Source organism: Pan paniscus, chromosome 7 (assembly GCF_029289425.2).
Source record: "Pan paniscus chromosome 7, NHGRI_mPanPan1-v2.0_pri, whole genome shotgun sequence".
Taxonomy (NCBI): domain Eukaryota; kingdom Metazoa; phylum Chordata; class Mammalia; order Primates; family Hominidae; genus Pan; species Pan paniscus.
The window spans coordinates 145,053,215-145,197,393 of record NC_073256.2 but is presented as its reverse complement, the minus strand read 5'-3'; the positions used below and the strand labels follow the sequence as shown (position 1 = coordinate 145,197,393).

General features: G+C 45.0%; 1 protein-coding gene and 1 long non-coding RNA gene across 4 annotated transcripts; one reads left to right on the top strand and one right to left on the bottom strand.

The window, feature by feature from the left end:
* Positions 1-65,216: 65,216 nt before the first annotated feature.
* Positions 65,217-70,156, bottom strand: MYC (MYC proto-oncogene, bHLH transcription factor). Of its 3 annotated transcripts, none has more exons than XM_003820455.6 (3): positions 70,018-70,156; positions 67,621-68,392; positions 65,217-66,249 (listed from the first exon to the last, which is right to left on the bottom strand). In XM_003820455.6, the coding sequence occupies exons 2-3, from the start codon at positions 68,375-68,377 to the stop codon at positions 65,687-65,689; spliced, it is 1,320 nt and encodes a 439-aa protein (XP_003820503.1). In that variant the 5' UTR covers positions 68,378-68,392; positions 70,018-70,156; the 3' UTR covers positions 65,217-65,686. The 3 variants fall into 3 exon arrangements, with proteins under 3 accessions (XP_003820503.1, XP_014201493.1, XP_054972921.1); XM_014346007.5 differs by having other exon boundaries at positions 67,621-68,389; positions 70,018-70,127; XM_055116946.2 differs by lacking the exon at positions 70,018-70,156 and adding an exon at positions 68,601-68,912.
* A 2,510-nt stretch (positions 70,157-72,666) lies between these two features.
* LOC130541778 (uncharacterized) lies at positions 72,667-106,798 on the top strand. Its single transcript, XR_008955896.1, has 4 exons — positions 72,667-72,809; positions 90,500-90,721; positions 104,166-104,359; positions 106,567-106,798. It is a non-coding gene; the product is annotated as an uncharacterized LOC130541778 (long non-coding RNA).
* Positions 106,799-144,179: the final 37,381 nt, after the last annotated feature.

Genomic DNA, 144,179 nt, shown 5'->3' with positions numbered 1-144,179 from the left:
AAATGTTCTGCGCCATGATTGTGGTAATTACACAACAGTGTCACACAGTTCTATGCATTTATCAAAACTCTTAGCATTGTATCCAAGAAAGGATGAATTTTACTGACTAGAAATTAGATCTCCAAAACCTGACTTTGTTAGCAAAATTCAGAATCTTTTCACATTTATCATCCACTTTGCTTTTTTTTTTTTTTTTTTAGACGGAGTCGTGCTCTGTGTCCAGGCTGGCATGCAGTGGCAAGATCTGGGTTTACTGCAACCTATGCCTCCCAGGTTCAAGCGATTCTCCTGCCTCAGCCTCCCAAGTAGCTGGGACTACAGGCACATGCCACCACACCCAGCTAATTTTTGTATTTTTAGTAGAAATGAGGTTTTACCATGTTGGCCAGGATGGTCTCGAACGCCTGACCTTGTGATCCGCCCACCTCAGCCTCCCAAAATGCTGGGATTATAGGCGTGAGCCACGGTGCCCAGCCATCTACTTTGCTTTCTATGAGCACTGCATGGTCCTATCTTTCACCCACTTTGCTATAAGGCTGTTTGTCTTTTTGTTGTTGACTTTTGGGAATTCTGCATACATTCTAGATATTAGTGCTTTGTAATGTGTTATAAATATTGCAAATATCTTCTAAGTCTTGTATTTGGCTTTTAATACCATTGCAGTTTTTGTTGCTTAGATGTGCCTTTTTCTTTAATATGTAGTCATATTGATCAATCTTGTCTTTTCTGCTAACACTTTGTTCTTCTGGTTAACTTCTACTGAGTCTTCGTGTCTCACTCAAATCCTGATTCCTCAGACAGGATTTCAGTATGAACCCCCTTACCTCACAATAACCATCCCTTCATATTATTCTAGTACATATTACTTCATATTCCTTACAATAATGTTATTTTTTCTTTGTCTATTTGCTTGTTTCCCCCACTTAACAATAAGCCTCTTAAGAACTGGTACTAGTTGATCTACTTTGATCACTACTGAATACCCAAGGCCTCAAGCAGAACTTGGCACACCACAGGCATTCCACAAATACCTGCCAATAAATGAGAGTGAAGAAAAATCCAATACAGGTGCATAGGCTGCACATAAACATGTGCGAGCATATAACACTGTACATACATGTTAATGACATGTTAGTGCATCACGGACAGCAAAAAACATCACATGCCTCACCAGAAAGCAGCAAATTCAGCTTCTGTGCAAATCTCATGAACCACAATATTTACCTGAAATTCTAAAAAATTCAGACATTATGCACAACAATCCTAGGACTGAGAATTTGGTTTTTTTTTAATTAACTGAAGAATAGAAAACATAATCTATATAAACAGGCTGTTATGAAGCTAAGCATCCAAATCAAAGGAATGATAAAGTAAGCAACGAAACAGTCACTGAACAGAAATATCTACCCAATAAAAATGACATGGACGGCTGGGCACAGTGGCTCACTCCTGTAATCCCAGCACTTTGGGAGGCCAAGGCAGGTGGATCACCTGAGGTTGGGAGTTCGAGACCAGCCTGACCAACGTGGAGAAACCCCGTCTCTACTAAAAACACAAAATTAGCCAGGCGTGGTGGCGGGCGCCTGTAATGCCAGCTACCCAGGAGGCTGAGGCAGGAGAATCACTTGAACCCGGGAGGCAGAGGTTGCAGTGAGCCGAGATCGCGCCATTGCCCTCCAGCCTGGGCAACAAGAGTGAAACTCCGTCTCAAAAAAAAAAAAAAAAAAGACATGGACAAAGTGCATATAATATTCAAAAATGCCTGTGTCCTAATAGCAACTAAGAAAAAAATCAGGATGTGTCCAGATGTGGTGGCTCACGCTGTAATCCCAGCACTTTGGGAAGCCGAGGTGGGATCACTTGAGGTCAGGAGTTCAAGACCAGCCTGGCCAACATAGTGAAACCCTGTCTGAACTAAAAATACAAAAAAAAAGAAAAAGAAAGAAAGAAAAAAAATTTAGCCGGGCACGGTGGCATCCCAGCTACTCAGAGGCCAAGGCAGAAGAATTGCTTGAACCTGGGGAGGTAGAGGTTGCAATGAGCTGAGATTGTGCCACTGCACTCCAGCCTGGATAACAGAATGAGATGCTGTCTCAAAAAAAAAAAAAAAAAAAAATCAGGATGCAACATATACACTATGATTATAATACAAAAAAATAAAAAATTAAAAAATAAAAAACCACAGCCTGGGCACAGTGGCTCACACCTGTAATCTCAACACTTTGGGAGGCCAAAGTGGGAGGGTCACTTGAAGCCAGGAGTTAGAGACCAGTCTAGGAGTGAGGCCCAATCTCTGCAAAAATAAATAAATAAGTAAAAATAAAACAAGGCAAAGAAAAAACAGTGATTGTATTGTTTGTATTCAACTCAAGAAATATTATTTTTTATGAATTTACCAACCCCACCTCCCAGCTTTTAAAAATTTATTTATTTATTTTAGAGACAGGGTCTCATTCTGTCACCCAGACTGGAGTACAGTGGTGTAATCATAACTCACTGCAGCCTCAAACTTCTGGGTTCGAGCAAGCTTCCTGCCTCAGCCTCCCAAGTAGATGGGAATACAGGTGCGTGCCACCAAAGATGGGACTACAGGTACATGCCACCAAGCTCAGTTAATTAAAAATAAGAATTTTTGAGGCCAGGTGCAGTGGCTCATGCCTGTAATCCCAGCACTTTGGGAGGCCGAGGCAGGCAGATCACAAGGTCAGGAGTTCGAGATCAGCCTGACCAACATGGTGAAACCCCGTCTCTGCTAAAAATACAAAAATTAGCCAAGTATGGTGGCACGTGGCTGTAACTCCAGCTACTCGGAAGGCTGAGGCAGGAGAATTGCTTGAACCCAGGAGGCGGAGGTTGCAGTGAGCTGAGATCTCACCACTGCACTCCAGCCTTGATGACAGAGCAAGATTCCGTCTCAAAAAAAAAAAAAAAAAAACTGTAGAGACAGGATCTCACTATGTTGCCCAGGCTGGTCTCAGATGGGCTCAGCTAATCCTCCCACCTCTATCTCCCAAAGTGATGGGATTACAGGCATAAGCCACAGTGCCTGGCCCATATTTCCTTCTTCCACCAAAATCCTGGAATTCTTAAGTCAAGTACCTTCCTCCTTAAATCCACATTCCACATGAGTTTGTCATCTTTTTAGATGTATATTTGGGAAGTTGCTCCTTGCTGACAATCCTTGAAAAGTGCCCAGTTCTCAGGACCCAGTTGAAATAATTTCCGCCTGGGGCTGGGCGCGGCGGCTCACGCCTGTAATCCCAGCACTTTGGGAGGCCAAGGCGGGCGGATCACGAGGTCAGGAGATCAAAACCATCCTGGCTAACACGGTGAAACCTCGTCTCTACTAAAAATACAAAAAATTAGCCGGGCGTGGTGGGCGGGTGCCTGTAGTCCCAGCTACTCGGGAGGCTGAGGCAGGAGAATGGCGTGAACCCGGGAGGCGGAGCTTGCAGTGAGCCGAGATCTCGCCACTGCACTCCAGCCTGGGCGACAGGAGGAGACTCCGTCTTAAAAAAAAAAAAAAAAGAAAAGAAAGAAAGAAAAAGAAATCACTTATACCTGGTTATTCAGGCTCTCCAGGATGTCCTGCCCCTCACCCTCGCCCCACCTGCCTTTTCCACCTCCACCCACACCACCAGCCACCTTAGTGGACTTGCGGTCCAAGGCCTTGAACCTCTGCACTGCCAGCCCACTGCTGTCACCAAGACCCACACTGAGACCCAACACCCCAGTGTCTTCCTTCCCTCCTGGGCGAGTCTCTTCCAGCTTCTGGGCTGCAGCAGGCCTGGTTGGCTGTGGTCCCATTTCAACCTGCCTTCTTTCTCTCCTAGCACTTACATCTGCAGTGTGCCTCCCTCCCACACTGGAAGCTTCCCGAAGATGGCAACGGTTTCTCATTCACGGCAGAACCCCTGTGCCTCACCCACACATTTGATTCACTAAATGCTGACCTCGTCCAAGGCATTGTTCCATCCAGCGAAAATATGATTCAACCCACATGTAATTTTAGATTTTCTAGTAGCCATAAAGTTAGAAAAAACAGATGAAATTAATTTTAATAATTTAACCCAATATATCCAAAACATTATCAGTTCAATATGTAATTAACAACAAAGAATTGGTTCGTGAGATACCTTGGCAGGGTGCAGTGGCTCACGCCTGTAACCCTAGAAATATAGGAGGCTGAGGAAGGCAGATTGCTGGAGCCCAGGAGCTCAAGACCAGCCTGGGCAACACAGGGAGACCCCAGCTTTACCAAAAATACAAAAAAATTAGCTGGGCGTGGTGACACAGACCTGTGGTCCCAGCTGCCCAGGAGGCTGAGGTGGGAGGATCACCTGAGCCTGGGAGGTCGAGGCTATAATGATCTATGAACACATCACTGCATTCCAGCCTGGGTGACAGAGTGAGACCGTGTCTCATATAAATAAACAAATAGGCCTGGTGCAGTGGCTCACACCTGTAATTCCAGCACTTTGGAAAGCTGAGTGGGATGGATCACCTGAGGTCAGAAGTTCAAGACCAGCCTGGCCAACATAGTGAAACGCCATATCTACTAAAAATACAAAATTAGCCAGGTGTGGTGGTGGGCACCTGTAATCCCAGCTACTTGGGAGGCTGAGGCAGGAGAATCGCTTGAACCCGGGAGGCGGAAGTTGCAATGAGCCGAGATCATGCCACTGCACTCCAGCCTGGGCAACAGGTGAGACTCTGTCTCAGTAAATAAATAAATAAATAAATAAATAAATAAATAAATAATGAGATATCTTACTCTTCTCACTAAGTCTCTGAAATCCAATGTGCGTTTAACACACAGTACATCTCAATTTCCTTTCAAGTGCTCAATACCCACATAGGGCTCACAGCTACCATATGGAGAGCACAGTTTAAGATGCTGGGGATACAACAGTGAACAGCCTAGAAGTCCATTCCTGTGGCCCCATCCACCACTGCCAGCCTGGACCCGGCACTTAACACTCTGTGCATGTTTGTCCTGGTGCTCTAGCTCCTGACCCTGATTTAGTTTCTTCTCAACACAGCAGCCAGACTGACCGTTTCAAAAGCCAAGTCAGATCAAATTACTTTCCTTTTTAGAACACTGCAAGGAAGCCAGTCACAGTGGTTCACACCTGTAATCCCAACACTTTGGGAGGCTGAGGTGGGTGGATCACTTGAGTTCAGGAGTTTGAGACCTGCCTGGCCAACATGGTGAAACCCCATCTCTACAAAAATAAAAACATTAGCCAGGCGTGGTGGCATGTACCTGTAATCCCAGCTACTCAGGAGGCTGAGGTGTAAGAATCACTTAAACCCAGGAGGCAGAGGTTGCAGTGAACCAAGATCTCCCCACTGCACTCCAGCCTGGGCAACAGAGCAAGACTCTGCCTCATAACAAACAAAAAACAAAAACAAAAAACACCGCAAGGGCTCCCCATTTTACAGAGTAAAAGACAGAATCTTTGGAATGCCCTGCAGGCTCTCTGTGAGGCTCCACACTGCATGCTGCTCGGGTTCTCCTACCTCCCTTGCTCACGCCATTCTCATCTCACGCTTCTCCTGGCTGCTCCTCACCCCCACAGGCTCACTCCTGCCTCCACCTCTGTCCTAGCCCTTCCCAGAGCCTGAAACGCCCCTCCTCCCCCTGCTTCAGGTGGAGGTTAACGTCAGCTCCTCCGTGGAGCCTGCCCTGACTCTGACCGGACAACTTAACCACACAGCACCACGCCCCAGCCCTCCAGACACTGACCCTGCTAGGCCTGTTCCCACAGCACTTCATAATCTTGAATACACAATTCATGTTCTTCTTTATTATGTCTGCTGTTCCTTATCTGTCTAACCCAGCTGTAACCTAAGCTCTAGCATGGAAATCTGTCCTTTTTCTTCCTTTCTGCATCCCCAACATCTACAGCAATGCCAGGCACAGAGTAGACACCCAACAAATATATCCTGGAAAAATGAATGGGTTACAATTTAGTGGGAGAAGAGAGACATATGGTATACTAGGAAGATAAGCCCTATCGAGAAAAAATAACTCAGGAAGGGGAATGGAAGAAAGGGAGGCTGACATTTTATGAGGGAGGAGAATAATATAATAATAATAAACATAGCAACTACCACTACATAGTAACTACTATGTGTGGGAACCTCTGCTAAGCACTTTACTGTTAACACAGTGGGGCCAGGGAGACTTTGCACAGGAGTTAGCTTTTGCCTGCACTGCTTCCATCTGTCCCCCAGCTGTCTCTGGGGACCAGCCTGCCCCACTACTGTGTGACATCCACTAGGACAGAAGCTTCAGGAGGGCAGGGATTTTTGTCTCTTCTGCTCCCTGCTGGATCGCCAGCAGCTAAAATGGTGCCAGGCATACAGCAACTGCTCAGGAAATGAATGCATCCATCACTCTTGAACCAAGTAGTCAATGTTAGGGCTAATGCATCAGAAAAAAAAAAGAGCCCTGAAGAATAATAAATAATAATTGCTTTACTCAAATGTTTTACTGAAGGGCTTACTTCCTCTGTGCTAAGTGCTCTGCTAAGTGCTCTGCACCATCCCTGGGAAGGAGAAGCGATTCTCCTCCCCTGCTCAGCAGCTGAGGAAATGGAGGCACAGTGACCTGAAGTAACTTGCAAAGGCAGTCTGACATCCGAGGGACAGCCCTTTGATTCCTGTCCTTCCTGAGACCCATTTCTGCAGCTTTATTTACTTTCTCATCTGTTTCTAACTTACATAAGCCAGGGCTTGTTTCTGATGCTTGCAGAGAACTACAGTGAAGTCACTGCCATCTTAAGATCTAGGCAACTAGAATGTTGCCTTTCTATTCAGAAACCACTACTTCATGCAGCCACAGGAAGTAATAAAGCTCAATAATTGTAACAGTAATGATATTAGCTAACTTTTACTGTGTGCTCACTTATGAGCCCAGGTCCTCTGCCAGACACATTCTGTTCATCATCTCTTTCATCATCACAGTAAACCATTTTATAGATGAGGAAACTGAAGCTTAGAGAAGTAACTTGCCCAAAAGTAACCAGATCTACACTCCTCAGCTCCCTGACACATCCCCAGTGCCTCCTGCTACTGTCTGTTTTCCTTCTTTTTCATCAGCATACTTTCCCTACAGGCAAGCCCCCCACTTCCACACCATGTCAAGCTGTCTCATATCTAAAAAGATAATGACTGTTGACTGTGTATCTTGTTTCCTTGAAGACAAAGCAGTTCTTTCTTTATTTTTTAATTTTTATTTTATTATTTTTTACAGAGACAGAGTCTCACTCTGCTGCCCAGGCTGGTCTCAAACTTCTCAGCTCAAGCAATCCTCCTGCCTCAGCCTCTCAAAGTGCAAAAATTATAGGCATGAGCCACCATGCCGGGCTGAAGCAGCAGCTCTTGACAGCCACCTGATTCAACAAAGTACCAGGGCTGTGTTGGGCACTTAGACGCCCCTGTTCTCAAGAATTTCACAGTCAATGATAATAAAGAGGCAGATAAACAAAACAATATCCCATACCTCCCCCCCACCTAATTCCACACACACACAAAAAGGAAAAGATAAAGGAAAAAGAAACAGATAGTTCAGAATTTCGCAATTAAAAAATGAATGAGACCATTTCCACATCATGTATATGTCTTGTGTTTTAGGACCTGACATTGTTTTTGTTTTTAATTAAATCCTGAAACCTAGTTTTGGTCACAAAATCCAGTGCTATACCTGATTGCAGCCTCTTGCAAATGATTATAGATTTTGCACAAAGACCGAGGCGGTTGTTTGTTTTTTGAGACAAAGTCTTACTCTATCTCCCAGGCAGGAGTGCAGTGGCAATCTCAGCTCACTGCAACCTCCGTCTCCCGGGTTCAAGAGATCTTCCTACCTCAGCCTCCCGAGTAGCTAGGACTACAGGCGTGTGCCACCACGCCGGGCTAATTTTTTTTTTTTTTTTTTTTTTGTATTTTTAGTAGAGACAGGGTTTCACCATGCTGGCCAGGCTGGTCTTGAACTCCTGACCTCAGGTAATCTACCAGCCTCAGCCTCCCAAAGTGCTGGGATTACGGGTGTGAGCTACTGCACCCAGCCAAGACTAAGGGTTTTGACCTCTACCCATGACTCCTGCCCACACCCACAGCCCAAACTTTCCAGCATGGCAGCCCTCACCTAAGGCCTCTTGGCCCCTTTGTCTCTGACTGCTCCGTGGCTGCAGAAAAGGTCGGCAGGCAGAGCATGAGGTATCTTCATGCAAGATGTTCAGCTTTCTGTTTGTGCCTAAGGTGCACGGGGAGGGTGGGGGACACACTGTGTTCTCCTGCTCAAGGCCAAGGGGTATACCCTTTTCTTGTTGTTTTTTTTTTTGAGACTGAGTTTTGCTCTTGTTGCCCAGGCTGGAATACAATGGTGCGATCTCGGCTCCCGGCAACCTCCGCCTCCCGGGTTCAAGCAATTCTCCTGCCTCAGACTCCCAAGTAGCTGGAATTACAAGTGTGCGCCACCATGCCTGGCTAATTTTTTGTATTTGTAGTAGAGACCGGGTTTCACCATGTTGGCCAGGCTGGTCTCGAACTCCTGACCTCAGGTGATCCACCTGCCTCAGCCTCCCAAAGTGCTGGGATTACAGGTGTGAGCCACCGCGCCCGGCCCTTTGCTTGTTCTTAACCTCATTATCCTCTAACTTCTGAGAGTCACACTAAGAAGTCGAAGACTGTGGTTCAAATCTCTACAGCTCTGCCTCTCCCAAGCTGTGTGACCTGGGAGGATATTTTTAACCTCTCTGGGCTGTGGGTTCCTCATCTGCAAAACCACAATGATAATCATCCTATTTTATAGGAAAGTTAAATGAGATCATATAATTTGAAGTGTTAGAACCAACCCTGCCCCACAACAAGAAGTCTACCATTGCTAGACATTTCATTATAAATGCCTCATGGAGTTGTAGGGAGTAGAAGGTGAAGAACATGCTTTGCGTGATAAACAATGTCCATGTTACACATGCACTATTATTGTTCTTATTATTAATTGTTATTTATTACCGTTATTAGTTCCTTAGATTATTTGAGGTCAGAAAACAGAAGAGACAAAGGGGGCTCCTGCCAAAGGACCCATTTTGGCAGCATTCCAAAAGGCCTTGAATTTCTGAGACTCTCTAGGGATGATATTGAAGTGACTGTCCACAGGACTCAATGGTCCAAATGATTCCAGATTGTTGCTCTGTTCCCATCCTCAGTCAGGGTCCCACCACGGACACTGGGAATATAAATTGGGGTGGGGGGTGTGGTCCTGATCCCTCAAAGAGATCACAAACCTGCATCAGGAAACAATAAAAAGCAAAACAAGGCCGGGTACTGTGGCTCCTGTAATCCCAGTACTTTGGGAGGCCGAGGAGGGCAGATCACCTGAGGTCAGATGTTCGAGACCAGCTTGACCAATCTGGAGAAACTCCGTCTCTACTAAAAATACAAAATTAGCCAGGCATGGTGGTCCATGCCTGTAATCCCAGCAACTTGGGAGGCCTCCCAGCATTTTGGGAGGCCAAGGCGGGCGGATCACCTGAGGCTGGGAGTTCAAGACCAGCCTGACCAATCTGGAGAAACTCCGTCTCTACTAAAAATACAAAATTAGCTGGGTGTGGTGATGCATGCCTGTAATCCTAGCTACTTGGGAGGCTGAGGCAGGAGAATCGCTTGAACCTGGGAGGCGGAAGTTGCAGTGAGCTGAAATCGAGCCATTTTACTCCAGCCTGGGCAAGAAGAGTGAAACTCTGTCTCAAAAAAAAAAAAAAAAAAGCAAAACAAGAGAAAAAGAAGAATCTTATGTCTGCAGCCAACTATGAAAGGAAATGCAAAATAAAAAGGCCACACATCCAGAAGGGCCACCTGATATAAAACACATAGCAAAGGGGCAGCCATCAGCAGGCCTGCCATTGCCTCTCCAGACGACCTGGACCGGCAACTATCCAAAGTCTTCCACTTCCCCCAGATATTCTGCCAATACTCTGCCCAAATGCAGGGCCACTCACACAAACAGGAGGAAAGAACAGGGTGTCTTATGGTCCAGGAGATCTCTTGACGAAGCTGCCAGAGAAACGTGTCCATCTTGGGCAGGCAGAAGGCCCAGGCATGGCAAACACAGGCTCCAGAATCCAGCCAGAGTGCCTGCCTACCGCTCAGGAGGCGGCAAAAAAAAAACAACAACTAAAGAACAGGGAATTGATTTGATGTGGGCAGTGAGAATTCACCAGGTTTTCAGACCAGCAATCATATAAACTAGTGGGGATCAGATATGTCAGAACAGAGGGGAGAACTCCTCCTTTCCAGTGCAGAAAAGCTCCAGCCACAGAAACACAGCATGGAGGTGGCGAGGGGCGGGGGAAGGTGTTTAAGACAGAGGAAAAGGAAAGTTAATCAGAAACAAAACAAAACAAAACAAAAACGGACTTCTATTTTTCAAGAGAAGCCGTTTATGCAAAAATTCTGCACTCAAGGTAGATAAGGCAACAAGAATAAGCCACTCTTAACCAGGCAAAACAACAACACAACCACTTAACAAATCCCTCTGGGAATTCAATGGGTACAGCATATACCCCACAGTCATACCCGTAAGTGGAATTCCAGTTGGGCCCTTGTGCCGAAGCTTTAGATCACGAGGCACGTCCTCACCTCCAAGATGTAACTCATCTCAAATAATGGAGACCAGGCCACGAGGTTTCTCCCAGACACGGATTCTGTATTTGTCCTTCTGCAGCTTCCGGGAAGGTTTTTCTCCTAATAAATCCTGTAGAAAGTTCCACTCAGGGTTCTGAGGATTGATACAACCCCCTTCTTGACTGATCAGAGCTTTAGAAAGATTCGCTATGACCACAGGACTGTGTCAAGTTGAACAAGTCTCAACTTGTCGCTGCCAGTATGCAAAATAGGTCTGAAACATCTTATAACAGACAACACAGCAGACACAGTCCCTGCATCCTCAGGGCCCCCGCCCACCCACCACACACAAACACATTTCTCTAGAGTCTTTTTTTCCTAGCAAGGAACTAGCCCCAGTAGCCAGGATTCACAGTGGTGGAGTGGGCGAGAGACAGGCTAACAGCCTCTCTCTGGAAAACCTAATACCAGAAAGGAAACACCAAAACCTCATCCTCTTGTCCCTAAATCCTTGCACGTGATTTCTTCTCCTCTCTAATGTTCTAGAAGGGCCTAAAGTCAGGAGCTTAGATGAACAGAAGAATCTTCCATGCCTGCAAACCACCAGGAAAATGCATGAGGCATCCACACACAGACGCATGCAGCTTCATGGCTGTGCTTCCTGAAAGTCTACACCCAGAACCACAAACACTGGCATAAATAAGAGCACGTTAGCAAGAGAAGGCAAACCTAATTAAATCAACAGCCCAGCCAAGAAGAATGACCATGATGAGGGTTTAGGAGCACCCAACAAACCCTCACATGCGATGCAAAAACTGAGAAAGTCTCAAAACACGGAGTTACTGAGTTTTTGGAAACCACCTTCGCCCAGCCCTGAGGGGGTGTGAGAGGAAGGGGGGAGTGATGGTCAAAGGATGGAGGGAGGATCACACATTCACAGACCTCTAGTTTCGCCAGAGGGGCCTCCAAACCACATCATGGCTCCAAATCTGTTCTGACTGCAGAGGGGTCTATTTTTAGAAATTAGTTAATATGCCTTTGATCAAGTTCATAAATCCAGAACTGCCTCTATGCACCGGCCATTCGGTGTCATCCCCCTCCCCTCCCCCTCCCCAAACGCCCAAACTCGCCACCAGTCTTGAGGCTGGTGATGAGGACAGTGCACGCCTAGCACACACATATTGGATTCCGAAAGCCCCTTTCCTCCGTCCGACTACTCACAGCGCATCCCTACTCAAGGCCAAGTCTCGAGAGTTTCCAGAAACGCAGGGGACAAAATTGGAACTTACTGGAGGGCAGATCTGGCCGTGTCTCCACAGGTCACAGGGACCGCCAACATCCTTTCCGCAAGGAAATCCACTGGAAGGTGCCGGGGGTCCCGGGGCACATCTTTGCTCGCAGCTCCTCGTCGCCCCTCCTCGTCCCGGCCGCCCCGAGCCCGCCCGGCCCGCGGGCCCATGTGCTCGGCCGCCACACGCGCTCTGCCCGGAGGAGCGCGGGGCTGGCGGGTTGCCCGTGACGTCACGGCGGCTCGCGCTCGGGCCTCGGGGGAGGGGGGAGGCGCGCGCGGCCCGGCCCGCCGCGTGCGTCCTCGGTCCCCGCGCTCCCGGCCTTCCCCAGGTCCCCGCCCGCCGCCCGGTGCGCCCCTCAGCCTGCTTCCCGGCAGCGCAGGGCACTGAGCCGGAGAGGGCCGCGCGCGGAGGCGGGGCGGGCTTGGACGACTGCGGCCGCCAAGGGCCCAGACTGGGGGAGCGGAGGGTAGGCTCTGCCCTGGGCTGGGGGTCCTCGCTACAAGCGCGCCGGAGTCCCACCGGGCCGGAGGGAATCCCCGGTGATGCCAGCTCGCTTGTGCGCCGCGCTTTCCGCAGTCTTTCCCTGAGCCCTCTTACCCTCCCCACACCGTCCTGGAAGCAAGCGGTCTTCCCACTTTCCTGCTGAGGAAGGCGAGTTCAGTGAAATAGGAGGGCCAGAGATGCTCCGGGATGGGTGCAGTTCCCGCAGAAGACCGCCGACTGAGCTCCAGCTCCAGTGATCTGAGCGCCTCTTTGGGTACCACCCAGCATCCGCGGGCCTGGTGAGAGGGGCGCACGCACCTTCTCGCCTCCTTCGACGTCTCCCGCTGTTTCCAGGAGCCGAGTTGCAAACCCGTGCAGAGGGCCAGCTGTCTGCGCAGCTGCCTCCACAAAGGGCAGAGTTGACCTACAGAGTGTGTTCAACTAGTCCCTTAAATGCCCAATAGTTCCTCCAAAGGAGCAAGTGGACACTGGCCTCCCATGTGGGATGTGGTTATCTTGTTCTATCTGCATAAACCCGAGACTGGACAGATGTAAGAGCTGCCCCTGTTCAGTTCAAAGTTTAGTTTGTTTGTTTATTTATTTATTTATTTAGAGATGAAGTTTCACTCTGTCACCCAGGCTGGAGTGCAGTGGCCCGATCTTGGCTCACTGCAACCTCCGCCTGCCTGGTTCAAGCGATTCTCCTGCCTCAGCCTCCGGAGTAGCTGGGATCACAGGCGCGCGCCACCATGCCCAGCTAATTTTTGTAATTTTAGCAGAGACGAGGTTTCACCATGTTGGCCAGGCTGGTCTCGAACTCCGAACCTGAGATGATCCACTCGCTTCGGCCTCCCACATTGCTGGGATTACAGGCGTGAGCCACCACGCCAGCGCCCGTCCAGTTCAACGTCTACTGAGCACTTAAGGGGAGTCAGGCACCCTGCTAGGCGATGGGGTGGGGGTTACTCATGGACCCTAGAAGGACGTCACATACCAGCAAAAATTGGACACACAAATGGGTGGTATCAATATTATGGAACAGAAGGTTGCCCCTCTTCTCCCCTGCCGGCTACCCTACATCCTACTCACTCCAACCTACCCGGAGGCTCCTCCCTCTTTCTGTGTAGTGTTTCATCACATCTCTTCCCGTGGCGGCTTCTCAACGCAAATGTTCTTATTTGAAAAAGAAAAAACAATTACTCAGTTGATGCTCCTGTTCTGCCTGTTTCACAGATTGATTTACACTCATGGGCATCTCTTTTGTGCCTGGCTCCTTGCCAGGAGCTGGACAAGTCTCCGCTTTGTGCCTGGCTCTCTGAGAGGGGCTGAACAGGTGTCTGTTTTGTGCTTTGCTCTCTGTGAGGGGCTGGACAGGTGTCTGTTTTGTGCCTGGCTCTCTGTGAGGGGCTAGACAGGTGTCTGTTTTGTGCCCGGCTCTGAGAGGGACTGGGCAGGTGCCTGAGCTGCAGTTGGCATCTAGTTGTCATCCATCTTTTAAAATATAAAAAGAAGATGATTAGAAACCTCTGCATCTATACATCACGCGATAGGAGCTGTGAGACCTTAATCCTTTCACTGCTTAATCATTTTTTCCAGAAACCAAAGGCTGTGACCTTGAGGAAGCCAGTGTCCTCCTGGGGGATGCTGGTGGGCTATGAGAGGACCAGCTTCTAATGGCAGACATCTCTGTCCATGTCCTGACAGTTGATGCCCAGTCCCTTCTGCATGGAAAATCTCCCCTGGCTGAAAAGACACTTTCACCCAGGACTCACTCAACTTTGACCTTGATGCTGTTTGCCCTCTCTGGGTCTCCAGCTCTCATGCACTAATCTTAGATTCACATTTTCCTTTTTATTAATTTCTTTTTTAGAATTAAAACATTTTTTCAGTAAAAATACAAAGAAAAAATAATATTTTAATATTCCTACCATCCAAAATAAACATTTTGGTATATCTGCTTTTGTTTTGTTTTGTTTGTTTGTTTGTTTGTTTGTTTTTAAATGGAGTCTTGCTGTGTTACCGGGCTTGAATGCAGCAGCTCAATCTCGGCTCACTGCAACCTCCACCTCCTGGGTTTAAGCGATTCCCCTGCCTCAGCCTCCCAAGTAGCTGGGACTACAGGCGTGCGCCACCACGCCCTGCTAATTTTTTGTATTTTAATAGAGACGGGGTTTCACCATGTTGGCCAGGATGGTCTCGATCTCCTAACCTCGTGATCCACCCGCTTCAGCTTCCCAAAGTGCTGGGATTACAGGCTTGAGCCACCGTGCCCAGGCCTGCTTTCATTTTTTAAAAGTCACTTTTCTTCTTGCAAAAGTGATATTATATATATATATACACACACACACATACATACACGTTGTAAAACATTAAAACTCTGCAGAAAAAAAAAATAGAGAAGAAAAACAAATTTTATCAGCCAGAAATAATTTTTCTGAATATCAGATGAGACCTTTTTGGGCACAGATGGATACATATAGGCATAGATCTTGATATAGATATATAGATGGATGCAGGATTGACAAATAGATAGGAAAAATATTTTACAATGTTAATGTCTCATAGTTGCAATTTTTAAGAAATCTAATTTTTTTAGTAGAAGAAAAGGAAGCTAACATAAAGCTAAAGGAATTGTTGTGTTTTAAATATTTATTTACCACATGAGAAGCATTGCTTTCTAAATAAGGCTACAAAGGTTCAGAAAAGATAATGAAAAGCAAGGAAAGAGTGGCATGATGATGTTTTATTTGTAGGCCTCATCATTGTAAAGTCCAGGCAACTTTTTGCTATTACATTCACACATTTTCTCACATCTCCCTTTACCTCACCTGTATTTGTTAGTTGTTTTCTGTTTTTGTTTTTGTTTTTGTTTTGAGACAGGATCTCACTCTGTCATCCAGACTGAAGAGCAGTGGTGCAACCTCGACTCACTGCAGCCTCCACTTCTCAGGCTCAAGCAGTCCTCCCACCTCAGCCTCCTGAGTAGGTACGTGCCACCATGCCTGGCTTACTCCCGGGCTCAAGTGATTCACCCGCCTCGGCCTCCCAAAGTGTTGAGATAACAGGCATGAGCCACTGCGCTAGCCTAGTTGTGCTATTGTCTTTCGATTACCACTTCCATTCTGTAAGTGCAGTTCTCATGGTTGTTTAGTATTGGTTCTATAATTAAATAATTTTAGGCTCAGTTCCAGTCTTTACCTTCTCTATATCTGCATCCTCTTTTTTTTTTTTTTTTTTTTTGAGATGGAGTCTAGCTCTGTCACCCAGGCACGATCTGGGCTCACTGCAATCTCTGCCTCCTGGCTTCAAGCGATTCTCTTGCCTCAGCCTCCTGAGTGGGGATTACAGGCACCTGCCACCACACCCAGCTACTTTTTGTATTTTCAGTAGACACGGGGTTTCACTATGTTGACCAGGCTGGTCTTGAACTCCTGACCTCAAGTCATCTGCCCATCTCAGCCTCCCAAAGTGCTGGGATTACAGGCATGAACCACCATGCCTGGCCCTATATCTGCATCCTTATCTACAAAACCCATTCATTCCTTTATCAAACATTATCAAATTCCTCTTATGTGCCAGGCACTGTGCTAGTCCTCAGGACCAAGAGTGCAATAAGACAGCCCAAGTCCCTGCTTTTGTGAGGTTGACATTCTAGTCAGAAGAAGCAGACAAGCCAATAAGCAAGGTAATTTCAACAATGGTCAATGCTATTGAGACAGTAAATCTCGGCAGAGAGCTAAAGAAAAAATGGGGCAAGAAGATAATTGATTCTAGATAATTTGACCAACAAGAAGAAGCCAGCCGTCCAGGTGTGGTGGCTCATGCCTATAATCCCAGCAGTTTGGAAGCCCAAGACAGGCAGATCACTTGAGGCCAGGAGTCCGAGACCAGCCTGGCCAACATGGCCAAACCCCATCTCTACAAAAAATACAAAAATTAGCTGGGTGTGGTGGCAACGCACCTTGTAGTCCCAGCTACTTGGGAGGCAGAGGTTGGAGAATCACTTGAGCCTGGAAGGTGGAGGTTGCAGTAAGCTGAGATCACACCACTCCACTCCACCGGGTGACAGGTAGAGGCTCAATCTCAAAGGAAAAAAAAAAAAAAAAAAAAGAAGGAGCCAGCCATAAAAACCAGATAGAGTGTTAGAGTGTTCCAGGCAGACAGAACAGCAGAAAAAGGCCTAGAGAACCATCAGTCATTTCACAAAGGCTTGAGTCAGACAAACAGCCACCCTCATCATTTTCTATTGGGTCAGGAATCACATATCAGTAGCTCCATATAGAACCGATGAGTGAACGAAGGGATGGACATCCTAGATCTTGTGAGAACAGAATGAGAGGGGGTAACCCCTGGTGTGGTGGAAGCACAGAGAGGTATCTATTTGGCAAAGGCTGAAAAGACTGCCCCAGGGAGGTGGGGCCAGAGCTGAAACTCAAAAAATAGGTTGGAGTTTGCCATTTGTCCAAGAGAATGGGAGCATTTGAGCAAAGGGAACAGTGTGTATGTGCATAGGTTGATGAACTGCTAGCAATTCAGGATGGCTGGAGTGCATGACGAATGTTCTTTGTAGATGTATGATTTGAAAGTTTGTCCCCTACTTTCTGCCTGACCTAACAGGCTTCAAGGCTTCAAGAGTGGTTATGACAGGTACCACCACTTGCTGAGGCCATGAACCTGGGTTCTCCTCTTCCCAATGTCTGTCTACTGATTAGTCCTATAGATTCACCCACCCACCTTTCTTCATGCTCATGGTCATTGCTCTGGAATAAGCTTCCATCTCTTCAATCAATCTCTCTCTCTCTCTCTTTGGGACAGGGTCTCACTCTGTCACCCTAGGCTGGAGTGCAGTGGTGCAACTGTGGCTCACTGCAGCCTCAAACTCCTGGGCTCAAGCAATCCTCCCACCTGGGCCTCCCAAAGTTCTGGTATTACAGGTGTGAGCCACTGTGCCTTGTCGGCTTCTGTCTTTTTTTTTTCTGGATTCTGCAGCAGCGCAACTGGCCCCTCTGAATTCAATTCTCTGCCACTAATAGACTCTCAATAGTCTCTCCAGATTTATCTTATGAAGATGCAGATTTTTCTTTTCTCACTCTAACCACACAGTATCTAGCTGTCCTGTCTCATTGGCTTTTTCTTTTCTCTTAGGAAATCCTTCTTTAGGGCTCAGCTGTGCATTCTATCTTTTGTGGCTTGGCCCCAGTCTCTCTTCTATGCGCACTTCACAGAAGACTCTAGGCTGCCTCTTCTTCTCCTGCTAGGACTCAGGTCATGCTGGCCCCAGCCCTACCTGGCAGCCTCCAGGCATTACTGAGTCTGGTCTTCCTCTTCAGCCTCTGAACAGCTCCTGGGCAGGACATTGTTATAATTCTCACTTGTCAAGTCACACAGGCAAGCCGAGGCCCAAAGAAGTCTTGTCTAAGCAAATCAGCAAGTGGCAGAACCAGGACTTGCTAACAAGTCACCTGTGTCTTCTACAGCACAGCTGCCCCTGAGGTGACAGGAAGCCAAGACTAGTTTTATTTCAAGCAGCAGAGACAAAGAAAGCCAGCTCCTAATGAATCAGCGCTTCCTGGAACCACATTGATCATTTTTATTCTCCCACCATCCCAACACTTTGTAAGATTGAGGCGGGTGGATCTCCTGAGGTTAGGAGTATAAGACCAGCCTGGCTAACATGGTGAAACCCCGTCTCCACTAAAAACACAAAAAACCATCTGGGCTTGGTGGTGCAAGCCTGTAATCCCAGCTACTCATGAGGCTGAGGCAGGAGAATCGCTTGAACCCGGGAGGTGAAGGTTGCAGTGAGCTGATATCGCACCAGTGCACTTTAGCCTGGGCAACAGATAGAGACTCAGTCTCAAAAAAAAAAAAAAAAAATCAGACCAGGCATGATGGCTCACGCTTGTAATCCCAGCACTTTGAGAAGGTGAGGCGGGAAGATCACCTGAGCCAGGATTTTGAGACCAGACTGGGCAACATGGCAAAACCCCATCTCTACAAAAAATACAAAAATTAGCCAGGCATGCTGGTGCAAGCCTGTAGTCCCAGCTACTGGGGAGTCTGAGGTAGGAGGATCACCTGAGCCCAAGGAGGTCAAGGCTGCAGTGAGCCATGATCACACTACTGCACTACAGCCTGGGTGACAGAGTGAGATCCTGTCTCGAAAAATAAAAATAAAAATAATTTTAAAATAATTGCCTAGACCAGGGCCAGGCGCAGTGGCTCACACCTATAATCCCAGCGCTTTGGGAGGCCGAGGCAGTCTGATCACCTGAGGTCAGAAGTTTGAGACCAGCCTGGACAACATGGTGAAATCCCATCTCTACTAAAAAAAAAAAAAAAGAAAAAAGAAAAAAAAATTAGCTTGGTGTGGTGGCCTGTGCCTGTAATCCCAGCTACTCAGGAGGTGAGGCAGGAGAATTGCATGAACCTGGGAGGCAGAGGTTGCAGTGAGCCGAGACGGCACCCCTGCATTCTAGCCTGGGCAGCAGAGTGAGACTCCATCTCAAAAATAAAAATAATAATAATAATTGCTCAGACAAAAGAAAATTGGCATTTTTGAATGTCTACCTATTGACAAATTGTTCTTCAGCACAGTTTTACCTGTGAACTTGTACATTTCCCTGTACTCCCAACCAGGCTCTATTCTTTTCATGCGGGGAAAGCATTCCAGTTCAATGGATTGGGAATAAACAGAGAGACATTTCATTCTTGTTTTAATTACATACTGATTTATTACCAAGAATAAATTCTTACACACCTGATCATTGGCTCATTGTACTTTATTTTATGAACATATTTTCCTTAGGCCCATTGACCACTTTGCTGTTGAGATGCTCATTTACTTTTTGATACATGTTCCCTAAATTAAGTTCCTTTACTTGTTTATTTTATTACAAATGCAACCTGAATGCTCACTAGTTTAAAAAATCAACAAATATATCCAGGAGCGGTGCTTGTAATCCCAGCACTTTGGGAGGCCGAGGTGGGTGGATCGCCTGAGGTCAGGAGTTCAAGATCAGCCTGACTAACATGGTGAAACCCTATCTCTACTAAAAATACAAAAATTAGCTGGGCGTGGTGGTGGGTGCCTATAATCCTAGCTACTTGAGAGACTGAGGCAGGAGAATCGCTTGAACCTGGGCGGCGGAGGTTGCAATGAGCCGAGATTGTGCTATTGCACTCCAGCCTGGGTGACAGAGCAAGACTCTGTCTCAAAAAAAAAAAAAAAAAAAAAAGAAAGAAAGAAAGAAAAAGAAAAGTCAACAAATCCATCAGAAATGGCCATTGTTAACTCTGGAATACACATCCTTCTACATAATTACACACAAATACACACACACATACTCCTACATTTTTCTTCAGGTATATAGAAACAAACCATGTGCATTATTTGTATTCTGATTTTGCCACTTAATAACACATCACAATCATCTTTTCATAACGGTACATATATTTCTGCAACGTTGTTTTTCAATAGTCCTGTTGCATTCCATTGTAAGTTTGTATCATATTTTACCTAACCAGTACCTTATTGCTAGGAATTCATCTTGCTTGCAAACTTCCGTTATTAAACACAGTTCTGTTACAAACATCTTTGTGACTAAATCATTGCATATGTCCTTAATGATTTCCTTAAGGTGAATTTTTAGAAGTGACTTATGAGATATTAACACTTTATTTGCCATGTAAATTGCAAAAATATATCCCTGATGTCTTATTTGCCTTTTCCTTTTGTTTATGAGTGGTTTTATAAATTTGCTTTAATGTCAGTAAGCTCATATTCACCAGTCATTTAATTTGTTATTTATTCCTATGGTTTTTATATTCAGAAAGTCATTATTTATCTTATGATCACATTTACCTGCTATAGGGCATGCTTTGATTGATGCTCCAGTATCCATTCTACCCAGTGATCAGTCTAAGCCTAGCATGTGATTCTACTTCCTTTGCTAGTGATCAATTCAGGAATGGGCTCAGCTGATCCAATTCTGGCCAATAGCATGTGAAAGGAAAGCTATTGGGGAGCTTCTGGGAAAACTTAGATAATTCTAAGTGAGAGATAAAAGAAGAGATCATTTTTCCTCTTCTTATGTAAAAAACAATACTCTTTGTTGTTTGAGCTTAGTATTGTCAGAGCAGCATATTCTTGGTCTTGGGCATCAAATCCATGGTTAAAGCAGGAATAAGTAAAAGAAGCAGCCTAAGCCAAGTATGTCCCTTTTGAGAGAAAAAGCAAAAACCTTCCAACCAACCCGTGGTAAAACATTCAGCCTCATTGGCTAGAGCTCTCATATGGCCTCTGCTAGCTGCAAGTAAAGCTGGGATAGCAAGTATTGGAGTTTTCCAACCTCTGTAGCAAAAGCAGTCAAGGAGGAAAGGGATTAGGAACTGGGATTGTGTTAACCAACGTTCAGTATCTGCGTTGGCCAGTTTACTTACTTATTTGTTTGTTTGTTTGTTTGTTTAATTTATTATTATATTTTGAGACAGGGTCTCAGTCTGTCACCCAGACTGGAGTGCACGGTGCAATCCTAGCTCACTGCAGCCTCAAACTCCTGGGCTCAAGCGATGCTCCCACCTCAACCTCCTGAGTAGCTGGGACCACAGGAACACACCACCATACCTGGCTAATGATTTTTAAAATTTTTTTTTGTAAAGACAAGATCTAGCAAATAGAGGAGCAAATGAAGATTGTGGATGTAGGTGTGAAGATTGTGGATGTAGGTGTGAAGATTGTGGATGTAGGTGTGAAGATTGTGGATGTAGGTGTGGTAGGGAGTTTGGTACATAATAAACTCTTCATAAACATTTGTTAAGAATTACCAGTACTTAAATTCTTGCTGGGACCCATCTACATTAGTATTTCCTGGGTTTCACTTGTAAACTAATGGAATAAGCCCAATAGGGTGATGGCAAAGATTCTCTTCTTGACCAATCTCTTACCAGGTCTTAACCTCAGCCTAAAAAGACTTGGACAGGCTGGGCATGGTGGTGCACGCCTGTAATCCCAGCACTTTGGAAGGCCGAGGAAGTAGGATTACTTGAGCCCAGCAGTTCAAGACCAGCCCGAGAAACAGAGGGAGACCCCATCTCTACAAAAATATTTTTTAAAAAACTAGTCAGACATGGTGGTGTGCACCTGTGGTGTCAGGTACTCAGGAGGTTGAGGTGGGAGGATCACTTAAGCTTAGGAATTCAAGGCTGTAGTGAGCTGTGATTGCACCACTGCACTCCAGCCTGGGCAACAGAGTGAGACCCTGTCTCTGAAAAAAAGAAAAAAAAAAAAAAAGCCTTGGACACACACTAACATGGTTCTAACAGCACGAGGATGCCTCCCTAGCACGATTCGAGCCCACCCTGAAAGTGCCTGCCTACAAAATTCAAAGAACTTACTGTTTGTTCCAGCCAACACCTGAAGATAGGGTCCTGTGCTAGTCTCAGTCGCATGGGCCAAGCCCTTTTCCCTTCCTGCTCTTTGTAATTTTTCACTTCCCTAACTCATTTCAAGCCCTGCCATCCCCCCTCCCTCCTTCTCCCTTTAAAATGCCCAGATACCTGGGCACAAATTGGAATGGAGCTCAGGTCTTTCCCTGACTGTGAGTAGTATTGAATAAAATATGTTTTAATTGCATTAGCGAATGTCCCGCTGGTCTAACACAGATGCTCAGGTGGTGAGGCAGCTCTTCCAGGCAGTCATTCAGGGCTCTAGGTTGCTGACAACTCTTCATCTTCAACGTGTGGCTTCCAAGTTCCCCTGGGGTCACCATTCCAAACAGCCTAAAGGGGAAAAGTCTGTGGAGGAGTGAGCATGGGGTGGGGTGGGGGTTTATAGGCCAGACCTGGAAGTGATTCCCATTACATTCATCCACATTCCTTTTGCCAGAGCTCAGTGACATGCAGTGTACCCAAAGAAGAGGGAAAGAGATGGGCGCACAGCTGGTAGTCTCTGACACACATTCTAATCTACTCCATCCCACCCATATCTCACTCTATCTTTTTTTTTTTTTTCTTTTTTTTGAGACGGAGTCTTGCCCTGTCTCCAGGTTGGAGACCAGTGGCATGATCCTGGCTCACTGCAACCTCCACCTCCCAGGTCCAAGCGATTCTAGTGCCTCAGCCTCCCTAGTAGCCGGGATCACAGGTGTCTGCTATCACGTCTGGCTAATTTTTGTATTTTTAGTGGAGATGGGGTTTCACCATGTTGGCCAGGCTGGTCTCCAACTCCTGACCTCAAGTGATCTGCCTGCCTCAGCCTCCCAAAGTGCTGGGATTACAGGCGTGAGCCACCGTGCCCGGCCTCTGCTTTATTTATAACAATATAACAATAACAATATTTATAACAAAATTAAGGTGGTCCTTAACCAGGTTTTAAAAATCTGCTTGTGGAGTGGTCATGGATCCCTTTGAGCAAATAATGAAGACAGTGAGTTCTCCACTTTCGAAAAATATACACCAACATGTGCTCACAAATGTAATGGTCTGTTGATTCCCAGTTAGCAGTATCTGCCATGGCTGTGGGCTACAGGAACACAGAAACCATGTCTTTGCATTTTTGTATTCCTGAGAGTCGGCACAGAGCTTAGCACCCAAAGTAGGGTGCCTGGTACACATTGGTTGAATAAACTAATTGGCACATAGGGAGACATTATAGCAAAACTTACATAGAGTTTGTCATGTGCCAGACATTGGTCTAAGTGCTTTTTGTGGGTTACCACACTGAATTCTCACAACAACCTATGAGGTAAACACTATTATTAATCCCATTTTGTCAAAGAGGAAATTGAGGTACCTAAAGTTTCAGTGGTTTATTTAAGATCACTCAGCTTATTCCAGAGTTCATAATTATAACCACTATATTATAACAAAAATGAGGCAAATATATACATATATATTTTGAGATGGAGTCTCACTCCATAGCCCAGGCAGGAGTGCAGTGGTGCGATCTTGGCTCACTGCAACCTCTGCCTCCTGGGTTCAAGCAATTCTCCTGCCTCAGCCTCCCGAGTAGCTGGGACTACAGGTGTGAACCACCATGAACAGCTGACTTTTGTATTTTTAGTAGAGATGGGGTTTCTCCATGTTGGCCAGGCTGGTCTTGAACTCCTGACCTCAGGTGGTCCACCTGCCTCGGCCTCCCAAAGTGCTGGGATTAAGGCATGAGCCCCCGCCTCTAGCCTAAGCAAAACATTTTAGAAAGGTTTTGTCATTGTTGCTGTTTTTAATTTAGATTCAGCAGATGTTTTTTGAGAGCTTACTAGTTACCATGCATTATACTGGGTGTTTTCAGTATTAACTAGAGAATAATGCTCCATTTTCTCCATCCTTGAAGGTAATCCAAGCCAGATGGATGCTCTTCTGAGCTCTTGCCCTATTAATGAGGTCCAGGTTGGGCAATTCTTAGTCCAGAACCAGAAGCACAGGTTCTCCCAAGCAGGAGCAGTTTCTTATAAATGGCCAAGAATAATGGGGTTAATTTACTACCTTTTTTAATGCATTGACATCAACTCTAAATACCATAAGCTGGTTGGACTGGCCCATCCAGCAGGAAGTCTTTGATGTCTTGATCAACTCAGTTTATCTATAGCAAACAAAACCATGTGCTCGTCCGTCATTGGTCAAACACAAAGAAGCTGATTGCTTTTTAAATTGCCATCATGGAATTTCTTGGCTCCTAAAAAAAATTACATATACTAAAGACAGAAGCTGTGGTGAGAAGTGCCAAGAAAAGGAACATCTGTTTTCTGCTCCTCCTCCGTTATTAAACTAGACACTTGCCTCTCAAGGTCGCAGTTTCTCATCAGTGAAATGGGAGAACTTCACAGAGTGATCTACATTTTTTTTTTAAATAGGATCTTGCTCTGTCACCCAGGCTGAGTGCAGTGACATGATCACTGTTCATTGCAGCCTCAACCTCCTGGGCTCCAGGGAATCTCCCACCTGAGCCTCCTGAGAAGCTAGCACTACAGGCATATGCCACTACAACCAACTAATTTTTAAATTTTTTGTAGAGATGGGATCTAGCTATGCTGCCCAGGCTGGTCTCAAACTCCTGGCCTCAAGAGATCCTTTAGCCTTAGCCTCCCAAAGTGCTGGGATTACAGGAGCAAGCCACCACACCTGGCCTTTACAAATTTAATTGGGGAGATTGAGGAAGACTTTACAGAGATGGTAATATTATTTAAAGTCTAGGCGAAGTGAGGGAGTGAGTCATGTGAATATTTAGCATAAGAATCTTTCAGGTGGAAGGAAGAGTAAGTGCAAAAGCCCTGAGATGGGAGTTTGCCTAGCAGGCTGGAGGCGCAGCAATGATGCCAGTGGGAGTGGTACAGAAAGACCAAGTGAGAGAGAAGCAGCACTAAGGTCACGGAGTAATGGAGCACCACATTGTGTAGGAGCTGGAGGACAATGTTACGTGAGGCACAAGACTGCATTCGGTAAGATACAAGCCATTAAATGCTTGTGAGTAAGCAGTAATGGTGCTGATTTAGCTGTTTTTGTTTTTTGTTTTTTGTTTTTTTTGAGATGGAGTTTCACTCCTGTTGCCCAGGCTGGAGTGCAATGGCGCGATCACAGCTCACCAAAACCTCTGCCTCCCCGGTTCAAGCAATTCTCCTGTCTCAGCCTCCCGAGTAGCGTGCGCCACCACGCCAGGCTAATTTTTTGTCTTTTTAGTAGAGATGGGGTTGCACCATGTTTGTCAGGCTGGTCTCGGACTCCCGACCTCAGGTGATCCTCCCAACTTGGCCTCCCAAAGTGTTGGGATTACAGATGAGAGCCACCACGCCCAGTCAGCAGTACACTTTTAGAAGCTAAATCAGGCTGGGTGCGGTGGCTCAGGCCTGTAATCCCAGCACTTTGGGAGGCTGACGTGGGCAGATCACCTGAGGTCGGGAGTTCGAGACCAGCCTGACCAACATGGAGAAACCCTGTCTCCATTAAAAATACAAAAAATTAGCCAGGCATGGTGTCGCACTCCTATAATCCTAGCTACTTGGGAGGCAGAGGCAGGAGAATCGCTTGAACCTGGGAGGCGGAGGTTGCAGTGAGCCGAGATCGTGCTATTGCACTCCAGCCTGGATGACAGAGCAAGACTATATCTAAAAAAAAAAAAAAACCCGGCCAGGCACGGTGGCTCACGCCTGTAGTCCCAGCACTTTGGGAGGCTGAGGCAGGTGGATCACAAGGTCAGGAGATCGAGACCATCCTGGCTAACACGGTGAAACCACGTCTCTACTAAAAATACAAAAAAAATTAGCCGGGCGTGGTGGTGGCACCTGTAGTCCCAGCTACTCGGGAGGCTGAGGTAGGAGAATGGCGTGAACCCGGGAGGCGGAGCTTGTAGTGAGCCGGGATAGCTCCACTGCACTCCAGCCCCTGAGTTACAGAGGGAGACTCGTCTCAAAAAAAAAAAAAAAAAACCCAAACAAACAAGATGCAGATATGCATGCAGGAGGATTATTAGGCAGTGCCCTTGGGATTAACACGGGTCTCAGAGGCCTTAGCCAACCCCACAGGGAGCTCTGCCACTGAGATGGTCCTTTGGAGAGGTTCACAGTTGGGGCAAGGGGACTTTGCCTTGGCACTCCTGGAGGTAGGCTGCCCCTGGAGAAGGGGGCAGAACCTTGGAGAAGTCAGCTCAGACTGGAAGGCAGTGAGCAGCACTGCTGCCAGCTGAGGTAATAACTGTCTTGGTCATGACGGACTAATTTGAACAGCACATTACAGCACTCACTACAAATCTCTGATTCCCCAAGGCAGTCATTGTGGTCCATTTAGATTTTATATTTTCCACCATTTTAAATATAAAATATATATACATGTTTGTGTATACATATAACACATCTATACATATATTTTTTATATACACACATACACAAACACTCAAGAAAATACATAGCCTTGTTCCATGTGTGCCTTTCTTATATTATTATTATTATTTTGTTTTTGGAGGCAGGGCCTCACTCCATCATTCAAGCTGAAGAGCATAGCTCTCTACAGCCTCAAACACCTGGGCTCAAGTGATCCTCCTGCCTCAGCCTCCCAAGTAGCTAGGACTACAGGTGAACACCACCATGCTCGGCTAATTTTTTTTCTTTAATTTTGTAGAGACGGGGTCTTGCCACGTTGCCCAACCTGGTCTTGAGCTCCTGGGCTCAAGCAATCCTCCCACCTTAGTCTCCCAAAGGGGTGAGATTATAGGTGTGAGCCACTGTGCCCAGCCTTCTTATATTATTATAAAGCTATTTTCACTCAGTGGTCGGCAGCCTATCTGTTTGCATATGTATATACACATTCTCAATAATGAATTTGTCTTGGAAAGCCATCCATATTAGGACATCCAATTCTATTCCATTTTTCCCTCTTCTCAGTCCCTTCCCCATCCCCATTCAAATGAACACGGTCCTATGTTTTAGATTAAACTGTATGAAGTTGGAATTTTGGAAGGTTAAACATATTGGCCATTTTTTCATGCGTGGTGGCTCATGCCTGTAATCCTAGTACTTTGTGAGGCTGAAGAAGGTGAATCACTTGAGCACAGGAGTTGGAGGCCAGCCTGGCCAACATGACAAAACCCTGTCTCTACTATAAATATAAAAATTAGCCGGGCATGGTGGCTTGCACCTGCAGTCCCAGCTACTCTGGAGGCTGAGGCACAAGGATTATTTGAGCCCAGGAGGTGAAGGCAGCAGTGAGCTGTGATTGCACCACTGCACTTAAGCCTGGGTGAGAAAGCAAGACTCTTTCTTAAAAAAAAAAAAGAAAAAATATATATATAATTTAAATATATATTTTAAAATATATATTTATATGTTATATATAAATTAATATATTATATATTAATTAAATTATATATTATATTATATGTATATTTAAATATATATATGCCATGTTAGATGGTTTAACCCAAAATCTCCTCCAGAGAGACAGATCCTGAGAAAAAGGAAATGCTACATTTCCAGAGGTGGGAATTTTACTATCCCAATGGAATGGAAGTTTAATGCAAAGTCAATATTCAGAAAATAAAGAAAGTGGTATTTCTTGCAGTATAGATCATCACTGGGCTGAGATTTACATTTCCATCACGTATGGTCTCATCCTGGATGGCTCAGCATCCACAGAGCTGCTGCATCACAGCTACCGATTGCCAATCTGAGAATTAGAGTTGGTAACTCCGGCTGCCCTCATGAAAACTGATGTCCCAGGATGAGGGAAACTCTTGACAGTCATTATTGATTCATAATATTTTCACTCCTGTTTGCACATTCAGGCTTGTCAACAGAGGTTTGTATCTTTCAATTAGCCAAGTGTGGTGGTGCATGCCTGTAATCCCAGCTAATAGGAGGCTGAAGCATGAGAATTGCTTGAACCCAGGATGTGGAGGTTGCAGTGAGCTGAGATCATGCCACTGCACTCCAGCCTGAGTGACAGAGCAAGACTCTGTCTCAAAAAAAAAAAAAAGAAGTCTGTGTCTTTCTCTGTGTAAATGTTGCATGTATTCTACCTCATCTAGAATACCAGAATTTATTTAACTGTGCTTAGGAGTTGCTTAGGGATAAATAGTTAGGGTTGCTTCTGATTTTTTTTCTATTATGTACGTTACTGCAATGAACATCTTTGTGAACTTCAGAAAACTTCAATTTTTTTCTTCTAATTTTACCTTTATTTTATTTATATTATTCACATTATTTTAAAAACATTTTCACACATACAGAAAAAAGAATATTACAGATCTACAATGTAGATTCATTAATTATTAACATTTCCTCATATTTGATTACTTTTCATGGCTGAGATATTTATTTCAGAGTAAGTTACAGATTATCGCTAAATATTTCAACATGCATGTCCCCAAAACAAGGACATTCTCTTAACCACAACAAGATATCCACACTTAAAAAAATTAAACAATAATAGCGTAATCAAATTTTTCCAACTGTCTCTCAAATATCTTTTCTAGCTATGTTTTTCTAAAACCAGGTCCAATCAAGGACAAGGTCATGAGTCTCTTTTAATCTCCAAGAGTCATTCCTGCCTCCTTTTTTTCATGACTTTGACTTTTTGGAGAAATCAGGCCTGTTATCTCGTAGACGATTCTATATTTTAACTTGTCTTCTTTTGTGTGTGTGTTTTCTTTCTACAGTAAAGTCCTACCAATTCAGCATCTGAATTTGGTCTTTATAAATTTTTAGCCAAATAATATTTTAGCTGGATAGATTTACAAGCAACTAGAGGACCTGAATTTTAGTCCAGTGGTTCTCTATTGTAGGTAATCCCCCAACCCTGGCCCCAGGAGACATTTGGCAGTATCTAAAGGTATTTTTGGCCATTACAAATGGAGAAAATGATGCTAACAGCATTTGATATATAGAGGCCAGGGATGCTTCTAACTATTCTGCAATGCACAGGACAGCCCTCTCATAACAAAGAATTTTCTGGTCTAAATGTCAGTAGTGGCTGGGAGCGGTGGCTCACGCCTGTAATCCCAACACTTTGGGAGGCCGAGGCCAGTGGATCACTTGAGGCCAGGAGTTCAAGACCATCCTGGCCAAAATGGTGAAACCTGATCTCTACTAAAAATACAAAAATTGTTGGGCGCAGTGGCTCACGCCTGTAATCCCAGCACTTTGGGAGGCTGAGGCAGGCAGATCACGAGGTCAGAGATCGAGACCATCCTGGCTAACATGGTGAAACCCCGTCTCTGCTAAAAATACAAAAAATTAGCCAAGGCGTGGTGGTGGGCGCTTGTAGTCCCAGCTACTTGGGAGGCTGAGGCAGGAGAATGGCGTGAACCCAGGAGGCGGAGCTTGCAGTGAGCTGATATCGTGCCACTGCACTCCAGCCTGGGCGGCAGAGCAAGACTCCGTCTCAAAAAAATAAATAAATAAAAATTTAAAAAAAATACAAAAATTAGCTGGATGTAGTGGCACCTGCCTGTAATCCCAGCTACATGAGAGGCTGAGGCAGGAGAATCACTTAAACTCGGTGGGTGGAGGTTGCAGTGAACTGAGGTCGCACCACTGAACTCCAGCATAAGCAACAGAGTAAGACTCCATCTTAATAAATAAATAAATATCAATAGTTACCCTCTGAGCCCATTTTGTTTATATTTAAAAACATATAAATAAATAAAATGTGAATAGTGGTGAGGCTGGGAAACCCTGCTCTAATTCATGACTCTGACATTAAATTCCTCTATGACCTTGGGCAAGTGCCGTTCTGTCTCTGGCCCTTTTCGAGGGTTCTTTCCAGCTCCAAATCAGTTGAACAGAGAAGCTCTGTTGCTATACTGGCATCTCTACAGCTGAGATGGAGTGGCTCAGAAGCACTCCATGCCAAAACCTCCTATTTGACTGACAGTAGGTCAAGTTCACATCCTGTCTTATCACTAACATCCACTTTCACACACTGTAGACAAACTGTGTTGGAGCCAACCTATACAAGACAGTTTGGATAGACCCAGCCATGAGACAAATGGGATGTGACTAAACAATGCCACAGTGTTGCCTGTCTCTGGTAATTCTCATGATTGACCAAATATTTGGGTTATGAACTGACGGAAAAGGAGAGCAATACAGAAAGCAAAATGTCAGGACGGTCACACTCTTTATGATGATTGTGAGGTGAGAGCAAGGGTGATCCAGATCACCGCAAAATAGGCTATCTGAAAATCACTGGACCCTGAATACCTGTTGACCTGTTGAAGGCCTCCCCTGAGATTCTGACTAGCCTTGGTTCCATATCCGTGTGTAAACCAGCCACCACAAATTGGGTCTCTGCTACATGCCAGGTACTCTACCAGGCATCTAAACACATATTATTCATAAAATGTTTAACTCGTTACTACCATTCTGTGGCAAACTGTACTTCCCAAAAATGGCCTTAAGAAAGTCTCTCATCTCTTTTTGCAGTGTGGGTTGGTTTTCCTTCCACTGACAGGTAGATTCAATGTTCCCTCTGAATCTAGCTGGGCTTGTGACTACAAAGAAAGTGATACTATGACTTCTGGGACTGGGTCATAAAGCGTAATAAAGGGCCTCTCTGGAGCTCTTGGGCCACTCACTCTTAGAACTGAACTAACCTGGCCTGGGCAATATTGTGAAACCCCATCGTGACAGAAAGTACAAAAATTGGCCAGGTGTGCTGGTATGCACCTGTAGTCCCAGCTACTCGGGAGGCTGAGGTGGGAGGATCACCTGAACCCAGGAGGTTGAGGCTGCAGTGAGCCATCATCGTACCACTGTACTGCAGCCTGGGCCACAGAGAGAGACCCCATGAAAACAAAAAACAAAAAAACAAAAAAACCCGAGCTACCATGCCGCAAGGAAACCCAATAAAGCTATGGCAAAACCCAGGCTCCCAGCACACAGTCCCAGCACATCTCCCAGCTGACAGCTGGCACCAACCTACCTACCACCCATGTGAGTGCACCACCATGAAAGTGGGTCCCCTGGCCGGGTGCGGTGGCTCATGCTTGTAACCCCAGCACTTTGGGAGGCCAAGGTGGGCGGATCACAAGGTCAAGAAATCGAGACAATCCTGGCCAACATGGTGAAACCCTGTCTCTACTAAAAATACAGAAATTAGCTGGGCATGGTGACGCATGCCTGTAGTTCCAGCTACTTGGGAAGCTGAGGCAGAAGAATCACTTGAATCCGGGAGGCAGAGGTTGCAGTGAGCCGAGATCATGCCACTGCACTCCAGCCTGGGGGACAAGAGCCAGACTCCATCTCAAAAAAAAAAAAAGAAAAGAAAAAGAAAGTGGAGCCCCAAGTGACCTTAGTTCACACTCTTTTCTCAAGAATTGAAGGCTAGTGTGGAGTCAATAGTTTGCTGGAGGTGCTGGGAATGATTTTCTAGTCATTCCTAACAGTAAAAGTGTAAAAAATACCTTCTGAAACCATACACAGTCCAAACTATTATTCTTTTGAATTTTCCATTACCATGGCTTATAACAGCTATTAATACAATGGCTGCCTGATTGTTGATTGACTCTCTCAGGTTGAACAAGTAGAAGAAGATGAGATTTTAGCTGCCAACAAAATAGGCAGTTGAGTCTAGGCTAATTCCTAAGCCATGGTATAGTTTTCAATGTACTTTTTTTTATCCTCAAGGAAAAGAATATAACTCCATTTTTCTTTCATCCCCTTTTTACTCTCTTCAAGAAGAAATGTGGTTTCATGAAAATCATATGGGTTTTATTTATTTATTTATTATTTTATTTTTTTGAGAAAGGGTCTCTCTCTATCTCCCAGACTGTAAGTACAGTGGCATGATCCTGGCTCACTGTAGCCTCAACCTCCTGGGCTCAAGCCATCATCCCACCTCAGCCTCCCAAGTAGCTGGGACTATAAGCATGTGTCACCAAGCCCCATTAATTTCAATATTTTTTTTGTAGAGTTTGGGTTTCGCCATGCTGCGTAGGCTGGTCTTGAACTCCTAGGCTCAAGCGATCTACCTACCTTAGCCTCCCAAAGTGTTGGGATTACAGGCGTGAGCCATCAAGCCCAGCCTGTATGGGTTTTAGAGTTACAGATTTCTCAACTACAATTCTGAGGTGATATTTATCTATCTTATCTATCTATCTATCTATCTATCTATCTATCTACCTACCTATCTATTGCTAAAAAGAGATTTATTATGAGGATTGAGCTCACATGGTTATGGCAGCTGGAAAGTCCCACGATCTGCTGTCTGCAAGCTGGAGACCTAGGAAAGATGGTGGTGTCCCTGGAAAGTCTGAGAGTCTTGGTATAGATTCCAATGCTAGCCTGAGTTCTGAGAATTAGGCGTGCTGAGGGCAGGGGAAGTTCAATTGAGCTCCAGCAGCCAGGAAGAGAGGGAGCAAATCCAATTGTCTTCTGCCTTCTTGATCTATTCAGGCCTTCAGTAGGCTAAGTGATGCTCACCTGCACTGGACAGGGTGATATTTACCCAGTCTACCAATTCAGATACAAATCACCTCCAGGAACACTTTCACCCACACACCCAGAAACAATGCTTAGCCAGCTCTCGGGAGATCCCCTGACCCTGTCAAGTTGACACATAAAATTAAATGAATTGTCATAGTAGCCATCTCTCAGGTTCTTGTGAAGAATTCATGAGATCACGTATATGAGAGAGATTAACATGATAAGAAAATGCCTAGTAGATGAAACTTTCTTTACTTTTCTTTTCCATTCCTGAAGGAGACCATTATAAACTAATATATATATATCTATTATATGTAATATATACATATATTATATGTATATGTATAATATATATGTATATTATAATATATGTATAATATATATGTATATTATAATATATACATATATTATATATATAATTTTATTTTAAGTTCTGGAATACATGTGCAGAACATGCAGCTTTGTTACATAGGTATACATGTGCCATGGTGGTTTGCTCCACCTGTCAACCCATCATCTAGGTTTTAAGCCCCACATGCATTAGGTATTTGTCCTAATGCCCTCCCTCCCCTTGTCCCCCACCCCCGACAGGCCCCAGTATGTGATTTTCCCCTCCCCCTGTCCATGCGTTCTCATTGTTCAACTCCTACTTATGAGTGAGAACATGTGGTGTTTGGTTTTCTGTTCCTGTGTTAGTTTGCTGAAAATGATGGCTTCCAGCTTCATCCATGTCCCTGCAAGAGATATGAACTCATTCTTTTTTATGGCTGCATAGTATTTCATGGCATATATGTGCCACGTTTTCTTTATCCAGTGTATCATTGATGGGTATTTGGGTTGGTTCCAAGTCTTTGATATTGTAAATAGTGCTGTGATAAGCATATACGTGCATGTGTCTTTAGTAGAATGATTTATAATCCTTTGGGTATAAACCTAGTAATGAGATTACTGGCTCTATATGGAAATGGTATTTCCAGTGTCTCTGGGATTACCAGCTTTCTCTAGGCTTAACAGAAACAAAGCAAATAAAGTAGTTACCCATTTCATATTTATATATGTGCAAATTTCACAAAAGGGTATGTGTGTATGTATGAACACACACTCACATGCAGTCACACACACTCACACCAAGTACAAGGTCAAAACTAGACCCAAGTACAGGTGCCCTTTAGATGTATCTAAGCAAATGGAGCTGTGGGTGATCACAACTGAAAGTAAAACATAACGTAAAAGTTCCAATTACAGTTATCCCCTAAGATAGCCTGTAAATTACAGGTTTTACCAAAGATAGGATCAGAGAGCATTTATCTGCAGCTCACTCTGTGGGTTGATAACAAATTGCCGTGTTCACCAGGCACAGAATAGAGAAAGATTTGACTAGACGCTGAATGGGCCTCATTAGTAGAAACTCAGTACTTTCTACTTTCAGCAGGCAGGCTTTGATCCAGAACTCCACACACTGCAGCTCTGTTTGGGGCTTGCTGAGAGTTTTAGCAAGCTTTCACCAAGCAATGTGTTGTGCAGCCTATACCGAAAAAACATGTCCTTAGGTATTTCTTAATATCAACATCAAATTTGGAAGAACACCCTTACATGGGCTCTGTTCTCTTCTGGGAAACTGGCTTCAGCTGTTAGGAAACATGGTGTGGTTGCTAGAGGTCACGTTGACTACCTCTTCTGACCAAGGTGTGGATTGAGAGGGGCAAGCTCTACCCGACTGCTGATCATTCATTATGCTTGTCTTCAAAGGAGGGCTTCGTGGGCAGGTAACCTGTGCAATCACAAAGGGCCCCCCCTCTCAGAAAAGCCCACATTTGGTTTAATGCTCTGTGGTAGCTGTCTTGAAATTCTTAGTAACATTTGAGTAAGGAAGCCTGCATTTTCACTCTGCACCGGGCCCTACAAATTATGTAGTCAGTCCTGTTGACCTCTGAGCCTTTGCACATAGTTGCCTGCCTGGAATGCTCTTCTCACCTCACTTGCCTGGGGAATCTCTGGTTTCCCTTCCTTCCTTCCTTCCTTCCTTTCTTCCTTTGTCCCTCCCTCCCTCCCTTTCTTTTTCCTTCCCTCCCTCCCTGCTTTCCTTATTTTCTTGTTTCATTCCTCCCCTTAATAGTTGTTGAGTCCCTGATGTAGGTTCTACCTTATGCTGGAGGCCAGGGATTCCAGAGTTGACAAGACAGAAGTAGTCTTTGTCACTAGGGGCTGGTGAAGGAAAGAGACAAATACATTTATAAAGAAACAGGCTGGGTGCTGTGGCTTGCGCGTGTAGTTCCAGCACTTTGGGAGGCTGAGGCGGGCGGATCACTTGAGGCCAGGAGTTTGAGACCAGCTTGGCCAACATGGTGAAACCTCATGTCTATTAAAAATACAAAAATTAGCCAGGTGTTCTACTCAAATAAACTAGAAAATCTAGAAGAAATGGATAAATTCCTGGACACATACACCCTCCCAAGACTAAACTAGGAAGAATTTGAATCTCTTAATAGACCAATAACAGGCTCTGAAATTGAGGCAATAATTAATAGCTTAACAACCAAAAAAAGTCCAGGACCAGACGGATTCACAGCCGAATTCTACCAGAGGTACAAGGAGGAGCTGGTACCATTCCTTCTGAAACTATTCCAATCAGTAGAAAAAGAGGGAATCCACCCTAACTCATTTTATGAGGCCAGCATCATCCTGATACCAAAGCCTGGCAGAGACAACAAAAAAAGATATTTTTAGACCAATATCCCTGATGAACATTGATGCAAAAATCCTCAATAAAATACTGGCAAACCAAATCCAGCAGCACATCAAAAAGCTTATCCACCATGATCAAGTGGCCTTCATCCCTGGGATGCAAGGCTGCTTCAACATAGGCAAATCAATAAACACAATCCAGCATATAAACAGAACCAAAGACAAAAACCACATGATTATCTCAATAGATGCAGAAAGGTCTTCAACAAAATTCAACAACACTTCATGCTAAAAACTCTCAATAAATTAGGTATGGATGGGAAGTATCTAAAAATAATAAGAGATATTTATGACAAACCCACAGCCAATATCATACTGAATGGCCAAAAACTGGAAGCATTCCCTTTGAAAACTGGCACAAGACAGGGATGTCCTCTCTCACCACTCCTATTCAACATAGTGTTGGAAGTTTTGGCCAGGGCAATCAGGCAGGAGAAGGAAATAAAGGGTATTCAATTAGGAAAAGAGGAAGTCAAATTGTCCTTGTTTGCAGATGACATGATCATATATCTAGAAAACCCCAACGTCTCAGCCCAAAATCTCCTTAAGCTGATAAGCAACTTCAGCAAAGTCTCAGGATACAAAATCAATGTGCAAAAATCACAAGCATTCTTATACACCAATAGCAGACAAACAGAGAGCCAAATCATGAGTGAACTCCCATTCACAATTGCTTCAAAGAGAATAAAATACCTAGGAATCCAACTTACAAGGGATGGGAAGGACCTCTTCAAGGAGAACTGCAAATCACTGCTCAACAAAATAAAAGAGGACACAAACAAATGGAAGAACATTCCATGCTCATGGATAGGAAGAATCAATATTGTGAAAATGGACTTACTGCCCAAGGTAATTTATAGATTCAATGCCATCCCCATCAAGCTACCTATGACTTTCTTCACAAAATTGGAAAAAACTACTTTAAAGTTCACATGGAACCCAAAAAGAGCCCACATTGCCAAGTCAATCCTAAGACAAAAGAAAAAAGCTGGAGGCACCATGCTACCTGACTTCAAACTATACTACAAGGCTACAGTAACCAAAACAGCATGGTACTGGTACCAAAACAGAGATATAGACCAATGGAACAGAACAGAGCCCTCAGAAATAATACCACACATCTACAACCATCTGATCTTTGACAAACCTGACAAAAACAAGAAATGGGGAAAGGATTCCCTATTTAATAAATGGTGCTGGGAAAACTGGCTAGCCATATGTAGAAAGCTGAAACTGAATCCCTTCCTTACACCTTATACAAAAATTAATTCAACATGGATTAATGACTTAAATGTTAGACCTAATACCATAAAAACCCTAGAAGAAAACTTAGGCAATACCATTCAGGACATAGGCATGGGCAAGGACTTCATGTCTAAAACACCAAAAGCGATGGCAACAGAAGCCAAAATTGACAAATGGGATCTAATTAAACTAAAGAGCTTCTGCACAGCAAAAGAAACTACCATCAGAGTGAACAGGCAACCTACAGAATGGGAGAAAAATTTTGCCATCTACTCATCTGACAAAGGGCTAATATCCAGAATCTACAAAGAACTCAAACAAATTTACAAGAAAAAAAAAACAAACAACCCCATCGAAAAGTGGGCAAAGGATATGAACAGACACTTCTCAAAAGAAGACATTTATGCAGCCAACAGACACATGAAAAAATGCTCATCATCACTGGCCATCAGAGAAATGCAAGTGAAAACCACTATCTCACACCAGTTAGAATGGCAATCATTAAAACGTCAGGAAACAACAGGTGCTGGAGAAGATGTGGATAAATAGGAACACTTTTACACTGTTGGTGGGACTGTAAACTAGTTCAACCATTGCGGAAGACAGTGTGGCGATTCCTCAGGGATCTAGAACTAGAAATACCATTTGATCCAGCCATCCCATTACTGGATATATACCCAAAGGAATATAAATCATGCTGCTATAAAGACACATGCACATGTATGTTTATTGCAGCACTATTCACAATAGCAAAGACTTGGAACCAACACAAATGTCCAACAATGATAGACTGGACTAAGAAAATGTGGCACATACACCATGGAATACTATGCAGCCATAAAAATGATGCATTCATGTCCTTTGTAGGGATATGGGTGAAGCTGGAAACCATCATTCTCAGCAAACTATTGCAAGGACAAAAAACCAAACACCGCATGTTCTCACTCATAGATGGGAATTGAACAATGAGAACACATGGACACAGGAAGGGGAACATCACACACTGGGGCCTGTTGTGGGGTGGGGGGAGGGGGGAGGGATAGCATTTGGAGATATACCTAATGTTAAATGATGAGTTACTGGGTGCAGCACACCAACATGGCACATGTATACATATGTAACAAACCTGCACATTGTGCACATGTACCCTAGAACTTAAAGTATAAATATATATATATATAGAAGATAGATGTCCCTTAACAGCTACTCAGGAGGGAGGCGGTAAATGGAAAGAGTACTGGACTTGAAGTCAGGAGTGCTCTATTCTTTTTACTCATGAATACTTGCCACTAGATACAGTTTGCTTATCTACCAATTGGGCATATTACTATTTTACCTTGTAAGGTTATTTTGAAAATCAAGACGTGTGAACAGTGCTTCATGGATTGCCTGTGTACTGGCATGCCCAGTTTCTATTGTATAGGAAACTGATACTCAATCCTTTAAGTAATAAAACATTTAAAAATACATATGTAACCCCTAGGCCACATATATATGCTGTATAATATGTATAATTGTGGATTGAGAATAAAAAATGCTATATGTTAAGTCCTATTAAAACTAACATTTGTTGAATGCTTACCAAAAAAAATTAGCCAGGTATGGTGGTGCACGCCTATAATCCCAGCTACTCAGGAAGCTGAGGCAGGAGAATCACTTGAACCTGGGAGGCAGCGGTTGCAGTGAGCTGAAATCATGCCACTGCACTCCAGCCTGGGCAACACAGTGAGATTCTATCTTAAAAAAAAAAAAGAGGAAACCAAAAAAAAGTTTGTTTTAGAGTATAGACCTTGCTGGCCAGGTGCAGTGGCTCATGCCTATAATCCCAGCACTTTGGGAGGTCGAGGTGGGCAGATCAATTGAGGCCAGGAGTTCAAGACCAGCCTGGCCAATATAGTGAAATCCTGTCCCTATTAAAAGTACAAATATTAGCCTGGCGTGGGGGCGTGCCTATAATCCCCGCTACTCGGGAGGCTGAGGAGCGAGAATCGCTTGAACCGCGGAGTCAAAGGTTGCAGTGAACCGAGATAGCACCACTGTACTCCAGCCTGGGTGACAGAATGAGACTCTGTCTCAAATAAATAATAGAACTTCCTGTGAAGAAAACACACAGGGTGCTGAAAAAAGAATTGCAACCAAGGAGGGAGTGGGCCCACTTTGGGGAGGGCAGTCAGTGGTTTCAGATCCAGGCTCTACCGAAGAGTCCCCCTCCTCTCTACTTTGAGAAGAGCTGTCCTCTCCCCTGCTGAGCTCAGGTTGTACTTCCTTCCTCACTCATTTCTCTATTGCTGCGCTGGCCACACTTAAAGGCAATTATACGTGGACACTTCGTCTCCCCTACTGCTGCATGAGTCATGAGTTGCTTAAGGAGCAAGCCCAGGTCATAAGCATTTTTCTCTCTCCACACTCTGTGGATGCTTTAATAAATAGTGAACCATGCCACAATGCTTTGTTACTTTACATCATGGTTCACACAGGAGGAGAGGGGACAATTTGGCCTCCCAAGGGACATTTGGAAATGCCAGGAGGCGTTATTAATTGTCATGACCTGGGATGGGAGAGCTACTGGGATCTGGTGGGCAAAGGCCAGAGATACAGAAACATCCAATAAGACATAGAACAGGTGGCCAGGCACGGTGGCTTACGCCTATAATCCCAGCACTTTGGGAGGCTGAGGCGGGCAGATCACAAGGTCAGGAGTTCGACACCAGCCTGGCCAACATGGTGAAACCCCGTCTCTACTAAATATACAAAAATTAGCTGGGCGAGGTGGCACACACTTGTAATCCTAACTACTCAGGAAGCTGAGGCAGGAGAATTGCTTGAACCCGGGAGGCAGAGGTTGCAGTGAGCTGAGATGATGCCATTGCACTCCAGCCCATGGACAGAGCGAGACTCCATCTCGGAAAAAGAAAGAAAAGACACAGAATGGTCCCTACAACAGAGAGCTATCCAGCCCAAAATGTCAGTAGTGCTGAGTGAGATTGGAAAACCCTGCTTGACACCTTATGCGTCACACAGAATTTCATATATGAATACTATTTTAAAATGTGAACTGGAATCACCTATCTCCTGCTTTCCAGCAGGACCACACTGAAGAGGTTCCCCTTTAGGACGCCTCTCAGAGGCAGCCCCATGGCCTCTGTGGCACACTGCAGCGTCTACCAGTGTCTACCAGAAACCAGAGTTTCTCCCTGCTTGTTCCCACTGTGATTGCATGAGCTCATTTATGCTAAGGATTGTAGTAGGCACTGGCCAGACATAATTTTCTCTTATCCAGTCCTTTTTTTCCCCATCTTTTTTCTGACCTAAGTTTCTCCTGATGCAGCTGAAATCCATTTCCTCAGCAGGGGATGTTTCTGAGCTCACCAGGGTGCATTGCATACTGTCCGGGAAGATGATTGAGCAAGGCCAAGAGCAAATAGCTACTCAAGGGATTTGGGGTTGAGGAAGGAAAGAACTAAAATTTGGTAAGAGCTCTTATGAAGGGCCAAGTACTTTCCCCAGTATAATCTTCAACACAAAGTTTCAAGGGAGATATTATTAGCCTCTCACCCTGACTTCTATAAAGGAAGAAACTGAGACACAATGATTCTTACAAAGTTACACAGCTACTACGTAGTCAAACTCAGATGAAGCCCAGATATTTGCTGATGCTAATGCTTGAGCTTGTTCTGTCACTGATGTTTACAAGTTATGCTGTCTGTGTTTTAATGTTCTTTCCTCATTTGAAAATGGATGTGAGGTTCCTCATGGGTATATATTTCAACAAGAGAAAAAATAAGTAAAGAAATCAGGATAACAAAAATTAAAAAAAGAAAAATAGAATGAAGCCAGGACAAGGTTAGTACTAAAAATAAGCGCCATACAATCTTATGAGCTTGCTGTAGATAGACTTGGAGCTGTAGTTTGACTTGGAGCTTCCTACCAGCCAGGGCAAAAAGGGAAATTTCTTCATTTATTTGCTCCTAATGTCCTCAGAGCTTAAAATAAAATACACATATTAAAAGTAAGGTAATAGGCCAGGCGTGGTGGCTCGCACCTGTAATCCCAGCACTTTGGGAGGCGGAGGTGGGCAGATCACTTGAGATCAGGAGTTGGAGATCAGCCTACCCAACATGGTAAAATCCCATCTCTACTAAAAATAAAAAAATTAGCCCAACATGTTGGTGCCCCTTTAAACCCAGCTACTTGGGAGGCTGAGGCAGGAGAATTGCTTGAACCAGGGAGGTGGAGTTTGCGGTGAGCCAAGATCGCGCCACTGCACTCCAGCCTGGGCAACAGAGTGAGTGAGACGCCGTTTCAAGATGAATGAATGAGTAAATAAATAAATAAAAGTAAGGTTATAATCTCTGGTTCCAAAGAGAAGAGTTATCTTGGCACTGAGATAGAGGTTTCTCCAATGAATTCTTACAAAGGTGACTATAATAAAATGATGATCTTTGTGGATATCCCTATTAAGTGACCATAGTAAATCTTGGTTCAGATGCAAATACTAATAACACAGGTGAACAAAATGGTAATGTGGTCTGTTGATTAGCTGCAGGTTTGATTGAATTACATTTTGAGTTAAATTATAATTGTCAAAGAGACACTGTGGTTTATGTGAGTCAAAGTAAGCTAGTAGTAACAAACAACTCCAAAGTCTCAGTGACTTAGAACAATGAAGGCTTATTATTATTATTATTATTTTTAATTTTTTGGAGGTGGGGTCACTCTGTTGCTCAGGCTGGAGTACAGTAGCGCAGTCTCAGTTCACTGCAACCTCTGCCTCCTGGGTTCAAGCGATTCTCCTGCCTCAGCCTCCTGAGTAGCTAGGACTGCAGGCATGTGCCACCACGCCCAGCTAATTTTTGAATTTTTTGTAGAGATGGCATTTCACCATGTTGGCCAGGCTGGTCTTGAACTTCTGACCTCAGGTGATCCTCCCACCTTGGCCTTCCAAAGTGCTGGGATTACAGGCCTGAGCCACAGTGCCCGGCCTCAACAAAGGCTTATTTCTTACACTGTATGTTCCTCCTGGCTTCACTGGGTGGTTCTGTTCTGTGTCATGCTCACCCAGGAGCTCAGATGAAAAAGCTTTATCCCTATGCTTCCAAGATTGCCATACAGGAACAAAGAGACACATCCAAAGTGACTTGCACAGAAAAACTTTTGCCTGAAAGTGTCATATCTCACTTCCACTCACATTTCACTGGCCAAGGCACATAAGAAGGCCACACCTAACAGAGAGGGCAGGGAAGTTAATTCTACCATCTTCCCAGGAGGAGGGAGAACTGGAAATATTTGGTGAACAAAGCTAATGACTATCTCTATGGAGTTATTTATTTATTTATTTTGAGACAGGGTCTCAGAGACTCTGTGTTTGCCCAGGCTGGAGTACAGTGATCCATGATCAAGATTCACTACAGCCTTGACATTCCGAGCTCAGATGATTCTCCCACCTCAGCCACTCGAGAAACTGGGACCACAGGCATGCACCACCAGGCCCAGCTAATTTTTTTTTTTTTTTTTTTTGAGACAGAGTCTCACTCTCTCGCCCAGGCTGGAGCGCAGTGGTGTGATCTCGGCTCACTGCAACCTCCGCCTCCTGGGTTCAAGCGATTTTCCTGCCCCAGCCTCCTGAGTAGCTGGGATTATAGAAGCGCGCCACCATGCCCGGATAATATTTGTATTTTTTTTTAGTGGAGACGGGGTTTCACCATGTCGGTCAGGCTAGTCTCAAACTCCTGACCTCAGGTGATCTGCCCACCTCGGCCTCCCAAAGTGCTGGAATTACAGGCATGAGCCACTGCGGCTGGCTGAAGGCCCAGCTAATTTTTAAAATTTTTTGTAGAGATGGGATCTGGCTATGTTGCCCAGGCTGGTCTCTAACTCTTGAACGCAAGCAATCCTCTCACCTTGACCTCCTAAAGTATTGGGATTACAGGTATAAGCTACTGTGCCCAGCCCCAGAGTAATTTTTTAAAATGATTACTAATTATCTATTGCTGTGTGACAAATTACCCCAAAAGTTAGCAAGCGAAAACAATAAACACTAATTATCTCATACCTTCTATGAGACAGGAATCCTAGCTCAGCCTAGTTGGTGGTTCTGCTCCTGGTCTCTCTGGAGCCTGCATTCAAGCTCTCTGTCAAAGCTGCGGTCTTCTCAAGGCTGGACTCTGGGAGCATTCCCTCCCAGCGTCACTCACACGGCTTTGGAAAGGCCTCAGGTCTTCTCAGGTCTTCGCTGATTGTTGGCTGGAGACATTGGTTCCTCCTCCGTGGGCCTCTCCAAAGTGCAGCCATCAAAGTGGCAGCTGGTATCCCCTGGGATGACTGATGGGAGGCAGAAAGCAAGAAGTGCCCAAGATAGGAGCCACAGTCTTTTTTTTCCCCTAATTTATTATTTATTTATTTAAAAAAAGGCCCTTACAGATTTATTACTGAACCAGCCACTAGTGCAGAGCATATAAACAAACAAGAGAAAACATTTTTTTCAATAAAACGTGTCCCACTCTCCAAATGGGGGTGACATTTTCAGTTTGATATGTTAGGATGGTAGTGACCTGATACATCATAAGCGTGTGTGCCATCTCAGGCACAATTCCGTATAGCTCTAGTTTCGTTCTTCTCCAGTATCTCTTTTTGGAGTGGTATCTGATTTTATTACTAGTTTTCATCTGCAGTTGCTCTTGGCAACTTCTGCCTGTATATTTCCTGTGTACCTTGCGGTTGGCTGCTGTGTACAAGGAAACAAAGTTTAATTACCATTGACTTCCTCCCTGCCTGCAGTTAGCTGGTGATATTCTCACTGGCATCTCATCCGAAGCAGAACCAATATTCTGAATAATTCGCTGGAGCTCATGCCTTCTGGTGAGGTCACTGCACCAGTCCCAGAGTTTGACAACCAGGGGGCTGGAGGCTGATATCTGGGGTGGGACTGGACATATACTCTTCCCCAGGGAAAGTTCCACAGTCCCTTTTCCTTTATGTGTCTTATTGTCATTTTTCCAGCTTGTGTATAATGCTTTTCCCATACAACTTTATTTTATATATATTTTTTGAGACAGAGTCTCGCTCTGTCGCCAGGCTGGAGTGCAGTGATTCGACCTTGCCTCACTGCAACTTCCACCTTCTGGGTTCAAGCGATTCTCCTGCCTCAGCCTCCCAAGTAGCTGGGACTACAGGCGTGCACCACCAAGCCCAGCTAATTTTTGTATTTTTAGTAGAGACGGGGTTTCATCATGTTGGCCAAGATGGTCTCGATCTCTTGACCTCATGATCCACCTGCCTTGGCCTCCCAAAGTGTTGGGATTACAGGAGTGAGCGACCATGCCTGGCCTCCCGTACAACTTTAAATCAACCCTTCCAACCAAATTGCCTTCCACAAACCCATATTTTATGGAAATATTAGAGCCTTAGGAGACTGTGGAAACAGAAGAAAATGAGGGAGAAAGCATGCTGTACTTTCCTAATCAGAACATATTTAACAATTTTTCCCTCATGTATTCATTCAACCCACATTTTTTTACTGAGCATCTTCTGTGTGCTGGTTACTAAGCAGGTTCTGCAGATAAGCTGGTGAACAACAAGAAAGACATGATGTTTATCTCAAGGAATTCGCAGCCTGAGAAAGGCCACCAGTTCAAAGTAGTAGACTGTCTCCAGGACATGAAGAATCAGCCAGAAGTAGAGTGCAGGTGTCCTGATGCTCATCAGCTCAAACCTGGAAGTCCTCACTTTAGTGGGCTCCAGGCCTCCTTCCTCTTGTTGTTCTTGCCATCCATTGAATCCTATCATTTTCTTTCATATCTCAAAGGATTTGAAGGAACCATCAAATCTATAACCAGTTCTTTCTAGCAAGAATGGAGAATGGCACTGTTGGCCTTTACCCTCAACCACAGGGACACAAAGATGGGTAAATCGAGTCCCTGTTCTTGGGAGCTTACAGTCTGGAACATAAATTACAGTTTACTGTTGTCAGTATAATGATAGAAGTAAGCTGGAGCTTAGGGCTTCCCAAACTAGGGTATAGATACCAGTATGGAAATGGGACAGGACTTAAGGTGATACACAGAATTTTTTTTTTTTTTTTTTTTTGAGGCAGAGTCTTACTCTGTCACCCAGGCTGGAGTGCAGTGGTGTGATCTTGGCTCACTGCAACCTCCACCTCTGAGATCAAGCGATTCTCATGCCTCAACCTCTCAAGTAGCTGGTATTACAGGCATGCGCCACCATGGCCGGCTAATTTTTGAATGTTTAGTGGAGACGGGGTTTCACTATGTTGGCCAGGCTGGTTTCAAACTCCTGACCTCAAATGATCTGCCAGCCTCAGCCTCCCAAAGTGCTGGGATTACAGGCGTGAGCCACTGCGCCCTGCCTACATAGACTTTTTATGGTAATAATTATATCTGTGTAATTTTAGTGAATATAAGGAAAAAATATAACCAACACCTTAATTCCGGGTTGAGATTTTCTCTATGCATTTATTCACTTAACAAATATATATTGACTGTTACTCCACCTGGCATTGTTCTAGCCCATTGGTATCCAGCAGTGAACAAACAGCTGAAAATCTCTGCCCTCATAGATTTTACATGAAATTCAGATCAATTATTTAAATGAAAAAAAAAATCCACATATATAAAGAAGTAGGAGAGTGCAGCAGGCAGGAGCCAGTTCTGCTGCTTACTTGATGGGTGGCTTCGGACCAGTTTCTTTTTTTTTTTTTTTTTTTGAGACAGAGTCTCGCTGTGTCGCCCAGGCCGGAGTGCAGAGGCGCAATCTCCGCTCACTGCAAGCTCCGCCTCCCGGGTTCACGTCGTTCTCCTGCCTCAGCCTCCCGAGTAGCTGGGACTACAGGCGCCCACCACCACACCCGGCTAATTTTTTGTATTTTTAGTAGAGACGGGGTTTCACCACGTTGGCCAGGATGGTCTCGATCTCCTGACCTCGTGATCTGCCCGCCTCGGCCTCCCGAAGTGCTGGGATTACAGGCGGGAGCCACCGCGCCCGGCGGGACCAGTTCCTTAACCTTTTGGTGCCCCTGTTTCCTTGTCTGCAGCACGGGGATGATAACGGTGTCTTCCTCACTAGGGTTGCTATGATCACTGCATGAGTGCCTGGAACACAGTAAGCTCCACATCAGTGTTTGTTAATTTTTTAAAAGTACAAGATAAAAATTGTGAAGATGAAGTAACGATTCAACGCTTGGAACCGTGGTCCAGGACATCTTCCCAAGCGCCTGGAGAACTTGTTGAGATGCATCTTCCCCAGGATCCACCCTAGAGATTCTGACATAGTAGATTTGGGGCAGGGCCCAGATTTTAACAACCTTCTCCTTCCCAGGCTTCCCTAAGAGTGAGACATCAAGGGCTGCTTTAGGGTTCAGATAAGGACTCCTCCAGGGCAGAGCCAGGATGGCTAAATGCCTCCCTCAAAACTGTGCCACTGGCAAATAGTTGGGTTCAGAGAGAGGTGTCAGGCAGAAGGAAAAGGTACAAAGAGGCAGGAGAGAATGGTTTGTTCATAAAACTGCGAGAAGTTTACCATGATTAGAGTGTCTGTTAGTTGCCTCTGATTTGGAGATATCTTGTGACTTGTTCCCTGACTGAAAATGCTGAATCAAGTTTAATGGAAATCTGCCAACAAGGAGGAGTATTTTGAAATTTTGAGGAGTTTTCATTTTAGACCTTAAGTTATTGCACTCAGAAACTCAAAGCAACTGCTATGAGAAAAACCAGTTCCAAGGGGATTTTGTATAAAAATCTGCAGGTTGTCAATGAGTTCCCTTTTAGCAGCAACCCTACTCCCACCCCAGTGATTTCAGAGGAGAAGGGAAGTGTAAAGAGTCTGTTAACCTTAACTCCTTAAAGAAAACAGCAGTTAGTACTCAATGGTCTTATGTGTTTTCAGGAAGCTTGGCTGGGAAGCCGTCTAAAGGAATAATGTTCCCAAGGGTTGCTTTCACAACCCTATACTGTGGTGGAGAGAATGCACTCTGGAATCTGATGAACGTAGGTTCGAATTCTGACTCCACCTTCAGTCAGCTGCATGACTTTTGACAAACCACCCTGTTGCTTAAGCCCTCAGTATTGTCCTCAGTACAATGAGAAACACATAAAGAATGGGCAAGATAATGTGTGTGAAGGGCTTGGCACACTGCTTGGCGCATAGTGTTCATGAAGTGACAACATATTGTTAATTTTTCACCAAAAAAGTGAACTGACATCCAGAAACTAAAAAGAGGAAGGCACAGGCAGTGCTAGCAATGAGGAACCTTTTCGCCTGGGACTTCAGGAGGAAAAAAATCGGAAGGGTATGTGGCTAAGAGAGGACATTTGACTAAGGGTTGAGAATTTAGTTCAACTTTCAGAGGAACCCTAATGGCCTTGCACCCTAAAAGCAGAGAATAATGACATGCTTGGATGGGTGAAGGTGCTCGAAGTGAGGAGGGGCTTCCTTGCTTCCAGAATGCATGCCCACGCACACACACATGCATACACATACGGCTTCCCCTAAACTGTCATTCAAGGCGGGAAAGTGGGAGGAAGAGAGAGAAGAGGCAGCAAGGGTGGGTGGGGAGCAGGAAGAGAAAGCCATGTCAAAAAAGGGAAGGAAATGGGCTTGGGAGCGGTTGGCTGTACAGAGGGCTGGAAGGAGAAAATAAAACTGGCTTCCAGTGAACGGAGCTCATTGCCCTCATTCAGATCCACCCCTGTGAATGGGTCTTACCTGGATTGTTGAGTGCCTGCTGTGTGTACTTGCTAGTTTAGCACTGGGAGTGGAGTTGATTTATGCTATAAATCCAGCCCTGGAGGTTCTTATCCACCTGTAGTGGACTGAATAGTGATCCTCCAAGTTCATGTCCACCAGGAACTTCAGAATGTGACCTTGTTTGGAAATAGAGTCTTTGCAAATGTAATTAGTTAGTTAAGATGAGATCATACTGAATTAGGGTGGACCTTAAATCCAATGACTGATTTAAATCCTTAAATCCAGGCTGGGCGAGGTGGCTCACGCCTTCAATTCCAGCACTTTGGGAGACTGAGGCAGGTGGATCGCTTGAGGTCAGGAGCTCGAGACCAGCCTGGCCAACGTAGTGAATCCCTGTCTGTACTGAAAATACAAAAATTAGCTGGGCATGGTAGCATGCATCTGTGGTCCCAGCTACTTGGGAGCCTGACACGTGAGAATTCCGCTTGAACCCGGGAGGTGGAGGTTGCAGTGAGCTGAAGTCACACCACTGCACTATAGCCCAGGTGACAGAGTGAGACTATGTCTCAAAAAAGAAAAAAAAAAATCAAGGACTTACCGAGATACATACATGCAGGGGAGGAGGCCATGTGAAGTCAGAGGCAGAGATTGTAGAGATGCATCTACATGCCAAGGAAAGCCAAGGAATGCCAACATCTACTAGAAGCTGGGAAAGGCAGGGAATGACTTTCCTCTAGAATCTTCAGAGGGAGCACAGCCCTGCTGACACCTTAATTTTAGATTTCTAGTCTCTAGAACCATGACAATAAAGTTTTATTGTTATAAGCCACACAATTCATCATAATCTGTTTTGGCAATCCTAGGAAACTAATATACCATCATAAGAGAAAAACAAGTGAGGTATGGCGGCTCACACCTGTAACCCCAGCAGTCTGAGGGGCCAATGCAGGAAGATTGCTTGAACCCAGGAGTTCGAGGCCAGCCTGAGCAACACAGGGAGACCCCCGTCTCTACAAAAAATTTAGAAAGTAGCCAGGTGTAGTAAGTAGCACTCGCCTGTAGTGATAGCTACTCTGGAGGCTGAGGTGGGAGGATTGCTTGAGCCTGGGAGGTCCAGGCTGCAGTGAGACGTGATTGTGCCACTGTACTCCAGCCTGGATGACAGAGTGAGACCTTGTCTCAAAATAAATAAATAAATAAATAAGAAAAAGAAAACCAGAAAACAGGCTCTCCTCACTTTGTAAGGCACTGTATTCATGGAAACTCATTTGTGTCAGAACCGTGTCCTCATTTTTCATGGTTCCACGGTAACCAAGGTGAGGTCTCAGTTAACATGAGATATACTATCACATTGAGAAAAAAAGAAAAAAAGATAGAACCATACAAAGCAAGGACTGCCTGTTTACACATGTGCACACACACATGAAAAACCACAGTCTATAATTCAACAGAAAATTCATCAAGTACAGTGCAAGGTGGCTGTCAGAAGACAAAGATGCAGAAGGAGCTGGAGTTAGTTGGGAAGGGCTTCCTGGCAGAAGCTAGTTTTGATCAGAGTTTTAAAGGGTTGGAAGAACTCGGGCTCTCAGAAAAGTCACAGGGGAATGTTGGGTGTTATTTTATTTCAGGATTCTGATACCTACTCTACCACTTGCTGGCTATGCCATCTTCACCTACTTGCACCTGTTTTCTCTTCTGTGGAAAGGTGATCATACATCCCAGTTTGCCTGGGAACACCTAGACCTAATCAACCGCAGGAGCCACTTGCACTCTCAAAGGTGGCCTGGTTTGTATTAAAAACACTGGGGGGCCGGGCGCAGTGGCTCACGCCTGTTATCCCGGCACTTTGGGAGGCTGAGGCGGGTGGATCATGAGGTCAGGAGTTCGAGACCAGCCTGGCCAACATAGTGAAACCCCGTCTCTACTAAAAATACAAAAATTAGCCAGGCATGGTGGCGGGCACCTGTAGTCCCAGCTACTCGGGAGGCTGAGGCAGGAGAATTGCTTGAAACCGGAAGGCGGAGGTTGCAGTGAGCTGAGATCGCGCCACTGCACTCCAGCCTGGGCGAAAGAGCGAAACTCCATCTTAAAAAAATAAATAAAAAATAAAAATAAAAATAAAAACATTGGGATTGTCTTTATGTTTTACTTTATTTATTTACTTTTTGAGACAGAGTCTTGCTCTGTCACCCAGGCTGGAGTGCAGTGGCATGATCGGCTCACTACAACCTCCACCTCCTGGGTTCAAGTGATTCTCGTGCCACAGCCACCCAAATAGCTGGGACTACAGGCATGTGCCATCACACCTGGCTAATTTTTTTGTACTTTTGATAGAGATAGGGTTTTGCCATGTTGGCCAGGCTGGTCTTGAACTCCTGACCTCAAGTGATCAGTCCGCCTTGGCCTCCAAAAGTGTTGGGACTACAGGTGTGAGCCACTGCTCCCAGCCTACTTTTCACTTTCCAAATATAAAATTAGAACATCATATTAAATATGCATTTCAAATGACAATTTCCCTGGAGATTCTGATACTCAACTATCTTATGGTGGGGCATTCTCTGAATAGAGAACCACCTGACTGGGGCACCACTGAGTCATTTCCAGGCAATTCAGCCTAAGGTTTTACAGCAAGGACTCTGGAATCAGATCGAGCTGGGATTATACCTAAAGACCACCACTGTGAGCTATGTGACCTTGACATTCATTTACAACTGCCCCTTTCCCAATTTGGAGAGCCAGTTTTCTCATTAATGCAATTAAGCTGATAGTAATGCACCATCTGTAGAATTGTAGAATTGTTCACATGATTAGATGGTATATAAAACCCTTAGCACAAAACCTTTCATAAAATAGTAATTTCTTAAATGACAGTTTTGGTCGGGCCTGGTCGCTCAGTGAGCCTGTAATTCCAGCACTTTCGGAGACCAAGGCGGGTGGATCATCTGAGGTCAGGAGTTGGAGACCAGCCTGGCCAACATGATGAAACCCCATCTCTAATAAAAATACAAAAATTAGCTGGGCATGGTGGTGGGCGCCTGTAATCCCAGCTACTTAGGAGGCTGAGGCAAGAGAATCGCTTGAACCCGGGAGGCGGAGGTTGCGGTGAGCCGAGATCGCGCCACTGCATTCCAACTTGGTGATAGAGCGAGACTCTGTCTCAAAAAAAAAAAAAAAGGCAGTTTTTAAAAAAATCTGAGAATTGTGTTTAAACTGCACAGAGTTTATTTGGGTTTGATACTTCGAGACAGTAAGAGTGGAGACACTATAGTGTGTAGACCACCCTATCAGCTGTGTTGCGAGTGGGGGCTGATCTCCAGTACAAACTATCCCCAAATTAGATAGTGAAAGAACAAAATATGCAGCCATTGACTGAAAAGATGCAACTACCCAGGGTTTGGTTGTGTGTATACCCTGTTATGACTTGCAGTGTTTCTGTCTCTGTGCCATTTTTTTTTTAAAGGTTGTTGCCTCAGAGCAAGACAGCATGAAATTGTGGGGAAAATTTAAAGCATGCTTCATCCTTCATGGCTTTTTAGTTGCAAGAAACAGAAACTCCTACTGGCTAATTTAAAGGAATTTTCTAGAAGGGTGTTGGAGAGCTCTAGAACTGATGGAGATAGGGAAGCCAGGGTAGAGACAGGTTTGACCCAGGCAACGCCAAGTGTTTAGAGAGCTGGATGACTCAGTCACTCCAGGGACAGGCACCAGAAGAGATGTGCTCTGTTCAGGGTCATTCCAGTTAAGTAAGAGTCAAAGTCTGGCCGGGTGCAGTGGTTCACGCCTGTAATCCCAGCACTTTAGGAGGCCAAGGCGGTCAGATCACACAGTCAAGAGATCGAGACCATCCTGGCCAACATGGTGAAACCCCGTCTCTACTAAAAATACAAAACTTAGCTGGGCATAGTGGCATGCACCTGTAGTCCCAGCTATTTGGGAGGCTGAGGCATGACAATCACTTGAACCTGGGAGGTGGAGGTTGCAATGAGCCGAGATTGTGCCACTGCACTCCAGCCTGGAGACAGGGCGAGACTCCATCTCAAAAAAACACAAAACAAAACAAAACAAAACAAAACTAAAAACCAAAAAAACAAAAAAAGATTCAAAGTTCTGAGAGAAAGAGTCTGTGCCATCTCTTCTGGACATCTCTGTGGCTAGAAGAGGGAAGGCACTTCCTTGGGCCTACAAAGACCACCCACAATGGGTAAGAGAAAATTCCAGGTTGGGCCTGGTGACATTTGCTTGTAATCCCAGCACTTTAGGAGGCCAAGGCAGGAGTATCACTTAAGTCCAGGAGTTCAAGACCAACCTGGGCCACATGGTGAGACCCTGACTCTACTGAAAAACTTTTTTAAAAATTTAAAAATAAAGTATATATATACACATACACACACACACACACATATATATATACACACACACACGTATATATATTTAAGACAAGGTCTCGCTGTGTCACCCAGACTAGAGTGCAGTGGCACAATCTCAGCCCACTGCAACCTCTGCCTCCTGGGTTCAAGTGATTCTTGTGCCTCAGCCTCCCGAGTAGCTGGGATTACAGGTGTGCACTAACACACCCAGCTAATTTTTGTATTTTTAGTAGTAGAGATGGGGTTTTGGCATGTTGGCCAGGCTGATCTCGAACTCCTGGCCTCAAATGATCCACCCATCTTGGCCTCCCAAAGTGCTGGGATTGCAAGTGTGAGCCACCATGCCTGGCCAAAAATAAATTTTTTAAAAGAGAGAAAATTCCAAAAAGAGATGGGATACTTTACCCAAAGAGGAGGAAAGAACATTGAGCAGTCCCAGTGCCATAAAGCTTCCCTGGAAATGAACTTGACCTGCTGTCTCAACCTATTCCTGCATGTCTGTGTCCTCTGCGTAACGTCTGTCTCCTGTCTGGACCTCAGCTTTTTCACCTGTAAAATGAGGCTGTCCACTCACGTGACATTAGTAGTCTTTCCATCCAGATTGTTCTCTGGACTCTGGTAACTCTCACGGCTCTGATCTTTGATTTCCTTGCATTTAGACTCCCAAACCTCTCGCCACCAAGGTCACACATGGAGACTGAGAAATCCAAGGCCAGTTTCTGAAGGGCAGATTACTGGCGGGAGGCCCTCTGGCAAAAGCCCATGGGAGTGTGGCAGGCATTCCACAACAGTGTTCACATTTATGCTGCAGAAGGCAGCAGTCTCGGTGCCTGGGAGGGAGATTATTTGCAAGGTGAGGGGAATGACAGCCTGGTTTGTTAGGGAGAGAGAGAGGGCCCTGCCAGGCTCCTGGAAAAACAACCTCAGGATCCCTGTCTGGCCTGAGTAGACCTGGTGAGGGTTCACGAGGCTGGGGCGCAAAGATGTGGTTTCTGTCCGCTCTGCGTTCATCATGCCACATTGCTATTAGATCTCGAGGAGGCCCCAGCACCTCGGGGAATGCTTCCTTAGTGCTTCATCTGGGAGCTGTCCAGAGTCACACAGGGCACCTCATCAAAAGTTCAAAGCAGCTGAAACAGCCTTAAAACATGTTAAACTGGCACAAGCCATCATGGATTTTTCAGGTTTTGAAACTTCCTAAAGTATCTTAGCAGTAAGAGATGGCAGATGAGTCAGGCTGGATGTCAGAGCAGACTTGGGCTTGAATCCCAGCTCTTTCACTTTTTTGCTGGGGGACCTTGCACTATTTACTTAATTCCTCAGTCTTTTTTCTCATCTGTCTGTCAAATGTGCATAATCATAGTTACCTCTTCATGTGGTTGTCATGAAGATTCAATGAGAAGTGTTTTGCACAATACTAGGTACACAGAAAACACGCTACAAATGCTAGCATTATTATTCTTTTTGTCTGCTTGTTATTTTGAGTCACGGTCTTACTGTATCACCCAGGCTGGAGTGCAGTGGTATGATCATAGCTCATTGTGGCCTTGACTGCCTGGGCTCAAGTAATCCTCCCACCTCAGCCTCCTGAGTAGCTGGAACTACAGGCACACCACCATGCATTGCTAATTTTTGTATTTTTTGTAGGGATAGGGTCTTGCTACGTTGCCCAGGTTGGCTTCAAACTCCTAGGATCAAGTGATAATCCTGCCTCAGCCTCCCAAAGTGCTGGGATTACAGGTGTGAGCCACTGCACTTGGCCTTACTATTCTTCATTGAAACTTTTTTTTTTTTTTTTTTAATGGAGTCTCACTCTGTCACCCAGGCAGGAGTGCAATGGCACAATCTCGGCTCACTGCAATTTCCACTTCCTGGGTTCAAGCAATTCTGCCTCAGCCTCCCAAGTAGCTGGGATTACAGGTGTGCGCCAGTCTAATTTTTGTATTTTTAGTAGAGACGGGTTTTCACCGTATTGGTCAGGCTGGTCTCGAACTCCTGAACTTGTGATCCGCCCACCTCAGCCTCCCAAAGTGCTGGGATTACAGGTGTGAGCCACTGCGCCCAGCCTACTATTCTTATTATTACTGTTTTGTCCCAGCTGGAAAGACCTTAACATTACCTGGTCTGGACTTACTGACCCATACTACAGGCAGGATACTGAGGCCTGGAGGGAGATAATGGCAGTGTAGAAAATCCAGTGTCCAGTCATACCTGTAATCTTAGCACTTTGGGGGGCTGAGGCAGGTGGATCACCTGAGGTCAGGAGTTTGAGACCAGCCCGACCAACATGACGAAACCCCATCTTTACTAAAATACAAAAATTAGCTGGGCGTGGTGGCAGGTGTCTGTAATCCCAGTTACTTGGGAGGCCGAGGCAGGAGAATCACTTGAACCCGGGAGGAGGAGGCTGCAGTGAGCCAAGATTGTGCCACTGCACTCTAGCATGGGCGACAGAGAGAGACTCCGACTCTGTCTCAAAAAAAAAAAAAAAAAGAAAATCCGGTGTCCTAACATTCAGCACCATGACTTTGCCCCCACCCCCACCCCCCTTTTTTTTTTAGATGGACTCTCGCTCTGTCACCCAGCAAGGAGTACAGTGGCTCAGTCTTGGCTCACTGCAACATCTGCCTCCTGGGTTCAAGCGATTCTCCTGCCTCAGCCCCCTGAGTAGCTGGGATTACAGGCCCACGCCACCACGCCCGGCTAATTTTTGTATTTTAGTAGAGACGAGGTTTCACCATGTTGGCCAGGATGGTCTCAAACTCCTGATATCAAGTGATCTGCCTTGGCCTCCCGAAGTGCTGGGATTATAGGTGTGAGCCACCATGCCTGACCTACTTTCCCCTTGACCATGAGGATGGTGCCACCTTGACCACAGGACCCAGATAGCCCTGGTGGGATCAGTGTGACCTTCCCCACTGTGGAGTTTGTGTTTAGATAACAGTCCAAACTGTTTCACCAGGGCCCTGGATGATCTGACTTGGGCCCACCCATGGGTCTCCCCCAGGGGTGGAAATTCTCTTGTCCTTGCTGCTCCTTCCATTCTGCTTTGCTCTCCATTTCCTGAGCATGTCTCCCCTCTCCCATAGCAGGGTCTCAGGATATTTGGCTTACCTAACTTCTACCCACCCTCCATGTCTTGGCTGAGAAACTTCCTGGAACTCCTAGGCTGTCAGATGCCCCCACATACTCTGTACTTCCTCACCCCACTACTTTGTGCCTTTGCATCTGTTTAGGTAATTATGTATGTAAACACTTGTATCATGCCACTCTTCTCTACTAGACTGTTGAATCTGTTTCTTCCACATGGGTGCCTCCTTTGTTTATTGGAGGTGCCCGATAAATATTTGTTGACTGGGCCAGTCTGGGTGTGGGGATAAGACCTGGCATGGACTTGGAAATGGGGTGAGTTTGAAAGCTTCATCTTAGTAGTAAGGCAAGTAAGCATCCTGCATCTCAGAAGACCTGAGGTCTTACTTTGCTTTGATATCAGTTAGGATTCAACCAGGGCCCTGAGGTCATAAGCTAATTCAGCCAAAAGCCAGTAGAGGGATCTCAGGAAGATTGCGTCTTCTCCAGGGGCTTCATCTGGAAAGCGAATGCTAAGGTTGTCTCCAGCTCTGAGTCATCATCCTATATTTTAATCCTCAAGCAACCAGGCAGGTACAAACTCCTCTGGGCATAAATCTATCACCAGTCTCTTTCTGGCCATGGATCTCAGCACCTGAGCACACTGACTGCATTTATTCAACCGTGTAATTGGGTCTGTTCTAGGTACCCAGTCTGTGCTAAGCATGGGCGATATCATGACATATAAGCAAGTAGTTCCAATTCTAATGGGGAAGCAGGAGGAGGAAATAGGCAATTTCAATATGGTGTGGTTGATGGGAAGTAGCAAAAAGTGGAGAAGGCTGGTGACAAGGAATCAGAAAGACCTAGGGTGAATCTTCGCACTGCATTGCTATGTGACCTTGAGAACGTTACCTGCTGACTCTAAATCTCAGTACCCTGAAGTGTAAAAGGAGGAAGTGTAATTTTAGAAGGGGGTGTTGTGAAAGAAAATGAAACATGAATAGCCTGGTGAATGAGAAGGGTACCACAGTGGTTAACGATTGCTGGCTATTGTGATCAAGATAACCATGGATAAGGGGAACCAGGAAAGTAGAGATCAGGGAGGGCTTCCATGAAGAAGTGACATTCAAAATGAGACATGGAGACTCGGGATGGGGGTTGCTGAACGAACATCTCTCAGGCAGAGGAAAGAGCAAGGGTAGAGATCCAAGGGGAGAATGTGCCTAGCATTTCAGAGACATTAGAAATTACCTCCATAAGGTTGTAGCCTAGATCGGAGCAGGTGATATGGCAGCAGATGAGGCAGGACAGGTAATCTGAGGGCAGATCTTGAACAGGTAGGAAGATGATTGTACTTTATACTCAGAGCAAGGAGAGTACTAAATTCCCATACGTTGGAGAGTGATCTGCTCTGTTAGCTTTTGAGGTAGCCTACTCCTGTGCCTTTGAGAAGCCTGCAGGGAGAAGATACTGCAGAGACCCCCAGGCACAGGGTGATGGTAGGCAGCAAGACAGCAGCAGCAGTGGGCCAGGGGATGTGTGGACAGAGCCTAGAGTGTTTCAGGGGCAGAATCTAAAGGACTTTGTGTTACCTTAGAAAGGGAGGGTGAGGCCGGGCACAGTGGCTCACACCTATCATCCCAACATTTTGGGAGGCTGAGGCAAGCAGATTGCTTGAGCCCAGAAATTTGAGATCAACCTGAGCAACATAGCAAAAACCCATCTCTACAAAAATTTTAAAATTAGCTAGGCATCTGTAGTCCTAGCTAGGGAGACTGAGGTGGGAGGATCATTTGAGCCTAGGAGGTTGAGGCTGCAGTGAACTGTGATCATGACATTGCACTCCAGCCTGGGTGGCAGAGTGAGACACTATCGGAAGGAAGGAAAGAAGGAAGGAAGGAAGGAAGGAAAGAAGGAAGGAAGGAAGGAAAGGGAAGGGAAGGAAGGAAAAAAGGAAGGAATGAAGGAAGAAAGAAGGGAAGGGAAGGAGAAGAGAGAAAAAGAGAGAGGGAGAAGGGAGGAAGGAAGGAAAGGGAAGGGGAGGGAAGGGAAGGGGAAGAGAGAAAGAGAGAGAGGGAGAAGGGAGGAAGGAAGGAAAGGGAAGGGGAGAGAAGGGAAGGGGAAGAGAGAAAGAGAGAGAGAGAGAAGGAAGGAAGGAAGCAAAGGAGAGAGAGAAAGAAAGAAGAAAGAAAGAAGAAAGAAATAATAAAGAAAGAAAGAATAAAGAAAGAAAGAAAGAATAAAGAAAGAGAAAGAAAGAGAGAGAGAGAAGGAAGGAAGGAAAGAAGGAAAGGAAGGAAGGATGAGGGAGGAGAAAGAGGGAAATAAATTCTCATTTACTAAACCTGTGCTGGACCATTTCTCATATCTTGTCTCATTTAATTCTCTCAAAAGCTCTGGCAGAGAGGTATGGCTCCCACACTCTTCTGGCCACTCCTTTATTTCTTTCCCTGCTGCAAATCAGGAAAGTCAGGCTCAGAACAGCAAAGTCTCCTCTAGGTCAGGCAGCTATCTGGGGGCACAGCCAGATTGAAACTCAAGTCTATGGGACTTTAGAAGCCACTTGCCATCTGCTCTGACATTCATTCCTCAACTTATTTGTTTCTCCCTTCCCCTGTGGAACTGTCTTTTTTTTTTTTTAGAGCTGGCGTTTCACTTTGTCACCCAGGCTGGAGTGCAGAGGTGCAATCATAGCTCTCTGCCTCTTCAAATTCCTGGACCCAAGGGGTCCTCTCATATAGCTGGGACTTCAGGCATGCATCACCCAGCTAATTTTTAATTTTTTGTAAAGACAGGGTCTCAGCATCTTGCCTGAGTTGGTCTTGAACTCCTGGGCTCAAGCAATTCTCCCACCCTGGCCTCTCAAAGTGCTGGGATTACAAGATCTAGCCACCACACCTGGCCTACTTATGGAGCTTTAAAAAAATATGAAATCCTAGGCGTCACTCTCTGAACATTCTGGTTTAGCAGTACTTAGGTGGACTTTCGAAATCTCTATTTCACAAAAGGTAATTCTGAAAACCAGCTTTTTAAAAACATCTGGGCTACATTCTATGTAGCTCTCAGGAGCTTAGCACTGCAATTGCCCAAAGAGTCAATGCAGAGAACATCTGTTCCTTTTTGCGTGCCCATCCTTTCCTTTTAGAACTTGTCTTTCCCCTTCCTGATGGTGCTACCAACTGAAGGGCCCCAAAGCTACCACAGGATGGGGGCTGGGATCCAGTTGATCCACTGGCCTCAGAGTGGGCACATGACTGCGGGAGACAACTGGAATCCTGTCTAAGGCTTTTGCCTTGGACGGAAAGAGGGGTTCTGTCTTTGAGAGGCTTGTGTAAGCCTCCAAAGGCTGCCAGCCACCTTTGCCCCAGGTGGAGATAGATCCTGACTGAGATGAAACTACAGAGATGGGCTATTGTGTAAGCCTCTAGATTGAATCATTCCTGCTTTTTCAGTTACATAAACTAATATACACTTTTTTTTTTTTTTTGCTTTTGCCCATTTGAGCTGAGTTTCTGTCATTTGTCACCAGGAGATCCTGACTAATAGATTCAGAGAAGCTATTGCTGAGGCTTTTGCTATCTGTAATGAAGTAGGTAGACATAAGGGAAGAGATTTGGCATGAGCTGAGGAGGCAGCATAGGACTGAGTGGGGTGAAAAAGACTGACAGTCCCAGGAAGTAGAAACTTAAACTATATGCACATACATCCATTTATTCATTCATTCATTTGTTTATATGCTCATTCATTTATTCAAAACAATTTTAGAGACTGGACATCATGCCTGGTCTTCAGGATATAGTTATGAAAGAGAAAGACATAGTCTTTGCCCACAAGGAATCTAGCAATAGAGAAAGAGAATTAAACAGGTTATTTACACACATGAGCACATGAACCTGTGCTGTGATAGAGGAAGAGGGGAGGGCTCTGGGAGTCCAGAGAAGGAGACCTGGCCTGGCCTTTGAAGTTCCTACCTGGAAGAATCACCACCTGGAGGTGAGGCTGTGTTCAGGAATGCATTCTTCCTCACCTCAGTTCCACACACAGCTGAGAGCTCCAGGCACTGAACAAAGATGGAAACTGCCCTGGAGATGCCTACATCTGGCTACATCATCCCCTTTGCTCCTGTATCTTCAGTTCTCCCTCTCTCAGCTCGGTCCCATCAGCATCTAAACTAATTATCTCTTCTATCTTTGATAACATAAAATACAATTTGGGCCGGGCACTGTGGCTCACGCCTGCAATCCCAGCACTTTGGGAGGCCGAGGTGGGTGGATCACGAGGTCAGGAGTTCAAGACCAGCCTGGCCAAGATGGTGAAACCCTGTTTCTACTAAAAATACAAAAAATTAGCTGGGTGTGGTGGCAGGTGCCTGCAATCCCAGCTACTTGGGAGTCTGAGGCAGAGAATTACTTGAACCTGGGAGGCGGAGGTTGCAGTGAGCCAAGATCATGACACTGCACTCCAGCCTGGGAGAAAGAGCAAGACTCTGTCTCAAAATAAATAAATAAATAAATAAAAAAGAAAAGAAAGATTGAGTCAATCAAATAAATCCAAATAAAAATGTTTGACTTCACTTGGTGTATTCATCTCTTTCCTTCTCTTCCCAGCTGAGTCTTGAAAGGTGGTTGAGAACTTTGCTCCTGCTTCCTCGGCTACTCATGCTCCAACATCCTTCACTCCATCAAAATGGGTCTTTATTCAGCCATTCATCAAAGGACTATTATTATTATTATTATTTGAGACAGAGTCTTGCTCTGTCACCCAGTCTGGAGTGCAGGGGCACAACCTCAGCTCACTGCAAACTCTGCCTCCTGGGTTCACATGATTTTCCTGCCTTAGCCTCCGAAGTAGCTAGGATTGCAGGTGCCTGCCACTGCGTCCTGCTAATTTTTGTATTTTTAGTAGAGACGGGGTTTCACCATTTTGACCAGGCTGGTCTTGATTCCTGACCTTGTGATCCACCCCCCTCGGCCTCTCAAAGTACTGGAATTACAGGAGTGAGCCACTGTGCCAAGCCCCATCAAAGGATTATTGAGTTGCTATTAGATGCTGGGCACTTACGTTGCCACTGATGATTCATTGTTAAACAAGACTGATAGTGGGTCCATTCCTCAAGGAGTTGATTTAAGAGGCAGGAAGAGCGATTTTCACAGAGGTGAGCAGTATTATCTCAGGCACTCCCATTCCCCTGTGGAAACTTGTCTGGAGGTCAGAGGATACTGGAAGGTGAGTCACAAAGGATGAAGAAGAGCATGGCAGGCTGGTGGGTAGCAGTGTCAGTGGATGGGTAGGTGGTGGGTGAATAGTGCTTTGAACAGAGGGGACAAAGCATCTGAAAAAGCTCACAGAACATGGACCACTGGGAAGAATGGCTTTGAACTTAATTCTGAAGATAGCAGGACCCCTCTGGATGGTTTTAAACAGAGACAGGCATTATTTTATCTGTGATTCATAAGTAGCACTGGGATTGTGGAAGAGGATCACTGGGAATGATGCAGAAGGCAGAGGGTCTCAAACTTCATCAAGCGCTCCAGGGCTTATTGAAACAGTTTTCTGGGTCCCATCTCCTGAGATTCTAATTCAGGCTGTGTACCCACATTTGCAGCAAAGACACAGGTGATGTGGATGCTGCTTGTCTGGAATCATGCTTTGGGAACTCTTGGAGAAGGTAGGGCAGGGTGCTGGGAGAACAGAAAGGCAGCCATTTCTGGAGATGGATTGAATGAAGGGAATGAAGGAGAGGATGCCGGTGGACGGAGCTGTCATCCCACTCATGAGGGGTGCAGCCAGGAAGCTGCCTTCATGTGATGAAATCCAACAGACCTTCCTCTGCTATTTTGCTGTGCTTCTTGCTGCCTTTGACACACCAGGGCTTCCTCCCTGACATTGGTTACACGCTTTCCTCCAAGCTTCTCCTTATCTCTCTGATGATGTCTTCTCCTTTGGCTCCTCTTCCAGAATTTCCTGGGCTCTTTCCTGGATTCCATTTTCTCTGGGGGGAGAAGGAATGCCTTTAGCAGCTCCTGGAGCTTGAACCTCCTCCTGCTACGTAGTAAGCTCCAAAGTGTTTGTAAAATAGAATCAAATTGCCTGTTTTCGGTGGGGCGCAGTGGCTTATGCCTGTAATCCCAGAACTTTGGGGGGCCAAGGCAGGTGGATCACCTGAGGTCAGGAGTTGGAGACCAGCCTGACCGACATGGTGAAAACCCATCTCTACTAAAAATACAAAATTAGCTGGGTGTGGTGGTGCGTGCCTGTGATTCCACAGGATTACTGGGAGGCTGAGGCAGGAGACTCGCTTGAACCCTGGAGGCAGAGGTTGCAGTGAGTCGAGACTGCGCCATTGCACTCCAGCCTGGGCAACAAGAGAGAAACTCCATGTCAAAGAAAAAAAAAAAAACGCATGTTTTCTTTGTTCTCCATTAATCCATAACCCCTCAGCACCAGGACCTTATCCATCCCATTTATCTTGGTATCTCTTCCTACCTCTAGCATGGTGCGGGCAAACAGCATGCTCAAATGTTGGTGAATGAATAAATAATTTTTGCTTTCACCATTTTGCCAGCTCTGTGAATGCAGGCAATTTACTTAATCCATCAAAGTTTCAGTCTTCTCATTTGGGAAATGGGCACTGGAGATAGAGTTCACCTCCTAACTGCTGCTTTGGGGATGAAGTCAGGTAACACATGTAAAAATGTTTAGCACACAGTAAATGTTAACTACTATGACAGGTTTTTGTTTGTTTGTTTTTGAAACAGAGTCTCATTCTGTTGCCCAGGCTGGAGTGCAGTGGTGCAATCATGGCTCACTGCAATCCCCGCCTGCCAGGTTCAAGGGATTCGCCTCCTACCTCAGCCTAAGCTGTGACTACAGGCTGTCACCACGGCCAGCTAATTTGTGTGTGTGTGTTTGTGTGTGTGTGTGTGTTTAGTAGAGACAGGATTTCGCCATGTTGATCAGGCTGGTCTCGAACTCCTGGGCTCAAGTGATCCACCCGCTTCGGCCTCCCAAAATGCTGGGATTACAAGCGTGAGCCACCACGCTCAGCCATATTACTGTTGTTTTGTTGTTGGTCCTTGTGTGACTTGGGGACAGCCATTTAACTTGCCTAAACCTCAGTATTGTCACATTCAACAACTGTTACATTCTTCCAGCTGGCTGTTGTCGGGTCTGGTGAGATGGAGTGTCTGGAAGAGTGTATGTATGTAATAAAGGTTCATTCTCTCTCTCTGAGCTCTCTCCTTTCCCACCTCCATAGACCTCAGATTGCACTGGACTATTTTATCCCTTAAAGCGCTGACGGGGATGACAATGGAAAGAAAGTGTTGGGGACTGTGGCTGAGCTCCCAGGGATTCTTTGAAAACAAAGAGCATTCTTTTCAACCTCAGAACATCTACGTCCCATGAACACTTGTTTCCCTCAACTCTGTCTTCCGAAAGAGCTTAGTATAAGCTAATAATGAATGAAATAAAATTAAAAACGAAATCAATTTACAGTCATTTACAGTCGTCTCCAACCAGTTTGGCAAAGCCAGCATTTCTGGGTGTTTTCCTCTAAATGGAGAGTTGGTGTAAGTTCTCTCCTGAAGGAGCTAGAAAAAAGACTTTTTGCTAAGGCTTTGGAGGTAGGTAGCAGAGTCTTTTTAGTTTTATTTTCAAAAATAAGTCCTTGCTCCCATCCTACTGGCTTTGTTTTTACTTTTTCTCCTTTATTTATTTATTTATTTATTTATTTATTTATTTATTTATTTTTGAGACGGAGTCTCGCTGTGTCATCCAGGCTGGAAATGCAGTGGCACAATCTCAGCTCACTGCAACCTCTGCCTCCCAGGTTCAAGCGATTCTCCTGCCTCAGCCTCCTGAGTAGCTGGGACTGCAGGCTGTGCCACCACGCCCGGCTAATTTTTTGTATTTTTAGTAGAGACAGGGTTTCACTGTTTTAGCCAGGATGGTCTCCATCTCCTGACCTCATGATCCGCCCACTTCGGCCTCCCAAAGTGCTGGGATTACAGGTGTGAGCTACCTCGACCGGCCTCTCTTCTCCTTTAATGTAGTCTTATAATATTCTATAAACTTGAGGAGGAGCCTTTTATAAAGTCATCTAGAAGTGCATTTATAGACAAGGGTGGAGAACATCCCTTGGCATTTTCTAGACTAAGGATTATTTATCGATGGGAAAAAATGCTACAGGGGCCGTTAGTGTGTATACTAAAAAATAATTATTGACTGAGCCAATTATAGTTATTGCAAACAAACCACAGAAAACCCCCTGATGCAACATTTTTGTCTTTTTTCCCAAGTTTTGTGTGAGAGTTTGTCTTAAAGACCAGCAGAGAACTCTTTACTTATGCATCCAAGCTGTGAGCTCTCTAAGTATTAGGCTGGGATTGTGAAAACTTTGTTCATTTTCAAATTTGATTGATTGTTTTCATACTGTTGATCTCCTTTGTTGCTTCCAAATGGCAGCATAAGATAACACTTCCTTCCTCTTCCTACATTCCATCCCTCAACAAAATCATTCCAGGAATCCTCTGGGAGAGTCATTAATTCCTGGATAGTGTCATGGATAAAGGGCATAGTCAGAATTAGCTTATTCCTTCTTATACATTCCTGACCAAGTTGCAAACTCCTCCCCTTCACGTCCAATTCTTGATTATTATCTACAAAATAGGTTGCACAATGGCAGAGACCCCTGGGACTCCCTGTATAGGCTCTAAGGGCCAATTTGTATTGTGGTCAAGATCAGCCTGACTTTTGGGAAGGAAGTTGGCATCTGTCCTGTTTTCAGAGCCATTCTCTGGCTCAGTAAAGGTAAGAGCGGCCTAATAGGCACTTGGAATGGTTCCTTTCTATTCCCATAGCCAAGCTCCACATCCCTAAAGTTCTTTCCTGATCATTTGGAATGGAGAGTTGTTTTCCTTGCTAGGAACACTCTCTCCTATTCTGAGGGCTTGCCTGGACTTAGTGATTCAGACTAACACCTTCCCGATTCCCAAATGAGTCACCCCAGAGCTGCACTCCAGCCCTAGGCCACAAAGGGGCAAAGACTGAGCTGTTTAAGAGCGCCTTGCTTTTGTAACCCTTTGAACTACTATACTTCTGTGGATTGCATCTCCCTTTGAAATTCACCTATATGATGTGCCAATTTGAAGCTGTAATGGTGGTACTTAGGACTCAAAAGAAGAATCAAGAAAAAGACATTAAGGTTTTGAATAGATTATTCTAGGAGTCAGAGTCAAAGAAAGTAATTATTTATTGATTTATGGGTGGTGGTAGATTAAAATCCCAAAGTACAGGGAGCTGAAGACCTACTTTGAGACTGAGACAATGAGGTAATTAGAACAGCAATAGCATCCTTCATTTACCTATATAATCAACATCATTTCTGGTTTGGGCCATAGGTTTTCAGAGGCTTATAATTAATACACATGTTCAAAAATACCTTTTCAAGGACTCAGGATGAGCATGTGTCATGAGTACGTAAAAAAGGATGGAAGCAAGGAGAGTTTGTAGTTTCTAAAATAATGACTCCCATGACAAAGAATAAATATGTTTTATTTTATGATCTGAACTGGCTTCTTCCCAGGAGCCGTCATGAGTCTGATTCAACAAATGGCTAAGGTAGGAGTCAAGATGGTGACCTTCTCATTGTAAAAGGAAAAATTAAACAATGAACAACAAAATAAAAACAAAATAAACCACAAAAAAAGGGGAACTGATGCCTGACCAGGCTTAGATGTTGAGACTTAAAAAACATAACCCACTGGACTGTAACTCCTGTACTCACAAGCAGCCAGCTGATTCCTACCGTCGTCTGAGAGGTGGCTTGGACAGGTTAGGAGTAAACAGCCTGGGTTCAAATCTCGCTTCCACTTTTCCCTATCAGTGAATCTTGGGCATGTGGATGAGTCTTTGTGTGCCTCAGCTTCCCTCTCTACTTCTAATATGGGGAAATCAACAGTATCTCCTTCATGGGGTTGATGTAGAGTTAGGGATAAAATGCTTAGGAGTGCTTGGGACACAAATAGAGCTTAGCATTGTTATGACTTGAGTCTGTCCATTAGGTCCTAAACCTTCTTGATCTCAGCACATTAGACCCAGATGAACCAAGGCATGATAGTGAAGGGTTAAGTGTTTTGAACAGAATGGGTCCAGATTGCTGCTTTGTATTATCTGTGTGGCTACAGATAAGTTACATAACCTCTTTGAGCTCTTCTATTTCCTTGTTTGTGAAATAGGGTTAATAGTAGCATTCCTCCCAGAGATCCTCTGGGGTTTGCGAGATAACCCATGGACAGGACTGGCGCCTGGTTGTGAAGGCAGCAGAAGCTGGTTCCCGCCCTGTCCCCATCAACTGTCTCACTGGGCAGAATTCCTGGGTTTGGAGTGAGCAGGGGACTGGCACTGGTTAACTAAAGTAACAGGAGTTTCTTCCTCACCTTCCTCCCAACTCCCCAGTCCTTATGCCTCTTTGTGTACTTAACTGCTATCTTTGACCTCTTGTATCTCCTTTGCCTACCTCTCACCTTCTCACCGGCCTTCTGCCATTCCTTCTAACTGTCAACTCTGGCTGTTATCATGGTCTCCAGGAAGCATCTTAGAACCTCCAAGAACTTAAAGACCTTAAGGCCCCCAGACCCATTTCAACAGAGGAAAACTCTTGCCTTTCTTAAGACCACCCTCTGAAGGGGCAATTGATGAAAACAAACAGGGATGGTGGTGGTTGGGAGGGGGAAGAAACGAAACAAAACATTCACAACTTAAGATTTGGCTCAATGATATATTTGCCAGTTATTTTATTTTTTCTAAAAACAATAGAAAAAAATCAACTTTAAAAAGCAAAATGTACTTAAATAAAAAAAATTAGGGTTTATAGCACCTATAATACTAGGTACTATATACTAGGATTGAAATTCTGTGTAACTGCTATAAACGTTTTATTAAAGTTATTTACATTTAATGGCAATATTTACAGAGAAACATTGTGTAGATCTTAAAATTTTTTAAAAACAATTCTTAAATACAAATCTGTTAAAGAAAAAAAAAAGATGGTAAGCATAAAAAAGTTCTTTTATGCCCAAAGTCCAATTTGAGGCAGTTTACATTATGGCTAAATCTTTCAGTCTCAAGACTCAGCCAAGGTTGTGAGGTTGCATTTGATCATGCATTTGAAACAAGTTCATAGGTGATTGCTCAGGACAGTTCTGTTAGAAGGAATCGTTTTCCTTACTTTTCCTTACGCACAAGAGTTCCGTAGCTGTTCAAGTTTGTGTTTCAACTGTTCTCGTCGTTTCCGCAACAAGTCCTCCTCAGAAATGAGCTTTTGCTCCTCTGCTTGGACGGACAGGATGTATGCTGTGGCTTTTTTAAGGATAACTACCTTGGGGGCCTTTTCATTGTTTTCCAACTCCGGGATCTGGTCACGCAGGGCAAAAAAGCTCCGTTTTAGCTCGTTCCTCCTCTGGCGCTCCAAGACGTTGTGTGTTCGCCTCTTGTCATTCTCCTCGGTGTCCGAGGACCTGGGGCTGGTGCATTTTCGGTTGTTGCTGATCTGTCTCAGGACTCTAACACTGTCCAACTTGACCCTCTTGGCAGCAGGATAGTCCTTCCGAGTGGAGGGAGGCGCTGCGTAGTTGTGCTGATGTGTGGAGACGTGGCACCTCTTGAGGACCAGTGGGCTGTGAGGAGGTTTGCTGTGGCCTCCAGCAGAAGGTGATCCAGACTCTGACCTTTTGCCAGGAGCCTGCCTCTTTTCCACAGAAACAACATCGATTTCTTCCTCATCTTCTTGTTCCTCCTCTTTAAGAAAGGAAATAGAAATCACTCCGTTAGCAAGGTTACATTAAAATAATCAATTACCAGATTAATGCTGTACAAATACAAGGCATTAATATGTTAGAAAGGTCTCTGGACAAAATTAGCTCCCCAAAGAGCCACATCTAAGCCTGGTGCCCTGGCTCACACCTGTAATCCCAGCACTTTGGGAGGCCGAGGTGGGCGGATCTTGAGGTCAGGAGAGACCATCCTGGCCAACATGGTGAAACCCCATCTCTACTAAAATTACAAAAATTAGCCTGGCATGGTGGTGTGCACCTGTAGTCCCAGCTACCTGGGAGGCTGAGGCAGGGGAATCTCTTGAACCAGGGGGTTGGAGGTTGATTGCGCCACTGCACTCCAGCCTAGTGACAGAGTGAGACTCCGTCTTAAAAAAGGAAAAAACAAAAAAAAGAACCAATCTAGCCAGCCACCCTTACTCCTCTCACCATGAAGGTAAGAGTCTCATAAAGGGAAGGACAGCTGGGTTATGGCATGGACAAGAAAAGTGCAACTTCCCAGGATAGGACATTGATGCCAATTCTTACCTAAGACTTAATGAGGCTTTGGACACACCCAAAGCAAAGCACATTCCCAAGCACCTCCTATTTTTGAGGGACTTTACCAAGAACACTTCAGGTGTTGCAAATGATAGCTGCAAATTGCTTGGTATGACTTTAGCAACTCCCTATTTTACTGGAAATGAAAAAGAAAAAAAAAATTGCAGTTTTGCCAAAAGTCCAAGAGGGCGGGGGAAGGAAAAAAAGAAAAAAAAAGTCCAACTTTGGCAAGGATTTGCTTTTCAGTGTTCAAAATAGGCTGAGAAGATCCCAGCTCCTCAGCCCACCCACTCTTGAGGCAGTTCACTGGCTCCCGCACTCAGGCAGGCCCTGCCTATCCTCTAAACACAGCCCCTCATTTTTGTAGATAGTTCATTAAATCCCACCACTTCTCGGAAGTTAAGAGGGAAGCAATTCATTCACTCTCTCAGAGATCAATCCTCTCTTATCCTCATTCATACACTCCCTGCCACCCCGCCCCAGGGCAATTAAAATGTTAACGGGAGGTAAGAAGTGGATTGAGTTGTAAGATAAGCCAGAAGGTTTAAAAACCTAAATGAAATTCCTGAGGGGTGGGAGACAAACGGGGAGGGGGGCTGCAAACGAGGGCGGTCTAAGGGGAAGGGATGGGAGGAAACGCTAAAGCCCAAGGTTTCAGAGGTGATGAGCTCCCAAATCTCTCCAGATCTGCTATCTCTCCTTCCTAATAAGAGTGGCCTGTTAAATAAGCTGCCAATGAAAATGGGAAAGATATCCAGCCGCCCACTTTTGACAGGCCTGGGCGGGCTTCGCTTACCAGAGTCGCTGCTGGTGGTGGGCGGTGTCTCCTCATGGAGCACCAGGGGCTCGGGGCTGCCCTGCGGGGAGGACTCCGTCGAGGAGAGCAGAGAATCCGAGGACGGAGAGAAGGCGCTGGAGTCTTGCGAGGGGCAGGACTTGGGCGAGCTGCCGTCGTTGAGAGGGTAGGGGAAGACCACCGAGGGGTCGATGCACTCTGAGGCGGCGGCGCTCAGATCCTGCAGGTACAAGCTGGAGGTGGAGCAGACGCTGTGGCCGCGGGCGGGGTTCGGGCTGCCGCTGTCTTTGCGCGCAGCCTGGTAGGAGGCCAGCTTCTCTGAGACGAGCTTGGCGGCGGCCGAGAAGCCGCTCCACATACAGTCCTGGATGATGATGTTTTTGATGAAGGTCTCGTCGTCCGGGTCGCAGATGAAACTCTGGTTCACCATGTCTCCTCCCAGCAGCTCGGTCACCATCTCCAGCTGGTCGGCCGTGGAGAAGCTCCCGCCACCGCCGTCGTTGTCTCCCCGAAGGGAGAAGGGCGTGACCGCAACGTAGGAGGGCGAGCAGAGCCCGGAGCGGCGGCTAGGGGACAGGGGCGGGGTGGGCAGCAGCTCGAATTTCTTCCAGATATCCTCGCTGGGCGCCGGGGGCTGCAGCTCGCTCTGCTGCTGCTGCTGGTAGAAGTTCTCCTCCTCGTCGCAGTAGAAATACGGCTGCACCGAGTCGTAGTCGAGGTCATAGTTCCTGTTGGTGAAGCTAACGTTGAGGGGCATCGTCGCGGGAGGCTGCTGGAGGGGGACACACAAAGCGGAAGGCAGTCTTGAGTTAAAGGGGTCTTGGTGCGGAAACCTGGCGCAGCGCGCAGTGCGCGCCACAGTCCCGAACCTCTCCCCTTGAAGAGCTATCCCCTAAAGCGGCTGGGTGGTCTTGGTGGGGGAATAAAGGGAGCACCCTTTCACCCCCTTTGGACAGTCCCCTACTATCTCGGAGACGCACTTAGTGAACCAGCGGCTTGGTGCCCGCCGAGCCCCCGCTCCCCCGGGAGCCCGGAGCGCAAAGCCCGGGAGTCGGCCCTGCAGCGGCAGAGGAATCGAAATCGGCCTTGGCGCCCTTAAGAAGCCGCGGGAGGTGGCGGTGAGGAATACAATTTGCCAAAATCCAAGGCACAAAGTTTTGCGCCACCTGAAGGAGAAGGCGAGAGGCGCCTGGGCGCTAGCGGCTGCGTGAACCCCGCTCCCGCGCCGGGGCCCCTCCGCTGCGGCTGTTCCCACTCGCGCCCTAGCCGCTCTCCTACCCCCGCCGGCACGGCAGCCCCTCCCAACCTCCCCTCTCCACCGCCCCCGTCCCCACCCCCAGTACCGCCCCCGCCCAACACTCCTTTTGCCGGCTTTTCTTCTTTCTCTCGCCGGCTGGAGTGGCGAGCTCAGCCGCGGGCTTTAACACCCCTCCATAAATACAAGGGGGGTGTCAAATAATAATAGGGGCACCTCCCTTCGCACTCAATACGGCGATGCAACTGCGCCAGAGACCCCGCTGCGATACCTCCCCCGGAGCCACCCCACCAAGGGTAGCAGCTGTTCTGGAACCGCCCAGAGCCCCGCTCCTCGCAGTTCCTCCGCATCTCGGGCGCGAGGACACCCGAGGGCGGCCGCGGCAGGGGAGTCAGGGCTGGGTGCGGAGATTCGCCCTGGTTTTTCCAAGTCAACGATTCCAGGAGAATCGGACACATCCTCGCCTCCCTTTTCCCCTGCCTGCGCCTACCCAACACCGCATCCTAACACCTCTAGAGACCCAGGTTTTAAATTGTATTATTGCTTTTTAAAAAGCCAAATGCCAACTTCTTAAAAGGATCAGGGCGGGTTGGAATCGCCGCGGGGACAGGCGGGCGGAACGCGCCGCAGTGTCCGTCTCCGGCTGTCAGAAATGCGGTGAGCCGAAATTTAAATGCCCTCGCGGAGACGGGGACAAGTCAGCGGCTGCGGAGCTCTCTGGCTCACACAGGCGATATGCGGTCCCTACTCCAAGGAGCTCAGGATGCAAGGGGCTTTCTGCCCACCGCAAAGCAACCCCCAGCCCCCCAAAACCCAGACAGCAATTAACACAATAAAGCAGGAATGTCCGACCGGCCGGGAGTCAGCGTGAATATATTCATAAGGCAGAAATCTCGAAAGGCTAGTCTTAAAAACCATTCCCGTTTTCCCTCTGCCTTCTCCTCTCCCATCTTGACAAGTCACTTTACCCCGATCCAGTTCTGGATTACCCCCTACCCCAGCCCCAGTTACCATAACTACTCTGAGAAAAGTGTCAATAGCGCAGGAATGGGAGAAAAGACACCCTATTTCGGCATTCGACTCATCTCAGCATTAAAGTGATAAAAAAATAAATTAAAAGGCAAGTGGACTTCGGTGCTTACCTGGTTTTCCACTATCCGAAAAAAATCCAGCGTCTAAGCAGCTGCAAGGAGAGCCTTTCAGAGAAGCGGGTCCTGGCAGCGGCGGGGAAGTGTCCCCAAATGGGCAGAATAGCCTCCCCGCGTCGGGAGAGTCGCGTCCTTGCTCGGGTGTTGTAAGTTCCAGTGCAAAGTGCCCGCCCGCTGCTATGGGCGAAGTTTCGTGGATGCGGCAAGGGTTGCGGACCGCTGGCTGGGGGATCAGCGGGAGGGCTGGGCCAGAGGCGAAGCCCCCTATTCGCTCCGGATCTCCCTTCCCAGGACGCCCGCAGCGCAGCTCTGCTCGCCCGGCTCTTCCACCCTAGCCGGCCGCCCGCTCGCTCCCTCTGCCTCTCGCTGGAATTACTACAGCGAGTTAGATAAAGCCCCGAAAACCGGCTTTTATACTCAGCGCGATCCCTCCCTCCGTTCTTTTTCCCGCCAAGCCTCTGAGAAGCCCTGCCCTTCTCGAGGCAGGAGGGGAGCCAGGGACGGCCGGGGCCCGGCGGTGGCGGCCGCGAGCAGCACAGCTCGGGGGTCCTCAGCCGCCCAGACCCTCGCATTATAAAGGGCCGGTGGGCGGAGATTAGCGAGAGAGGATCTTTTTTCTTTTCCCCCACGCCCTCTGCTTTGGGAACCCGGGAGGGGCGCTTATGGGGAGGGTGGGGAGGGTGGGGAAGGTGGGGAGGAGACTCAGCCGGGCAGCCGAGCACTCTAGCTCTAGGATGTAAACAGAGTAAGAGAGCCGCATGAATTAACTACGCGCGCCTACCATTTTCTTTTGCTCCCTCTCAAACCCTCTCCCTTTCTCTGCTGCTCCTCCGTAGCAGTACTGTTTGACAAACCGCATCCTTGTCCTGTGAGTGTAAATCATCGCAGGCGGAACAGCTGCCCTCCACACCGAGAACGCACTGCACGCCCACCGCCACGCCACGCGCGTACCAGGCTGCAGGGCGCCTCGCTAAGGCTGGGGAAAGGGCCGCGCTTTGATCAAGAGTCCCAGGGAGAGTGGAGGAAAGAAGGGTATTAATGGGCGCGCGTTCAGAGCGTGGGATGTTAGTGTAGATAGGGAGGAATGATAGAGGCATAAGGAGGAAAACGATGCCTAGAATGATTAAAATAACCCAGCAACGCATTGCCACGTATACTTGGAGAGCGCGTTATGAATAAACTCCCATTGCATTTGTTGGGGGGAGTCATGTATTATGCATTATGTATGCACAGCTATCTGGATTGGATACCTTCCACCCAGACTGAGTCCCCCAATTTGCTGCCAAAGCAGCAGATACCGCCCCTCCTGCCCCGCCTGCTCAGGCTTCCGTGGGGCCCCGTGCGGGAGGCGTCTGTTTAGCCCTGAGATGTGTCTGCCTGTTCCAGAGCTGGACTAGGGCGAGAGGGAGGTTGCCTGCTCTCTGCCAGTCTGTACCCCACCGTCCCACCCCCGCGCCTCTCACACGGAGTTCCCAATTTCTCAGCCAGGTTTCAGAAGAGACAAATCCCCTTTGCGCCCTGTGGCGCCGATTTGCAACAGTCTCGGGCTGCCGGGTTTGGGAGAAATCAAAGGTGCTAGACGGGAGAATATGGGAGGGGCAGGGGGTACCCGAACCGCGGGACCGGACTTCCTAAAAGGGGCAAGTGGAGAGCTTGTGGACCGAGCCGGGGGAGTCAGCAGAGACCCTTGTGAAAAAAACCGTTAACTCTTTCCTCCCCGGACAAACCGGACGTTTAATTCCTTTCCAGGTCCTCTTTCCCCTTTTATTATTGGAAATGCGGTCATGCACAAAAAATGCATCGATTCTGATCAAAGAAGAGGAGAGGAGTATTACTTCCGTGCCTTTTTTTGGGGGGGGGGTCTTGAGCTAATTAAAATTTGGCTGCCTTCCAGGCATTAATTTCCTAGTTCACTGACTCACAATTTTTTCTGAATACTAGTGAAAGTGCACTGTATGTAACCCGCAAACGTGTATTCACATTTTATTTACGCTTCGACTTAGCTAGTTGCCCAGCCCCACACATGATTTGTTTGCTCCCTGAAATGACCTATATTTAATATATAATGTATATTCCCTCGGGATTTTTTATTTTGTGTTATTCCACGGCATGAAAAACAAAAAACATTCTTCTCATCCTTGGTCCCTCACCCAAAGGCATTTTAAGTAAACTTTTCTCTCCCTCCACCACCTCCAAAAGAGAAAACAATTCGGGGGAAAGGGGTGCGTGTATAGCATGTACGCTGTTCAAGATGGGTTATTACCCGTTGAGTTTGCAGCTCAGCGTTCAAGTGTTAAGTGAATATAGTAGCTTCCAAATCCGATGCACTGCACAATTCAGCTTTAAGGATTGCAAATTACTCCTGCCTCCAGGCCTTTGCCGCAAACGCGGGGAGCAACCAATCGCTATGCTGGATTTTGCTGCAAAGCGTCTTTCCCTCCGCCCCCTCTCTGGGTTGCACCCGGGTTCAGTTTTGCGAAAGTAAAGTAAGTGTGCCCTCTACTGGCAGCAGAGATCACCGCGCCTGGATGTCAACGAGGGGGTCAGGTGGGGGCAGGAGCAGGAGCGTCCGAGGTGCAAGGTTTCCAGCGGGGGAAGGACAGGCGGTTCCTTAAAACAAGTTTCCAGCCACCTCCTTGTTATTCTTTCAGGTTGGCTGCAGAAGGTCCGAAGAAAGAGGAGTTACTGGAGGAAAAAGTGGTTCAGAGGTGACTATTCAACCGCATAAGAGATGGTGAAAATTAACCTATCACCACTGCTAATGAACATCACCCTATGGAGAACCGGTAATGGCAAACGTGAAATAATTCACAAGTACATAGACAAAAAAAAATTCCAACAAACCCTAAAACAGCCAAACAAGGTTTAGCCCCCACGTCTTAGAAACTCATCATCTTTTTTAACCACAAAATTTGAAAGCAAGACACTGGATTTATTGGGGAAAGGGAAGGCACAGCAGAAGGTGATGGGTATTTGGTTTGGCCTATTATTATTAATTATTCTTCTTATTATTTTTGAGACAGGGTCTCCTTCTGTCACCCAGGCTGGAGTGCAGTGGCACAATCAAAGCTCACTGCAGCCTCGATCTCCCGGGCTCAAAGCAAACCTCCTACCTCAGCCTGATACCCCAGCCCAGTAGCTGGGAGTGCAGTGCACCACCACACCCGGTTAATTTTTTAAACTTTTTGTAGAGAGGCAGTCTGGTCATGTTGCCCAGGCTGGTCTCAAACTCCTCGGTTAAAGCGATCCTTCGGCCTTTGCCTCTGAAACTGCTGGGAATACAAGTGCGAGTCACCGCTCCTGGCCTTGGCTTATTATTTTTACTTTTAAAATATTGGGCTGGTGAATAATAAGTGATTTTTTTTAATAGCAAGAAGGGGTATTTGAGATCTCATAGAAAAAAAGTGTGAAGGAATAGGAGCATTTTATTAAAGGTTTTAATACTAAAATGAGTATGCAATAAGGTTGAAGTAAATGTGAAGGAAATTTACCTGGCACGTGTCCCTAGTCAAGTAGGTTTTTAAGGGGCAAAGAATCCCTGACGGTGTCTGATCCCTGACGGTGTCTGATCCTTAGATGCCCTAAGGACTTCTGGCAGTGGAGGGTCCTTCCCGCAGGAGCCTTGTAGGCTGATTTCCCAGGAATCTGGCACTTTTGGCATTACTCTAATTGAAGCTAAATGAGTGCTCTCCACAGGGGCATGCACTCCCCGCCCCTCAAAGAAAACCCTCAACAACAAACAAACAACAATCACAAAACCAAAAGTAGGTCCAGCTTGACCTCATAGGGTAGTTTTTGAAAGTTGCTAAAGATGGCGGATATACCACATCTTCGGATCTGACTCTCAAATTATGCCAGTCCAGTGTAGGGCATGTGAACCCCAGGCAGATATAATGCCTGTGGGTTCAGAACTTAACCTCACTCTCCCTCAGGCTGGTGACATCACCTGAGGTGTTACTTTCAAGTAACAGCTTGGAGTTGTTTTGTGCCATCTCCATTTTTACATGAGAGAAAACAAAGCCAGACCTCAGCCAGGTTAAAGGACATAACTGATTTTCTTTTAGTAATTTTTGAGACATATTTGACTTAGAATAGACATTTGCTGGATTGAAAAATGGCTGAGATTACAACTAGTATCATATATAACTACCAAAGTGATACGTGTCCATTGGAAAAATCCATTGAGAAATAGAAAAAGAAAGGAAAAGGCCGTGTGTGGTGGCTTATGCTTGTAGTCCCAGCACTTTGGGAGGCTCAAGTGGGAGCATCGTTTGAGGCCAGGAGTTCGACAACAGCCTGGGCAATGTGGTGACGTGCCATCTCTAAAAAAAAAAAAAGAAAAAAAAAAAAAGAAAAGAAGAAGAAGAAAGAAAGAAAAGAAAAGAGAGTTTCTTCTTCTTTAATTTTTTTTTTAAGACAGGGTCTCACCCTGTAGTCTAGGCTGGAAGGCAGTGGAATAATCATGACTCACTGCAGCCTCGACCTCCCTGGACTCAGGTGATCCTCCTACCTGAGCCTCCTGAGTAGTTGGGTCTACAGGCACAAACACCACGCTTGGCTAATTTTTGAATTTTTTTTTTTGTAGAGATGGGGGTCTCACTATGTTGCCCAGGCTGGTCTCAAACTCCTAGACTCTGGTGATTCTCCTGCCTCAGCCTAAGTGATTCTCCTGCCTCAGCCTTCCAAAGTTCTGGGATTACAAAGGCATTAGCCACCATACCCAGCCTCCTCTCCTTCTTCTTCTTCTTTTTTTTTTTTTAATAGAGGTACATTTTTGGTGGAGATGAGGTCTCACTGTGTTGCTCAGGCTTGGTCTCCAGCTCCTGGCCTCAAGCAATCCTCCGGCCTGAAGCAATTGTCCTGCCTCAGCCTCCGGAGTAGATGGAGTTACAGGCGTGAACCATGACACCTGGCCTGAAAGTGGTTCTTAATCCTGACCAGTCAGAGGTAGTTGATGAAGTTTATCTTTTAGGAAGACATTTTAGGGACATCTTTGGTCTTTCACCTCAATTTTTTTTTGGAAGACCATGGAAGTTGCCTTCTGACTAATTGCCCCTTGCTTGTTGCTCTAACAGCACTCTTTTTTGTTGGCTCCCCCTGTTATTTGGAGCTGCTGCTGAGTGGGTTGGGCTTCTAAGAACAGGCAGGTCTCCTGGAGGGCCGGGGTTGGGACTCTAGATCAACAGTCTGATGGGGCGGCCTCACAGAACAGAATAGTGTGTAGCTAGAGGAAACATTTTTTTTTTCACATAGGAAGGCACAAATAATCATTCATTCTTGGCCATGCGCGGTGGCTCGTGCCTGTAATCCTAGCACTTTGTGAGGCCGAGGTGGGAGGATCATGAGGTCAGGAGTTCGAGACCAGCCTGACCAACATGGTGAAACCCCGTCTCCACTAAAAATACGAAAATTAGCTGGGGGTGGTGGAGCGCACCTGTAGTCCCAGCTACTCAGGAGTCTGAGGCAGGAGAATTGCTTGAACCCGGGAGGCAGATGTTGCAGTGAGCCAAGATCGTGCCACTGCACTCCAGCCTGGGTGACAGTGCGAGACTCCGTCTCAAAAAAAAAAAAAAAAAAAAAAAAAGAATCGTTCATTCTCACAATCACATAGTCTCACAGTAGTAGTCATATATTTTTATACTTAGGAAAAAAGAAAGAAGTGCAGAAATAATGAGCAATTTGATCAAACTTTCTCCTTTCTCCCCAGAGACACAAAAGGGAAGATTCAGAATGTGTGACTTGTATAAAATAAAACCAGTTTCCCCCGACCCCAACACCTTCTTTGAACATCTCTTTCTCCACCTCTCAAAAAATTTCCTACTGAGTTGGTCCTCTAGTGAAAAGAGCAGTTAATAAGATGGAAAGCAACTGGACATGGTGAAGAAAAAGCCAGCGAACTTAGGGGTGAGACTGAAGCCCCTCAGGGTGGCTGAGCTGTTATTTTAAAAATTCCTTCAAGTCACGTGCGGCCTGTCAAGAGATGAGGTGAAGGAAGAGAATGATAAATATCTATCTCCAGTGGAAAGATCATTTTGAAAGAAGGGCTGTTAGATTAAAAACCAAGCTAGCCAGGGAATGTTAAAGGAAGAGAAGTTCTCACAAGCATTTTAATGCCAACCATGTGTTCCAATGAGAGGAACACAGGAAAGCTCTTCAGCGGATGAGAAAATGAAATTCGGCATCACTAATTCATAGGAATGATAACAAAAACGGCAGTGAAGAAAATCTGTGCATTTTAAAAAATGCATGTTTTTTGCTTAGTGTTGTCCCTTCCCCTCCTGGCTTTTAGTATACTGCATTCATTGAAGTAGCTGAGAAAAAAAATAGTAGATGCTTTTAATGTCAGGCCTGAGAGCTTCCATATCCTGTGTTGCATTGAGTTTTGGGTTTGTTTCCTTATTCACTGTCTTCTAGATCTCAGACCCTAGCAGAAGGTCTCAGAATGGACCTAGTAAACTCTGGTCATACCTCCAGCTTGGCCTTCTTTTATTTTTTTGTTCTTTGCTGCAACCCTGCCTTACTTTGTAGCTACTAGAGTGGACAAATGGTTCCTTTGTTGAACCCCTTCAAAGGCTTGGTTTATTGTTCTATAAGTGCCAAGCTCAAGCCAGTCTCAAAAGTTTCCACACTTTGGCTCACTAGCCTGTCTCTGCTATGGTCCTTTTGGACAACATATGTCCCCACAGTGGGCCCTTGCGTGGTTGGACATACAGGTCACTGCAAAGGAAACCCTTGGAGAGAAACTTTTGCTTTTTACAATTTGATCTTCATAGAAAGTCAGTAGAATAGGAATCTATTCTTTTAGGGATCTGCAGAGATCCCAAGCTATGGCTTCTGACTTTCTTTTCAAAGGCATACTTTCTGAGAGTAGCTCACCCTTGGTTGTTTTCACTTTTATATTGTTTGTTTCCTCTGTAACGTCTTCTACATGGACTTGATATTATAGAAGGTGCTTTCCTGAAGGTATCTCATGACCTCCAACCACCAAAGCCAATGGCCTTGTTCTCATTTTATTTTTGGACTTTGCTGTTTGCTGTCAGGCTTTTGGAAATGATTATTCTTTTGATTTCCATAAATCAGTGGGTCTCAACCAGAGGCAATTGGCAATGTCTGGAGACATTTTGGGTTGTCACTAAGGGATGGGGCCTTACTACTTGGCATTTTTAGTGGGTAGAGGCCAAGGATGCTGCCAAATGTCCTACATTGCACAGGACAGCTCCCACGACAGAGAGTGGGGCTCAAAATGTCACCAGTGCTGAGGCTGAGAATCTCTGGGTTCACTCCACATTCTCCTGATTATATTCCCACATATTCAACTTGTTCTTCTGTTTCCCTTATTGGCTCACTTTCCTCTTTTACCCACTACCTATGGCTGTTAGAATCATCTTGCAGTAGATTCCTAATAGCTCCTAGTCTCTGCCACTCCATTTAACCTTGCACACTGATTAATTTTCCTCTTCATTTAAAATTCTTCAGTTGACCCCCATGGTCCAAAATGAGGTTTTCCATTATGAGCTTGGAATTCCAAGCCCTCATGCATCTGGCCTCCTCCTTATCTTACCCTATTTCTTACCAACTCTGCACTTCAGAGAAACAGGTCTATTTACAGCCACTCTGAGTGACACACAAGTTTCCACCTCAGCACTTTGGTTCAGGCAGTTCCCCAGACTTACTGTCTCTTCTCTTCTTGATTTATCTAGGAACCACCTTTCCTCCCGGCCCAAGTTCAAGCCCCATTTTCTCTGTGGACTCTTCCTTTTCCCATGATCATCTTACAGAATCATAAAAGTATGGAGCCAGAAAAAGTTCTGGAAAACATCTAATTAAGCTGTTCTGAAACATAAACCTTTGTTCTCAGGGTGGATTCCAGGGTCTCCGGCTAAAATAGACTAACTGTGGTTTTCTAGCTATCAGAGAAAGGCCTCCTTTTTCTCTTCTTCATGAGATTATAAATGTCCCGGGGGTCTAGAGGAGGGGTAGCGTTAGAAGAAATATCTAATGTAGATGATGGGTTGATGGGTGCAGCAAACCACCATGGCACGTGTATACCTATGTAACAAACCTGCATGTTCTGCACATGTATCCCAGAGCTTAAAGTATAATTAAAAGAAAAGAGAGAGAAATAAATAAATAAATAAAATAGAATGTTATCAGCCCCTGCCAAAAAAAAAAAAAAAAAAAGTCCCAAGGCCAGGAATCAAGTCTGGCCCATAGTTAATGTGAATGAATGTATGCTGACTCTACACTGGGTAAGAGAATGAAGTCAATGGGCAGACTTTCTCAATAACTTTTTGGCTACACAAGAATCTAGAATATGAGGACAGGTTGCTGAATCAGCTTGGTTGGAGAACTACTCTGTCGTGATCACCTGATAAATCTGTCAAGTCACATGACCTCTCTGAATCTCACTTTTCTCATCTGTAAAATGGGATTACTATAATTGCAGCACCTATCTTATTGAAGGTGTTACAGGAATTAAGTGAGATAAGGCACTCAGCACAGAGCCTGCTGTCTGGTCCACACTCAGCAAATGTTAGCAATTGTTAATGTGAGTTCCAGATTTAGCAGAAAGTTATGTATTGAGCTGTTTTAAGTTAAATGTATCAATATTTCATGGTGTTTCATAGTGAGTTCCATGAAATTGATGTCCTTTATCACTTCATCAAGTGTGAAAAATTGTGGACTAATACAAGCTTGTCAAGTTGAGGTTTAGAATCACAAAGAGATTATCTAATGTTTGGAGACAATTCCAAACCCACCCCTTTCCTGTCTCCAACTCTTGCACGACTTACTATTCCAAGTGTATGCTGTTTTGCAGATCACTCTATTCAGAAAAAGCAAAATTCTGGAAGTTCAGGAAGGCAGAATTAGGCATTGTTCCTATTTAATACGAATCAACGCTTTATGTTAGGATTTCCCTCCTTTCACTGAATTCATATGATGCCCCAGGGCTAATCCCTGGGGTGTGGTCCTGGAAACCCAGGGCACTTTTATTGCTGGCTAGACAAGGCTGCTACTGAAATCTACAGCTTGCTTTTTTTTTTTTTTTTTTTTTGTCTTGGTGAGTGGATCTGGGCATTGGAAAAACTGTTTTCCTTCAAAGCATAAAGCGTAAATCAACACCCAGGTTTAGAAACTCTTTCTAACTTCTGATCTACATTTTCCGCTAACACATCAAGGGTTGCCAACTCAGATGCTTACAGAGGTTTGGCAGGAAATGTGAACGAAGACTACAATAGGGAGTGGTGGAGACTGGTAAACTGGAGAGCATTTGCCTGTGTAGGTCTGGTGGCTCCCATTTGGCACCTGCTCTGGTGGTTACCCTGAAATATGGGCCCATGGGTGGAAATGCTTCCAGTTTTTCAGGGAAGGTGGAAATCCAGGTTTTAAAATGTTAACAACTTATTGTGAGAATTATATGGAGATTTCAAGCCAGCAGCAGTGTGTTGGAAAAAAAAATGATATGGAGAAGCAAAGCATGTCTATGGGCAGAGGTGGCCCTCAGGCTGCCAGCCTGCCATCTCTGCTCATATGTCTTAGTAATCCAACTCAAGCATCTTCCTGTAGGAGCTTTTCATGATCCTTTCCCCTTCCCTTGAGAGTTTAAACCATCCCCTCATTCTTCTGTGTTAGAAAATACAAGTTTGGCCAGGCGTGGTGGCTCGTACCTGTAATCCCAGCATTTCGGGAGGCCAAGGCCGGCAGATCGCTTGAGCCCAGGAGTTTGAGACCAGCCTGAGCAACATAGTAAGACCCTGTCTCTACAAAAAAATTAAAAAAAAAAATTAGCTGGGTGCAGTGCCTCATGCTTGTAATCCTAGCTACTTGGAAAACTGAGGTGGAGGAGGAAGATTGCTTGAGCCATGGCTGTTGAGGCTGCAGTGAGCCAAGATTGTGTCACTGTGCTCCAGCCTGGATGACAGAGTGAGATCCTGTCTCAAAACAAACAAAATTCAAGTTTTGGCCAGAGATGCGGCGGCTCATGCCTGTAATCCCATCACTTTGGGAGCCTGAGGCGGGCAGATCACCTGAGGTCAGAAGTTCAAGACCAGTCTGGCCAAGATGGTGAAACCCTGTCTCTACTAAAAATGACAAAAATTAGCAGGGCATGGTGGCGCATGCCTGTGATCCCAGCTACTCGAGAGGCTGAGGCAGGAGAATTGCTCGAACCTGGGTGGTGGAGGTTGTCATGAGCCCAGATGGTGCCACAGCACTCCAGCCTGGGTGACAGAGCAAGACTCTGTCTCAAAAAAAAAAAAATCAACTTTATAGTTTTTGTGCTTTTTAATGTCTGATTCCTTGAGGAGAAGCTTCTGGGGTCAGTATGGATTGCGTTTTACTCGCATTCTCACCCATCAAGCCTCAAGGTGCCATTCACAGAGTAGGTGGTCTCCAGAGCCCAGCACAATGCCTGGCACGTGGTAGGCACTCTGTAAATGCTTAGTGAAGGAATGCTATTAGAGAGAGCTTCTGAGCTGAGGGCACACCTAGCCTAACCCAGTTTTAATCGCATATAGAGAGAAGAGTTGAGAACTCTTCCTTGCCCTTGCTTCGGTTCTATCGACGGGTAGGGCTCTGTTCAGGTGTCCTTGTTGATGAGCTGGGCCCCGACATTGTTGGAGCAAGGGTGACGAGGATGGGAGTCATTCCAGATGAATTGCCCTTATTGACTGAAAAGCAAATGCAACGAAATAAAAACCAAACCACACTTCAACAACAGTGTGGAACAGCACCCCCTGCAGGTGCTTTCCTCGCAACTTTATAATCCCTCTGGAGGAAAATCCTATCTGAATTGAAGAAGGAAGGGAAGAATGGGAAGATGGTAACAGGAACTGGGCTAGGGAGAAGCTCATACTGTCAGAGTTTTAAAATGGCAAATGATGACCCCTTAGTGGATCATGAAATCAATTTAACAATGTTCACTATTTGGATAATGAATACATTTAATGACCAGACTTGACGACTATGCAATGTATACATGAAAGAAATCCTCACTTGAGCCCCCTGCATGTATAAAAATTGAAAAATAGTAAATAAGAAATGAATTTAATGAATCATGATGAGCAATTTCACAAAATGGGCTGGCACAGAAAATATCAAAGTGTGTTGCAGATGAAGTATTCTTTTCTCTCTCTCTCTCTGTGTGTGTGTGTGTGTGTGTGTGTGTGTGTGTCTGCACTTGGACGATACGGGAAATGTATCTCAGTGAGTTAAAAAGGTTAGAAAGCCCCACTGCATTGCCTCCTTAAATCTCCATAGTAATCCTAGGAGGTGTAGGTTAAAATTCCATTTAACAGATGGGGAAAATTGAGGTGTTGCAGGAACTTGCTTAAACTCACACGGTGAATAGTAGTCATGAGATTCAGCACCAGAAACCTTTTGATATCATAACCTGGGCCGCCTCTGCCCTGTCACTGCCCCAGTCGAGCCAGGTGCCCGGCGCTTTCTATTTCTCTGCTGCTGGTGACCAGAGCAAATTTCCTTAGGGAAATAAGGAAGGAAGGAGAGGTTACCTCTTACTTTTGCCACTTTCCTGGGGCATAATGCCAAGGGGTAAAAGGCACCATGAGTATCGAGACAGTGGATACAGAAAAATGGACAAATCCTTGTCCTCCAAGGGGCTTGCTAAAACATATATTCTTTCTCTTTCTTCTGGAAAGTTTCGTAAGACAAGTTAGTAATATCTGTGCTTGTAAAGTAGACTTTGGTTTTGGGGAGAAAATGAGGGCAGAGCGGCTGGGCACGGTGGCTCACGCCTGCAATCACAGCACTTTGGGAGGCCGAGGCGGGTGGATCACCTGAGGTGGGGAATTCGAGACCAGCCTGACCAACATGGAGAAACCCCGTCTCTACTAAAAATACAAAATTAGCTGGGCGTGGTGGTGCATGTCTGTAATCCCAGCTACTCAGGAGGCTGAGGCAGGAGAATCTCTTGAACCCGGGAGGTGGAGGTTGCAGTGAGCCGAGATCGTGCCATTGCACTCCAGCCTGGGCAACAAAAGTGAAGCTCCATCTCAAAAAATAAAAAAAATAAATAAAAATAAGTAAAGAAAATGAGGGCAGAGAATGAGGCAATGATGGTGCACAGGAGAAGAAATGGGTTAGCGTAAGCCTTGGCAGTCCTGTGAATCTCTACAAGCCAGAGTTCGAATTCTGTCACTGCGCTTGACTGGGTGTGGTGCCTTAGAATTACGTCACTTAACTGAGCCTCAGTTTCTCAATCTGCAGAAAATGGCAACAACTATAGCTGTCTCCCAGAGCTGTCCTGAAGGTTAAATGACATTGCAGGCACTCGAAAATGGTAGCTGCCTGTTGATGTTAAGGTTAACAGTGTTCTGGCTGGGCATGGTGGTTCACACCTGTAATCCCTGCACTCTGGGAGGCTGAGGTGGGCAGATCGCTTGAGCTCAGGAGTTCAAGACCAGCCTGGGCAACATGGCGAAACGCCATCTCTACAAAAGATTAACCAGGCGTGGTGGCACATGCCTGTAGTCCTAACTATTCAGGAGGCTGAGGTGGGAAGATCGCTTGAACCTGGGAGGCAGAGGTTGCAGTGGGCTGAGATTGTGCCACTGTACACTCTATAGAGAGGGCTATAGAGAGAGACCCTGTTAAAAAAAAAAAAAAAAAGCAGTATTCTTTTTAAATTAAAAATTTTTAAATTTTTTTTAATTTTTCATCACAATAAGATCTAATCCAAAGCACCATTCTTTGAGACCAATCTGGGCAACAAAGTGAGACCTCATCTGTACAAAATAAATAAATAAATAAATAAAAAGCCAAAAAACACAAAAAAACCCAAAGCCCTTTTCTTTGTCTCAGAGTCTCTGGTTTCTTCATTTCATTTCCTCAAAGTGGAACATCATTGCCCACCTCAATCCTTGTTCAAGGATTCCATGAGAGAATGCACGGTACAGCCTAAGCCCCGTGCTGTGGTGGGCAACCTGGTGACGTCCACACGTGGCAAGCCTTATCACTGGGGATACAGCTGAGGCTGGGAGGTTCTGCTCCACGCTTTCTGCTTGTGGTCATTGCATCTGGATTCCCAGTCTGCAAAATAAAGCGGACTCCTTTCTGTGCACCTCCGTCCAAACGTATTTAGAACGTCGATGCTTTCGGAAACCCTTGCCTGTGGGCCATGTTGGAATTCTTACCCTCGCTGCAGCTCTGGAGGGTGGGATGTGAGGGAGGGAGCAGACATTGGAAACTGGCCAGGGGACTTCACAGACCCAACAAAGACTTGTTTTCAAGGGTTGATTTGGTAATAGGCAGAGGGGAATTCCAAGGATAAATAATAATTTATGCAAGGAATGCCATCTGCTTCTCTGGTGAAGCATTAGTGCATAATTGCAGGCGCAATTTCCTTCCAATCCTGTCCTTTACCATTCAGCAACTTAAGTCATTATATTGACACCTCCCGAGCTGGTTTTTTGGGTGAGTGGAGAGGCATGGGGTGTCCAGCTTGGATGTTGGCTGAAGACAGTTTGCCATAAAACTGAAATAATTAATTGGAATGCATTAGAAGATTAAACACTAAATAGGAACTCATTGAAGTTCTGGCCAGTATATCCAAATACTGTGCTGGAAATTAATAAAAGCTGACTTCATTGGAGATATAAAATTGTAAATTAAATTTGGTCTTTGAACAAAGAATCTGTTATAGGGCTCTCTAATTAGATTAGGAATCAAAAACTTTATATGCCCCACTCCCTCTCCATGCCACCCTAGCCTGACTTTGGCATCTTTGAGAATGTTTTGGGACTCTTTATTTATGTATGAATTCTTCTGTCTCTCTTCATAGCTTGGATAACTTCTTGCAGTGGTGGTGAGGGGTAAAGTGGGTTTAGGCAGGGCGAGGGGGAGGTGGGAGGTTTTGAAAGTCATGCTAAAGTACTCAAAGCAGAGGCAGCAAACTTGCTTGAGGACCAAGTCTTGCTTACTGGTAGGTTGGCTTGGATGACAGGTTTTGACCCTCTCAGCATTTATAACATTTAAAAATAGGTGCCAACACTTACAAGTCAATAGATTTCACATTAACAATCTGAATTTGTGCCTTTCCTTAAACAGGCAGATTTGGTAATTCTGGAACTGCATTCAGAAGTGGATGGAAGTTGAGGAGCAGCCGATTTCTTTTAAAAGGGCCAGGAGCTGTTCAGTTTGCCCCAGTCTCCACCGCTCCCATATGCTCAGCCCACTTAATTCATCCATAGTCCCTTTCTGGCTTGTGCCTGTCCTTCGTAGGCATTTGTTCCCTGATTTAAAAAGTTTCCTGGTATATTCATGGTTCTGATTATAAGGAAGAATTGCATTCTCAGAAAGAAGGTATTTTTTAAAAGTTTGTTTAATAATGGTGATACAATTTTAGCTAATATTAGACACATATGTGCTCATGCACCTGCCTCCCTTTTTAGCTTGGTAATGACAGCCTTATTGAGATAAAGTTCACATGCCATAAAATTCATGCACTTAAAGTGCATGGTTCAACAATTTTTAGTTTTTCACAGGGTTGTACAGCTATCACCACAATCTTATTTATTTGTTTTGAGAGAAGGGGTCTCGCTCTGTCACCCAAACTGGTGTGCAGTAACACAATCATAGCTTACCGTGGTCCCAAACTCCTGAACTCCAGAGATCCTCCCCACTTCTGGCTTCTGAGAATCTGGAACTGCAGGCATATGCACCTGGCTAATTTTAGAAAACCTTTTAGAGACAGGGTCTCACTATGTTGCCTAGGCTAGTCTTCAACTCCTGGGCTCAAGCCATCCTCGCACCTCAGCCTCCAGAGTAGCTGGGATTGTAGGTGTGAGCTGTAGTGCCTGGCCACAATCAATTTTACAACATTTTCGTCACCCTCCAAAGAAACCCTGTACTTATTAGCAGTTACTCCCCATTTCCCACAACATATTCAGCCCTTGGCAAACATCAACTTACTTTCTGTCTTTATGAGTTTGCTTATTTTAGCCATTTCATATTAATGGAATCATACAATGTGTGGTCATTTGTCCTGGCTGCTTTAATGTGGCATAATCACTTCAAAGTTCATCCGTGGTATAGTATTATCAGTACTTCACTTCCTTTTATTGATAAATAATATTTCATTGTATGGATATATCACATTTTATTTATCCACTCATCCATTGATGGGCATTTGGGTTGTTTCTACTTTTTGGGGATTGCGAATAATACTGCTATGACCATTTCTGTACAAATGTTTGTGTGAATATATGTGTTCTTTTATCTTGGGTCTATCTATCTATTGATGGATGGAAATGCTGGATCATATAGTTTTGCTTTTTTTTTTTTGAGATGGGGTCTCCCTCTGTTGCCCAGGCTGGAGTGCAGTGGCACAATCTCCGCTCACTGCAACCTTTGCCTCCTGGGCTCAAGCAGTCCTCCCACCTCAGCCTCCCGTGTAGCTGGGACCACAGGTGCATGCCACCACGTCCAACTGATTTTTGGCATTTTTGGTATTTTTGGTAGAGGCAGGGTTTCACCATGTTGCCCAGGCTGGTCTTGGAATCCTGAGCTCAAGCAATCCACCCACCTCGGCCTCCCAAAGTGCTGGGATTACAGGCATGAACCACCACACCCAGCCTTCATATAGTAATTCTATTCTGACCATATGAGGAAATGTTGAACTGTTTTTCAAAGTGGTTGCACCATTTTATTTATTTATTTATTTTTATTTTTTTTGAGATGGAATTTTCCTCTTGTTGCCCAGGCTGGAGTGCAATGGCACAATTTCGGCTCACTGCAACCTCTGCCTCCTGGGTTCAGGTGATTTTCCTGCCTCAGCCTCCCGAGTAGCTGTGATTACAGGTGCCTGCCACCACACCTAGCTAATTTTTTTTTTTTTTTTTTTGAGAAAGAGTCTTGTTCTGTTGCCCAGGCTAGAATGCAGTGGCATGATCTCGGCTCACTGCAACCTCTGCCTCCCAAGTTCAAGCGATTCTCCTGCCTCAGCCTCCTAAGTAGCTGGGATTACAGGTGCCCACTACCGCACCAGGCTAATTTTTGTATTTTTTAATAGAGACAGGGTTTCACCATCTTTGCCAGGCTGGTCTTGAACTCCTGATCTCATGATCCACCCACCTTGGCCTCCCAAAGTGCTGGGATTACAGGTGTGAGCCACCACGCCCAGCCACGCCTAGCTAATTTTTTGTATTTTTAGTAGAGACAGGGTTTCACTATGGCCAGGCTGGTCTTGAACTCCTGACCTCAGGTGATCCTTGGCCTCCCAAAGTGCTGGGATTAGAGGCGTGAGCCACCGTGCCCATCCAGCACCATTTTATATTCATGCCAGCGGTATATGAAGTTTCAATTTCTCCACATCTTTGTCAATACTTGTTGTTATCTTTCTTTCTCTATTTTTCATTATAGTCATGTCAGTGGGTGTGAAGTGGTATCTCACTGTGCTTTTTGACTTGCCTTTCTTTTTTGTTTTTTTTGTTTCTTTTGAAGCAGAGTCTTTTCTGTTCACCCAGGTTGGAGTGCAGTGGCACAGTCACGGCTCACTGCAGCCTTGAACTTGAGAGCTCAATTGATACTCCTATCCCAGCCTCCTGAGTAGCTGGGACAGCTGGGACTAGAGCCATATGCCACCATGCATGGCTAATTGTTGCATTTTTGCATAGAGAGTGTTTCACCATCTTGCCCAAGCTGGTTTGAACTCCTGGGCTCAAGCAATCTGCCCTGCCTCAGCCTCCCAAAGTGATGGGATTACAGGCATGAGCCACCATGTCCTGCCAACATGGAGCAACTTTCCATGTGCTTATTGGTCATTTGCCAGGCCTGTTGTAAGTGCTTAGGTCTAGCAATGCTTTACTCCATGACAGCCTTGGGGATAAGTACTATTGTTACTACCTTTTCCGATCACATGCCAGGCTCAGACTTTTAGTTGCAAGCTTTCTTGTCAACAAATAAAATGAATACTATTCAATGCAAGGACATTTTAGTTCCGACTCAACTGTCAATGTATAGTTAGCACTTAATAGTCAGTGCCTCAGTAATTCCTATTTATCCTGTTTTTCCTGACTCAGAAACTTTGTACATGCTATTTTTTTCCTTGATTAATTATTTCCTTGGTTAATTTAAAAATTTAATTTAAATTTTCCATTTAAATTTTTGTTCTGGCTATTTCTGCTTTAATTTTATTATTATTATTATTTGAGATGGAGTCTCAATTTGTCACCCAGGCTGGAGTGCAGTGACACAATCTTGGCTCACTGCAGCCTCCACCTCCCAAGTTTCAAGCGATTCTCCTGCCTTAGCCTCCTGAGTAGCTGGGACTACAGGCATGCACCACCACACCCAGCTATTTTTGTATTTTTAGTAGAGATGGGGTTTCACCATGTTGGCCAGGCTGGTCTCAAACTCCTGGCCTCAGGTGATCTGCCCATCTGAGTGCTGGGATTACAGGCGTCAACCACCACACCTGGCCTTTCCTGGCTATTTCCTTGTTTAATTTTTTCCTTGACTAATTTTTGTTTATCTTCTACATTTTCAGAGAGGCTTTCCTGACCTTCCTGTCTAAATTGGGACCCTTATTCTTTCTCACAGCCCTGTGGATTTACCATAATAACATTCATTTATTTTTGTGCCCTTATATTTTCTTATCTTTCTTTTAAATGAAAGTTTTTGTTTTATAAATTTGTAATCATGCTATAAATGTTCCTTTGTATCTGCCTTTTTTCCCATTTCACATTGTGTTACAAAAATTGTCAGCATAATTGAAAGCAAATGTTAAATGGCTGCAAAATAGTCTATTAGGTGATTATAAAATACCTCATTTAATCATTTCCTTTTTAAAATTTGAAGTGTGTCATTGATTTGCTATGGTAAATAACACTGATATGAACATCTTTGGGAATAAATCTGTTCTTAATTTTTAGGATACTTTTCTTAGTATAGAATCCAGAATTATTGAATCAGAGGCATTTGTAAAGTCCTTGATTCATATTATTAAAGCTTGAGGAAAAAAGGAGATGTTGTAATTTGCACTGCCTCAGGAATATATGAGAGTGCTATACTAACGAGACTCATGTCAGTACTGTTTATTATCATTTTAAAAACAGCTTTGCTGTAGTCTGCATTTCTTTGATTTACAGTGGAAGCACATCTAATAATTGCACAAATGACAGAAACACATCTTAATTGATACTCCAATTAAAAAAATAGATAGTACATTATTAGTGCATTTTCCTAAAGGAGCCCAAGAAAGACTGAATAGGAGCATTTGTAGGTGAGGATAAGAGAATGAAGTGACCTGAACAGGCTCGAGAAAATTGCTGATAATGGGATTTGCAGATAAGGCAGAAGGACACATGGCTGAACTATCAGTCCGCAGCTCATTTTTTATGCCTTATCAGAATAGAGGGCTGCTCCCCTGTAAATGATGGCTACACCTGGCAGTGTAATAAAAAGTGCTGTGGGTGGATGGGAAGAGCTGTGGAGATGGCTCCCGGTGCAGAAGACACAGAACTGAAGATGCTGACAGTTGCAATGAAAGGAGCCTTGGAGAACACTGAGAGGTTAGGAGTGTTCAGACATTTTATTGGATTTATTTTATTATTATTTTTTTTTCTTGAGACAAGACCTCCCTCACCTCTGTCACCTGGCTGAAGTGCAGTGGCATGATCGTGGCTCAATGCAGCCTCAACCTCCTGGGCTCAGGTGATCCTCCCACTTCAGCCTCCTGAGTAGCTGGAACTACAGGTGCACACCACCACACCTGGCTAATTTTTGCAGTTTTTTGTAGAGATGAGGTTTCACCATGTTGGCAAGGCTGGTCTCGAACTCCTGGACTCAAGCGATCCACCCATCTCGACCTCCCAAAGTGCTGGGATTATAGGCATGAGCCAGCACGCCCAGCCTTTATTTGGTTTACTTTACAAGTGGACTATGTTTTTTTCTCTGTAAAATCTCAACATGAAACCTGGGGTGGGGATGGACAGGGGAAAACAGAAGGGTGATTTGGTCCACTCTCTCACTCATCAAGGTCCTTGAGATATTGGCCATTGTCTCTGGGTGAGATTATTGTTGTTATTATTTTAAGATGAAGTTTCACTCTTGTTGCCCAGGGTGGAGTGCAGTGGCACGATCTCGGCTCACTGCAACTTCTGCCTCTCCAGGCGAGATCATTAATGCAGTCCCAGAGACATACTGAAAGGATGGAGAGATTTTCAGCCTTTGACTCTCCAATAAGCACTTACATGTATTCATCATTTAGTCCCCACAGCAACCCAATCAGATCAGTGCCCATTTTATTTACATTTTACAAAAGAGGTAACTGCAGTGTGGGAAAGTTAGCTTGCCTGGGATTCAAGAATAAATGGTACCAAGGTGGGCAGATCACTTGAGGCCAGGAGTTCAAGACCAGCCTGGGTAATGTGTCAAAAGCCAGTCTCTACTAAAAACACAAAAATTAGCTGGGTGTGGTGGTGCATGCCTTTAGTTCCAGGTACTCAGGAGGCTGAGGCACGAGAACTGCTTGAGCCCAGGAGGCGGAGGTTGCAATGAACCAAGATCATGCCACTGTACTCCAGCCTGGGCATCAGAGTGAGACTATCTCAAAAAGAAAAAAAAAAAAGTAAATGGTGGAACAGGGATTCAAATTCAGGCAGTGTGAAGAGGACAGGATGGAGATTTTGAAACTGGAGAGCATGAGCCAAGCTTAAGTGGGTTATCACTGGGAAAATGTGGTTCATTTTGGTTCATCTCTAAAGCTAAATTTTTATTGAAGTTGATATTAGCCAACCTTGGCTTCCTGAAAGATATCAATTAAATCAAGCAGTTGAAGTAAGCGGAAGAGATGGATGGCAGGGAAGGTCAGGAGACCCTCATTTATCCATTTGAGAGCAAGAGCCTGAAGAAATCAATAGGACATTCCTGTTAACTGTCCATTCACTTGTTCTTCCTCAGATTGGTAATTTCTGAACTAGGCAGTGTCGTGGTTAGAGAAGAGAGGACATCAAGTTCCAATGCTGTTGTCCCTACTCCATAAATCTGTACTACTCAAACTCTCTCAGCCTTCATCTTCTTATCTTTAAAATGGGGATAATAAATACCTCATGGAATTCTTGGGAGGAATAATTAAGATAATGCATATAATGCGCTTATAGTACTTGGCGCATATTATGTGTTCAATCAATGTAAACTTAATATTTAGTAATTTTTTTTCAACAAATGTTCACTTAGCTTTACTTGTGCATTATTGGGTTGGTGGAAATGTCTTGGATGACCCACTAATGGATAAGATAAACTTCTGAGGGTAAAGGTTTTAGGTGCAAAACCCTCTTATCATGAAATGTGTTTAAAGGTAAGTTTGGAGGGATAGGACTGTATAACTTACCTATGATACAGATAGCTCAGGAGAAAGAGAATGGCCACAAAGTCCACTGAGAAAACAGAGTAAGCAAGGTCTTCTTGACATGGATTGTGAATTATGTGTCTTTCATTTTTATTTCTTTTGAGACAGGATCTCTCACTCTCACCCAGGTTGGAGTGCAGTGGTGTGATCACGACTCACTGCAGTCTTGAACTTGCCAGGCTCAAGCAATCCTCCTACCTCAGCCTTCTGAGTAGCTGAGACCACAGGGATGTGAAGAGACAGGGTCTCACTATATTGCCCCGGCTAATCTCGAACTCCTGGACTCAAGCAATCTGCCCGCCTCAGCCTGCCAAAATGCTGGGATTACAGGTATGAGCCAAGGCGGCCTATGTGCCATTTAGCTGTCTAAGATGAACAAAAGGAAACAACCAAAACACTAACACTTCTTTGTTACTTAAAGTCAAAATGAGGACCTCTGTCAGAAAGCTACATTTACCCTGTCTCTGAGAAAGCAGAGTTGAATGAACTGGAAAGAATTTGGGCCATAAAACAAGGTCCCTGAATTAGCAGATCACCTTCTGTGAATAAATCATCTAAATATTACATCAGAGCTCAAGCAAAATTTTGTGTCTCTGAAGTGACACTTTGAATCACTTTTCCTGTGATTAAAAAAAAAATGGCCAGGCGCAGTAGCTCACGCTTTTAATCCCAGCACTTTGGGAGGCCGAGGCAGGCATATTCCGAGTCCAGGAGTTCGAGACCAGCTTGGCCAACATGGCAAAACCCTGTCTCTACAGAAAAATACAAAAATTAGCCAGGCATGATGGCACATGCCTGTAGTCCCAGCTAATCAGGAGGCTGAGGTTTGGGAGGATCGCCTGAGTCCGGGGAGGTCGAGGATGCAGTGAGCTGAGATTGTGCCACTGCACTCCAGTCTGGGGGGTCAGAATGAGACTCCATCTCACTATATTGGAAGGCAGTGGCTGATCACAGCTCACTGCAGCCTCGACCTCCCAGACTCAAGTGATCCTCCCATCTATCTCAGCCTCCCTGGTATCTGGGATTACAGACTTGTGCTACCACACCTGGCTATTTTTTTCTGTTAAGAGATGGGGTCTCACCATATGGCCCAGGCTGGCCTCAAACTCCTGGGCCCAAGGGACCCTCCTCCCTTGGCTTCTCAAAGTGCTGGAATTACAGGCGTGAGCCACCATGCCTGATCCTATTAAGTAATGCTTTTAAAAAATATTGGATTTGGCTGGGTGTGGTGGCTCATGCCTGTAGTCCCAGCACCTTGGGAGGCTAAGGTGGGTTAATTGCTTGAGGCCAGGAGTTCAAGACCAGCCTGGCCAACATAGAAAAGCCCCGTCTCTACTAAAAATGCAAAAATTAGCCAGGTGTGGTGTTGCATGATCCTGATCCTATTAAGTAATATTTTTAAAAAATATTGGATTTGGCTGGGTGTGGTGGCTCACGCCTGTAATCCCAGCACCTTGGGAGGCTAAGGTGGGTTAACTGCTTGAGGCCAGGAGTTCAAGACCAGCCTGGCCAACATAGAAAAGCCCCATCTCTACTAAAAATGCAAAAATTAGCCAGGTGTGGTGTTGCATGATCCTGATCCTATTAAGTAATATTGTTTAAAAATATTGGATTTGGCTGGGTGTAGTGGCTCACGCCTGTAATCCCAGCACCTTGGGAGGCTAAGGTGGGTTAATTGCTTGAGGCCAGGAGTCAAGACCAGCCTAGCCAACATAGAAAAGCCCTGTCTCTACTAAAAATGCAAGAATTAGCCAGGTGTGGTGTTGCATGATCCTGATCCTATTAAGTAATATTTTTTAAAAATATTGGATTTGGCTGGGTGTGGTGGCTCACGCCTGTAATCCCAGCACCTTGGGAGGCTAAGGTGGGTTAATTGCTTGAGGCCAGGAGTTCAAGACCAGCCTGGCCAACATAGAAAACCCCGTCTCTACTAAAAATGCAAAAATTAACCAAGTGTGGTGGTGCATGCCTGTAGTCCCAGCTACTTGGGAGGCTGAGGCATGAGAATTGCTTGAATCTGGGAGGTGGAGGTTGCAGTGAGCCAAGATCATTCTCCTGCACTCCAGCCTGGGTGACAGAAAGAGATCCTGTCTCAAAAAAAAAAAAAAAAAAAAATCAGATTTTGTACAAAAATCATCATGTAAACAGCTACCAATTTTGCAGCGTGTGTCACATGCTAATTCTAAACCTAGAGCTTGATGCATCATTATTTCATTTTAATCACTCAGCACTCAGAATCATCCTGATTCTAATTTTATAGATGAGAAAACTGAGGTTAGAGAAGTCATGATTTACCTGAAGACACAGAGTTAAGAATTAGAATCAGTCCTGGTGCGGTGGCTCATGCCTGTAATCTCAGCACATTGGCAGGCTAAGTCGGGTGGATTGCCTGAGGTCAGGAGTTTGAAACCAGTCTGGCCAACATGGTGAAATCTCATCTCTACTGAAAAAAATACAAAAATTAGCTGGGTATGGTGGTGGGCACCTGTAGTCTCAGCTACTTGGGAGGCTGAGGCAGGAGAATTGCTTGAACCTGGGAGGTGGAGGATGCAGTAAGCCGAGATTGTGCCACTGGACTCCAGCCTGGGTGACAGAGCAGACTTCATTTAAAAAAAAAAAATACAGAATCGGAATCAGCCTAGACAAGTCTTGTGTGATGCTCTAGGAGTAGGAAGGTGGTTCTAGTCTCAGTGTTGCTCCACACACTCTGGATGCCCTGCATTGGCTAACTCAGCCTGTCTTCTCTAAAGTAAATGTATGTGCTCTGCTGCTCCACAATGTTCTTGTCAGGATCAAATCCAATACTGGACAGAAAAACCCTTTCGACTTCTCACATTTCTGGTTAGCTCTGTGGACAAATCCCTTTCTCTCCAGGCTTCATTTTTGCATCTGTGCATTGGGACTAGCTGCGTTAAACTCCCTTCCAGCTCTGAAAGTGTGGAATTTTGCATCTTCACACTTCTCCCAGTTCCTCAGTGGTGAATTGGAGACATTGGTTGTCACCAGGAGAGGAAGGGAAGCTGTGAATGCTTCCATCTGAGCTTTGGGTTTGAGTAATGTTGGTAATTTCAAAGCCTCATTCTCTTGCTCCCTAATGTTCTGCTTCTAGATAACTGTAGTTTTAGGAGAGGGGAGCTTGAATAACAATGCTGGAAATAGTTCCGCTGGGGAAGGTGAAGGGTATTTGGAGTTTTTAATTTAGCACATAGTGGCCAAATGCTGCTCAGAGTTTGTCCCTGGAGCACCAAAGTCCCCATCAAGAACTATGCAGTGTTTTGGAATTGAGCCTATTATTAAGTGGGCACTGAGTGGCAGAGGATAATATAGCAAAGAGTGGGGGAATACACAGTAGTTACCAGCTTGGGCTTGGGGGTCCAACAGCTTGATTCTAATCCCTGTTCTCTTACTCCACAGCTTTGTGATCTTAAGTTCTCCAGGGCTAGTTCTCCATGTGGCTAAAATGGTAATGTCTTCCTGAGTGTCTTAAGAAAGGAAACAAGATGTTAAGCTTGAAGGCTGGTGCCTAGTTAACTGTTATCCAATTCAGGCTCTTCAGAGGGTGGTCTAGTCCTTCAGGAGGCCAGGTGGGCTTGGAAGCTGCTCTGAGTTGACCTTTCCAGCAGAGCTGTGATGTCTCACTGAGCTAGAAACTTCTCGGGCAAGAGTTGCACCACAGTGTTTTTCTTTTCCTACAGGCAAATCTAGGCTGGGCAAGGGGAGGGGGCTGCCAGGTATGGCCTTATATACGTTTCATCCTGATAACACCGTAACGTTGTTACTCTTATCCCCATTTTATGAAAGAGGAAATTGAGGTGCAAATAGGTAAAACTTGGCAAAGATTACAGAGCTAATAAATGGAGGAGCTGGGTTTCAGAACTATGGCAAGTCATTGTTTCATAGATAACAGATTCCTAATGAAAATCACTGATGAAAAAAAAAAGAGAATCACTGATGCTAGACCTCTGCACCCCCAAGCTTCTACCCTGCCAGTGGCTGCAAATAAATGACAAGAAGCAGTTTAACTGAACTGCTCTTGACCATTCAGAATTGCTCTAAGGTTCAAGGAGAAAGAAACTAAATAATATGACATGAAAGACTGATTGTAGATATGGCAGAAATTCATGCACCCTACAACATGCCTGTGTGGCTGTGCTGTCAAAAGGTGATAGCTGTTTCCTTCCCCTGGATCTGGGTTGGCCTTGTGACTTGCTTTGGACACAAAAATGAGATGGAGTTGATGATGTACCAGTTCCAAGCTTAGGCTTCAAGAAGCTTTGTACACTTGTGTTCATTTCTACTTCTTCTTTCTTGGAAATTTGCCCAGGCACTGTGGAAACAAACCAGGCTAGATTTTTGGGGAACAAAAGATCATGCATATCAAAGCAAAGATGCTCCAGCAAAAGCCAGCCAGTCTATAGAGGCAGAACTGCCTTGTTGAGCTGACCGTAGCCCAGCCAAGACTAGAAGTACCACTCAACTGAGCCCAGTCAAAATTATCCACCTGTACAATTGTAAGCTAAATAAATGCATGTTATTTTAAAACATTACTTTTAAAAATTTAGGGATAATTTAAAATTTGTGGGAAAGTTGAAAAGATAATATAGCTGTCACCTGGTTTCAATTACTCCTAATTTATCATCACATTGTTTATGACAACTAAGAAACCAGCATTTGTATGTCACTACTAATTAAGCTGCAGATAATTTTTTCTTTTTTTTTTTTTTTTGAGACGGAGTCTTTGCTTTGTCACCCAGGCTGGAGTGCAGTGGCATGATCTCGGCTCACTGCAGGCTCTGCCTCCTGGATTCATGCCATTCTCCTGCCTCAGCCTCCCGAGTAGCTGGGACTACAGGCGCTCACCACCATGCCTGGCTAATTTTTTGTATTTTTTAGTAGAGGCGGGGTTTCACCGTGTTAGCCAGGATGGTCTCGATCTCCTGACCTCGTGATCCGCCCGCCTCAGCCTCCCAAAGTGCTGGGATTACAGGCGTGAGCCACCGCGCCTGGCTAATTTTTTCAATTTTACCAGTTTTTTGCTAATACGCTTTTCACTATTCCAGGATCCAATCTAAGATACCACCATGCGTTTAGTGTCATGTTTTATTAGTTCCCTTTTATCTGTAACAGTTTCTCAGTCTTTCTTGCTTTCATGACGGTTTTCTTTCTTTGCTTTCTTTGACAGTTTTGAGGAGTACTAGTTAAGTATTTTGTAAAGTATCCTTCAATTTGTGTTTGGCTGGTTTTTTTTTTTTATAATTAGACCAGGGTTTTGGGTTTTTGGGAAAAAAAATACTACAGATGTGAAGTGCCCTTTTCATCACATCAGGGGGTACATGATATCCAGTTGACATCAATGGTGATGGATATCAGCTTTGAACACTTGCTTAGAGAAGTGTTTGCCAGATTATTCCACTGTAAAGTTACTATTTTTCAAAGGGATTACATGCTGGGGTGGGTTATTACGACAATTCCTCCTGTTCGTGCCTTTCTAAATCTCATTTTTCCTATTTTTTGGACTGTTTCCCAACTTTAATCTCTTGCTTTGACAATCCATTGTAATACTGCTTTCAGATTGACAGTGCTAAAGCAAAGTTCTACATTAAAAGTTTTGCTTTTTTTTTTTTTTTTTTTTGAGACAGAGTTTCAGTCTTGTTGCCCACCACTGAGCCTGGCTAATTTTTGTGTTTTTAGTAGAGACTGGGTTTCATCATGTTGGCCAGGCTGGTCTCAAACTCCTGGCCTCAGGTGATCCACCCGTCTTGGCCTCCCAAAGTGTTGGGATTACAGGCGTGAGCCACTGCACCCAGCCCGCTTTTTAAATTCTAAGAATCTTCCTAGGTTCTGCTCAAATGCCCCTATCTTCATAAGCTTTCCCTGGCTCACTCTGTAAACTCTTATGGTATTCATTCACTCATTCATCAATTTTAGTGAGCACTACGTAGGCCCTGGGCCACAAAGATGAACCAGACAAAATTCCTAGTCTCATGAAACTTGCCCTTAGAAAGATACACAATAAATCCAGGAGTCAAATAATTTAAAAATAAATATGTAACATTTGTCTTCTCTGATAACCATGTTCTTGTTGTAGAAGTGGTAGGTTCTAATCTCCCATGCATCTCAGTTAACTAATCAGCTGAGAACGAATTAGTAAATATATATCATGCATGTACCATGAACCAGGAATTGTGGTCGATGTCTACAATAGAATTTCTGACATTGCTGTTGGAGTCACTGAAAGCAAATGTTGTATCATCCAACCCATTCTATCATTAAATCGTATAACAGGGACAGGGGAAGGGCTGCTTATCAGTAACAGAGCTGGGACAATGATCTATGTTCATATACTTCTAGCTTGGGGTTCTTTCCAATTTGTCCATTGTTCTCTTGGCTAATGAAAAGGAATGGCTGTCAGACTTGAAAGGCAAAAGGAAATGTACTATCTCAGTTATGGGGATGAGAGATTGGGATGACATTTGCCCAGAGACTGACCATTCTCTAGGGTCAGATTATGAGGCCAATTGGTATCCCCTGAATTGAGACTTCCCTGGAATTAAAGCAGTAATCACCAAACTTCCCCATCTGACCTAAGACTAGGCATCTTATCTATTTATTTGTTTTACATTTCCCTTACTGGAATATAAACTCCACAATGGCAGAGTCTTTGTGTGTCTTCACTTCTATATCCTAAGCACCTAGAACAGGGCTTGTTATTTAGTAGGAGTTTAATACGTAGGTATGTATGAACACTGACTTGGGAAAGACAGAGAAACCAAGGTCAGTGACATTTTTTTATAGGACAACTTCACTGTGTCTTTAGCATATTTATTGGCTGGGGCTCTTTCAGTTGTATACAATAGAAACTAGTATCTAATAAGCCTAAGCAAACAAAATATTATACAACACATTTTTAAAATCTTAAATTTATTGCTTACCCAACTGCATGTTTCCTTCAGGTACAGTTGGATCAAGGGTTTTGGTCAACTCCTAAAAACTCTGCCCTCTCCTCCTGGCCCTGCTTTCCTCTGGGCTGGCTTCATTCTCAAGCAGGCTTTCTCTATATGGTAGTGGTTGGTTACAGGAGCCAAAACATTCCCTATTTTGCTTGAAGCCAGTGGGAGTTGGGTTTCTGTCACTTGCAAAAAACAAAACGCATTGACTAATACTCTTTTACCTAATCAGAGCCTGGCATGATGCAGGTATATGAAATGAATGCAGCTGAGGCTGCACTTGAGGAACCTGAATTCCTATGTTACCTTGGATCCAGCTCACAGATCATCTCTGCCTAAGCTCAAGTCCAATGGCTTATGAATGAGATTCTACCCTGGGCATATTTCGCTTAACAATATAAGCTTATGTGATGGTTCCTCCTGTGGGAATCAAAAGGCCTATGTGTTAAACACTCAGTTTGTTTGAAAGCCGCTGAAATTAGAATATTTCTTTTGTTCTGAAGATAACCCATCATAAACCAGTCGAAAAGGTGGGTGTTCTCAGTTTTTCTTAAATGTGGAGGTGGGAGGATCTCCTGCAGTTTTTTTTGAAACCATCATATGAGGGCTGCAGCAGTAACCTCCAGATTTTTCAGGAATACCTAGAGCTTCTAAAGATCCCCATCATGACTCAAATTTCAGATGCTACTACTTTGTTGAAGAAAGCATTCTGCAATTGCTTTAACCTGTTGCTACTCCCAAAAAGCCTATACTAAGGTTCAATAGTGTTCATTTTTTACACAGATATTAAAAACTCAAGAACGAGGCCAAGGAGGCTGGCTATGGTGGCTCATGCCTGTAATCCCAGCACTTTGGGAGGCTAAGGTGGGTAGATCACTTGAGGCCAGGAGTTCGAGACCAGCCTGGCCAATGTGGTGGAACCCCATCTCTACTAAAAATACAAAAATTAGCCAGGCATGGTGATGTACACCTGTAGTCCCAGCTATTTAGGAGGCTGAGGCACGAGAATAGCTTGAACCTGGGAGGCAGAGGTTGCAGTGAGACGAGATCGTGACACTGCACTCCAGCCTGGGTGACAGAGTGAGAATCTGTCGCAAAAAAAAAAAAAAAATGAGGCCAAGGAAAGTTGGGGAGTGTTGCACAATTGTACTTAGCACTCACCAAATACCCAAGGGGCTGCCTATGTCTCCTGGCTTCCCTTGCAGGAAGACTGGTGCCAGTGATTAGTTCTGGCCATGGGCTGTGAGTGGCAATGATGCGTGTTATTTCACAGCCAAAGTCATTGGGAGCTTTGTGTCTCCTCTTTTTTTCTTTTCTTCTTTGGGGTGACCATAGAATTGTTCTATTGGGATCATAGAACCACAGGATGAAAGAAGTCTGAATACTGGAAGTACCAAAGAAAGCTGCACTGCAGAGTTGCTTGACCAGCAGTGGACTTGTGTGAATAAGAATCAAATGTTTTTTCTTTCTTTCTTCTTCTTTTGTTTTTTATAAGCCACTGAAATTTCAGGCTCTATTTATTATTGCAGCATAGCTTAGCCTATCCTGAGCAATAAAAGCCTGCACTTCTCCTCCAGTAGATTCTTTGGATGGCTGCTGGCTGAGATTTATTTAAACTAGGAAAAGATCATCTCACAGTATATATTCATTCACCTTCCAGTTCCTGCTTTTCAGCTTTTGCCTTGAAATTACTTTGGAGCAACACACCTGGCTTGAATCACAGCTCTTCTACTGATTTGCTGGTTAACCTTGAGCAAATTGCTTTACATCTCTGAACCTTAGTTACTTCATAAGTAAAAAGTTGAAAATAGTTTGGCTTATTGAGATATTCTACCATTCATTGCTTTTCCCCAAGCTTCTTATCTTTCTCCACTTCAATTTCTTCATCTGTTAAAAGAGAAAAAACTGTTTCTTACCTCTCTAAGTTGTCTTAAGGATGAAATGAGAAAATACAGAGAACCCAGCCATTGTGCACACTTAGTGTCCTTTGTTGCTACCTTTTCAATCCATTGAGACCTCCTAATTTTTCCTATCACTCTCTGTTTTATTCCTTTCTTTCCCCCTTTCTCAATTCAGACTTAATATATAAAATCTTCTCCTTTTTAAGGAATCCTTGACTCTTTTGAGGTTGGTGTCACTGGTAAAGAATACACTTTCCAAAATAACTCTGAGCAAGTGTGTGTGTGTGTGTGTGTGTGTGTGTGTGTGTGTTTAAACTACACCCAAGTTATGAAAGGAAACGGTTGCCGGGAGTGGAGGGCAAAGTTAAGTCCACACCTGAAGAACATACTTAATATACTGATAAAGACCGAAGGATCTAATCATTTGTCTTGAAGAAAACTGAAACAGTTACCCTGATAAACAGACCAATTGAGAACAATTAAAATCTCAGCCACTTATCTGAAGCCAAACAAGAATAACCTCAGTGAGTTTGAAGGTGAGAAGTCACTTAAGCAGAAACTCAGGGAGCAGGATTCCTTGAGAAGGAGGAAATTTACAGCAATGCTTTTCTTCCATGGTCCTCCATATGTACCAGCAAGGCGTGTACAAGATAGAGAGTAATGGGCAGGAGTGGGCAGGAGTGATCTGTGTGCCAGGTAGGAGTCAGAAGACAAGAATGGCCAAAAACAACGCCAGATAATGACAACCTGGGTTTGCATACAGATTTTCTTTCTTTCTTTCCTTTTTCATTATTTTTGCTTGCACTTTGTGGTTATCCTTGGAAAGATTGGCGCCCTAGAAGGAAGAGTAGAAAGAACCAATTGACTGTTCTCAAAACAAAACAAAACAAATCTCAACAAAGGCCCTTTCTTCCTCAAAGACTATTCCCATGGAAAGTAACCAGTGAGCCCACTTGGAATTACCTGACTGCAAAACAATGCCACTTTTCTTAAAGGGAGTTAGTTTTCCACTCGCCCAATTTAAACATGGCTCCACAGAAATTGCTGAAGTCTTCCAAAAGGATGCTGTCCTCAGACTAGAGACCCAGGTAGAGAAGTTGAAGGCTGACAGGAGCACTCTTTTTGAGTGAGCCAAAAATACAGGTTAAGAGGGAGCCTCTCTTCTCAAATTAATAGTCGGATACATTGTTCAGATCTCCACTGTTGAGCCATGAGAGCTTGTTCAACAGCATTTTCTCCAGCGCTCTGAAAGGGGTGTGTTGCTTTGGTTCTGAGAACATTTGAAACCAGCCCAACCTTTTTAAAAAGCACATTTAAATTTTTTGGGGGGTTCTGCATAGTATATATACTTAATAAAATGTATGTGTGATCGTTAAAAAGTCAGGAAACAACAGGTGCTGTAGAGGATGTGGAGAAATAGGAACACTTTTACACTGTTGGTGGGACTGTAAACTAGTTCAAGCATTGTGGAAGTCAGTGTGGCGATTCCTCAGGGATCTAGAAAAAAAAAAGCACATTTATATTTTTTGGGGGGTTCTGCATAGTATATATACTTAATAAAATGTTATGTGTGTTGAGATGGGCATGTTTGCCATCTTACCCTCTGAAAAATACACATCGCCTTTGCACTCAAGGCAAGGAAAGAAACCATAGAGGCATCGTGGAGAAGAACCCCATCCCAGCTGAGGGAGGAGAGCAAGGGATTTGTTTTTTTCTCTAAAATCAAATGTGAGTGATCATTATAGCTTTTTGCTAGTTCTTTCATTCCATATCTCAGGAATCCTTCAAATATAGTAACCCAAGAGAGGTATGGAAGGCTTATCCCACAGAGCTACAGTGAAATACAGACTTTTTTTTTCCCCCACAGAAGCTAAATCTGAAAATGTGACTAGAGAGCTGTGTTAGGAGCTGCTTGATTATCATGAATTGAATTCTTGACCAAACAGTGCACTTTGTTTTTTTGTTTGTTTGTTTTTTTGAGACAGAGTCTTGCTCTGTCACCCAGGCTGGAGTGCAGTGGCACAATCTTGGTTCACTTCAACATTCCCCTCCCAGGTTCAAGTGATTCTCCTGCCTCAGCCTCCTGAGTAGCTGGGACTACAGGCATGCGCCACCACACCTGGCTAATTTTTGTATTTTTAGTAGGGATGGAGTTTTGCCATGTTGGCTAGGCTGGTCTCGAATGCCTGAACTCAGGTGATCTGCCCACCTTGGCCTCCAAATGTGCTGGGATTACAGATGTGAACCTGAATCTTAAAGAAAATAATAATAATAATTAACAAAGCCATCAACCAAGGGTTCTCCTAACTCCAGCCTTTGCAGAAAAGTGATTCATTGCCATTGAATCTTTTTAAAGATGAGTGAGATTTCTTCAAATCTTAGTGTATTTTATTTTGTAAAAAAAGAAAAAGAAAAGGCTGAGAGTGGTGGCTCACACCTGTAATCGCAGTACTTTGGGTGGCCTGGAGTTTGAGACCAGCCAGGGCAACAGAGTAAGATTCCATGCCTACAAAATTTAAAAATTATCCAGGCACGGTTGCTCACACCTGTAATCCTAGCACTTTGGGAGTCTGAGGCAGGCAGATCACAAGGTCAGGAGTTTGAGACCAGCCTGCCCAATATGGTGAAACCCCGTCTCGACTAAAAATACAAAAATTAGCTGGACTTGGTGGTGGGCGCGTGTAGTCCCAGCTACTAGGGAGGCTGAGGCAGGAGAATTGCTTGAACCTGGGAGGTGGAGGTTGCAGTGAGCCGAGATCATGCCACTGCACTCCAGCCTGGGCGACAGAGGAAGACTCCGTCGCAAAAAAAAAAAAAAAAAAAAAAAAAAGGAATTGCCTGTAGAGAAGATGTTAGCCAGGTGAAGTGGCTCACGCCTGTAATCCCAGCTCTTCGGGAGGCTGAGGCAGGTGGATCACTTGAGGCTAGGAGTCTGTCTGTACTAAAAATACCAGAATTAGTCGGGTGTGGTGGCACATGGTAATCCCAGCTACTTGAGAGGCTTAGGCACGAGAATCGCTTGACCTCTGGAGGCGGAGTAAGACTGTCTCAAAAAAAAAAAAAAAAAAAAAAAAAAATTAACCAGGCACAGTGGCACATGCTAATTTTTTACTCAGGAGGCTGAGGTGGCAGGATTGCTTGAGCCTAGGAGGTCAAGGCTGCAGGGAGCTGTGATCACACCACTGCACTCCAGCCTAGGCAACGGAGTGAGACCCTGTCTCAAAAACAAAACAAAAATAAAAAAGAACACTATCTATTGCACTTCTAAGTCAAAATTTACATCAAGACTTATCACGCTGCTCCTCCAACCAAAGAGGCCCATCTAAGTGAAATTCAGAGATGGCTGAAATTGTAAGATGAATTCTTAGAAGAAAAGGGGCTGGGCTCGGTGGCTCATGCTTGTAATCCCAGCACTTTGGGAGGCCGAGGTCAGGAGTTCGAGACTAGCCTGGCCAACTTGGTGCACATGCTGTGCAGATATGGCTACGAGAAATAAGGAACCAACATGGGCGTTGATGACAAGTTTTGAGACATTTTGTAATCTCTGATCTCTGTACTATACATTTTGATTCTTTCACTCAGAGGTTGACTGGAAGATTCCGTGCCACCTTGCTTCTTGCAGCTTAGAGGCTGGCTGATCTCATTTGTGCATGATTTAGTTTCTCAAGAGCTCCAGACGAAATGGCATCTGATCATTTGTCTCCTGCTTTCTATGTTGCCTTGCATTAATTAAAAGCATTAATCTGTAATTCTCTCATTTATGCAGAAAATATGTTACGGTATACATACCAACCCAAATGTTTGGCAGTGGTGGCACGGACATAAACAAGACATGGCTTTTAGCCCTCAAAACACTGTGTCTATAAAAAATAATTTTAAAAAATTAATGGGGCATTGCGACACACACCTATGTTCCCAGGTATTCAGGAGGCTGAGGTGGGAGGATCATTAAAGCCTGGGAAGTTGAGGTTGCAGTGAGCCGTGATTGCAACCCTGCACTCCAGAATTGGCAACAGAGTGAGACCCTATCTCAAAAATTAAATAAATAATAAAAAATAAAGGGAGAAAGATCCATGTAGAAATGATTGCAACGAGAAATGGTGAGTGCAATGAAGGGGATTAAAGCCATAGTGCATGGTGGCCCGAAGGTGTCTGCAGTCAGCCTGGGGCTTGGTGATTCTCTCCTGTTTGTCATGTCTGTGTCACAGATTGAGGGACATTATAAGAAGTGCCTGGGCCAGGTGCAGTGGCTCACTCCTGCAATCCCAGCACTTTGGGAGACTGAGGCGGGCAGATCACAAGGTCAGGAGTTTGAGACCAGCCTGGCCAATATGGTGAAACCCCGTCTTGACTAAAAATACAAAAATTAGCCGGGTGTGGTGGCGGGTGCCTGTAGTCCCAGCTACTTGCGAGGTTGAGACAGGAGAATTGCTTGAACCCAGGAGGTGGAGGTTGCAGTGAGCCGAGATCGTGCCACTGCACTCCAACCTGGGTGACAGTGAGACTCCATCTCAAAAAAAAAAAAAAAATTGCCTGTAGAAAAGATGTTAGGCAGGCGAGGTGGCTCATGCCTGTAATCCCAGCACTTTGGGACGCTGAGGCGGGTGGATCACTTGAGGCCAGGAGTCTGTCTCTATTAAAAATACCAAAATTAGCCGGGCATGGTAGCACATGGTAATCCCAGCCACTTGAGAGGCTTAGGCACAAGAATCGTTTGAACCCTGGAGGCGGAGGTTGCAGTGAGCCACGATTGCGCCACTGCACTCCAGTCTGGGCGACAGAGCGAGACTCTGTCTCAAAAAATAAATAAGTAAAATAAATAAATAAATAAATAAATAAATAAATAAATAAATAAATAAAACAAATAAATAGAAAAGATATTGTGGAGCATGTTGTTCAATTTTTGTACATTGTATGTCTCTTTAGGAGATCCCCAGAGGCAACTGTCCACCTGACTTCAGAATCAGAAGTACCTCTGCTTTTCCTGAGAAGTGGTGCGGGTTTTGCCTTATGGATGCTAACTGAGACTGGAACATGTTCCCTTTTTTGTGTCAGCTGCTGGTACAAAATTGAGAGTTGAGAGCCAAAACTGTACCCTTATCACCTGTCAGTAACTTAAGGTATGTGTAGAACCACAGACAGGGTCTCGCTCTGTACTCTGTTGTAATTTCCTGCACTTGGCTTTTATTTTTTATCTTTCATTTTCCATGCCTTTTAATTTGTGTCATTTTTTCTCTATTTAAAAAAAAGCCTCCATAAATATTTCTAGTATAAGGCAGACTATATATATGATAATACTATATAGTGATAATAACAAAACCCTCCCTGTCTCAGGAGGGGACAAATGATAGGGGAGGTGAATCGGATGGTGGAGCAGGATATTTCAGGCAGAATGAACACCATCTCAAAAAGCAAAGACATGTGAAATGGATGTGAGTTCTGGCTTCCATTTTTGTGTCATGAAAGGAATTCAAATAACAACACATTCCCCCTCACCCCCTTAACATTTTCTTCTTGTTCTATCAAGTGCATTCTGGATATTTCTAATGTCTTCGATTAGGGTGAACAAGCTTGGAGGAGGTAATCACAAAGCAGCTTTCTCCAGCTTACACCATCCAACCCCTTTTAAGTCCACTCTGGGGGCTTGTTAATCCCCATGGCCCTAGAAGAAAACTCAGGCAGGCCCCAGGACTTTCCTAGGCTCTTTTCACTTTATCATAAAGAAATGTCTCAAATGGAGGAATTAAACTACCCGTTCCCATGTAATTCCAAATTGATTACAGTTGAGGCTTTTGCCTTCTTGCTCAAGAGGGAAGCCTCAACTGGGGAAGGGCTAGAGATGGTTTCTTCTATCTTTGCTAGTTTTTCCCTCCCCCATCTCCCCAGGGATGGAGCTCAGGGAAGGAGTGAGTAGAGGAGCAAGAAAGTTATTCCTTGGCTGACTTTGGCATGGAGATTGTAGTGCCATGGGAGCCCCTCGCATCCACTTTTTCACTCCGTCTCTTGCTTCAGCGACCAGCTGTAATGGGATTCGCTTGGAAACATAGTGTATTCTTTGCTTTCTGCTCTAGGGCCTCTTTGCTTCCACCCTGCAGCATCCCAAAGGAACCCACTCAGCCTTTCTGATGCATGCATGAGAGCATTGTAAACCCATAGAGCAATTTGACCATCAGGGTGGCAATTGGAGGACAAATGCTTCCTCTTTCTTTGTCTCAGAAGGTCAATCTTGCAAAGCATCCTACAAAGCTCCTTAGCGAGCCCTCTGATGAGATTGAGCCCCAGTTGCTCACAGAGCAATGAGTTCAATGATGCAACCTTGGACCAGCTCTTTCTCCTCCCCTTTTACTCTTTCTAACTCCCATTTTTTATTTTAGCGGTCATTTCCCAAAACAAACTACCTGCATGCAAACCCTTGTCTTAAGCTCTGCTTTTTGGAGGAACTCAGGCTATTGGAGAAATCTAGCAATTAGATATCTGTTTAGTTTTTGCAGCAGTTTAGAACTTACTTTCTTATAGATGCTTTTATGAGTTCATTAGAAAACCCTATCCCTGGGGATTTCTCATCCATGGTTTCTTGACAGAGCAATCACCTCTTTATTTCCATGGATCATTATTTTCACCCTTGGCTACTAAGGTAGGAATGGCTACATAATTTGTGGGGCCCAGTGCAAAGTGAAAATGTCAGGATCCTTGTTCAGAAAGTATTCAGAATTTCGAGAAGGCAATAGCAGTGCATTACACTGAAGTGTGGGGTCCTTCTTAGTGGAGGACTCTGTGTGGCTGTACAGGCTTCATATTCATGAATCTATCCCTGCCTCTGGCCTTTATACCCATGTTTCCAATTAGGTAACTCCACATCAGGTCTCTCCCAGAGAGCTTCACATTTGGCCCATGAAATGCCGCATCCTTTGCCCAGCACTCTGTTGACACTACTGCATTTGCCAGCCTTTTCTAGATTTCTCACTGTAAGTCATATGCAATGCATGAGTTATTATTATTATTATTTTAGAAGTGCGGGCCTCACTATGCTGCCCAGGCTGGTCCCGAGCTGCTGGGCTCAAGTGATCCTCCTGCCTCAGGCTTCCAAAGTGCTGGCATTACAGATGTGAGCTACTGTGCCCAGCCTGCATCCGTATTTGTGCTAGCCAGACCTCTAAAAGGTCCCCAATGATCCTTGCCTCTTGATTTTTATGACCTCCCATAAAAATTTAGCCCTGACCTCTGTGACCAATAGAATATGGCAGAAATAACAAGGCATTACCTCTGAGGGTAGGTCCTAAAAGGTGTTGTAGCATTTTGGCTTTGTTTTCCTGATTTGCCTACTCAGGAGGAGGCCAGCTACCATGCCTCCAGGACACTCAAGTAACCCCATGGAGATGACATTGCAGAGAAGAACTGGTTGAAAGCCAGTACCTACTTTGCCATCTGTGTGAACAATCTACCTTTGAGCGGGTCCTCCAGCCCACATCAAGCCTTCATATAACAGCAGTCCTGAAGGACATTTTATTGTAACCTCGTGAAAATCGAAGTAGGAACTCACCAGCCAAGTTGCTCCTGAATTCTGCAGGCATAGAACCGTGAGAAATTACAGATCATTATGGTTGTTTTGAGTCACTGAGCTTTGGGATGATATGTTACGCAGCAAAGGATAACTAATACGGTATTAGAAAGCAAGCCTGCCTTTAGGTAGGAAACAGCTCTTTTCAAATAAATCTTCAGGCATCCTGTCTCTCAATTTCCATGCTTCCCATGGACCAGACATGGCTGGTCATCTCTGAGAGACATTTCAAGGGTCATGTTAGATCCTGATGAAGCAGGCTGCCTGGAGGGACCATCTAACCCCAGCAGAGAAAAGCTGCAGTTGTCTGGATAGCATTGATCCTGTTTCTACACTCAACTCAGTGTGAGAGATTTTAAAAATTTAGTATGAGAGATTTATATAGATATCTTTGCCACTTATTTTTATTTTTTATTTTTCTATCTTGTTCTAAGGTTTCATTTTAGAATATGCCTCAGCTTTCATTTTCATCACCAGTTATATTTTCTTACCCAACTTGAAAATCAATGGAACCAATGTCTTGGGATATTTTCCTCCTCCATATCCTCAGTGATACCATCTCTGTGAATTGGTTTCGGGAAAACTTCTGCGTTGCAGAGCTTAACGGATTTAGAGTAACGACATTCTTATGACAGCCAAATTGGGTAGCCATGGCCTTGGAAAACTGAGAAGTCAAAAATAGTAGGAATATTCATTATAAAACGGAAGTCTGGAAAGCTGCCCATGTTCTGAGAAAAACCTTTTAGCCAAAGAACTCAAATTCCCATTCAGATTTTCATGGGTAAAATTCCAAAAAAAGTCTTTTTTTAGCAGACAGAGAGACAGAGAGAGAGAGAGAGAACCACTTTTGTAGCTGTGACCTAATTCTGCTAATAAGGAATTTATTACTGAGGACTAGACAATTTATTTAGTATCTAATCACACACTTATTTTCATGGAACAAGGACCTGGGATTTCTTAGTGCCTTCAGGGAACTACAGTACTAGTTACTGCTCTTCCTAACAACCTGTGTGACCTGTCTGCATCTCGTTCTTTTTCTCTGCAGGAGTCTGAGAATATCTGTTGACCAGAGATAAACTATCGGGAGGCTTTGAAGTGCTGTAAATGCTTTACCTATTTGAGGTTTCATTATTATTTTGTCTTTTACATTTAGTCATTTTCTGCAAGAGGGGAGCAAAACGGCTTATGTGACATTATAAAAATATGAAAAGTCAAATAAAAAACAAGCCAATGCATGATGACTGTTAAGCAAGTTTCTGTTAATTGAATCATATTTCTCCATTGATTTGCATAAATAATGATGATTGGTTTCCATGGGGGCAGGTGGCTTGCAACGAAGCAAAATCACATTCAAAATTGCAGGAAATCTGTAAGCAGTCATTTAAAATACTAAAATAGGTTATGGATATATGAGTGTAATGTGACAGTGAACATGTATGATTCTTTGAAGGAAGGTCTTTAAAGAAAGGGGGATTTCTTTGATCCCAGGACTTTCCCTTGAGTCTGGAGAAAGTAGGTTTTTCTGCTTTTTATAGAAATAAGATATTCCTGGGTAAATGTGGAAATTAGATGTGTATCTCAGGGTTTGATTGGAAAGCAGAAGGTGCACTAGATTCCAGGGAGTAAGGGCTTTATTCAAAGGACTTAGGACTATAAAAGACATTTGGATCTCCACCATGGCTGATCTTATCCTGAAGTGCCATAACAGAAGTTCTCATGAGCTCTAATGCCCAAGAATGTGTGGAAATGCCAATCTAATGTTCTTAGACTATGGTGGGAAAGCTGGTGGTTCTCAGGAACCCTGTGGGAAGCTGCTGTGAACCACAGAGGCCCGGCTGCAACTACCTCCAAGGCTAATGACCCCACCTCCTCTGTGCCTTCTGGGTCTAGCCGAGTCCTCTCATTGGCAAACTCTTGCTGGGAACCACATGGGAAGGGGATTCTTGGAAATGAGCCCTTAGAATGGGAACTTAGAAGGGAGAGGGGATGATGCCGAATCCATGGAGGTCTGTGTTCGCTCCACTGGCATCACTTGGGTCATCTCAGTGACCTCACCAGCAATGTTAGGAAGGTGGTATCATTCATCTCTTAATTTTCTTTTGAAAAAGATGATAAAAGTGAGGCTCAGAGTAGTGAAATAATCAGCCTAGGTCATATAACTAGTGTTTAGCCACTAGAATTCAAACTTGGGTCTATGTGAGGGAAAATCCCTAGCTCCTTTGGTATTTTATGCATATACACTAGTGGTTCAAACTTTAGCTGTATTAGCATCACCTGGAAGAATCATCCACCCCCAGAGTTTCTGAGTCAGCAGGTCTGGGGGTGGAGTGGGAGGGGAGTGACCTGAGATTTGCATTTCTAACAAGTTCCCAGGTGATGCTATTGCTGCTGGTTCAGGGACCACACTTTGAGAACTCTAGAGTAGGAAGATGATGCTATTCCTTATCTCGATCTACAGGGGTGCTCAGGGCCAGGCAGATTCTACAAAATACCCAATTTGCTCTGAATATTTCTATTGCATTTGAATATGGTTCCTATCAAGTAGCATAGATGCTGTGGTGCTTGGCTTTGTGTGTGTATGAGTGACGGGTGTGTGTGTGTGTGTGCTTGTATTTTAGCTACATAGCCTTCGCAGGTAATTGTACAGCTGTATGAAAATGAATGGGCTCATATTTCTGACTGCTACCTTATTTGGAAACCGAGGAGGGTACCTGGTGCTGTGCTTATTTTCCTGATTGAGCCGGAATACCAAATTAAACTTTTGACTTGATGATTTATTTATTATTTCATTGTGAGTTTTTTTTAAAATCAGCATTTGATAAGTAAATGGTCCAAGTCTTACTTTGGCATTCATGGGAGTAAGATTAGTCTTGACGAATTATTTGCTTATTCATTGAGGTGTAATTTAATTCTATAGAAATTGCATGGCAATTTAGCACACATTAATGAGCAGATACTGTCTCATAGCTTAATGGATCTGTCATCCTTTTAAGGTGGGGGAAAAAACATTTAAGGAATCAACAGTTAACTAGAAGGCCGGACATGGTGGCTCACACCTGTAATCTCAACACTTTGGGAGGCTGAGGTGGGAGGACTGCTTGAGCCCAGGAGTTTAAGAGCAGCCTGAGCAACATAGCGAGACCCCATCTCACTAAAAAAAATTAAACAAACAAACAACTCCCACAAAAAAATCCCAGTCAACTATAGGAGGAAGTTTATTCAGAAGTTTATTGGACTCAACCAACTTTATGGACCTCTTGGGCACACATATGCAGATTTTAAATGCCTGGTCAATGTGAAGGGGTAACTGCTTTCCCTCTCTGGAGAGTCAGAAAGGCCGAGGCCCTGCTTCCTAGTAGCTAGAGAAAGATAGGCTGTCATGTAACCTTTGGGCGCCCTTACCTGTCAGATGGGGGGATGAGTTCTAATATGGATTTTATAGGATTGTAGTGGAGGTTAAATGATATAATGAATGACTGTAAAGGTTCTGAAATGTAGTTGATTCTCAACAAATTATTGATTGTTATAATATTACAATGCTACTATTTACCTTAGTGACGATTTTCCCCTTTTCTTTATTTCCTTTCATTCTTCCTTTCCTCTTCCTCCTTCCTTATTTCCTTTCCTTTCTTCTACTTCTTTTCTCTCTGTGTGTTTTGAGACAAGGTGTCACTCTGTTGCCCAGGCTGGAGTGCAATGGTGCGATCATGGCTCACCGCAGCCTCAACCTCCTGGACTCAAGTGATCCCACCTCAACCTCCCGAGTAGCTGGGACTACAGGCACATGCCACCATATCCTGCTAATTTGTATTTTTTTTGGTAGAAACAGGGCTTCACTATGTTGCCCAGGCTGGTCTCGAATTCCTGAGCTCAAGCAATCTGCCCGCTTTAGCCTCCCAAAGTGCCGAGATTACAGCTGTAAGCCTCTGTGCCCGGCTCCTCCACTTTCCTTTTTTGTTGCTTACCTGTTTATTATACCCTTATTATAAAGGGTACAACTCATAAACAGCCAAATGGAAGAAACATGGGTGGTGTGGAGCTTCTGTGTCCTCTCCAGGTATGCTGTGCTCTCAATATGCCCATGTGTTCACCAACCTGGAAGCTCCTCAGTGAATATTTCTTTCAGGAATCTGAGATGAGCCATTTTCTGGCCCAGAAAGTCTGGCCATTCCAAATCACTCTCCCCTTCCCCAGCCATGTAGCCTGTCCCTTTTCCCACCCATATGCACATTGCACTTCTCTCCATTGTCCTTTTGTGCCAAATTCCTCCTCAACCTTCAAGACAAAGCTGGAGCGTCACCTTCTCTGTGAAGCCTGCCGTGATCACCTCCACCTATAGCAGAGATCAGAGGTGTTGCCGGCATACCCTTCCTTCTCACTGCCTTCCATCTGATGCTGAGATAGTCTGCATTCATGTCTGTATTCTCCAAATGCCGGCAGCTCCTTGAGGAAATGACCAAATGTGGTTTCCATATTCGTGACCATAATACCTGGCCCAGAATAAGCAGTTGGTGAATAAATTAATGCTGCTTTGGGTGCACATAATGACTATCAATCTGATGACTTGGGGCATCACGGTTGACACTAGGTCGAAATGAGTGAGGTACCTAAGGCACACCTTTTTTTATTTTATTTTATTTATTTTATTTTATTTTTTCTAAGACGGAGTCTCACTCTGTCACACATGTTGGAGTGCAGTGGTGCCATCTTGGCTCACTGCCACCTCCACCTCCTGAATTCAAGCAATTCTCCTGCCTCAGCCTCCCAAATAGCTGGGATTACAGTCATGCACCACCACGCCTGGGTAATTTTTGTATTTTTAGTAGAGACGAGGTTTCACCACATCAGTCAGGCTGCTCTCAAACTCCTGACCTCAAGTGAAATCCACCTGCCTTGGCCTCTCAAAGTGCTGGGATTATAGGTGTGAGCCATCACGCCCAGCCTAAAACACAACATTTAAGGAGGTGCGTCAGGACACTCATGATGGACACTCTGAGTTACTGAAAACATCAGACTCTTCATCTACAATCATTGCACAAGACAATTTTTACTGGCATCTGGGCTTTAAAACTTGAATATTAATTTTTGTCCATGTATTTCCAAGAACTGACATTATATTACCCCGTGTCTTGGCATGTGTGAGATAAGGGCATCCTTCAGTCTCTGGTCAGGTTGGCTGAGAGCCGGTCACATGCCAAGCCCTGTGCTACTTACTGGGGTACAGTGCAGGCATGATGGACAGCCCCATCTTCAGCACCATCTCAGCTCTCAAGGGCTCAGAGGGATGAGCATGGAGCAAGGAGAATACTCATCAAGAATTGTACGTGAATGGCTATAACACAGTATTAAGCAAAGTTCAGTTCAGTAGGCATGGTAGAGAGAAAATGTTATGGGCATGTGAAGATGACTTCTAGCTGAGAGGATGGACAGAACTTGTGAAAGAGGTGGCATTTGATGACTCACACTAACCTAGTCAATGTTGTTCATGCCTCACTCGGTTCCCCTTCACTGGGTCCACCTGCCAGGGTGGTTGGTTTCTAAGGCCAACAGTGGCGCCTTTCTCTGAAGAATTTCCCTCTGCTAATAAAAGCCCCCACTCCCCATCCCCATGAGTGGCTGTGTTCTCGCCACATGGATGGCTCCCAGATAATGACTTATTCATGCCTCAACTCAAAGTACGGCAGCTCTGTGGTGCCATTCACATTCTAGAGCTCAGGCTGAACCCAGATTTCAGCTGAAGTCACCACGTGGCTTAGCTCCTTGGCCTTTCTCCCCTCTCTTTTCCCTTATGTTTCTCTCCAGACAGTGTCCCAATATACCACTTACACAGGAGTCCCCATCTTGGGCTATGCTTCTAGGGATTCAGGCTTAAGACAAAAACCAACAAGGACAACAACAATAGTACTACTACTCATAACTTGATATTTGCAGCATTGTACATGTTCACTGATTTAATTTTTATAACACCTTGTGAATTGTTATTCCTGGTTTGCAGACGACGAAGCTGAAACTCAGAGAGGTTAGAGTTCCTTTGCCCAAGTTCCCACAGCTGCTAAGCTGGGAGTCAAACCTAGGAAATCTGGCTTTTGGTTCCCTGATAGCAAGTGCTCCATGGCAACTTCAACTCTATACACCCCAGGGCTCGAGAGCTGGGGCATGAGGAGCTCTGCATGAGGGTGCAGGACTCTGGGGTGCTCCTGAGTTTGGAGGCAGGGACTCCCGTGAGAAGAGTGCAGGATGTGGAGTCAGGCAGCCTGAATTTTAGATCTGGGCTGTGTCTCAGGACAGTGCCACAGCTCCTCCTTGGGCCTCAGACTTTTTACCTGTGGAATGGGCTGCATAGCCACTTTACAGAGCTGTTATAGACCTGCTGTGAGGATGTGCAGTCCTCATCCTGATGCCTGGCATGTGGCAGGCAGTCATTTCATGTCGCAGTCAGCCTGCCTGGGCCCATCTGGTGGCAGAGGCAGACCAGCTGGCCCTCAGCATCCAAGGTGTCTGGAGCACCAGTGAGCGAGGACACCAGCTCTGGTCCTGAGACAGAGGCTGCTTCGAGATGGATGGAACTTCTTTTGTTCTCCCTGCTGTGAGAAGGAGATGAAGGTGACTTAGCTCTCATCAAAATACAGCTGCCCACGGTGTGGTGTGGCATGGTGGCTCTATCCTGATACTTTACAATCCTCAACATGCGGTTTTCCTGTTCAGTCCAAGGTGGTTGCTTAGGGGCCAGCAGGAGGGTGGAGAGATGGGCTGTCTCATCCATGGGATGGTGCCTGGAAGTTACCTCACTTCCATTTATATCCCTTTGGACAAACCTGAGTTTGTATTTACACCTTGCTGCCAGGAAGGCTGGAAAATTGGGATTTTATTATTGGAAGAAGGGGGACAAGTAGCAGCTTCTGCCTCAGTGGACAGTCTGGTGCAAAGATAGCGGTCATAACCTGGAAGTCTTCATGGGCACTCACTGTGTGCCAACCACATGTATTACAGAACTGCTTTTATTATAATATTTTCACAGTCACCCTAAGAGATGGGCACTATTAGCGGCGTGCCCATTGTACTGATGAGGAGGCCCGAGGGCAGAGCCTGGATTTGACCCCTGGCAAGCCAGCTTTAGAGGCTACACAGCTAACCACCACCATGCTGTATGGAGGGTTCCAGAATGGATAAACACAGTTTTCACTAATGGATTTGCTATTTACTATCCCTGTGGCTTTGGGTAAGCTATTTTTCCTCACAAGTTCTTAGTGTTCCCATGACAGAGGGGTGTATGTATCAAATGAAATAAAAACATGGGATGGCTGTTTGTCAACTGGAAAAAGTTAGAAGGAAGACTGACTATGATTTCTTTCAGTGACCATGGGACTCTGATTTCCAATGGCAGTGGAGAGAGAGAAGCTGTGACTACCTGACTGCCAGCCTCCACAAGACAACGTCGTGTGCGTGAAATGCTCTTTTTTACAGTGACCCTCGGGACTCAGCCTACAGCCCACAGCCCCCATTCTTTCACTGCCTCCTATTTCTGTGAGGTTATAACCACGCCTGTAGTATCACTTTGCCTTTCTATATTACTCAGCTGGAATAATACGGCAGATGAGGGCAACAGAAAGGAAAAAAAGATATGGAAGTTTGCTAAATAGAGAAGATCTGCTACTTCACTAGGAAAAGCTGGATCCTGAAGAAGATTAAGGTAGAATTTCTCACTAAATCTTGCTGCATGACGGTGAGCCACTTCTCTCCCTCTCTTCTCTCTCTCTTTATTTTTTATTTATTTATTTATTTTTTGAGATGGAATTTCACTCTGTCACCTAGGCTGGAGTGCAGTGGTGTGGTCTTGGCTCACTGCAGGCTCTGCCTCCCAGGTTCAAGCAATTCTCATGCCTCAGCCTCCAGAGTAGCTGGGATTACAGGCATGCGCCACAAAGCCCATCTAATTTTTGTATTGTTGGTAGAGACAGGGTTTCATCGTGTTGGCCAGGCTGGTCTTGAACTCCTCGGCTCCCACCTTGGCCTCCTAAAGTGCTGGCGTGAGCCATTGCACCAGGCCAGCCACTTCTCTTAGGAATGACTAAAAAGCCTTTGTTATTCTTCGTCCGTAACAGATGCAGGACTCAAGTCCACCAGTGCTAGACTGAAGTGGGTGTCTCAAAGCATGGTGCAGGAATGTCTCTGAGTCCAGTGCCTGGAGCACTGGGGGCTCAAGGAGTAATTGCAGTGAATGAACGAGCAGCTTTTGGCTTGTGTGGCCAAAAGGTTTTTCTACAGCAGCTGCTAAAGTGGTTGTGCATGGAGCCGTCTCTGCAAACTGGGTCAACAGGTCAATTGGGCCTTTTATATGCCAACCAGGCTGCCTGTATTTACGTTGACGGTCAGATGTAGGGCAGAAAACGATGCCGGCAGAGGAAATCCATTTAGAACTTTTCTCTGCTGATGCTGACTACATGGAGAAGCTGTTCATTATTTATAGACCACACAATTGTGTTTTGTACAGTAACCTTATTTGGGCATATAAATAAGCCAAGGATAAGAGAGGAGAACAAAAAGGCATTGATTTTTTTTTCTTCTTATATGAAAGGTAGATGAAGTGATTTTATATTTGAGGTTTCCTGGCTGGCATATTACCCAGACAGCAGGAATTAGAACAGATTTAATCTTCCAATCCATACTAATGGGGGCATTAAAAATGCTGTTTATTAAATTTATCTTCTTGACACTTTTAATATATTCCATTGCAGGCTTGCAGCATAAGTGCTGGATAATGATAATGTTCAGCATTTATGGAATGCTTGTCATGATTGTGCCAGACACCGTGGTAAGTAACACACATTGTCTCATTCTATCCCTACCACACAAGTGTGAAGAGACACCTATTTCAATTCCCATTTTACCGATGAGACACTTGAGGCAAAAAAAAGTGCAACAATTTGCTGAAATCCATTTAGCTCATAAGTAAGGAAGCTTCTTGGGGATTGAGGTCAAGTTTCTTCTGTGAGTTTCTGCACTTGATGGTCACACGCTATTGAATGATGGGGATACCTGCAGCTGTGGGGCAGGGAAGTTCTTTCATGTTCTGGAAGTGGCAGGTGACAGAAGCAAAGGGAGCTAATCCCCGAAGTTTGCTCACTGCATGCTGAGCAAAGGGCTCAATCTTTTTCCTACAGAGTCTCATATTAAATTCAGAACAAGGTTCACCTACTTCTGGGCATCCCCAGAACCTTCTGTCTAAACCAAAAGAGAATCTTGAATTTTCTTAATTTACACTTTTAAATAATTTGGCAGTTTCCTGACATCTATTCTCAAGGGGTGGGGCACCAGTGAATTAGTTGGTTCATTCATTCATTTACATCAACGCTTTTTTTTTTTTTTTTTTTTTTTAGACAGAGTCTTGCTCTGTCGCCCAGGCTGGAGCTGGAGTGCAGTGGTGCGGTGATGTCAGTTCACCGCAACCTCTGCCTCACCGGTTGGAGGGATTCTTCTGTTTTAGCCTCCCAAGTAGCTGGGATTATAGGCACCCATCACCATGCCCAGTTAATTTTTTGTATTTTTTTTAGTGGAGACAGGATTTCACCATGTTGGCCAGGCTGGTCTCGAACTCCCGACCTCGGGTGATCCACTTGCCTCGGCCTCCCAAAGTGCTGGGATTATAGGCCTGAGCTTCTGTGCCTGGCCAAGATCAACTTTTTTTTTTTCTTTTTTTTGGACCGAGTCTCACCTTGTTGCCCAGGCTGGAGTGCAGTGGTGTGATCTTGGCTCACTGCCAGCTCTGCCTCCTGGATTCGAGCGATTCTCCTGCTTCAGCTGGGATTACAGGCGCACACTACCACTCCCAGCTAATTTTTTTGTATCTTTAGTAGAGATGGGGTTTCACCATGTTGGCCAGGCTGGTCTCAAACTCTTGACCTCATGATCCACCTGCTTCGGCCTCCCAGAGTGCTGGGATTACAGGCGTGAGCCACTGTGCCCGGCCCACCAACACATTTTTTTGAGCATCTACCATGATCTAGTTGCTACAACTTTATCAGCAAACAAGATAGACAAAGACTTCTCCCCTCAGAGAGGTTATGTCTTGGAGTGAGGAGACAGAAAATAAGCAATAAACATGACAACTAAATAAATGATGTAGTGACAAGTGCTATATGAAAAATTTGAAGAGGGTTAAGGGAATCAGAAGTGCTGTTAGTGAGGATGCCTCGGTATAGGTCTCTCTGAATGTGATATTTGGGCAATATTTGAAGAAAGTGATGGGATAAATCCTAGGGATACCCGTCAAGAAGAGGGAGCAGTCCGTCAAAAGATCTTAGAGAGGAGATTGCCTGGAGTGATCGAGGAACCACAGGCTTCAGCTCCAGGTGACAGGGCAGAGTGAACACGGAGAAAAACACAAGAGCAAGGCAGAGAGGTGATGCGGCCAGGCAGTGTGGGGCCTTCTAGACGGTTCAAAGGACCTTGGCTTTCACTCAGTGAAATAGAAAGATACTGGAGGGTTTGGAGAAAAGGAGTGACATGGTATGCTTTTTTTTTTTTTTTTTGAGACAGAGTCTTGCTCTGTCCCCCAAGCTGGAGTGCAGTGGTGCTCACTGCACTCTTGGCTCACTGCAACCTCTGCCTCCCAGGTTCAGGTGATCCTCCTTCCTCAGCCTCTCGGGTAGCTGAGATCACAGGCATGTGACACCACACCTGGATAATTTTTTGTATTTTTAGTAGAGACACGGTTTCACCATGTTGGCCAGGCTGGCCTCGAACTCCGGACCTCAAGTGAGCTGCCTGCCTCAGCCTCCCAAAGTGCTGGGATTACAGGCATGAACCACTGCGCCCAGTCTGTACACTTTTATTGAGCAGCTACTATTTGTCAGTGTTGGGAATATCAGGATTAAAGAAACAATCTCTTAGTAAGTCACAGTTTTACTAAGAGAGAAATATAGGGCAACATCTACAGTCCACATGAAAAGTGCTGTGACGGAGGTGAGAGGCCACCAACATTCAGTGTGGTAGCCAATCCCAAGACTGCGCCCAACGGTCCTTGCCACCTTGTGCGTCTCCTTATGCAGTCAGTCACCTCCCACCTTGTAAACTGTGTAGCAAATAGGGTATTGCAGAAATGAAGGCGTGGGACTTACAAGGTGGGTCATATAGGACTTTGCAGCTTCTGACTCTTTTTCTTGTATCTCTTCCTCTAGGAGAAGTCAGGCACCATGTTATGAGGACACTCAAGCAACCCTGTAGAAAGTTCCATGTGGTGAGGAACTGATACCTCCAATCCATGGCCAGTACCAATTTACTTAGCATGTGAGTGCATCCTGGAAGTAGATCCTCTTGTCTCAGCCATGCCTGAAGCTGACTGCCATCTCATGGGAGGCCTCAAGCCAGAACTGTCCAGGCAAGCTGCTCCCATATTCTTGATCCACAGAAACTGTGAAATAATTAATGTTTATGGTTGTTTCAAGTCACTTACATTTTAAGTTCATTTGTTATGCAGCAGTAGATAATGGAAACTCTGTAAACAGGAGCCCAGTCTGGGGAGGATGGAGATAATAATCAGGAGAGGCTTCCTGGAGGAGGTGTTAGCTGAGCTATGTCTTGTAGAATGAGGAGTTCTGAGTAGGAGTTAGTGAGGCAGAGAGTGTTGGGGTGCTAAGGCTTTCCGGGCAGGAGGAACAATATGTATAAAGGACCACTTCAGGCCCCATCTTCTCTGCAAAGTCTTCCCTAACCATTCACTGCCTGAGTCATTCATTTACTTACTCATTCATTCGACAAAGCTTTGATGAGAGCCTCCTATGTCCTGGGCTCCTTGCAGAGTACTGGGGTTGCTGTAAGTTGCATATTCTGAGACTGCTCAGTTAGGCATAGAAAACTCAAATGCCCACAAGGGCTAGGCAAGTAATGCAAGCCAGGGAAGCTGAGTGGTGCACTGGGAGTCAGGGGTGAGGCCAGAGAGAAGTGGAGAGCCCACTTCCCAAGAAAGGCCCATCATTTCTCAGCTCCAGTTGTCAGCTGGAAGCCCAAGTCGGCTGTCAGAATGTAAGCCCAAATCTGGCCAGATCTTCCAATTTATCAAGATAATCTAGAAATTGTATTTTAGTATAAAGTCTCCTCATTTTCAAAAGGCAGCCAGCCCAAACTTGTGGTCAAATTTCTCTCTTTCCAGCCTTCTGTTCAGGAGCTCCATGAGTTGGCTGGTGGAGACTTCAGCTTCTCTCCTGCACTGACCGCAAAGCTTTGTCCTCTGCCTTCTGGTTAGCTTGAGTCCTGTGTGACTGGTGCAATGACTAATTGTCTCAATAGTTTTCTAAGTGGTGGCATGTAACACCTGAGCTCCACTGATCTCCCAGGAAGGGAAAGAAAGTTGGTGTTTATTCACATGCAGACTTCCATAGCTCCTCAGCAAAGCCCTCTGTAGCCCAACACCATTATGGTAAAGGTGTCGAAGCAAAATTACAGAATGTAAGGTAGTTTAATCTGGTGGACAGTGAGCACTTTGTGCATTTCTGAAGCCACGATACCTACTGACAGCATCCAGGGTTGGCCACCTAGTGACTTTTCAAGACACTGGTATGTGGCTGTGGGAGTGTCCATATCTTAGAAAGAGGACAGTGAGTTTATGGAAGCCTTCCTGTGTGCAAGCACGGGGCTTCCTGTGTGCAAGCATGGGGCTGTGCATACAGAAGCTTATTTAATCCTCCCAACAGCCCTGGAAGATTGGTGTTATCATTGTTCTCATTTGCAGATGAGAAAACAGAGTCCCAGGGAAGCTTACTGATTTGTCCAGGGTCTTGCAGCCAATAAGAGGCAGGGCAGGCATCTCTTTTGGGACTGTTAAAAGTCTATGTTCTTATCTACTCTGCTGTAATTTTTCTCCCTGGCACTGAAAAAAAGAAAGCACTGGGGTTTCTGAGTTCTTATTGGAGAGGAACAGAGCAATGACAATCTGATTGGAAGAGGGTCAGGCTGTGGGGCATGTAAAGCAGTGCCTATAGAGCAGGCACAGCTTATTGTTTTGTTTTGTTTTTCTCTCTTAGAATGAGGTGCTTTCCCTTCTTCTCCTCCTACCCCCAAGTAAGCCCTTGGTGATGCCACTGAGAGGGACCTAGTTATGAAAGGAATTTCAAGGACAACCCGTATGTCAGATTTAGTGACATAGTTTGTACTGAGCTTGTGAGTTATTAGTCAGGTGAGTCTTTTTCTCTATTGTATCATGTACCTTGATCTGTGGCGGGAAGCGGCACAAAGGAGAGGAAATGCCATAGGCTTTGGAGCCTGGGAAATGTAAGTTTCAACCCAGATTCACTCACTAACTAGGTGTGTGACCTTGGACGCGTTGTAACCTGTCTGAGCTCCAGTCTTCCCTTCCGGCACACGAGGTCAAGAATACGCAATTTACAGCAACCTCAGGGCTCTTCGTGGAGCCTGGGACAGAGGAGGCTCTCACCAAAGCCTTGTAGAATGAATAAGTAAATGAATGAATCAGTCAATGAATGGTTAGGGAAGACTTTGCAGAGCAGATGGGGCTTGAAGCGGTCCTGGAGGATTTAATACGTGGAAAAGAGGAGGGAGAGAATTGAAGAGAGGGAATTGTAGGCAGGGAAATGACATAACCAGCGGCTTGGTGGAGAGAATTCCAGGCTTAGAGGATAATGAAAGGCCAATATGGCTTCTGGTGGAGGAGAGGATGGCCTAGGAGGGGCCTGCACCGACTTCCCCATCCTGATTAAATTTCCTCAGTGGCCAAAGAGCGCTAGGTGCTGACACTAATAGTTCCTTTAACAGGGCCTTTCATCTCCTATTCAAAGTGCTTTGCAAGTGTTAATTAAATCTCCAAACACCTCATGAGGTAAATATTATTTATCCACCTTTTGTAGATGAAGACATTTAGGCACAAAGAGCGGTGATTTTCCCAGGGCAATGTCTAGATGGGTGTCCATTCCCACCTTCATTCCAGAATTGCCAAAACATGTCTTTAGAAGAAAGCAGAAAAAACAAATCAGATCTTTTTTGCCATCCCCCCTCCTATATCCTCATACATATAAAAGACAGAAATTAGGACAAAAAAAAGATGTTATTTCAGATATTTCTTAGTTATTTTAAAGTCCCCCCAATGCATTCTCAAATGTATACCTCCCTTCCCAATTTTTTAGAACTTACAGGTTACAAGGTTGAGAAAATTGTTCAGTTGAATGATTCACAGGTATATTCAGGCCTAAAAATCGGTGCTTTATATTTCTCATCTGTAACACGGGACCCCTCTTTCAGAGTTGTTGTGAGGATTGAAGGAGTAAATTTATACAAAAGCACTTATTTCAGGGCCAGACCCATATCATCATTTGATAGAGGGGGTGATGATGATGATTTTAGGGGAGCCAGAAGAATGTCCACCTTCATCTTCCAAAGGACTCCTGACATTTCCTCTTGAGTGCCCTTCTATCACCTTGATTCATTTGACCAGTATATATTATCCTCCAGCACTGTGCTAGGTTGTGGGAATACAACAATGCACAAGGAGGCCAGAGCTCTATTCTCTGGTTCCACCTTGGCTTACAGTCCAGTTAAGGAGTCAGACATTTAAAAAAATACAGTTATGTACTATTCCTGCCAAGGTGAGCCCTAGAAAACAGAGGTTCACGATGCTCTGAGCTAGCTAAGAGAAGGGGCTCTTCTAAGTCAGGGAGGTCAGCAAGGGCTCCTAGCGGGGACGGGTGCTTTAGCTGGGATCTGAAGGATGATACAAGGTAAGTGGGTGAAGAAGAGAGGGAAAAGGACACCAAACAGAGGGGACAACATGTACAGAAAACCCCAAACTAAAGAGATAAAAAGTGTCATTCAGCAACCATTTCCAAGTTCCTTGTTTAAAAAGAATGTCGGGCACTAGAAGAGCAAGACACAACATGAGAAATTAGCCCCAGAGGAGTGGGAGTCAGATGATATAAATTGGTACTGACCCTGGAGTCCAGTTTGATAAGAAACATAGAGAAGGAGCTGGAATTGTTCAGAGGCCTTGGCTAATGGCTCTGCCCAGGGAAGTTGAAGCAGGCTTTCTGGAGGTGGCACCAGAGCTGAGCTTTCTTTTATTCACTTGTTAGCAAGAATGATTGAATATCTATCTACATGGTGTCAAGCAGTAGGCTCTGCCCCATGGTAAAGGAGGGACCAGGAGAAGGTTCCTGCCCTGAAGGAAGCCACAGGGGAACAGAGGAGGCAAAGGTTCTGATGCTGACCGAGGAGGAAGGAAGGAGCGTGGTCTCGTTCTCATGTCTGTCTTGGGAGTGCAGTGGAGGAGGGGCATGGTGAGGAGTCAGATGGATCTGTGAACGCTGGTGTAGTTGAATACATAAGACTTAATAATGATATCGAACTAGCTTATAATAGCACCTTGTATTGGTTTAGCACTTAACAGTTTAGGAGGTACACGCATGAGCCCATTGGCTATGACAGCAGCTTGGCAAGGAAGTAGAACAGGTATGATTTCCCGCATTTTCAAGACAATGAGATTGAAGCTCAGGAAAAATAAATTAAGTGAATGATTTGATTTTTAGGAATTACAATGCCCTTTGTCAGTAAGACATTGGAGGACCTTGGTTTTGGATCCGTGCATTTTGATTTTGGCTTTTGTAGTTGTTTTCCCTGAATCTCCATCTGCATTAGTGTTTCTGAGTGTTCACAGCTGAAGATTAGATATATTCAGGGGCACACAATGGACCCGCCACATGAGCTGCTAGCCCACCTGGAGCAAATGGCATTGGCTGCTAGCCCCACTTATGATCTGAAGAACAGCAAAGCTGCATTTCTTTACAAAATGTGCTCTAAGTAGGGTGAGCATCATAGACCATACAACTTGGGACACTTCCAAGAGTAAAAGGGTGTGGGAATCATAATTACTTTAGGATGGCAGGCTTACATGGAGACTAACCCTGACCAATTGGGTCATATGGTCACCCTACCTACGAGTCATCCTTCTCACTAATTGAATTCTTCCTTTGGTCCTCACTTTTTTCTGAATTGTTTACTCATCCAATTATTGGACAATTATTTACCGGTCCCCTCTATTCGAGGTTCTGGGCTACCAGGGATGCATAATCCAGGATTTCTCCTCCAAAGAAAGAAGGATTCTTCCTCCAGAGATGAAATCAGTGAACTTTGAGTAACTCTCCTGGATAAGTGAGCAGGCACAGAGCCTCTTGTAGGTTTCACTCTCCATCTTCTCATGTTAATGAGCCATCAAAGGAGATGTTCCTGGAGGGTAGAGATCATGTCTGCTCTGTCCTCTGCAACACATGGGGTTATGGGAGGCAGGGCCTTTCGAAGAGCGAGGCAAACCGGTCCCTTCTGTAAAATAGCAGTGCTCAGCTAATGAGTCCCTGTGGGGCCCCCTACTCCTCACATGCCTTTCTTTTTGTCCTCTCCCTTTGTTTCTTGGGTTGTGTAACACTCATCACATTAGTAATTAATTATTTGTGAGCACCAGTTTAATGCTTGTTGGACAAGAAGCTGGGTTGTCCCTGGTACCTAGCAGGGGCCCTGGTTTGTGGAAGTCTTCAATAAATATTTACTTGCTGACTCATTGACTTAAGGCCCAAGGCCAGGGGCTGCCTCTGATGAGAACCTAGGAGAAATAAATTTCCTGAGAGAAAAATGGAGTGCAGGCAGGGATAGAGGGGAGCTTACAGGTCTGAGTCTGACAGATAGAAGGTGCTTACTTGAGCAGGATATTCAAAAGAACAGGCTGGGTGCAGTGACTCACACCTGTAATCCCAGCACTTTGGGAGGCCAAGGCAGGTGGATCACTTGAGGCCAGGAGTTCAAGACCAGCCTGGCCAACATGGCAAAACTCCACCTCTACTAAAAAAATACAAAAAATTAGGCGGGCGTGGTGGCAGGCGCCTGTAGTCCTAGCTACTCGAGAGGCTGAGGCAGGAGAATGGCGTGAACCTGGGAGGTGGAGCTTGCAGTGAACCAAGATCATGCCACTGCACTCCAGCCTGGGCAACAGAGCAAGACTCCGTCTCAAAAAAAAAAAAAAAAAAAAGCCTAAAATAAATAAATATAAAAATAAATAAATAAACATCAGCTGGGCATGGTGGTGCATGCCAGTAATTTCAGCTACTTGGGAGGCTGAAGCATGAGAATTGCTTGAACCTGGGGGTGGAGGTTGCAGTGGACTGACATTGCACTAACGCACTCCAGCCTGGGTGACAGTGAGACTCTGTCTCAAACTAACAAACAAACAAACAAACAAAATGAGCAGCCTGCCTAAGGAGAAAGAATAATGCTGCCTGTGTCTCGATATCATTCTTGAGCCCCTCAGGTAGGAGTGGTGGCTTTGTGCCTGCCCAGCCTTTCTGCCATCTGCCTTATCCAGCAGTAGGTCTTGGCCTGACACCCAGCTGAGCGGAGCAATGGAACAAGGAGTAGAATTTCCTGCCTGGATTAAAATGTGGTCCCATTTCCAGGATTCCAGATGTTCCAGTGAAAGTGCCAGGGGAAGCTCATGGCCAGGTATGTAGAGCTCAGCCAAGCTGGCACGAAGTGGTATTCCCATCATACTCTCTCATCAGGCACCCCCAAATATGGTATTGCCCAATTTTTTTCACTCCGGGATAGGTATTGGCTATTACATTTGCTGCAGGACTGTACCTGTGGAGCGACCTGGATGGAGCTTCTATCAGGGAGGACTTTGAAGAGGACTCTTGTCTTTGGCCATGGTGGGGTGGGGGGAAATGAGAAGGGCTGGGCCCACCCCTGAGCCAGAGGAGAGAAGCTGGGGCTGCAGTGATGGTCTGGCAGTTGGTGGGTGTCAAGTAGACCATTTATGGGCTATATCTGCTATGTCATTCAACCTGAATGGCCGCTGTAGCCTAATTGCTGGTATTCAAGTCCCATCTCCACCTCCTGTTGGCCATGTGGCTGACAGCAAATTATTTATCTTTCCTTTTTCAGTTTCATCTTCTTGAAAATGAGGATGATAATAGTAGCCACCACAGTGGGTTCTTATGACAAGTAAATGATTTAATATATGTAAACTCTAGGTCTGGCACAGTGGCTCACATCTATAATCCTAGCACTTCGAGAAACCTAGGCAGGTGGATTGCTTGAGGCCAAGAGTTCAAGACCAGCCTGGGCAACATGGCAAAACCCCATTTCCACTAAAAACACAAAAATTAGCCAGGCATAGGGGTGCATGCCTGTAGTCCCAGCTACTTGGAAGGCTGCGGCATGAGAATCGCTTGAACCTGGAAGGCAGAGGTTGCCATGAGCCGAGATAGCACCACCACACTCCAGCCTGGGTGACAGAGCAAGACTATCTCAAAAAAAGAAAAAAGTCTTCAGAGCAGTTTCTGGCATAAAGTGTTAGCTAAAAGCAAAATAAACAAATAAAAACCTGCACTCATATCATTCCCCAACATGTTCTATGCCCTCGCACGCTTTCACTCTTGCCTTTTCCCAGTATCCACCTGCCTTAAACTTACCTCTCCTTCTAGTCATATCCTTATCACCTCATTCATTCATTTATTCAACAAACCTTATTGGGTATCTAAGACTTGCCAAATGTTGGTCAGATCATACTATAACAAATAGGCAAAATCTCTAACCTGAAGAAACCTATAGTTCAATGGGATAAAATAGGGAGAAACATAATTTAAATAAAATAAAATTAATATATTTTCCAAGAGACAGATGAAGATAAACAGAAGGGGTAAGTACTTTTAGCAGGAGAGAACTTGGGAGAATCTCTGCAAGAGACACCATTTAACTGGGTCAGAAAAGTTGGGTAATATAACACTATAATTATTATTATTTTATAACAATAATAATAGCTTCCATTTTTGGAGCATTTGCTATGTCCTCTGAACTATGTGCTTGTCAGGGATTAGCTCTTGCAACAAACCCTAGGAAGTAGGTACTATCGTTATCCACCTTCCCTCTGACAGACGAAGACACTGAAACTTTGAGTGGATAATTAGCTCATCTAAGGTTTTATAGCTATCAAGTAAAGAATTGGGATTTAACCCTAGGCTACCTGGATCTGGGGCCTGTGCACCACTAAGCCCCACTGAGAAAGCACTGACCTCTTTATGCTGGAAGCCTCCCCATGCTGAGATGCTGGGATTCCTCATTCCAAAGCTGCTGAACCCCTGGAATGCATCGGGCACAGTGCTTTGTATGGACCCTATCTATGTCAATCATCCTAGTTCTAGCTGGTTTTCAATACATATTTGTTAGTTAAATTGCAATTGGCAATGTTTACGAAGGGCTTATCAGACATGAGGCGCTATTCTAAGAGCTTTCCACGTATTAATCCATTTATTCCCCACAACAGTACTAAAACGGAGTATACATTATCCTTGTTGTACAGATGAGAAAACATCTGTAACAGAGAGGTTAAACTACTTGCCCAAGATCATTCAGCTAGGGAGGGGAAGTCCTGCCTAGGAGACATCCCAGGTCTTTCCAGTTCTGAATATCTAATTCTTATATCTTTCTGGTTCTGTTTTTGCCGTGTCCCTTTCTGTTACGGTGGGGTGATTCAGGCTGGGATGGGGGTACCCACAGATGGCCAAACAATTTTGAAGCAAGCCAATTGTTATATTTCAGGGGTTGAGATAGAGACCTGCGACGCCCTTTCCTGGATTTGAAACACACTGGGCTACCTGGTCCTTCAAAGAATTTTGGATGTATCTATATTTTGCTGCTGCTGACTCAGGGAATTAGGCTGGTTGACACTGGGAAGCTTGCTTGAGTCTATATGTGCCTACGGGAACGACCCCACTAAAACTTCCTAGGAGACAGGCTTACAGAGGCCCCCTGTAAGAAGACCCCAGATTTAGAGAAGACTGTGGCGTAAACTCTCCTGAGCATGTATCTGCCTTTCTCACTAGACTCTAGGCTGCTCTGAAGGCAAGCACCAGATCGCTGTCATCTTTGCAGGCTTCTGTCCCCCTCAAGCACCTGGTTAGGTGCTCTGCACATAGTAGGTGATGTCAACACATTGATGGAGTAAAGAATGTGGAATCTTCAGAACAGAATGTGGTTCCTGCAGGCATCTCTGTGTGGTTTGTGGCAGAAATGATCCATTGCCTGCTTGTGTGAACTTGGCTATTTACTTTGCCTTTCTGGACCTCAGTTTTCTCATCTGTCAACTGGGTTAAAACATTCTCGGCTGCTGTGAGGATTAAATGAGATAATACAGAACTTAGAACAGTGTTTGGCACATGGAAAGTGCTCCATGAATATGAATTATTCCTAATATTGTTACCATAGTCAGTATCATCAAACATCTGCCAGGTATAGCGTGAGTTCTGAAGCCAAAGAGACCTGGATTTGAATCCTGGTTCCTTTGCTTTTTCTCAGGTGAGGTATTACAGCTCTGTATGCCTTGATTTCCACGTCTGTGAAGTGGGGATAAAGCTCGTTCTATAGGGTGCTGGAGATATGCAAGTAAAGCCTTAGTGTAGGGGGGACATTTAGTGACTGCTCAGGGAATGAGGGTGGCCTTGATGATGTCCATGCCACAATCTTGATTTTGTACATGAGAAATAGAGGCAGCAAGGAGACTTGGTGGTTAGTTTCAGGGCTTTGCCCTCCAGGACAGCCAGACCTCCTTACTGTCTTGAGCTGCCTAAAAACACTTTGTGAAAAGAACTTGCAGTGGGCCAGCCTTCCCCTTTCTCCCTTCCCCACCCTGAGTCCTCTTGGACCCTTGGAAAGGGGGCTTTTGTCCTCTTCCAGGGTCCTGTGGCATTTAGACATGTTGGTGCTGCAAAGGCTACCCCGTCTGAATTGCAAAGCATCACCCCGCTGCATTTTCAGAGGAGCTTTGAGGCTGCACCGGGCCACCAGCAGTGAGCCTTTCATTTCAGGACTGGTCTCTATTGTCCTATTGAGGTTTCTGTCCAAACTTCCCCTTCAGGAAAACATAAACCCGAGAGGAAGGGCTGACCCGGGATGCTTCATTTTTATTCTTTTGGTGGTAACGTCTGGTGCAATAAAACCCAGGCCAAAGGGATGAAAAATGGCTTTCTCTGTCTCTGTCTCTCTCTCTCTCCCCTTCTCTTTCCTGCCTTCCCCAAACCATCCAAGCTGCGGAGCCCAGCCCTGGACCATTTGCAGGGCCAGCCTCAGCGCAAGCCCTCCCTGGGTTTGAATAAAAAACCACAAGCCATAATACACATAAAATCCTAATGTGCCTTCAAAATTACCTCATCTTTTATTTAGAGGTTATTCCGCCCTTGTCTTTCTTTATCGCTCTTTATATGACTGAAGTGGTTGAGCAGCACCAAATGAGGCCATCGTGGTCGCTGAGCGGAGGGAGTGTTTATAGCCTAACTTTGGCGAGGCAACAAGCCCCCAGGAGTGCCTTCATTTCAGCACCCCCGGCCCTCCCCAAAGCCAGCTCGTTCTATTTGGAGACTGTTGCTGCCTTACCAGGTCTGTTTTTTTAAAAATCTTTTTCTTCCATACATGAATTTTATTGTATTTCTAAGTGAAAGGGAGGTGGCTTTCCGAGAAGCTATGATTTTTGAGTAGGCTGCAAATGCCTGGCAGAGACTGGGGTCCCAACACTCCCAGGGCCAAAGCCTCAGCCCTGCATTTCCAGCTGAGGTCCTTGTTCTCTGAGCTCAGGATCCTTGACATTTAAAGGGCAAGAGGAGCCGTGATTTATACTGAAGCTCAATTTGGAGAAAGTGGTGGGGAGATTGGACAAATTGCTTTTTGCAGGCTAAAGCTTTGGTTCTCAGACTTCAGTATCCTGTGTATAAAAATCTCCTGGAGGGATCATTGAAATAAAGTGCTGAGCCCCATCCCCAGAAGTTCTGATTCCATTGGTCTGGTTGGGGACAGTGGGGTAGATGGGTTGGGGCTGATAGTCTACATTTCTTTCCTTTTTTTTTTGGAGTCGGAATCTCACTCTGTTGCCCAGACTGGCATGTAGGGGTGTGATCTCGGCTCACTGCAACCTCCACCTCCTGGGTTCAAGCGATTCTCCTGCTTCAGCCTCGAGTAGCTGGGACTCACCAGCACGCACCAGCACACCCAGGGCTAATTTTTGAATTTTTTAGTGGAGACGCGGTTACACCATATTGGACAGGCTGGTGTCAAACTCCTGACCTCGTGATCTGCCCGCCTCAGCCTCCCAAAGTGCTGGAATTACAAGCGTGAGCCACCACAGATGGCAAATAGTCTGCAGTTCTGAAGAATTTCCAGGTGTTGCGCTGAAGGTCAGGATCTAGACCGCACTGAGAAGCGCTGGGCTAGAGGTGTAAGTAAATGAAGGTGAGCTGGTGTGTGTGTGTGTGTGTGAGAGATACCGAGGTACACACACACCCAGGCAAGCAATGACTTTACTTTCCGAAGGGAAGCTTGCTACCCAGGGTGAAGGTGGGCTTCAATGATAATGAATTGGATTCTAGATTTTAGCACCGTGAGATCCTACAACCTACGATGAATGCAGCCCAGTTTCCTTCAACAGAGATTTCAAAGAGACAGCAATTATCAGACTTTGGAAATGCCTTTACCCTGGTCCTGCTGAGAAGCAGACCGTGTCCTTTATATTTCACAAGTCTTTGAAATTGAAGAAATCTCTAAGGACCTAAGAGCCACGTCTCTAAGCAGTATAGCACAGTGATTATGAACGCAGAGTCCAGGGTCAGAGCAATGGCCTTTGTCTTAGTGATCTTGGGCAAGTTAGAAAACCTCTCTGAGCTTCAGTTTCTTTAACTGTAGAAAGAGATAAAATTAGAATCAACCTCAGGGGGTGTTGTAAGGATTGAATGAAATGAGGCATGTAAAATGTCTTAGCATAGTGCTTCGGACTTGGTTAGTCCCAATAAAGTATTACTGTTATTATTGTAAGCATGTGCCTGCTCTTCTGAATGTTTTTAAGTTAGTACTTCTTTAGATTCAATGAGCACCTAATAAATACGTACTATGTGCCAAGCTCTTTTATACTCATTATATTGTGTAATCATCTGAATTTGTTGAAATGGGTGCTTCATCCGATTCTACCGATGAGAAAACTGGTTCTCAGAAAGGTTAAGAAATTTGCCTGGGTTATTTACAAGTTACAAAGCTTATAAGTGGTACACCTGAGATTAAACCGAGACAGACTGGTTCTCATCCCTCCACAACCCAGATGGAGCTAGAATTTGCTCCTAGCTCTGCCACTGGGGAGCTCTGTAATATTAGGCAACATGCTTACCTTCTCTGGTCCTCATCATGTGGAAAGTGAAAAGATTGGATTATTCATGGTGAAGTAGAAGGTTCCTTGAGGGGCGCCAATAATAACAGCTAGGGGCCTGGCAGGTATTTCACAAGTATTTTTACTGGACCTAATCAGGTTTCATTCAAGTCATCCTTAATTCAATAATTTAACAAGTATCTGTTGAACATCTACTATGTATCCAGCACTATTTTAATTACTAGAAATGATGCAGTGACTAAAACAGAGCAGGCCAGGTGAGGTGCCTCACGCTTGTAATCCCAGCACTTCGGGAGGCTGAGGCAGGTGGATCACCTGAGCTCAGGAGTTTGAGACCAGCCTGGCCAAAATAATGAAACCCCGTCTCTACTAAAAATACAAAAATTAGCTGGGTGTGGTGGTGTGTGCCTGTAGTCCCAGCTACTTGGGAGGATGAGGCAGGAGAATTGCTTGAGCCTTGGAGGTGGAGGTTGCAGTGAGCCAAGATCACCCCGTTGCACTCTAGCCAGGGTGACAGAGTGAGACCTTATCTTATAAAAAGGAAAAAGAAAAAATAAAAGAAAAAACCCAGAGCAAAGTCACTTTCCTTTCTGTGTTTATATTCCACTTGGAGGGGCTGGTGGTAGAGTGTTGGCTATAAACAGATAACATATAAACATAAGCAAATATCTCAGGAACAGGAAATCAGGGAGGAAAGCTGCTCAGTTGAAGGCATGCTTAGAATGTTCCAGGAACATCCAGGAAACCAAGATGGCTAGAGTGTAGTGAACGTGAGGAAGAACGATAGGAGGGCAGAGTGTGCAGGGCCTCATGGATCACGGCACAGACTCTGGCCTTTGCCCTGGAAGGGGAAGCCATTTGTTTGGGTGGAGGTTCACCCAGAGGAATATCCTGAGACAAGAATTTGAGTGCAAGTAGTTTATGTGGAAAGTGATTCCAGGAAGCACCAGAATAGGTGTGGAGAGGTAAGACAGGAAAGAAAAAGAACCCAGTAAAAGGGGTAATATCAAGCTGGTTGCGATTGTAAGCAACTGCAACTCGGTCTTGCAAGGGAACACTGGGAGACAGTGTAGAGAATGCTTGCATGTCATCACAACCCAGGCCGAAGGACCTGGGAAATTGATCCACCGGCTCTCTGACCATTGGTGGTTGAAGGCCATGTCCAAAGGTGTTAACTATCTGGCACATTCTGTTTGCCCTGGACTTGATTATGTGTGCTTCTCCAGCCAGGAAAAGGGCCCTGAGGCAGAGGGTTGCAGAGCCTAATTGACTTGCACAGCTGAATGCAGAATGGATATGGCCAGGGCATCAATGCCTCTGTGACTCCATTGGGAGTTTTTGAGCAGGGGAATGATGTGATCAGATATATTTAAATGGGTCACTTTGAATGATGTGTTGAGAATAGGTAGGGTGGAGGGCAAAGGAAGAAGGAAAGGGAAATAGCTGAAAAATTATCACAATAATTCATGTAATGGTAACTTGGATCAGATGACTGCAGCCCCAGGTAGTGGAGGTAATATGTTTTGCTCACTTTTTTAGAAAACACATTTTTGTTTCAATAGCTTTTGGAGTACAAGTGGTTTTTGGTCACATGGGTGAATTGTTTAGTGGTGAAGTCTGAAATTTTAGTCTAGCTTATCTTTTGAATGGATTCTGTAAGCTCAATCAAAACTCATTGTTTTTAAGCATCAACGACTGTGTCCACCATAGGGCTAGATGAATTCTTACTTAACTTCTTTTCTTCTTCTTACATGCTTAGAATTGCAGCCTTGACTTCAATATGATGTATATTCAAACACCAGGCAAATTAGCTTATTTGTGCATTGACTACAGAAAACTCTGTTAGTCTTACTTTGTAGGAGTAAACATTAAATGCTTCTGACAGCGACACTCAAATGACATGCTAAGATTACATCTTCAGAAGTTTAAGAATATAAAGAAACATCTTGAATTAGAAAACAGTACCTTTTTGTTTATATAAGTAATGAGTTTAGGGATCTACAACAACTCAGTAGTTAGTTGTGAATTGCCGTTGGCTTCAAGGACATAATACCAAGCAGTAGGTATATAATACATATTTGTGGAACTGAATTGAATTGGCTTATAAGAAAGACATAATATTTAAATCCTTAGCTGTGAAGAACTTACCAGGGCTGCCTATTATTTTTAGAAGATTTCCTTGTCTGATCCTGCTCTGAAGTAGCTAACATTGGCTACATGTCTGCTATGTTCCAGGGACTTTACAAGCAGTATTTACATTAAGTCCTGTGGTAGCCAGTCTTGAAGAAGGCCCCGGTGATCCTGCCTCCCTCCTGGTGTTCACACTTTTGTGTAGTCCCCTCCCACATTGTACCAGGGTGGGTCTATATGGCAGAATTGGTGGTTTCTCACTTTTTTTTTTTTTTAAAGGGCAGGGTCTCGCTTTTTCATCCAGGCTGGAGTGCAGTGACATAATTACGGCTCACTGCAGCTTCGACCTCTGGGCTCAAGCAATCCTCCCACCTCAGCTTCCTGAGTAGCTGCAACTACAGGTGCATGCCACCATACTTGGTTAGTTCTCTTTTTCGCAGAGACGAGGTCTCACTCTATTGCCAGGGCTAGTCTCGAAGTCCTGGACTCAAGCAAACCTCCCGTCTTGACTTGCCAAAGTGCTGGGATTACAGGCATGAGCCACGGCACCAGGCTGCGTTCTCACTTTTGAGATTAGAAATATTTGCAGCTTCCATTGTGTTCCCTCTTTTTCTCTCTTGGATCATTCACATGTCATGAGAAGCCCCAAGGTGAAGCCTACATGGTGAGAAACTGAGGCCTCCAGCCAGCAGCCAGGTTAATGGGTTTGAAAGCAAATCCTCCAGCCCAATCCAGCCTTCAGATGACTGCAGCCCTAGGTGACAATGTGACAGAAGACTCATGAGGAACCCTAAGCCAGAACCACCTTCTCATCCACGCTTAGACTCCTGATCCTTGGAACATATGTGAGTTAAAAATGTGCTTGTTGTTTTAAGCCATTAAATTTGGGGGTAGTTTGTGTTACACAGCAAAGATAACTAATAGAATTCCCATAATAGTTCTTTGGAAATGGATATTGTTTTCTATATTTTTACAGTAGAGAAAAGCAAAGCTCACAGGGTAAAGGATAGAAGGACCATATAACTTACTGTTTAAACTGGGACATTTTGAGCATTAAGGGGATGTTGTTATTAATTACACTGAAACAGCAGGTGTAAACTCGGACAGTCCCTGAGTCCTGGCAGAGTATGAGGGAACATCACTTTACTTACGTAATTTAACTGGGGTCTTCAGCCACCAAGTATCAGAGTTGGGACTGGTCTGAAGTGTGTCAGTTTCCAGAGTGTACACCTTCCACTGTCTCAAGCTGCTTCCCTGGCTATGTCCTAAGCACATATCCAGCAATAGTAGAACTCCAGACATGAGAAGTGATATACATGCACAGTGTAAATGTATTTTGATAACTACATTTTTTTTTTTTTTTTAGACAGAGACTCATTCTGTCACCCAGGCTGGAGTGCAGTGGTGTGATCTTACCTCACTGCAAGCTCCGCCTCCCGGGTTCACACCATTCTCCTGCCTCAGCCTCCGGATTAGCTGGGACTACAGGTGCCCGCCACCATGCCCGGCTAAATTCTTTTTTTTTTTTTTTTGTATTTTTATTAGAGACCGGGTTTCACTGTGTTAGCCAGGATGGTCTCCATCTCCTGACCTCATGATCCACCCGCCTTGGCCTCCCAAAGTGCTGGGATTACAGGCGTGAACCATTGCGCCTAGCTTGATAACCACATATACATGTATATAAGTACAGGAAACAAACACGGATTAACACTTGGTTGTTTTTTTCATTGTGTCTTTGTGTGTATTCTACAATTATAAAGAAATGCATTCTTTTTAAGGCTGGGCACGGTGCCTCAGGCCTGTAATCCCCGCACTTTGGGAGGCTGAGGCTGGAGGATCACGAGGTCAAGAGATCAAGACCAACCTTGCCAACATGGTGAAACCCCGTCTCTACTAAAAATACAAAAATTAGCTGGGCAGGGTGGTGCATGTCTGTAGTCCCAGCTACTTGGGAGGCTGAGGCAGGAAAATCGCTTGAACCCAGGAGGCAGAGGTTGCAGTGAGCCGAGATTGCGCCACTGCACTCCAGCCTGGTGACAGAGCGAGATCCATTTCAAAAAAAAAAAAAAAAAGAAATGCATTCTTTTTAAAAACAAAAATCTCTTTAAAATATTAAGTGAAGAGCTCTTGGCCAAAGGTTTGGAGGAGCTGCATGCATGCAGGTATCCCAGGTAGCAAGCTGAAGTTTAGAATTTGCCAGTGTGAGTCACAAACTAATGACCAAGCATCCTTGTAAAACATTCATGTTTTCATCTCTGGGTGGGTCTGTGTTGGCAAAAAAAAGAAGCTGAAGGCAGAGAAATTTCCCAGGAAATCTAGGATAGGTAGTTCCAGGATGAAAAATTCTATTAGGTTGGTGCAAAAGTAATTGCGGTTTTGCCTTTAATTATAACAGTAAATACAGCAATTACTTTTGCCCCAACCTAATACTGTCTAAGCCCACAACACACACAATTGTCTGAGGACTTTAGGCAAATAAGGGCTGGTTTTTCTTTGTATTTCTGTCTCCCTACTGTATCTGTTTCTTTCTTGCTTCCTTCTTCTCTTTCTTTTTTTCTCTCTCCCCTTTTGCCTCTCTTCTTTTCTCCTTCCCTTCTGTCTTTTTTTCTTCCTTTCTTCTCTCCTTCTCCACCTGACTTCTTTCATTCATTATTCCCAATTACTTACTGGATGTCTACTATGAACCAGGAAATATGCTAGATGCTAGAGATACTATTCATTCCTTCAAAAAATATTCAGTCCTTCTTATGTTCCAGGCACTATTCAAAGCATTGAGTCTCTAATAACGAGCTAAACAGACAAAAATTCCTGCCCCTCTGAAGCTGTAGTGAGGCAATATGGACAATAACCAAAATAGATACATAAAACACATAGCATGTTGGATGGTGATGAAGTCTATAGAGAAAAGCAAGGTGGAGAAGGGACATAGGAAATGACGATGTGCTTAGAGTGTGGTGGGCTTTGGTTTTAAGTGGGCTGGTTAGGGAAGATCTCACTGCAGGGATAGGAGGAGGTGAGGGAGATGGTCACATAAATAACTGAGGGACAGGGTGTTCCAGAAGCAAGGACAGCAGTGCATAGGCCCTGAGGTGGGCACGCGCCTCAAGTGTTCAAATAACAGGGAGGAGGCTGGTGTAGCTGGAGAAGAGCCAATGAGGAGGCAGGTCCCAGGAGGTAGAGGCAGAGCTGACGGGTGGACAGGAGAGTCAGGATAAAGATTGTGTAGGTTCTCGTAGGTAAGAAGAAGGACTTTGACTTTGAGTCTGAGTGAGGTGGGAGCCACTGGGGGCTTTTTGAGCAAGGGAGTGACACCAACTGATTTGCATTTTACAATTTTTCTCATTTTTCTCTGGCCTTTTAGTGCTGGTGAATAAAGGTTCAGCTTTCTCTCTCTGTTTTTTTTTTTTTTTTTTTCTGTCGCCCAGGCTGGAGTGCAGTGGCATGATCTTGGCTCACTGCAACCTCCGCCTCCCGGGTTCAAGGGATCCTCCTGCCTCAGCCTCCCAAGTAGCTGGGATTACAAGGGTGTACCATCATGCATGGCTAATTTTTGTATTTTTAGTAGAGAATGAGTTTCGCCATGTTGGCCGGGCTGGTCTCAAACTCCTGACCTCAAGTGATCCACCTGCCTCGGCCTCCCAAAGTGCTGGGATTACAGGTGTGAGCCACCATGCCTGGCCAAAGGTTCAGCTCTCTAAGAGCTCATAGCCCTAGTTGGGGAGAAAGCCCTGGAAACATTTATGAAAGTGAAATAAAATGCTACCGATATATGATAGAATTTGTCCCAGGGATGGGAGCATGAAGGAGAGCACTTGGCCTGGACTGGAACCCACTCGAAGGAGGTGTCAGGAAATACTTCATAGAGGTGGTGTCATTTGAGCTGAGGCTGGAAAGATGAATGTAACTTATTAATCAAAGGAGACGGGAAAGGGCAGTCCAGGAGGAAGGATCTGCATAAGCAGAGGTGTGGAGGCTTTAGAGGGTATGGCATGCTGGGAGAATGACCACAAGCAGTTTATTACAGGACTGGAGCAAGGAGAGTCCGGATAGAGAGAGTCAGGAAAGGACTGGAAAGATCCTGTAGCCCCTGGAAACTCCAGGAAAGAGGAATTGGAGGTTCTCGAGTAAGGTCTAGTAGAGAAGAATTGTGACCAGACTATTGTCATGGCTGGAGTGCAGACAAGGGTTAACCTACATAGTTGTCACCTTTCAAGTTGCCCCATATATTGCCAGGAAATGGTTTGAGGAGTGTGATTTAGCCAAGGCAGGATGCTTTCTGGCTTTGCAGCTCCTCCTCCGCGAGCAGTCCTGGATGCTGATACAGGGCTCAGGAACGAGCCTCTCATCAGGTACTAGGCGTGCCATGTGCAGGCTCTTGCAGCCCAGCTGTTGCCCTGGCAGCTCCATGACCACACCTCTGTGCCCAGACATGGATCAGAACTGGGAGAAAAAGAGAAGGTGGTACCTTCTATCCCCTTCACCCTGGGTCTTTCAGGATCTGCCCCAAGGAGCAGAAAACGGGTGCGCCCAGAGCAGCTTACTCAGGAGACGCTTGCTGTATGTATGGCCTGGGACAACTGTAAGAGCCCTGAGGGCACAGAGTATGGGCAACAGGTGATAGCAAATCAAGGAGCATATTTAGCAATGCCTGTGCTACCTAGCAATGAGAAATCTATGAAAATAGCAACACCACAGGGATAGGGACTGCAGAGTGGGAAGAAATGAGGGGTGACCATGTTGAAGAAACTGTGTTTCGGCAGAGGAGAGAGCAGGGCAATGGGGTGAGGTGGGAATGCTTTTGGGTGGGCTTCAGAAGCAGTGAGGTCAGTGTGGCTGTCGTGAGGTGTGGAGAGTTGGGGAAGAGGAAAGGGGGTACCTGAGTTACCTGGGGCCACGTCACGTAGGGCCTGGTGGGCTGTGGTAGGGACTTGGGATGTTTCTCTAAGTGCAGAAGATTTTGAGCTGGGGAGATGTGATTGGATTTATGTTGTAGGGGCAATAGAGACTAGGGAATTGAACAGGAAGCAGGGAGGCCAGGAGGTGGCAGCTGTAGAGGTCTGGAGGCTTGGATGTAACCAGGAGGGTTGGACAGAGCTACAGGTCAGACTGGGTCCACATTTCGAAGGGGATCTTAAAGGCTGTGAGAGGGACTATTACATGCCACCAATATTGATTGTGCTCCTACCATCAGGATACAGAGATGAGACAGTGATTCCTGTCCTCAAGGAGGTTACATTCGCATGGGGAGAGACACATAGCAAAAGAGACCACCAAGGCAAGTCCGCCGAGAGATGATGAGAGCCCAGAGGGCATATCACTAAGAGAAGGCCAGGAATGATCTCACGGAGCAAATGGCAATTGGCTTGAGTTTTGAGGAAGTAGAAGTTTGGTCAACAGGTAGGAAGCTGAGTAGGAAGGGAATTTCTGGCAAAGGCACAGTTGCTGGTTCAGTGGCATCGTTCCCTCTGGGGAATCTGGGAAGACTGTGCCTGACTGTGGTTCCTGTTGGGATTGCCGGTAACTGGCTCCAGAAAGATTATTTGGTGGATAAAAAAAAAATGCAGGATATATTTGGAAAACTACAAGTTAGCCTCTAAGCTGGCAATGTGATGAGGGCATGGCAGGGTGCCTCTAGGTTCTCTACAGTGATGGGGCTCTGAAGAGAAATTGAGGGGACTGTGAAGCTGTGTTTGCACAGTTCTCTGCATAAGATTTGGAAACAGCTGACAATGCGCATTAAAGAATGAGGGTGCTGCTAATGGAGGTCATGAGAGTCACCACTCCCTAAACTTGCTCCTTGGCCCCCTCTTTGAGCTTGGAGGTAAATCTGTGGAGGCTAAGGTTGGGTGGGGCAGTGTATGTCCTGTTAATGAGTTAGGACCACAACAAACAGGGAGCTCTTGATGGGGTTCCTGAAGGTGAGTGAGAAGCTCAGGTGAGTCCTCTAGGGAGTTCACTCTGGAGTGTTGAGGGAGACAGAGTAGACAGGACAAGACAGCAGCTGAGGAAGAGGATGGCTAGAAGGCTGTTGCAAAATTCCACTATGATCTTCCCTTTGTAAAACCTTCTTTGGAACACACCCCAGAATACACTGGAAAATTCAGAAAGGTGGACAATGGAGAAAGGACAGGAAGCAAGTCCCAGAATCCACAGCAGCACCCCGGGCAAGCACTACCTCCCTGCCAAGGTTCAAGTGGGGCTCTCTTGGCAGCCTCCATAGGAACTGGCCCGGGGCGAGTTCCCGGGGTAAAAGGTGCAACCTGGGTGTGGGCCGGTTTCCTTGTGAAGGCTGTGGCTTCCCCTCAGGCTCACCCTTGCTGATGCTGAGTAATCTGCAGGCTGCAATCTGCCCGTGAAAGAACTCTTGCAACACATTGTGTGAGGATCCCAGGTAAACAGCCAATGTGTGTGCCCAGAGCTGCACTTACGTCTGTCTTCTAGGGAAGCCTCCCTCCCCGCTGGCCTTCAGGCTGTGCCTCCACCCTGCCTCTGTCTTGTTCTCTTAGGCTGCCCTGTTCTTCCCTGGGAATCAGGTCAAGAGCCCTGCTGGCAGGTGTCCTAGAGCATGAATCAGGCCCCTGGCAAGGAGAAGGCGGGAGATCTTGGCTGAGATCAGGTAGGAAGGTTTATTGGATGATGTGTCTGGTCAATAGCCAATCTATTAAACTCCCCTGAGAGAATTAGGAACCCTCATATGATGGGTCATCTCTTTGTGGGAGAAGTTTAGATAACTGGAAACCACATTTTGGTCAAGAATGACTCAGTTAATTTTTCCATGCCTTTAGTGAGGATTTAATTTTGCACAGGTAGGTGACTTCAGAGTGGTTGGTGAAAGCTGGCTGGCTGTCATTTTGTCTGGCAGTGCAGAGTGGCAATTTATCCCTTTAGGTGGCCCAAGATTTGGCTGGCTGGACTTTCCAAGGCAATTTAATTTGATTTATTTGTTTATGCTGAGCCTTGGGTTAATGCTTTCAAATGGTTTATTTCAGAGGCCTGATAACCTGCGGACTGACTTTCTCCCTCTAGACTTGTGTTGATTTGATTCAACAGACCCTCGTGACTCATGAAGCACCTATATGTACCAGTCATTGTGATAAATCTGGGGATTAGACAGGGGCAAAACTCAGTCCTTGTTGAGTTAGCTCATGGTGCAATACTGGACTCAGACATAAACGAACACACAGAAATGATAGGTTTGTGTGGCATGCTGAAGGCCCAGGTAAGAAGGAATTCATTCTGTTGGATAAGGCGGGGACTCAAGGAGGCTTCCTGGAGGAAGCGAAATCCTAGATGAGTCTGAAAGGGTAAATAGGAATGAATGCTCTCCAACTCTGATGGAGTTGATGATCTCAGGGTTGGCCTCTTTTCATACTGGTTTTGAGTATAAATGATTAATTCGTTTGTAATAATTAATAAAAAGAAGAATGCATTCACAAGCATCACAAGTGAATCCATCCCCGACTTCTTAGTAATTTCCCCTTTTACACCCTGCTAATATGATCCCTGTTTTTTGCCCTTTATGAAGTGGTTCACAGTGTGAAAAATTTGAAAGGCCCCAAAGAATGAATAGTTCTTCAGTAAACGAATTGGAACAGCGTATTGGGCATGGAGTCAAGATGTTGACCTATATAATTCTTTTGACTTTTTTATTTTAAAATTACTATGATTCCTTCAGGGCAAGCACTGCTTTAATAATTCATCTTTCTGTCTTCAAAAGTCAGCCCAGTGACTGTCCCTTATTCCACAGATGTGGAACCAATTCAGGATTGTCCTTGTGATTCTTTTTCCTAAGTGGAATACTGAGCCTCCAGCTTGTGTGTCATATGTGTGGACTTTTCAGCATATTCTTCTCTGGCCCAGAAGTCTGGATTCTTCTTGTCTGTTGCAATAATATAAAGGTTGGAATTTTCAAAGTCTTTCCAGACCAATCTTTCTAATTATTTGGCTAGGCCCCTTGGAACGGTTCTCTAACTTGCTTTACTTTCCTTGTTTTTCATTGAAGTTATTCAGAGCTGTACATGAAGAGAAGTCCCACAGGGACCCTGGGATCAGAAGAACTCTGGGAAATGCCTGGCCCAGCCAGTGCTGTTCTAAAGATCCTCATCCTCATGGAGATAACCACTTTTAAGGAAGAAAAGAGGATCTGGACCCTACCCATCTCAGTCTCCATCAGATCTTATGGATGCTCCAGGAATTGGCCATGATTCTCCTCTTTTCTACCATCTTGTATGTTGGGCTTTGTAGAGGATAGATGTTTTCTAGAAGAATGGCAGATCAGGCAAGGTCTGCAGCTTGCCATTGATAGTGTCTTTATCAAAAGATCTGTGTGGAATTGTGCAGCTGAGAGGGGAGAAGAGAAATCAGAGAGTGGATGGACTGCCACAGTTCAACATATAATGGTGCTTTCAATATAGAATCCACAAGGCAACCTGCATGCTGGGCTCTGTGCTAGGCACTAGGGGTATATCTATGAGATGCCACCCCAGCTCCCGCAGTCTTACAATCTAATGGGGAAGAGAGATATGTCAATAGACAAATGCAGCAGATGGCAAGTGCTGGGATATGAAACAGTAAGCAGAAGCCACGGTGTTCTCTGGGACTTCTGAGCTGAGTCCCAAAGTAATTAGATTAATCCATCATGGGAGGTGGAGTGGGTAGGGGGAGCTCCCAGAAGCATGATCAAAAGTGGAGAGCTAAGGCGAGGGAGAAGAAAGAAATGAGATTCAGCAAAGAGGAGGAGAGCAATGAAGAGCCATGTATGACCAGGCGAAGGCAAATTGTTCGGACCAAACATGACAGTAGGGCGGGTTTTTGTTGGGTATCCACTGCACTTACAGAGGCAAGATTCTCTATGGTGACCTTTCAGTGAGGGTGGGCAAATACACTACTTTTTGAGTCAGCCATTTTTCACTACTGAGCACCTCTGGCCTTAGCAAGTTCTGAGCATGAATACTTTCTTCTGTTTCTAAGCCATTCAACAAATATCGAAGTGCTTTCCCATGTATTGGTCATCTTAGGCAAACTGGGTGGACATGTAGAGCAAGACGTAATGAGGTAAGCACTCACTAGAGCTAGGTCATTTTAGAAAAGTCACTTAGCTTCACTGAGCCTCAGTCTTCTTATCTGTGAAATGGGGATAATGACCCTTATGTCACCTGGTGGGCGAGGTCTAAATAAAATCATTGTAGTTAGATCCATAGTAGGTTCTTTCTGACCTACCACTGTGCACCTCATGCTGTTGCTATTCCAGTGGGATATATCCAGTGGGGTTATGGGTATGGCATTTCGTAACCCCACCATCACTTGTATCAGCAGGTCTGTCCTAGGTTCCCCAACTAAGCTTCCTGGATGAGGCACCTAGTGGCATCCCCTAGTTTGAGTGTGGGGGGTTTGGTAAACTAGTCCTTATGGATGCCTGTCAGATGGAGGGTACTGTCTTTAAGATGGGCTCATAGCTGAATCTGGAAGGTAAGTGCTCCAGGCCAGTATTATGTTTTCTGCAGGATTCAAAGTTCCCTTGCTATTTCTGCTGACTTTGCTTCCCCTCTCGTGTTCTGTATCCCAAACCTATTATCTTCACCAGCGTTAATTTGCCTCCACAACTCTGTTTTTGCATTTTGAAATGGAATTTCCCTTAACCTATATTCCTCTGGTTCCCAAACTCCACCTGCTTCAGTTTTTTTTTCAATATCATCTACATTTCCTTCACTAGATTATAGCCTTAGTCATTTGTACCCTTAGAATGAATATTTTTTTCTGTCATATCTTTGTTTGAACCTTTTCACATTTGACTTCAGACATTACCCATCTCCTTCATCTGACCACTTTCTTCACTTTTCTCATCTTTCCATTTTGGTTGTATGTCTACTGAGCAAGGGGCTCTGTGCAGAGCATTCAAAGATGACTGAGATATAGTCTTGTGGGTAGAGAGAGACAATTAGAATGCACCGTGGAGAGTGTTAGGTTGAGGGAAGCAGAGATTACAGGAGTCCAAATGTCTTATCCGAGGATATGGGATAGGCTTGAGAGAGGATGCTGAGCTCATGTAGGTGAGGTATTGTCCTACGTGAAGGAAAAGAGGCAGGAGATGGCAGCTTGGAGGCTGTATTACTTTCTCTGGGGCTGCCATACCAAAGTACCACAAACTGGGTGGCTTAAAACATCAAAAATGTATTTTCTCACAGTTCTAGAAGGTAGAAGCCCAAAATCAAGATGTTGGCCCTAGAGCTGTGCTCCTTCTGAAGGCTGTGGGCTGAATGTGTTTAATGCCCTTTTCTTAGCTTCTGCCCTTTTCTTTTCTGGCCTTCACAGAAGGCCAAAGAGCAATCCTTGGCCTTCCTTGGCTTGTGGATGCATCGTTTCAGTCTCTGCCTCTGTTTTCACATGGCCCTCTTCCCTGTGTATCTGTCTCTACGCTGCTTCTCATCTTATAAGGACACAAGTCAGATTGGAATAAAGCCTATTCTAATTCAGTATAATCACATCTTAACTTGATTATGTATGCAAAGACCATATTTCCAAATAAGGTCACATTTTCAGGTCCTCGGGGTTAGAGCTTTCACATGTCTTTTTGGGGGACATAGTTCAACTCATAATAGAAACCTTGCAGATAAATCATTTTGGCCGGTGCACAGAGTTAAGTGGTGGATTATCAAGAATATGGAATTTTAGAATTTTAGCTTCTTGGTTGATTTTTGGGAATTAACATACAGGAGAGCAGGTTTAGAAGTAACAATAACACTTTGAGAGGCCGAGGTGGGCAGATCATGAGGTCAGGAGATCGAGACCATCCTGGCTAACATGGTGAAACCCCGTCTCCACTAAAAATACAAAAATTAGCCGGGCATGGTGGCAGGTGCCTGTAGTCCCAGCTACTCAGAAGGCTGAGGCAGGAGAATGGCATGAACCCGGGAGGCGGAGGTTGCAGTGAGCCGAGATCGTGCCACTGCACTCCAGCTGGGGTGACAGAGTGAGACTCTGTCTCATAAAAAAAAGAAGTGACAATAACAATAACAGAGGCTGGTCTTCTGGGAATGATGCGATACTCTTCAGCCAGCCTTTCTGTTTTGAGCGAAGCCCCAACCTGGAGTTCAAAGAGAGTGAGGGCGCTTCCTGTCTTCTTGTCTTTCTCCTCTCTCCTGCTACTTGTTATGAAATTCAGAGCAATTAGAGATTTTCTGTCTCATCCCTGGAATGGTGTTTCTCCTGCTGGCCCTATCAGGCTGGTGTGTTGATGTTATCTGGGAGAGGCTGTAGTTACTAGGATGAAGAAGGCAAGAGAGAAATGGAATTCACACAGATCAAACATGTGTAATTAGAAGACATTACTGAGGCTTGATGATGCTGTTCAGGGTGTATTTCCCTTGAAACGCTTCTTAAAAGACAGCAGCTTAAACAAATGGGCAAGATGAGATTCACAGAGGTAACATTTCAGAGAGAATGTAGGTACAGCTAAGCAGAGCTAAGCAGTGACAGAAGGAGAAAGTGTGTCTTAAGAAAAATCTTCACTACAGATTTGAAAGAAAAAAAAACCATCAAATCCCTCTGCCTTGTGGGTCTCACAGGAGACAAACTTTCTTTACAAACTGTGTGTTTGTGTTTTGAGTGACTAAGAGTTCAGGGACAAGTTCAAACACACCTAAGTTCAATTTAAAAGTAAATGAGATGACATTGGAGGAAATTTATAATAAAATGTCACTCTTTACCTAACACCATTTTCTCTGGAATTCAAAATATCCATTGTTTAAAAGTGACACAGTAACTACCATCTAGTTTGCTGAATGACCTTCTTTATAGCGTCATAGTATTAGAAATGGCTTCAGAAGGGATCACTCAACTGCATTTATCTGGCAGGAGAAAAATGCAGGTAGTATTTATTTTGGGGTGTGGTAGGGGATGTCCCCTAGCAAGGATCCTAGAAGTCAGTGTCAGCTATGAGAACAAGAAACATTCATTTATTGCATGCATACTCATTGAGTCCCTACTATGTATTGGTATTATGTGGCAGTATGAATATTCTCATTTGTTAAATAAAGATACTTGAGTCTGCTTTCAGTGTTGT

Excerpts from the sequence above, each read along its gene's own strand:
- MYC (XM_003820455.6), bottom strand. The coding sequence starts at position 68,377 with ATGCCCCTCAACGTTAGCTTCACCAACAGGAACTATGACCTCGACTAC. Across the intron at positions 66,250-67,620 it reads CACCACCAGCAGCGACTCTG|AGGAGGAACAAGAAGATGAG; the intron begins GTAAGCGAAGCC and ends CCTTTCTTAAAG.